The following is a 144,179-nucleotide window of genomic DNA, read 5'->3' on the forward strand; positions in this document are numbered from 1 at the left end:
GTTATTAAATACCAATTCCAGTCTCTGAGCAACAGTCAAACCCCCAGTCTGCTCCCTGCTTAAGTAAAGAGGGGTTAATATTTAATCAAAATGAGATTTGTGTCCCAAAGATTAAAACAGTCAGATGCTTAGTCTGCATCTCAGCTCCAACGCAAACAGGATTTAAAATGCAGAAAATTGTAGTCTCTATGGTCAGGTCATTTCATCCTGGCATCTGTGTCTGTGTCCCAGGTCTGGAAGCAGCTCAGCACCAGGGCAGGTGGTATTCCTGGGTGAGGAGAATTCAGCTTCCTGAAGCACATTTTGGCAATTATCTCAGCGGGGTTTCTTTGTGTGGACTCTCTGAAAGCAGAATGACACTTTGAGTGTAGAGTGGCTTAGCAGGTCCTGCAATCAGGCACTCCTCTCCATGGGGGCAGGGAAGACTGGATCAAGGATTTCTCTCCAATTGTTTTTCCGAACTTCTCTATGGGATGTTTGCAGCTAGGATGTAATTAGGTGTGAGGCCCTGTCTTCCCTGTTCCTCGAGGCCAAAGCACAGGATGCAAGAAATGTTTATGCTAACCAGCTAAGCTTCCTGCTATGTTCTGTGCTTGCTCTGCTATAGCCTGGTATAATAGCCTAAGGGCTCTATATCACTTTAAAATGGTAATTTCTCAACCTGCCTGGAAGAGCCCAGGTGCCAAGGTCCATCTTACTTGTCTGACACTGACTTGCACCCTCGACCACTTGCCTGTGGAGAAGCTCTCACAAGTGCCAGTTTCCCCAGCCCCCTCTGGGTGGGAGGAGTTTTTCTTTACTGGGGCAAAAGAGTATATTAACCCCATATTAAGCTGAATAAATTGGGCATTCTCCTCTGGAGGATGACACCAACTCTCTGTATCTGTGTTGTGTGCATCTTGTTCTTTAACCTCTAGGACAATATAGAACTCGTGGGAGGTGGGTAGTGATGCTGACCCCGTGGCGTGGAGCGACCCCCACAATTAGGTCCAGCTTTATTTTCTTTCTGTGAAAAAAGCACAAACATATCCTCGACCCCAAATGTGTACAGGTCAAGTCTTTTTTATAATTTATTGAAAGGGCTTTTTTTTTACCTTGCCTTAGTAAAGTTCAGCTTGATGTAATCATGTCAGATCTGTTTGCATCACTAATAGGATACCCTCTTTAAATGCAAAGAAACATTTATAAACAATATTTGGGAATTTGGGCATAGTTCTCTCCAAACTGCTTCCTTCTTTTTGTTGGGTGAAGTAATTTTAGCTGTTCACGGAGACTTTGGTACATCAAACCACATTAGCCTGGAAGGAATCAACAGGTTCTCATACTCTTTGGAAATAAAAGCAGAATTTCTTTTCCAAAGCAACAAATGCTTAGACCCAAATATTGAAGTCAAAATACCTTCAAAACATATATTGGTTTAGCTTAGCAGCCTGTACAATAAAATGTCTCTCTGTACTTAGCTTATTCACAGTCAAAAAATTTAAAGAAAACATAATAGTATACATAATCCAAACTCTCTATGTATATCCCATCTTTATGTGGCTCATTTTTCTTACTCTATTCCTTTTTCTACAAGTTTAATATTTATTTTATTACCTTTACTCCTTTAATCTATGACTGTCTGTTCTCTTTTATATGACTTTTACTGTCTCTTTACTTGTTGTTAGGAGGTCATTTGTTTCATTCCCTAAAATAATCACACAGAAACAATATTATTTAAATCACTGCTTGGCCCATTACCTCTAACTTCTTATCGGCTAGCTCTTTTGTCTAAGAATTTGTTGCTTTGGAAAAGAGGTTCTGCTTTTGTTTCCACAGAGGATAGAAGGTTGTGGATTCTTTATGGACTAATGTGGTTTGATCAAACAAGATTCCCTGAAGCAATGGCCAAGATGGTTCAACATCATTGACAGCTTCAGGATTGCTAGCTGAGATGTACCTACCACACAGGATACTCCATGAAAGACCTGTTTAACAGTATTCAGAACAAGCAGAGAACAATGCCCAAATTCACTAAAGGATTGTTAATATTTATTTACATTTAAAGGGGGGATATGCTATAAAAATCAATACTTTGCATTGGTATGGATCTTGGTTTGATACAAATTTAAGATTAATTTTGTTATATATATTTCTGCTCTTAAGGTATTATGTTTCTGCAGCTTACTTAAAAATGTAAAGTATAATTAAGAAATATAGGTTATGATCATTTATAGTAGTCAAGTTTGTAGTCATCTTAGATTTTCTAGATATATAGAGACATATTTCAGTTGAATAGGTATTCTTCAAATCTTTCAGAGACCTTCAGAGTATGACATTTAAAATGCTTCAAGAACTTTGGACTTTTTATGACAGTGACACACATCTGCTCCTGACAGCACCATTATCAAGAGGATAATGGGCATTGAAGTGGCTCCTCATGGAGTTTGTAAGCAATTTGGGCAAGAGACTGCTCTTGTCTGGAGTGCTTGATATTATGAACTGGACAAGCAGGTACCACAGAAAAATGACTACTGAACTTGCCTAAAGGTGAGATGGTCCTTTGGGGTTCCTGATTCATGAAATAGTCTGCCAGACATTCTGAAGAACACAAAAGAAAGTGGTTGACAAACTGCCAATATAGGTGGAACTGTCTTTGAAATTCTGTTCTGCTTTGTGGAAAAGTCTGCTGGATACTATGGCCTGTAGGCTAAAGATGGATGCCCCAATGGTACAGAAGAACTTTGGGTGACTGTCCTCCAGGCAGCAAGATATCTCTGTTAAATCTAGTGTTTTGGAAGTTGCTTACAATGCATTTCCTATTTACTACGATAATATTATGTCTTTCTATAGTCTTTGATGTACTTGAGAGTAGATAGTTATAATTATAGTTTTCTTTAGTGATGATAAAAGATAAAGTAGATATAAATGTTATTGATTGTGCTTTTGCAACTTACTTAAAAATGTAATGGATAATTAAGAAATACAGATTAATAGATAATCATCTATAAAAGTCAAGTTTGTAGTCATGATAGATTTTCTAGATATATAGGTATATTTAACTGAAATATATCTCTATATTTAATATATCTTGCTTATAATTCTTGCTTGATACCTGCTTTGTTATATGTAATTTTACTATTTTAAAGTTAAAATCTACTTCTTTATTTGGACAGAAAAGGAGAAATGATGTGAAAAGTCCTTCTGTGTTATGTGTGGCTTTTATCACTTAATGAATAAAGAAGCTTCTTTGGGCTGTGATAAGGCAGAATAGAGCAAAGTGAGGACAACTTAACTGAATGCTGGGAGAAAGAAGGAGTCAAGGGAAAACCCATGTTTGCTACTGGGGACAAACATGCTCTAACCTTGCTGTTAAGTCACAAGCCTCATAGTATAAAATAATAGAAATGGATTAACCAAAAATATGAGAGCTAGCTTGCAATACACTTAAGTGACTGGCCAAGCAGAGATTTAAATATATTTTCTGTGTGATTATTTCAGGTCTGAGCTGCAGGAAACAATCAAGCGGTCTCTGCGTATAGTACACTAAGAATCTTCCTATTTCAGGGTTTGGCTTTCTTGCTGAGGTGGAAATTTTATCAGTCAACGAAGACCACATGATACAGTGCTGAACTGCCCAGCAAGATAAGCCTTCAGATGCAATAGTGGCATGACTGTTATAAAGGTAATCAACTGCATTTTTTTTATGTCAAGGTCTGCTACACAAGAGGTAATTCATGCCTGGTACTATAAACTTGATCAAAAGTTTATAACTTGAGTATAGAGACCTAATACTGATTTTTGATAAACATGCATGTTAAATTACCTCTAAATATTTGTTTATATCAATAAATAAGTGCTTCTCTCAACATAGATCAAAGATTCTTTGTAGTAGGCAGTAGTCAGTACCCACAATAGTTAAATACCAAAAAAAATTGACTGTTGAGGGTGCAGCCCTAAATGAAAACACTATCAAGTCTAAAAGGACTCAGAGAACATTGTGGAAGAGAAAGCACATAGAAGGTATAAGAACTGGAAACATGGTAGTTACACTCAGGAACTCACTGTAGCTATGATTACCTCCACAAGTGGAGATGATTGCTGGCTACTGGGAGAAGATGTTCATTTTTCTTTCAGGAGTGTGGTCACTGATAGGTTGTTCATGAGCATGTAGGCAACATTAATTTGTCTAAGAGGATTGTTTTTAAGAGAAACCATAAATCTGAATGGATGTAGGGAAGCTGGAGATGGATATGATCAAGATAAATTGAACACACACACACACACACACACACACACTCACACAACTGTCAAAGAATGAATCAATAGAGAATTTTGTTTTTTGAGAAGGAACTATTGCAATCTAGGCCCATGTCTGAAATAAGGATTTAGAAGTCAATTGTTGGATCCTAGGATTTTCCCCTGCTCCTAGAGGCACAGGATGCAAGAACTGTTTATGCTAAACCAGCCTAGCTTCCTCTGCTCTATTCTGCTAGCCTGGGGGATTAGCACAGAGCCATGTTTTGTCTTTGGTATGGTAATTTCACCTGCTAAGGAGGGTTCCCATAGATGCCTAAATCTTCTCTAAACTGTTTGTCACAGCTCCCAACTTGGTACCCCTTGCCTGGGAACAACCTGCCATTCGGTACCAGGCTATCAACACTGTGATCTCACTCCCAGCTAGGAGGGGGTCCTTCTCCTCTGGGGAAAAGAGCATTTAACCTGGCGAAAACTAAACAAACTTGGCATTCACCTTCTGGCGAATGACCTGGACTCTCTATGTGTATGTGTCTTGTGTTTAACCCCTAGGCCCTTGCCCAGCTCATGATGGTATGGAGCCGTGGTCCATACCAGAAGGGTGGTGATGCAGACCTCGGGTGGTTTCCCACAAATGGTGTCCCTGGGTGGGCATGAAGAAGAAGCACCTACAAGTTTCTGGAAAGGTAAAAATCCATAGGGGTCACCCTCAGGAGAGGCTGGCTAGAGGTAAGTGAGTATGGAGGGTGAATTGGCCAGGATTTGGCGAATGGGTGCGGGAAGTTGTGCTCCAGGATAAAGGCCGGATAAACAGGTATTGTTAGGTCTTGGGGAGAGAATGAACACCAGTATTTTTAATGTAGATAACACAAGAGTTCCTTAAGACAGTTTTCTTTTATATAAGGTGATTAAATGCCTAATTTTTTTTTTGAGAGAATTCAGTCCCTGGCTTTTTACTTGCAGGGGGCTTTAATTTTTACTAACAGGCTGGCGCGATGATCGCCCAGCAGAAATCTGTTTCCTAAGCAACAGAGCCCAAAGCAGCTGGCGGTTAACAAATGGCTGATGGCTCATGGAAATGCAGGCCCCAGGCTAAGAGGAGATTCAAGAAACAGTAGCTATATGGCAGGAGCAGGAGCGCAGGCGGCTGAGGGAGCTTGGAGGGCTGCGGCTCCCAAAACTCAGCAGACATCCGCGGGCCACACTACACAGATACGGGTCACGAAGGCTGCCGCAGCTACAGCGAACCACAGGGATCGCCCGCAGACACGTGCCACAGCCAAGCGGTGCGATGCCCCTGGGACAGAGCTAGGAGTTTTCACCGTAGTTAGGGAGCCATGTCAGGCTGGGCAAAAGTGCCAGTGGCTGATGCACATAGAGCCAGAGAGAGAGAGAGAGAGAGTTACAAACGGTAACAAAATGGTTGAGAGAGGGCTGGCCACATGGGCCGCTGAGCAGCGGCGGTGCCCATAGCTAATGAGCCTACATGCTAAGGCAGGGCGCTGACAGCCAGGGCACGATGTGGGCTGGGCGGCATGCCCAAGTTGCGCAGAGTGCGGGCCCGGGTAACCCGCATGCTCAAGGCACACAGGGCCCCCGGGGTGGGGCCACTTACTGAGCGAGGAGATAAATTCCCAAAGAGCACAGGCCCGGAGAAACAGCCTACGGCAAACGACGAGGGCCAACAGGGAAAAGGCACGGTCATGGTAGTGAGTGCTAATGAGCCGGTGGCGGCTGGATGCCGGGCAGTTCCTGCCAGCTGTGCGCGCCTGCAGCCGGGCTCGCTCAGAGAGGAGATGGCAGTGGCTGTGGACAACAGAGGCGGACACAATAGCCTGTGGCGGCAGGCGGGGCTCGCAGAGTCACGGTTACTAGCTCAAGAATTTTTGCCTTACAATGGGGCTGGAGAGATGGCTCAGAGGTTAGGGGCTTTGACTGCGATTCCAATGGTCCTAAGTTTAATTCCCAGCCACCATGTGGGAATCTGACGCTTTCTCCTTTAAAAAAACGGGGGGGGGGGGGTTGTTTGTCCAGACAAAGGAGCAGATGAGAGAATTTCTTAAAGTTGTATTTTTAGAGATATGAACTCGGCTATAACAACCTTAAAATGGTTAGCCTATAAAAGGCTGAAAGATTTTCTGTCGGGAGGCTATATGCCCCCATAAAATGACAATTTTAATGATTTTATCTGATTATATGATGGCACACACGTGCTAGATTCTGAAAAAATTCAGATAATTGTTTTCTGTTCTTGGAAATATTCCAGGCGGAACTAGTTCTAAAAGTCGTTTACAGGTTGGCTATTCAGCCCAGACAAAAGGCCGGCTGCGATGGCACAGGTCGGTAGGATTTGCTCTTTAAAGGCAGAGACCTACAGATCTCTATAAGTTCAAGACCAGCCAACACCAACGCTGGCTGTACTAAATTTTGCTCTGAGCTTTTTATTACTCTTAATTCGGATTTACCCTATAGTCTCCAAAAACAGACTATAGTAAAACAAATACATCATATGCTCAAGGCTTATTTACATAAACAAAAAAGGGGGATTATTATAATATAGTCCAATTCATGCATTAATTTGGGAGATGTCTTTTCTAGAAATGCTGACATTCATTTGGGTACGGCTGCATGCTGCACTGTGCTGTGCATGCTGTGGAGTCTCCTGCCCGGAGGCCTATAGAGGGACAAAATTAGGAGGTCCAGCGGGTGCTGACCTGTCTGCTGCGGAGCTGGCTGAAGTGGTCCAATGCCTGGACTCCACCTTGCTCCGCTCCCCTCCCTTTGATCTGTCAGTCATTGCTGCGGCCACCAGAAGTGGCTTGCTACCAGTCTTTCCCTTTTTTTTTTCTTCCTTATCCTGTCAGCTTCTTCTGGACACTTTGGGTATTTTCCCAGGGCAGGCTGAAATCCTGTGGTCTTTCAAATTGAGCTAAATTTACAAGTAAATACTAAGGTCAATCTTTAGGGACTGGGTATGGGTTTTTTACCTCTGCTGGTCACAGAAAAGGCTTTTTGCTGATTTTCATGGACCCTGAAATAAAAGATTTACTAATTGGCTGTCATTTAATCTAGTTAGCTGTACCAGGGGCTCCATTCACTGGTGCAGAAGTCCTTACTTAAAGGGCTCCATTCTGAGCAGACTTTTTAAGGATTGTGCAGGTGCAATCTCCTTTAGGGATGCTTGTATATGCTGGAGCGTCACCTTCATGATCTCATGGTGCCAGAGCCAGTGGCTACTCAGGTCAATACTGCCACGTGACAAGTCCTTTTTAGCATCTACCTCGGAGTATCTTTCAACATAAATCTGACTAAACTTGATGATGTATGGCTAGTGAGCCCATGACGGGTAAGGTTTTTGAGGGGCTTCCCCAACCTTAGACAGGAATGTGTTTGGACCTGAACACTCTCCTATTGTGGGTAAGGAGTTTGCCTGACGCCAATGCCACCCAAGACAGACCTAGTCATCATATTTTATGTAAAATAGGGCGACCTGTTGGATCCTAGGGTTTTCCCCTGCTCCTAGAGGCCAAAGCACAGGATGCAAGAACTGTTTATGCTAAACCAGCCTAGCTTCCTCTGCTCTATTCTGCTAGCCTGGGGGATTAGCACAGAGCCTTGTTTCGTCTTTGGTATGGTAATTTCACCTGCTAAGGAGGGTTCCCACAGACGCCTAAATCTTCACTAAACTGTCTGTCACAGCTCCCAACTTGGTACCCCCTGCCTGGGAACAACCTGCCATTTGGTGCCAGGCTATCAACACTGTGATCTCACTCCCAGCTAGGAGGGGATCCTTCTCCTCTGGGGAAAAGAGCATTTAACCTGGCGAAAACTAAACAAACTTGGCATTCACCTCCTGGCGAATGACCCGGACTCTCTATGTGTATGTGTCTTGTGTTTAACCCCTAGGCCCTTGCCCAGATCATGCTGGTATGGAGCCGCGGTCCATACCAGAAGGGTGGTGATGCAGACTTCGGATGGCTTCCCACAGTCAATGTCTCTTAGTAAACTATAAATCGTCACTTAGTAAGATCAAAAACATGAGATAAGAGTGCTGTCAGAAAGCAAATTACAGAAACAAGAATAAAGCTAACACTGTAGAAAGCTAGTACATAATAAAAAAAAAATTTTCTTTGTAGTTCTTTTTAGATGTTCAGGCATTGGCTTCCTTTTCTAAGTCTATATTATGAGTTTTTGGTATGAAGTACAATGGTCCCAATTAGAAGATGACTTGTGTGGGTCCCTGCAAATGTTTACTGCTGGTCAAGAAATGATCAATGAGAAGCAGGAAGAAAATCTAGTTCAGCAAGACCTAGTTAGTTAGTACTGGTTCAAATATCTAGAGTGTGATATTGAGCAGTTTGTTTTAGACATATTTAAGTACAGTCTTGAAAAAATTTTCCTGCTTTCATCATCTCTGGCCCATAAATATTTGTTTTTCTTTCTCAAGCAGAGGCTGAGATTCTAACACCCTCCCCCTCAAATGCCATAGTCTCAGTGGTCTGAGATCAGACTTGTTTATCAGTCTAGACCATCTGGAAAAACATAAAAAAAAGAAGAGTATTGGCATCTACTTTTCTCTCTTTTATTTCTGACAAAAATACAGAATTGTGACACATTTAAATAAATTAACACTTTATAGAACTGAAATATTGTAGTACATAACTATTAAGGTTAATACTAACCCGAAAAACACTGATTTTATTTCTCATAGCATACAACAGAAGTCCCACATTTCACAAACAGACAAATAAAATATATTACCTGTGTAATAGCATTGGGGATTACTTCCCCTAACTGGAAAAAACATTAGTGAAGAAATTGCACTTAGAAATGGGTTTTGCAGATATATTAATGGAATTTGTACTGAGTGTTTTACCCATTATTGCCACTTAAAGGAAGTAAAGGATTAGCTGTTATAGTTACTATTATAGTTAAAATACATGAAAACAAATAATTATCAACTACCTGAAAACTAGATAATTATTTAGAAGTAATAACATCATCATCAGGAAAGAAGCTTTAACATCACCTCTAGAAAAAAATTTATAAGAATAACTTAAAAGCTTGAACATCACCTTCAGGAAACAATTTGCCAAAGTTACAGAATAATCACAGTCATGATATAACTGATAAATATATTTTGCTTTATATAAACACATTGCTCAATAGAATTAGGTTATTGGACAGATCTCTGTAACATACATTGAGCTAATTGCTGAGTTCTGAAATAAGTTATCTCTCAGTCTCTGTGAGCTACAGGTAGATGAGAAATATAAAGAAATATTTTAGTGTGATATTATTAACAGAAGGCTATACTCTGAGTTATTTCAGCCCACTTCATTACCCTTAAGAACAATAGCACAAAGTCGTTGAGCTAGTTAGACCTATATGGTTGGGAAGATTCTCAAAGTTAGTGAGGTAAATAAAGTTTCGTGGTTGATAATTATGGAATTGTGGCCTTGTTTTATGGAAATATCATGCTCTTATTACCATATGGCTAGTCTATACTGATCTATGAGTAAATTGTCCTCCTTTTAATAATGTAACTGTTATTTATGATTTCTGTTTTGTATACTTTCTGGAGAACTCTTTTAAAGCATTTTTAAAAATTTGAAAATTGTATCTAATAACAAAAATTGTTATTAAAAATTTTCCCTTAAATTTTTCCATCAAAATATATGTTTATGATTATGTTGATGGGATGAGAGTATGCAGGATACACACCAAGGCTTTAGACCAGTGGTTCTAAACTTTCCCAATGCTATCACCTTTTACTATCTCTAACCATAAAATTATTTTTTGTTGCTACTTCATAAGTGTAATTTTGCTACTATTATGAACTGACATGTAAATATTTGTGTTTTTTCTGATGGACTTTGGTGACCCTTGTGAAAGTGTCCCAATCCAGTTTGGAAAGCTAGACTAAAATGAAATGCTTGAACCACCAAGTTGTCTTGCACAGTAAAGTAAAATCCTCCTGTGAATTCTAAAAAGGCTGTCAGGCTCAACCCAACAACATGGTACTACAATGAAGACAAATTCTCTGTGGCAACCTTACAAAGAGAAATCATGCAACCTGGCCACTGATAGAAAAGTCAATATGTTAAGTTCTGCAACAAGAGGAAAATGAGAATATACTTTGCACCAACAAGAGACATGGTGCTGCTCCAAGTACTTGGAATGACTGATAGGCAGAGACAACTTTAAGGCAAGAACTGAAGCTCTTATCACAACTGCAAAGTTAATTTCATTGTTATAGCACTTTCTAAGGTTACTGCTTGGAATCAGTACAGCACAGTAATTCTTTATCCCTGAAAGCATTGAACTATAAACTCTAAGACAAAATCATTTATCTGAAATGTTTGTTAGAAAGATTTTCCCCATATTTTATTCCAAGATTGTTTACACTTTGAATGTACATCTCTAACTTAGAAGAGTTAACATTTTGTAAACAGTAGAATCACCCCTTGATTAAATCCTCAACTTTGTTATGAATTTGAGTAGGCATTAGGTCATCATATTTAATCTGTAAACATACTTTAAATTTTAAGATATAAGGTTAGGCAATCACCATTTCTGTTTACATAAGTACTTTATATAAGTACTGTATCAGGGAAATAATTTGTAAAGTTTTGCTTCTTGTCTTTGTGTTTTTACTCAGTTTAATGTTTGTCCTGTGTGGAAGTAGGAAAGAAGAATGGAAGAAACATGGAGGAGTGAGAGGACAGAGAAAATTTCCCTTCCATAAAATCAAGTCCTATTTTTTAAAATTCTCAAATATGTAAACAAATTAAATCAGAATAGTTAAAATGTGTAGTAATAGTCTCAACCTTAGGACTTTATAAAGTGCAATTGCTGTTTCTTACAGTGACTAGAATTCTGCTTTCCTTTAGAGTCTAGCCCCTATTTTAAAGGGCTCACCTCCAAAGCTGCTTTCTTTGAGATGTTTTAAAAACTTATACATTAATTTTAAATGCAGCAGAAAAACTTCCAGAACATTGGACCCAATTAATCTGAGAAGAGTGATTCCAATGTAATTTTCTGTATTCAAATATGCATGTAATCATAATATTTATTGCTTTAAAATATCAAAATACAAAACAGATCTATATCTCTGTCTTAGACTTTGGTTGTCAAATGCATCCTTGAGCCAAACACAAATGACTACACATTCAATTTAAATGAAAAGACAGAATTTAGTTGCAATGTGTGGTTTCCCTCAAATAATCCAGCTTTCAGGAGTAACAAATGCAATGAATGTTGCTCTGGTAAATATTTCTTTCCTTACCAATACAGAGTTAAGTGTTATGAGATTTGTTAATTTTGGTTATGCAAATACTCTTCCTCAAGACTGCACATGAACAAAGGTACACTGCATTTTAACTTAAGTTCAAAGACCACAACAAGAATGTCCAATAACTATAAATTTATTTCATATGTTAACCCTTTTTTATATTTAACAATGCCATAGACATACTTTCAATTTTAGGAGATCATAATTCAAATATTTCTGGATGCATACTCCTAATGAGGTAAAGTAAGACAAAAATAATGGAGAAATGTTAAACATTTTTCCCCCACAAGAATGGCAGCAGTCTGGATAGTGAGGTCAATTATTTGGCCATTACAATGTAGTCAACATGAAAGAAAGAATGACTTTAAAAAGAAAGAAAAAAAGAGAACTAAAGGAAGACATCATAGAAGGGTGCTATATTCTGAGAATAGACCTCGGTGATCACAGAGATTTGCATATTAGAAAACCAGAATGAAGAAAGCCAGAGTGGTACATTATGTTCTTAGGTTGCAAGGCCACAGTGCACTGGATGCACCAGTTTAGTCATGGAGCAAAGAATCCAGTATGGATAGAGTTCTGGAGATTCTGAACACAGGACCATTTTCCTCTTTGTGGCAGTTAGACGAAGTGAAAGCATGACAAGGAAATACAAAGTTAGGCGTTAGTTAGTAGAGTCAAGTCTGTTGTGGTGGTGATAAAGAAATGAAGAGCCTAGGTTTTATGACTGGACATAGTATTTTCTTCATAATGAAAAATGGAAAAAAGCACAAGGTGTAGATGTACAGAGATGGCAAGGAATGAACATATTTAAAAAAAGGAAACACAGCAATATAACAAAGATCCCAAACCAGTATAAGCAAAGAAAACAGATACCAAGACCAGTTGGGTCTTGATATCAAGGACATTATCACAGAGAATAGCAGAAATAAAAAGGATTGGAGAATGTAACACTGTTGGGAGGGGATATTTTAATTTAGTCTCTCTCTCCCTCTCTCTCTCTCTCTCTCTCTCTCTCTCTCTCTCTCTCTATATATATATATATATATAAAGAGTAATTCCTAGATTCACTGATGACATTATTTAAGCATACTTTACTAAGAAATATGTAACAGCTCTGCATAGATTACTAATTGTTACCTGCTTTCTCAAAGAATGCCAGAGAAGCAACCCTTAAGTTTTTTTTCTTAAGTAGATATGAAGGAAAATGACAGAGCCAACCAGTTTGTGTGCTTAAAACTAGGTATTGATTGTTATGAATATCATGTAATTGATACCTGAGAGTCTGATTTTGAAGCTGAATGCAAATATACTTTGAAAATACATCTGAAATTTGTGTGATAAAATTAAAGCATTTTCATTTCGGATAATCTTAACTCTACACTTACTACAAATTAATATTTATAATGTAGTGCAGGAAATCACACTAATTCTCAGTTGTGTGATCTACATAATGCCTGAGATATGAATCAGGTGTCTTAAAACCCAAATTGGCAGTATCTCTTAGAGCAATTAATCAAGCATGTCTCCTGCAAAACAGAATGACCTTGCTCAGGAACAGGATAGTCATGCTCTGGTTGAAGATGACAAAGACATAGATTTATAAACTACTGATATCAGAAATCCTGTAATTTTTTGAGTGATTCACTTAGAATTTACTAAAGTTGAAAAACAACATGGTGCTTTATGATTAGAACCCAAGGCAGGAAAATGTAAGGTACTAATTAAATCCTGAAATTGTACTTAAGTTATTGGTTATATACAAAAATAGTTCTCCATGAACATTTATGAACACTGACTTTTCTTTGCCAACTTTTACTTAAACCTGTAATTTTTATTTACATAAGAAAATACTAAGTATTCTGAACTATTCACATTCAACGTAACTTTGGTAAAATATACTTTATATTTTAATTATCTGGAAACTGTCTACTTATAGACACCAGACATCTATAGTCATTCTTCAATAGAAGGAATATTTTATTGTGCTAAGATATAATTTGTTTTACTAATTCTCCTAGGCATCATTTTAGACTACTCAAGCAAATATTACTTTTAGAAATGATTAGAAAACCATGGGTCCCTATATTTGTTGAACTGAATAACTTGGCAATAAAACTCAGTTAAGGCTCTTGGCATTGGTGACACCTCTTCCCACTCTGACTTGCTGCTGTGGTAAACTTGCACTTCATCTGTGATCTCATCTGGTGCATAATCTCCACCTAATATGTAAATCTTATCCTCAATCCCAATTGCACCTGCATTAAAGCCTGCACATTCAAAAGAGCCCTCTCCTTTCCAAACACAAGTATCAGGACAAAAACTATATACCTTATAGGTGGAAAGGTCACATATATACAGGGTGCAGTTTACTGAGACAGCTTTAATTAAAGTAGCATGAAAGAACTGTCCAAACTCTGCTACTAGTTCAGACCACTGGTCAGTTGTAGCATTGTATTTAAAAAAACAATCAAGTGATGGGTTAAAAGCATCTGCAATCTCTACCTCGGATCCAAGAACATAAATGACATTCTGGCATGCACTGGCTTCTGGGTAATAGATGCCTCTCGGTAAAGGGCTAACTGATATCCATTCTTTGGATAGTGGATCATAAGATTCAACATCTAAGAGACTCTTAATGTCCTGGGATCCTCTAGTCTTTCCACCTATAACAAATAATCGACTGACAGCCATGACTGATGTATGCATGGTTCTTGGGGTTTTCATGGTTGAAACCAAGAAAAACTCATTTTTGACTGGACAGTAGCACCAGGTCTGGTCAGTGGCATCATGATAAGACTCAGCAATATGAAGTCGAATCTTCCTACAACACTTCCCTTTGCAACCACCCATCAAGAATATTTTCTCTCCATAACTAGACAGACTAGATCCTGGCAAATCAATCAGATGTGATTGTGGCAGTATTTTCCATGAGTCAGTTTTAATGTTATAGCAAAATGTATGTTGATTTTCTCCATTTTCCTCAGTTTTATGGATGAATATATATTTTTCAGTTGTGGATGGTCGAGCATCAGCGAAGAGGCCACTAGAAACTTGCACACACTTAATGGCATCCACAACTATGTCAAAACAGTTTGTGCTTTTGAGTAAACACTCCTCATTGAGCAGACAGTCTCGAAGTGTGTCCTCGGATAACTGATGTAGCCTTACTTTTGTAATCAAGTGAGGCAGATGCTTTCGCCTGGACTCTAAGTTGTATTTGATCCATGTAATGACAACCTTCAAGACCATTCCTTCTTCTGGCACATTTAACTCATCTGACTCCAGACACTTCTGCAGCACTCCAAAATTCATCTCTAAAAACTCTCTGGATTTAAATAACAAATGAAAGTGATGCTGTACAAAGCATAAAACATGATTAAACAAATGTATAGCGCCATAGCTGTCTGATAGAGATAACAAGTGCAAACAATTGACGAGACTGATGCTTTTTATTAAAAAGTCACTGCAAGCTTTTGACAGGAAGGGAACCTGAAGAAAGGATGATAACTGAAAAAACATTTCTACATTATCATCTGTTATTCTTGCTTTTCCAGTATAGGCATAGTCAAGAAATGCCTTTATTGCTTTGGAGGACAAGTTAGTAATGGTAACACATCCATCATCTCTTTCTTTCATCCTTACTTCAAACATAGCCCTGAAAAAATAAAGAACAAAGAAGCACTAGTGTTTTAATCCACAATTATTATCAATATTACCACACAGATTCTTCTTTACCCTTTAATTTAAAATATGTTCATGAAATCACAATCGATGACATCCTAATGAACTATTTTAGCATTTAAAATAATTATATGCCATAATACACATCTAGTATTATATAACCTTCATATTAAAAGCTTTACAATGTAGCTGAGACACAGTAAAAAATGAAAAAAAGGCTATAAAGTGGTTCAAATATTTTGCATTGGTGAATTCTATAAAACTCAGTTTTCTTCAATGGCAAATTAATTACAATTGTGGTAATAACTAAAATTACATTTTTCATCATAATTAAAGCTTATTTTATTTTTATTGAGCTATATATTTTTCTCTGCTCCTCTCTCTTTCTCTCTACTCCCCTTCTACCCTCTCCCATAATCCCCATGCTCCCAATTAACTCAGAAGATCTCTTCTTTTTCTACTTCCCATGTAGATAAGACACATGTATGTCTCTCTTAGGGTCCTTGTCTAGATTATGAACTGTAGGCCGTTTTTTTTTTTTTTTTGCTTTATGTAGAAAAGCCACTTATGAGTGAGTACATATGATATTTGTCTTGCTGGGTCTGGGTTACCCCACTCAATATGATGTTTTCTAGATCCATGCATTTGCCCACAGATTTCAAGGTGTCACTATTTTTATCTATTGTGTGGTACTCAATTGTGTAAATGTACCACATTTTCCTTATCCACTCTTTGGTCGGAGGGCATTTAGGTTGCTTCTAGATGCTGAATATGACAAATAATGGTGCCATGAACATAGTTGAGCATCTTTTGAGTATATATCTAAAAGTGGTACTGTTGGGTCTTGAGGTAGGTTGTTTCCTAATAGTCTGAGAAATTGCCATACTGATGTTCAAAGGGGCTGTATCAGTTTGCACTCACATCAGCAATGGAGGAGTGTTCCTTTCACCCCACATTTTCTCCAGTATAAGTGTCATCAGTGTTTTTGATCTTTGCCATTCAGACAGGTGTAAAATGGCAGCTCAGAGTTTTTTTAATTTGCATTTCATTGATGGCTAAGGATGTTATGCCTTTCCTTAAGTGTCTTTTAGCCATTTTTGATTCCTCTGTTGCATGTTCTCTCTTTAGGTCTGTACTCCATTTTTTTTTATTGGATTATTTGTTCTTTTGATGACCAATTTCTTGAGTTCTTTGTATGTTTTGGAGATCAGCTCTGTCTGATGTGGGGCTGGTGAAGATCTTTCCCCATTCTGTAAGCTGCCGTTTTGTTGTGTTGACTATTTCCTTTGCTTTAGAGAAGAGTCTCAGTTTCAGGAGATCCCATTTTTTAATTGTTTCTCTCACTGTGTATACTATTGGGGTTCTATTTAGGAAGTAATCTCGTGTGCCAACACACTCAAGCGTACTTCCCACTTTCTCTTCTATGAAGTTCAGTGTGGTTGGCTTTATGTTCAGGTCTTTGAACCATTTGGACTTGACTTTTGGGCATGGTGATAAATACACAAGAATTTTCATTCTTCTACACGTTGATATCTAGTTATGCCAGCACCATTTGTTTAATATGCTTTCTTTTCTCCATTTTGTATTTTTTGCTTCTTTGTCAAAAATCAGGTGTTCGTAGGTATGTGGCTTGATATCTAGGTCTTCGATTCAGTTCCATTGGTCCTCCTGTTTGTTTTTAAACCAATACGTTATTTTCAGTACTGTATTCTATAGTAGAGTTTGAAGTAAGGGGATTGTGATGCCTCCAGAAATTCCTTTATTGTATAGGACTTTTGTGGCTATCTTGGGTTCTTTACTTTTTTCATATGAAGTTGAGTATTGTTCTTTCGAGGTCTGTGAAATGCCAAAATTTTGCTGGCATTTTGCTGGGCATTGCATTGAATCTGGAGATTGCTTTTAGTAGAATTGCCATTTTTACTATGTTAATTCTAACTATCCAAGAGCATGGGAGATCGTTCCTCTTTTTGGTGTCTTCTTCAATGATTTAAAGTTCTTGTCATACAGGTCTTCTACTTGTCAAACAAATATTTTATGCTATTTGTGGCTATTGTGAAGTGTGATATTTCTCTGATTTCTTTCTCAGGCCACTTATCATCTGTGTAAAGGAGGGCTACTTTTTTTTTTTTGAGTTAATCTTGTTTCCTGTTAAATTACTGAAAGGTTTGATGAGTTGTAGAAGTTCTGTGGTAGAAATTTTGGGGTTGCTTATGTAAACAATCATATCAGCAAATGGTGAGAGTTTGACTTCTTTTCTGATTTGCATCCCCTTAATCTCCTTTTGTTGTCTTATTGCTCTAAATAGAACCTCAAGAACTATGTTGAATATCTATGTAGAGAGTGGACAACCTTGGTTTGTTCTTGATTTCAGTGGGATTTGCTTTGAGTTTCTCTCCATTTAGTTTGATGTTGTCTGTTGGAGTGCTATATATTGCCTTTATTATGTTTAGGTATGTTCCTTGTGTCCCTGCTCTCTCCAAGACCTATATCATGAAAGATGTTGTATTTTTTCAAAGGCTTTTTCAGTATCTAATGCAATTATCATGCTTTTTTTTTCAGTTTGCTTCTATGGTGAATTACACTGACAGACTTTCATATGGTGAACCATCGCTGCATCTCTGGAATGAAGCTGACTTGATCATGGATAATTTTTCTGATGTATTCTTGGATTCAGTTTGCCAGTATTTTATTGAATAATTTTGCATCCATGTTCATGAGTGAGATTAGTTTGTAATCCTTTCTTAGTAAAGTCTTTGTGTGGTTTTGGTATCAGGGTAATTTTAGCCTCTTAAAAGAGTTTGGCAATGTTCCTTCTGTTTCTATTGTGTGGAACAATTTGAGTATGGGCATTAGTTCTTTGAAAATCTTGTAGAATTCTGCACTTAAACCATCTGGTCCTGAGTTTTTTTTTTGGTTGGGAGACTTTTGATGACTGTTTCTATTTCTTTAAGAGTTATAGGTCTATTTAATTTGCTTATTTGGTCTTGATTTAATTTTGGTAAGTGATACTTATCCTGAAAATTGTCCATTTCCTTTAAGTTTTCCCATTTTGCGGAATACAGGTTTTTGAAGTATGACCTGATGATTCTCTGGATTTCCTCTATGTCTGTTTTTATATCCCCCTTTTCTTTCGTGATTTTGTTAATTTGGATAATTCTCTCTCTGCCTTTTGGTTAGTTTGGATAATGGCTTGTCTATTTTTTTGATTTTCTCAAAGAACCAACTTTTTGTCTCATTGATTCTTTGTATTGTTTTCTTTGTTTCTATTTTGTTGATTTTGGCTCACAATTTGATTATTTCCTGCTGTCTAGGCTCCCCCCACAGTAAATTTGCTTCTTTTTGTTCTACACTTTTCAGGTGTTCTTTTAACTCATTACTGTGAGATTTTTCCAGCTTCTTTACATAGGCATTTAGTGCTATGAACTTTCCTCTTAACACTGCTTTTATTTTGTCCCATAAATTTGGATATGTTGTGTGGTCATTTTCTGTAATTAGAATTGAATTTATAATTTTCATTGAATTTTAGGAAAGCTTTAATTTCTTATTTTATTTCTTTCTTGACCCATTGATGATTGAGGTGAGCATTGTTTAATTTCCTTGTGTTTGTGGGCTTTCTGAAATTAGTGTTGCTGTTGAATTCTAATTTTAAGTCATGGTGATCCAATAAGATACATGGGGTTATTGCATTTTTTTTTAATCTGTTGAGGTTTGCTTTGTTACCTAGTATGTTGTCAATTTTTGAGAAGACTCCATGAGGTGCTGAGAAAGAAAGTATATTCTTTTATTTTTGGATCCATGTTCTATATATGTCAGTTAAGTCCACTTGAGTCATAACATGTGTTAATTCTCTTATTTTTCTGTTACTTTTCTATCAGACAGACCTGTGAGTATGGGGTATTAAAGTCTCCTACTATTATTGTTGGGAGTTTAATGTGTGAGTTAAGCTTTAGAAGTGTTTCTTTTACATGAGGATGCCCTTGTATTTGGGGCACAGATGTTCAGTATTGACATTTCTTTTTTAAAAAATTTATTTATTTATTATATATACAGTATTCTGGCTGCATGTTTGCCTGCAGGCCAGAAAAGGGCACCAAATCTTATGACAGATGGTGGTAAATCAACATGTGGGTGCTGGGAATTGAACTCAAGACCTCTGGAAGAGCTGTCAGTGCTCTTAACAGATAAGTCATCTCTTCTTGGATTTTTTCCTGTGACTAATATGAGATGTCCTTCTTTGTCTCTTTTGATTGATTTTAGTTTGAAATCTATTTTGTTAGATATTAGGATAGCTACACCAGCTTGTTTCTTAGGCCCATTTGATTTGATTTTTTTTCCCAATCTGTTACTCTGAGGGATAGCTGTCTTTGAGGTTGAGGTGTGTTTCTTGTATGCAGTAGAAGGATGGATTCTCTATTCTTATCCAGTCTTTTAGCCTGTGTCTTTTTTATAGGTGAGTTGAGTCCACTTACATTAAAGAATATTAATGACCAGTGACTGTGCTCCTGTTATTTTAGTTTTCATTTTTGGTGGTGATGTTATTTTATTGTGTTTTTTCCCTTCTTTGGGACTTGCTGCTGTGAGATCATCTATTGTCTGTATTTTTGTGGATGTAGCCAACTTCCTTGGGTTGGAGTTTTACTTCTAGTACTTTTGTAGGGTTTGTTGCTAGGTATTTTGCTGGGTTTGTTGCTAGGTATTGGTTAAATATGGTTCTGTTACGGATATCATGTTTTGTCTATCTATGGTGATTGAAAAGTTTGCTGAGTATAGTAATCTGGGCTGGTATCCAAGGTCTCTTATGTCTGTATAACGCTTGGCCAAGACCTTTTGGCTTTCACTCTTTCCATTGAGAAGTCAGATGTAATTCTGATAGGTCTGCCTTTATAAGTTACTTGGCCATTTTCCTTTGCAGCTCTTAAGATTCTTTATTTTGTATGTTTAGTGTTTTGATTATTATGTGGCAAGGGGATCTTTTTTTTTTGATTAGTGTTCTGTAACCTTGTATCTTCATAAGCATATCTTTCTTTAGGTTGGGTAAGTTTTCTATTATGATTTTGAGCTGGAGTTCTCCTTCTTCTATCCTTATTATTCTTAGGTTTGGTCTTTTCATGATGCCCCATATTTCCTGGATATTTTGTTAATCTTTTGTTAGATTTAATGTCTATTTAGAGTCTATTTCCTCTACTGCATCTTCAGTGCTTGAGAGTCTCTCTTCCATCTCTTTTTTATTATGACATTTATTAATATAACATATTAGGGACAAAAAGATATGAATGATTATAGTTTAATATGGATGTGCTTATATGTCAAATTGACAAGGGATCAATTGTGCTTGATTTTCTTCCATCTCTTATATTCTGCTGTCCATGCTTGTATTTGTGGTTCTTGATCATTTTATCATAATTTCTGTGTCTATAATTCCCTTGGTTTGTGTTTCCTTTATTGTCTCTATTTCTGTTTTCAAGTCTTGAATAGTTTCTTTCATATGCTTGATTGCTTTTTCTTGGTTTTCCTTAAGAGATTTGTTGATTTCTTCCAATATTTTATTTGTCTTTTCTTCCATTTCTTTGAGGGAATTTTTCATTTCCTCTTTAAGGGCCTCAAACATTCTCTGAAGGTTATTATTTTCTTTTGCTTCATTAACATTTGGTTGTTCAAGTCTTGCTGTTTTAGGGTCACTAGTTTTTATTGGTGTCATGTTGCTCTTTGTGGTATTGTGTCTCTTCTTCTTACCTTGTCTATCCACCTTTTCCTCTGATTGGTGTAACTCTGGTAGTTAATCTTCCGGGTTCTAGTGCATCCAAGGCTCAGATGGTTGTTCTTCATGGTGCAGTCAGGACCATGGTTCCAGTCACCTTGGAGGATACTTGGTGTTCCTAGGGGTTGCTCAGAGCTACTGAGCTTCCCTCTGCTTCAGTGGAGGTGGTTGCCTTGGGTTGGCTCTGGCAGAGGTCACTGGTTCAATCCTGCTCCTATGGAGGACTCTGCCTCAGGTTGGTTCCAGCTGAGGTAGGACTGCTCCCTGGCTTGGGCATGCTCCCTCAGAGGTTCATGACTCACACCCAGTCCTGCAGATGTCTCTTGCTTGGGCTTGCTCCCTCAGTGGTTGCTCCCTTGTACCTGTGCCTGCTTCTGGTGGTGGTTGCTGCCTTGGTTATGCTCCTGTGGGGGTAACAGCCTTGGGCCTGCTCCAGTGAAAGTCACTGGCTCAGGCCGTCTCTGGCAGAGATCTCTGTCTCAGGCCTTCTGCTGTAGTGGTCACTGACTTGGGCCTGCTTCTGTGGGGTGTGGCCACCTCGGGCCTGCTCGAATGAAAGTCCTGCTCTGGAGGACGTTGCTGACTCAAGCCTGTTCTGGCTGAGTTCGCTGCCTCAGGCCTGTTCCCACGGATGTCCCTTGCTTGGGTCTGTTCCCAAGGAGATCCCTGGCTTGGCCCCAGTCTTGCAGAAATCTCTGGCTTGGGCCTGCTCCCTTGAAGGTCCCTGACTCACCAATAACTGAAATTTTATAACATACACATTCAAGGCTTTAGGTTTCAAAAATTTACATTAAAGAAACAGGGAATACAATAAGAGGCCCACAAACACCAATGAATTTGTATGGCTGTGGAAAAATCTATAAAATAATACTCATGTTGTAAATGGGACAAGGGAATGTAATATCCAAAAACTGAGCCACAAAAAGTCAAAAAAAAAAAAAGCCAAATCTATACTTTTTCGGGTAACAATCATGAAGAGATAGACTATTCTTCGAATTTGAACAATCAGGCCATCTTGGAGATTAAAACTAAGAGATTGGGACTATTTTGAACTCAGGAAAGACAAAAATACAGGTTATTCGGAAGTGTCTGGTCAGGGAATAAAATGTACTTTACTGTTTATGCTGGTTTTATAAAAGCCTGCAGCTGTGCTGATAACATCAAAAAATTGTGGTGGTTTGAATGAGAATGACCCTTGTAGGCTCAAGTTTGACTGCATGATCCCCAGATGGTGAAATAATCTGGGAGGGATTAAATGGGGTGGCCCTATGGAAGTGTGTCATTGGGGAGATCTGAGGTTTCAAAAGAGTGGTGATCTCTGCCTCCTGCTTGTGGAATAAGGTGTGACCTCTTAGCTAGCTGTTCTTGCCTCCATACTTTTGCTCTGCTATCATGGGACTCTAATCTTCTGACTCTAAACCCAATTAGACACTTTCTTTTAAAAGTTGGTTTGGTCATGGTGTCTCACAACAGCAACAGAAAAGCAAGTAAGACAAATACTTTGTGTGATATACCTATGTTATGCATATCTAAGTACTTGCTTGTACTTGGTAGTGCTGGGGTTGACTTTTTGTTTAGAGTCTGTCCCAGAGAGTAAATAAATCTATTAGTGAGCATAGCATCTACCTGAAGAATATGATGGGTTCTTTTAAATAAAGAAAGAAAAGAATGATAAAGAGACTTTTTACAAGGCTGCTCAATACTTCTTAATACATAGCCAAGTAAATGTAGTAACAAAAATTATATACATGCTATATGTTACACAAGGACCTTTAACAATGTATGCCAGCTTAGCAATACTAAACAGCAATGATTATATTGTATACTATCTATGTATCTATGTACTATATTATTGGTTCAATGTAGTATAAAGTTCATGGTCCCTAGAGATAGCTATCTCAATGATACAGCTTCTTTACTTACTGGCTACATGACCAGCAGAAAGTGTCATTAATAATGAATATTAAAGGTATTCTATTAATGCTTACTCTTTTCCTGGATCAGACATGAATAATGTAAGAAGAGAAGAAAAGCATGGCCAATGAATCTGAAAAAAATGAAGTAGAGTACTAATTTGTATTATAATGGGAAGTTCTAAATGGATATATTATTTTATCTAAAGGATTATTAATATGCTACAAAATAACTCAGGTTGCATACTGAAGAAAATCACCTCACTATCAACAAAATTACTTGAAAAATAAAGGGATTTAATGAGTTTAGAAGAATAAATTACTTAATGTCTGCAAAGTATTAACTGCTACCGTGTTAAGAATTCAACTGCTTCCTGAGAGATAGCCCACCTCTCCCCACATCACAGTCTGTTTTTCTACCTACCTATTAAGATTTTACTCATTTTATGTGTATGGGTGGTTTGACTGCATGTATATATGTGTACAAGTATGTGCCTTTTGCCTAAGAAAGACAGAAGAGGGAATCATATCCTCTGGAACTGGAGGTATAGATGGCTATAAGCTACTATATAGATGTTGGGAATTAAGGCTGGGTCTTCTGGAAGAGTGTGCACTTAACCACTGACCTATTTCTCCAGTCCCAGGTGCTAGATATTTTTAACTTGATCCTCACAGAAGGTACATATACGATCAAACTCCTATATGTTATCCTACTTTTTAAGTTATTGACATTTATCTCTGATTTGTCATGTTATCCTAAGTAGTTTTCTATAAGACATATGATTCATTTTCAGTTCTTTGATTCTACATATTAATCATATTTTTTGCTTTGTAGTGCACGCTTTTCTGGTATTTTTATTTTACATTATTCTTGCAATGTAGTTAATTTTATCAAACTGCAAATAATAGGAATTAGTGGTTTACCTTAAGAGTATAAATGATTAAATTTCTAGCCATATTTGTACACATCTGTACATATTTTCATGTGAGCTATGTGTTCATTTAATAAAATTCAATAAAGAGCTGTTGATATCTGCTATTTAAAACAGTCTAAAATTAAAAATAACTATTATTATACCTAATAGTATGAATGAAAAGCAGACTCAAAAAGCTTGGAGAGTACTTAGGTTCTTTCTGTGGTGTCATGCACTCTACTAATACTGCTAAAATTATTTAACTTTATAATTAATAACTGTCCACCCATCTGCAGAGCATTAAATCACTTGACGAAAAATAAGTTAGGAATAAACTGAACAAAAAAAATATGTTAAAGCATTTAAATGCTCAATCCAGCAGTCACCAGCCCTTGTTAAACTAATGGGTCATAAACAGTCAACAGTGAAAAGGGACAGGTTGGGAAGGGAGGGGCACTGATATAGGTAGAAAGAGACGTAACAAGTAGAGAGCAAGCAGAATACATTATATTCATGTCAAAAACTACCAAATGATTAACATACTAAAATAATAAAATAAAAATAAGTTTGATTAGAGAAAAGGTTTGCAAATTCAAATGCTCACAAGAACTTCTTGTTGTATTAGCCGAAAACACTGCAGGGAAAACAAAATATATGCTCAGAACAGGATCGTTCTGTTTTGCTACATTATGAAACAAGGAGTTTATTGACTAAAATGGATTGAATTTAAAATACAATATGCTAATCATTTATACATTATTTAATTTATAACCTCCGGAATAACCCTATGCATTAATTCCTATTTTTATTTTTCTAACTTCTTTATCAATAGTGAAGAGACCTATGTCTGAAAAAGGTAAGCGAGTATCTAAGGTCACATGACTAGTAAGCAGTAGACCTAGGATTTAGATTAGGCATATATATTAAGAAACTAATATTTAGCCATTAACTAGACAGAAGCCTATGAACACATTTATAAGTCACATTGATAAGGATAATGGTTACAAAAAGTTACTGGAAGGAAAGCTGTGTTCAAAAGGAGGGAAGACAAAGGTGAAACCTGATTTCATGTCTGAAAAAGGTGAGTATCTAAGGTCACATGACTAATAAGCAGTAGACCTAGGATTTAGATTAGGGTATATATATTAAGAAACTAAGTATTTAGCCATTAACTAGAGAGAAGCCTATGAACACATTTAAAGTCACATTTATAAGGATAATGGTTACAAAAAGTTACTGGAAGGAAAGCTGTGTTCAAAAGGAGAGAAGACAAAGGTGGCTTGAAAGTAAGAGTCTTAACACTAGGGTCTCCAACGGATGTAAAAGAATGCCTTAGAGGCTATGAAGAAACAAAAAGCAGAGAAGGAAAATTAGACATAACTAAGCAAACAGCTAATTCAAGACTGCTGGAGCATCCCTGGCCAAGGACATTGCATACAGCGTTCCAAATTCAAAGCAAAACATCACACAGGCAGGTGTTCAGTCAGTAGCAAATTGCAAGAACTGCTTATTAAATAAAGTTTAGCCTATAAAATTTACTATAATGGTAATACAAAAGGTTTTAAATTATATGTTCGTAAAAAGCAGGTTTTGAATTAATGATTAAAGTTGGAACAGAGCAAGGCCCTGGGTTCAGTTCCCAATTAAGAAATTGTAAATGCAGTATAATTTCCATTTTGATTCATATATTATATCTTACCCTGTTGTTACCAAATTTGTTGAGAGATTAAAATCCTACTTAATTTTTACTCTAGAAATGGTCATAATGCTGAATTGAGGATTTGAGTTTACTGCAGTATAACTAGGAGGCCTTACTAAATGATGTCAGCAAAAGATATCTATCTTTCTACTGGCCAGTAGACAATTGGCACAGTACTATGATAATACATCAGACCTTTACCTTATACATCAGAAATCCACTATCATCATGGCAATCCTTGTTCCTCATTCTCTTGGTGGTTGAGATTATAGGCATCAACCACAACACGTGGAAAGAGGAATTTTATGTCCACTGAACTGCAGTTTCTTCCCTGGTATATGGCATGGACACAACTGAAATTATATTTTCCGTGGTCATTTTCTATAAATTCAGCTTCTATTTTTGTTCAACTTGTCATTTCAAACAATGGTTATCCCACATGTACCCCACCCCTACTCAGAAGAGCTCAAGGAAGTAATTTTAAGGAACTTTGGGAATGGTGTCCTGGGAAAACTTATTTTTACAGCTGAAGCTTAAGATCCCTATTCTAACATTATTAACCAACTAGTTTTAATTAAAGCTTTTAATTAAAAACTTAAAAATACTATAATATGTTCAGGGGGCAGTGAGTATATTTGTAAAATACAATGTAATTTTCCATATATAAAATCTAAAGTAAAGATGGGGGTAGAGTACCTGAAAAAGTCACTACAAGCCGCCAACACACACCGATGACATGGGATTATTTCTTCTTTCACGACTATTTTGAAATCATAAAAGATATTCTGTTCTCTAAAACTCTGTAGTACAGTTAAAATTTTCTGTCCATGATCTTCTGATGCAAGGAAATTCTTCTTTTCAGATGAGATTCCATTCCATGAGTTTTGTTCATTGAAATCATATGAATTAGCCATATCCAATTCTACCTGTTCTTAGAACTGGAATAAAAAAAAATTAATGTTGTAGAAAGCCAATGAATTTTTCAGACTTAATTTGCCTTCTTCAGGCTGGCAAAAGAGCTTATCAGGGAAGAGCTCTTGCCTTGCAAGCTTCGTGACCTAAATCAGGTTTGCACAAAGACCCCATTTAAAGGTGGAAAAAGAGAACCAACTCCAATAATTGTCTTCTGGCATCCACATGCTTATCACACACACTCAATAATAAATAAAATGAGTCATAAAAATGTACTCATGGTGTGAAATTATAATATTCAATAGCAGCAATAACATGACAGTAAAACTTTAAACATGTTTTTTATGAATTTCTTATTTGAATTGATAAATATATAATTGAGGCTTGATATCTATGGTTATAGGATTGACTGTACAGGCTGTATGAATGCCTACCCTTTTTAGGCCTTCACTACATGCCTCATATTATTGCTATTAAATAAGTATTATTCTTGAAGCAGTTCTTTTTGTAGGGTACAATATACAGTCTGTGTTCTTTTATGTATAATCTTTTGGGGAAAAAATTAGGATTAAAATGCTGATACTGACATACCAACTTCATGTCTTCTAACTCTAACCTAAACCCTCACAAGAGAACTGACTTAAGAAAAAAAGCCACCAGAGTTTGGTGGTATTAACTGACTTATGACTGTAGTGGTTTGATTGAAATTGGCCCCCATCAGCTCATAGAAGGTCGCACTATTAAGAGGCGTTACCTTGTTGAAGTAAGTATAACTTTGTTGGAGGAAGTATGTCACTGGTAGGTGGGCTTTAAGGTTTCAAATGCTCAAGCCAGGCCCAGTATCACTCTCTCTTCCTGCTGCCTAGCCATTGGGATTACTAGTTCCTTTCCCAGCACCATGTCTGCCTGTGTACTGCCATGCTTCCAGTTATGATTAAAAAGTGGACTAAACCTCTTATTAAGTGAAAGCCAGTCCCAATTATGAGTTGCTGTGCTCATTATGTCTATTAACAGCAATAGAAACCATAACACAATGATCATTAGAAAGGTGACCTATTGGAAATTAGAAAGAAAAACAGCATACTAATACTAGTAATATTTTAAAAAGGTGTTCTAAATATAAGGTAAAGAATGTAAAACATCTCTGGAGGCCAGAGAATCATTAACTCCCCGAATAATAAACTCATGTCCAAACACACACAAAAAAATTAACACCAAAAATTAAGAACTAAAACAGGAAGGAAGACTGAAAACTTGGGAAATCAGAGAAATAGGGAAACTGATTCCCTAGTACCTTTCTCTTGTGGTTCATTGCCTTAAAATCCCCTGATTCCTAGTGGCTTAGGACAATTTAGTCTTCTCAGGGGTACTGAGAGCTTAACTGGAGCTTCTTGCTTGGGTTTTCACAGAACTCTAGAGAGTCATACTGCAGGCAGCTATGGCTAGACTCACCTGAAGTCTGGTATCTTTAATATGGCCTCTTTTAAGGAAAGCCATAAATAAGAACTATTGAGCTGGAAGGTGGTGGTGCACATCTTTAATCCTAGCACTTGGGAGCACTTAAGATGACAGGAAGTTAAAGGCTAGCCTAGTCTACAGAGAGAGTTCCAGGACAGGTTCCAAAGGAACACAAAGAAACACTGTCTTGCAAAAAGCAAAAAAAAAACAAACAACAACAACAAAAAAACAAAAAACAAAAACAAACCACCGAGGAATTAGAAGTGGGGTGAAGAGCATTACAATGGGTTTAAATGAAAAGGGAATAGTTTGTAGACTTTTTTTTTTGCTTATGTTGATGGTGGTGGTGGTGGCAGTGTGCCTGTGCCAGAGTAGGACAGACTCAGGGTATTCGTCTCCCGACTTCTACCTTTCTTTGGGAGATGAGTTTCATGTTATTCAATACTGTGTACTTTGGGCTACCTGGTTCACTGGCTTCTTGGGATTGTCCTATCTCTACCTTCTATATCTTTTAGACCCACTTCACATGAGATAGGTATACAAATTGAATTCTTCATGCTAGCATGACAAGTGCTTTACCCACTAAACCATTTCTTTGGTCTTTGGTCCCTCAATTATTCTTTTAAGAAATCCAACAAAGTCAAGGTAAGAATAAGTAGGTACTTAAAAATTTTATGCATATATATATATTATATTATATATTAACGTAACTATATAATATATGCATACACACATATAGTTATGTAATACACACACACACACACATATATTTGCTATTTGTTTTGAAGGGAGAAACATGGAACATATTAGTACACAAAGAAAAGAGGGTATGTATGAAGAGAACTTTTAACAATAATAATAGTTTAAATTCAGCATCTACATTCATATCTAAATTAAACATTCTTGACTTTTATACAATAAACTGAGGAGCAGCATTATATATAAAAATTTCACTTCTGTTAAACAGTGAACACTGGCAGACAAACAAATGGTTAGAACTTCTGTAGTTGCTTAGTGATACAACCCTGACAGTACCAGTGAGAGACTTGGAGTTAGACTCTCTGACTGACCAACAGATAGGGAGAGGGGTCATGCTTAGGTAATTAAGGTAGCAAATTTTCAAGATGGCTGATCCCTTCCTCATCCTTCCAACTTTGGAGAAAGCCTGACAGCTTAAAACAAAGGCCCTATATAGACTTTTGTGTCAGCCTGAAGATACTGTCTCACAAGTTCAAGAGATCAGGACAGGTTACACAACAGTTGTGGGCCAACCAACCATCCTATCTTTATTCAAACTGACTCCTGTCTCAAATGTCTTGACAGAGTTTGTTGACTCCCCATGGGAGGCCTCACCCTCTCTGAAAAATGGGTAGGGTGTAGGGAAGATGGGGGGATCAAGGGGAGGGAAGGGAGAGGAACCTGGGACTGGTATTGTTTTTTAAAAAAATTGTTTAGAAAGTAAGGGAAAAGAATTAGGAGAAGAAAATCCTTCAGAGACTGTAAGCACCCCAGATCTTGAGAAGAGACAAGAGTTTTGGCTTGACAAAGGGTCTTTTTCTCTGTATGTCTAATGCATACATTTGTTTCCTCACCCCCTGTAAATGCCTTTCTTCAACTACTGATGATTTGGTCTGCTCCTGTTTGTCCTGCATGAGATTTCTCAGTTGCTACCTGTTGCTCTTGAGATTTTCCCTGCCTTTTTATTTCTTTAATCCCCAGTCTGTATCATTAGGACATTGGATAATCTCTATGGTTACTTCCACTCAATGTTGATAATAACTCTTTAAGACTGTTTTTGACAATGCTTTCTGCAAAACAATAAGAAAGTTGAGGTTCAGATTAAACAGTATTCCTAAGAATACAGAATGCACTCTGGTCTCTTGAAAAATGTCCTTTTCCCAAGGTCAGGCAAATTAGACAAAGGCCACCATCCCTCAGAGGTTTAAAGAAGGGTCCAGCTTGTTAAAAGGGAGTCATTCTCCTTATCTCTGGCAAGAGGAATTTGTGGCTTTTCATTAATTTGTCAAGGTCACTGCTAGCCTCTAGGCTCCCTCCTTCCCAGGCTTCACAAGCCCCACCCCAACTCATAATCCCCCATTTCTCTAGCCCCCATTTAACCCTGGAAATCTTTCTCCTCTCCTTTCACCTTGCTTTCTGGGAGATAGTCTTGAAATGTTGAAATAACTCCCACCTCCCAGCCCCCACAAAGGGTGGCTACTTTTTTTTTCTGCACCCATTTGCATTCAGTATAGAAACAGGCTTGTTCACTTGAAGTCCATACTGTCTAGAACATTCCTACCCTCCAAAATCAATGCCAAACTTAAAGAGCAGCTCCTTTAATCCCAACACTTGTGAAACAAGACAAGGGGATCAGAATTGGAGGCCAGCATGATCTGCAGAGCAAGTTACAGAACAGTCAAAGCTACACAGAGAAACCTTGTCTCTACAAATCAAACAAACAAGCAAATAAACAAAGCAGTTTTACTTATAAGATCTTCATAAGGCAATGCTAAAAAGTTACCACAATAAATTGAGATCAGTTTTGAGACAGGGCCTCACAATGTTGGCTAGCTTTGAATTCAAGGAGGCTTTTGCCTATAACTCTATTATAACATGATTGTCTAGTCTAAAGGAACTCCAGTTTCCCAAACTATAAAAAGAAGTCCATTGTCCAGAAATAAGCTCAACCTGAGGATTTGTAGTGGCTAGATAAAAGCCAGCATCCATCAGGAACCGTTAACCCAGTTCCCATCTGTCAAAGAGTCATTTCCCTTACCTCTGGGAGAAGGAACATATGGCTACCTATCAGCATATCAAAAGTATATGCTGGTCTCAGGTTCCTTTAATATCTCCTGTACCTTTCATACATTTCAAAGTCCACACTAGCATCCTAGTCCTTCTCATCTCCTCTACTCTAAACTCTCTCCAGCTTATGGGCGTACCTTCCCTCAGAAACACCTTGTAAGACACTTAGGCACAGGAGAGAACACGTCCCTCCTCTGAAGACCTCCAACTGCCAGGTTACACTCACAGAATACTTTAAATGTCCTAATGGCTGCACCCAGGCTTCACCCTACAGAGTAAAAGGCCCAAAACTCTACATGCAAAATCTTACCAATCTCAACCTTGGAAAGTTTCACCCTGAAAAGGTTCACTCCTCATCTCACCCAGAAGAAACTCTATATAAAACCTACCTTCTGGTCAGTTCTCTGCTGTTTCTCCCCACTACTGGGTTTTTTCCCTCCCAATAAATCTCTTTTGTGAGTTTTGTTTTGTGCTGTGACATTGGGTATTCTTTGGCTTCTCATTGCCAAGTCACTTTCCCATCAGGTATGTAATGCTTACATTTCTTGCTGAAACCTGGGATAGGCTCTCCTAGGGCCCACATTTCCCTTCTGTGTCTACGCTGCACTGGGACCCTATCTTCATCTCCAGTCCATCCACAACAGACTTACCTTCAGGCTCACCAATCTCTTGGCATCCCATTCACCAGTGGCAATTACATAACTTTCCCCTTTGGTTGGTGTAAACATTTCCCAATCTGAGAAAGTTACCATTGAGCATCTGGTACTTCTCTGGCATTCTTGGAGGTAGTGGTACCTGTAATGGTAAAAGTAAAATGCTGCGGATCCCCGGTGGTTACAGGTTGTGAGCTATGTGGAGGCAGACAGCAAGCAGGGCGTCCCAAGAGGAGCCAGTTCCAGGTACGGATGGCACACGAGTCCACAAGGAGAGATAGACAGATGGGGCACATCACGAGACCACAGCACAGGTCTCCAAAGGAGGCTGGTCTTGGACAGTGAGCCACACGTCAGGCAAGAGACAGACATGGATTGGAACATCATGCAGAGTGAGGTTGGATATTTATTTAGTGGGTTATGGAAGGAAAGGGGAGAAGAGAAGAAGAGCAGAGAGGCAGAGAGAAAGAGACAGAGAAGGGAGAGAAAGAAGGGAGGATGGGGAAAAGCTGCCTCTTTGAGAGGGAGATGGAAAAAGAAGGAACTCAAGCTGGAAGCTGAAGATGAGCTTGCTTGGAGGAAGGGGGAAGGGAGTGGACATGGCTTGTCTCTTAAAGGGAGAGGACAGATCATTACATTCCCATCTCTTTTTTTATAATAAAAAGGCAGGAGGTTAGGTACCACAGGTTAAAGGAATTGGGACAGCGGATTCTCAAGACTGCTTCCTGTTTATTTCTATGCATCGTCTTTGGGGAGGGAACCTGAGAAGGTTGGGTGCTGGTCATAACCTGGTCTCTTTGATCCTGTCTGGAATTTGTGGTAAGGAAATGTCTGGTGTTTCTTACACCTCTTTAAAGTATTGGTAGAAAAGAGGATAAAGTTAAGTTTAGGAAAAAAAATTATTAGGACCAGGGAATTGAGAGGGGTGTATCTGACCTGTTTAAGGTGGATCCTTCATTTCGGCTCCCTGGAATTCACAAGAATTCTTTGGGTTTGTGAAAACAGAAGTTTTAGATATATACATTGTAAAAACAGCTGTATATTTATGTCAAAATGACTGTGACAGATATTTTTCCGCAATGAAAAGTATCTTTAAGACTATGAAAGGCAGTGGGAGAAAATTTAATAGTATGTACTTGTCCTCACACCTTTATAACTTGCAGGTACACACCTTAAAAACTTGTATTTGTAATTTGCTGAAATTTGTTTGATGAGGTTGTCCTTTTAAACTGACAAAACCTCTCATCTGTCAAACTGCATCAGAGATCTTTGAGAAGGATAAAATTTTACTTGAGTTATTGATCTAAAAATGACAGAGAACTTACTTGGTTGGCACCTAGAGTTATTCCTTAGGGTCCTCCATGGTCACTGAGGGTCTTATTTGCCTTCTGCTGTTTACTGCAGGGCCTGCCAAAATCCAAAAGATCTGGTGGGCTAAGAAATCTGTAGGAAGACAAGCCTACCTTGACCTGAGCAGCTACGCTGTCGGTTCCAGAGATTCTGTCAACTGTCTGGTGATCTTCAGTTTAGATGAGAGGCAGTTTTTCCCAGTGGTCAGCACTTGGCAGTTGAAGCAAACTGCGGATGGACATTGTTTTGTACCCATTTGTCTTCTGTCTTCTTTGAAAGAAATAGAGGGTTGCTGCTAGGAGCCAACCTGTCTCTTTTTGTTATAAAAAGTTTTTTTATAATTAAATATTTAAATGCCACATTCCCTAGATCTCTGAGCAGTTGTATCAGGTAAAGAATCTGCTTGGAGAGCTGGGTCCAAGTTTGATTGTACTGGCTCTCAACTTAACAGGTAAGATTATAAAAGAAGAAGAAAAAACTGCTTGCAATAGAAGGTTAATGGCAGAACTGACAATAGTAGAGAACATCTTAATATATTTTAAATGAGGGTTGGATTAAATATAAAGTATTTTTGTAAGAGACTTAAAAATACATACCAATTTAAAATATGAGACCTATTGTTTTTGTAGTCTGAAATGAGATGCAATGAACAGACAATTTTAACATTCAACAGTAAACATAGGTGTATTTAAATTACACGTATGAACACATACACACAGAGTGAACAGGAATTGAATGAAGTGGATGCTCTTGGTGGGCCCTATCAAAGGCATGTCACTGCACAAAACACACATGCAACATATTCAACAAGAGAAATTTAGAGACAAAAACATAAGTAAATTGGGGGACCAGGCAGGGTATACCTCAGTAAAGATGGCAGAACTTGATCACCTAACCTGGCTCTCAGATAAGATGGTGGTGAAGTCACCTGACCTCAGTTAAGATGCGGGCAAGGTCACCTGACCTCAGTCAAAATGTCAGCGATCACATGTCGTATGGAAACGCCACAATTTTTGAGCTGCAGAGATTTTAAGTTTAATAATAAGAGAGAGCGACCTAGAGGCATGATCTGCCCTGCCACATAGCATTGCTGAGCCGCCATGCCACAAGCTGGGGCAGGAAGCAAAAGGCTGAAACTGAAAACAGTCACCTCATGAATCTGACCAATCTTGTTGCAGTAGAAGTGGTGGCAGAGACAGTTTGAGGAAACTCCTTTCATTTGCCTGTGTGCTGACAGTAGTTAGAAAGCTTCCATAAAAGTGGAGTCAGGGGGACACTGGTGGAATAAGGTCCCCTTAAGAGACAAGCCCTGCCTACTCCCTCCCCTGTCTTCCTGGACAAGTGGATCTTCTTTCCACTTCCAGCCTGAGCCCCTTTCTTTCTGTCTCTCTCTTGAAGAGGTAGCTTATCTTCTCCTCTTCTCTCCTCTCTCCCCATTTCTCTCTCTGCTCTTTTCCCTACCTCTCCCCTTTCCCCTTTCCTTTCATAACCCACTAAATAAACACCACTTTCTCTGCATGGCTTGCCTGTCCATCTCTGTCTCTCACCCATCACGGCTCCTCATGGGACTGGCTGACCCACTGAGGTCCCTGCCTGGGACCTGCTGCTTCCTGTGGCCTGCTGCTGCTGACCCTCAGGGAATGGTGCCGTTTTTTTTTTTTTACCATTACATTTGGTGCTCATGACTCAGCCAGGTTCTCTCCATATTCCCTCCTGCCTGCAGGCAGGCCAGCTGAGGACATGTGGAACTATAAGCTTGGAAATCAGGTTTCTTTACAACAGACGCCTGTTCTATCTGCCTGAATGCTGACCTCTACACACACCAGCAGCTTCACTGGTGAGTTATCCCCTTCTAGTCAGCTTAACCATATTGCCCACAACCACAGCCTTCACGGTTGAGCCCTTCACTGACATTCATCTATGGTTGCTTCCCACAACTATGATTGGATGACCCCGGGTAGTCCATCCACACTAGCACTGCACATGCTGAATAGTAAGCTTGCTTTGGGGCCTGGGGTCCCTTGGGTTAGTCTTTCTTTCCTTTCCTTTGGACCACTCATAAGGAGTCCCCACCATGAGAGACTACTTGGAGCCGCCTCTAGTCTCTCTGGATTGCAAGTAGCCCAGACTGGTGCCAGTCAGGCTTCATCAACACCCAACCTGTAGAGAAAAGACGTTTTCCAATAGGCTTTGTGGAGTCGTTGCTCTCTAGCCTCTGGCTTTCCAGTCGCCTGGACTGGGGCCAGTTGCCTTCATTAACACCCCTCCTGTAGAGAGATGTTTGTCTATAGGCCTTGCAGTGTTCATATGCTATTTTCATGGGTTTTCACATTTTCACCTATGGAATATAAACCCTGAAACTACCAGCCACCCACCTGTAAACACTCTGAGGGTGTCACACTGGCTCTGCTTTTTCTCAAACTATCCCTGCCACCTCTACCACTGGTCCCGTGGAAACTGACAATATTAGTTGGATCCACGAGGAAGCTGTTTACAATTCTAGCCTTTGCTCCCTACCACTGCCTTTGGTGCAGCAGCATGGCAACAGGGTAGATCACACCTCTAGGTCGCTCTTGTTATTATGTTTAAAACTCCTGTGGCTCAAAAAATATGGCTTGTCCACGCAACATGTGACCATTGCCATTTTGACTGAGGTGAGGTGACCTTACCGCCATCTTAACTGAGGTCAGGTAACTTCACTGCTATTTTAACTGAGGGCCAGATAGGTAACCAACTTCTTCCAGCTTTACTGAGGTATTCCCTGCCTGGTCCCCAGTGCTGACTCTGTTACATATGTTTCGTGCAGTAGCATTTTATATTCTTCCTTGCTGAATTCCTATTCGCTGTATGTATGCATACATGTAACTTAAATATAATATGTTTACTATTAAATGTTATAATTGTCTGTTCATTGTATCTCATTTCAGACTATAAAACAATAAGCCTCATGTTTTAAATTGGTATATACTTTTAAGTCTCTTACAAAAATACAGTATAAAATATATCAAGCTGTTCTCTACTATTGTCAGTTCTGCCATTAACCTTCTATTGCAAGCAGTTTTTTCCTTCTGTGTTTTATAAGTGTAAATCTGACCTGTTAAGAGCCAGTACAGTCAAGCACGGACCCAGCTCTCTAGGCAGATTCTATACTATAATTAGAACCCATCTATATCCGTTAAATAGCTCTCAACTGCTCAAAGATCTGGGGAATATGGCATTTAAATATTTAATTATTAAAAGACTTTTCACAACAAAAAGAGACAGGTTGGCTCATAGCAGCAGCACTCTATTTCCTCCAAAGAAGACAGAAGACAGAAGACAGATGGGCACAAAATAATGTCCATCTGCAATACGCTTCAACTGCCAAGCACTGACCACTGGGAAAAACTGCCTCTCATCTAAACTGAAGATCACCAGATGGACAGAGACACTGGAATCGACAGCCTAGCTGTTCAGGTCAAGGTAGGCTTGTCTTCCTATAGATTTTTTAGCCCACAGAATATTCTGGAACCTGGCAGATCCTGTACTAAACAGCAAAAGAAAAATACAACCCTCAGTGACCATGGAGGACCCTAAGGAATAGCTCTAGGTGCCAACCAAGTAAGTTCTCTGTCATTTTTAAATCAATAACTCAAGTAAAATTTTATCCTTCTCAAAGATCTCTGATGCAGTTTGACAGCTAAAACTTAGGTTTTCACAAACCCCCAAAATTCTTGTGAGTTCCAGGGAGGCAAATTGAAGAATCCACCTTAAACAGGTCAGATATATCCCTCTCAATTCCCTGTTCCTATTTTTTCCCCCTAAATGTAACCTTGTCCTCTGTTCTGCCAGTACCTTAAATAGGTGTAAGAGACACCAGAGGTTTGCCTACCACAAACACCGGACAGGAGCAAAGAGACAAGCAACACCAGGATATGACCAGCCCCCAGTTTTCTCAGGTTCCCCACCAAGATGATGCCCACAAATAAGCAGCAAACAGTCTTGAGAATCTGCTATCCCAATTCCTTTAACCTGTTGTGCCTAACCTCCTGCCTTTTTATTATAAAAAAGAGATGGGAATGTAATGGTCTGTCCTGTCCCTTTAAGAGACAAGCCCCGCGTACTTCCTCCCCTATCCTTCAAGGCAAATGAATCTTCCTTCTGCTTTCAGCCTGAGTCCCTTCCTTTCTCTCTCTCTCCCAAAGAAGTAGCTTCTCTTCTCCTCTCCCCACTCTTGTTTCTCTTCCTCTCTCTCTCTGCTCTTTCCCCCCTTTCCCTCCCTCTCCCCTTTTCCCATCCCTTCTATAACCAACTAAATAAATACCCACTTTCTCTGCAAAGTGTGTCTATTCGTCTCTGTCTCCCAAAAACTGTGGCTCTTTGTGGGACTGGCTGAACCCATTGTTTCCTACCTGCCATTGCCCTAAACTACCCACAGTCTCCTGCTCCCCTCCCCCTTGGGGAATGGAACCATTTTATTTTTACCATTATTAATAACACCAGAGTTGATAGTTAAAAATCTATACATAGGTGATTTTAAAAGAAACATGTGGCTTGCTGTCATCTTAGCTGTTATACCGTCATTTGGGTGGAGGCAGCCATGTGTCTGATAGTCATATTTTCTAGGGTTGAAAGGATGATTTTGTCATGTCACTTATACCCAGCTTGATTAAAAGTGCCCACATGACATAAGCCAACCAAGAAAAAAAACCTCCATCTAGCTGTGAGGCCCAAACCAGATGATGCCACCATTTTCAATCATACTAACAAGCCTCAGCCCACAGTCCCTCATCTTCCACTGCAGCCTCTCTAGCATCCCTATCTCCCTCCTCAGCAACAGGCTGTCCAACCAGCAACCCTGAATGGAATTACAGTATACAAATGGGGCATCCTTGTTTAAGATTAATTTGCAAATTGCATCCTGGCTGGCCTTCACAAGGCCACCCTTAAAGTGGTAAATCATGAAAAAAATCTAAGAGGTCATCCGGGACAAACATGAAATCCCATTTCAATTCCTACACTGACTTACAAAGGTCCTCTTATAATATACCAATCTAGCTCCTGAGACCTTAGATGGAAAATAACTCCTTATGATGTACTTCTCCCCAGAATTTTCCTACTGTTTTATACATCTAAAGAAAGTACCCATGACTCTACATGCAGAAGTCTTAGCAATGGCTTTTAAAGTGTACCATGGGAGAGATGAAAAAGCCTTAAAGCAAAAATACATGAATCTGGTTAAAGCCTTTCAAGTGGCCATAACAACCACATAGGCTCCCTGACCTCCCAAATCCTGTGAACCTCAGGGTTCCTGTTTCAAAGGCAGTCAGTAAGTCACAGAACCCAAGCCTGTTTGAACCCACACAAATCACCTGAACCATCTTTAAGGTGAATCAAGAAGGGGTATTTACTGGTCTCATGTTCCTTGAGGCATGGGGACATCAAGTCCAAGTAGCCCTTCAGATGAACTTTTAGATCTGGCAATGGGTAACTGAGAGGCCTGTGCTCCCTTGGTTGGTGCAGCAGATACCCCAACAAGCAGGCCCTTCATGTTACACTTGGTCTGACAACGGCCATCTCTGACTGGAAGCCTTGGCTAGATATAGTTTCAGGGTGATTTAGCTCTCTCCTAGACACTGGGACCACCTACTTAGTGGAGATTTAGGAACCCACCTCTCTTTCTTGTTCCTCTATTGCCAGAGTAGGGGAAAAGTCTCAGGAAACCACACCGAATATCACCAAGGCTCCATACCCACTCTCTCTGCACAGTCTCAGGTGATGTAAGCCTCTTATTTCTGACCTATAAGAAAGAATCTTCTGCCCTGCGGAGCTCTCCCGAATCCTGTCCTAGCCTTTATCCAGGTACACCTTCCCCTCTTCCCCCCTCCCCTCTGGGGCCACAAGATCTCCCCAGAGCTGCTCCCTTGCATGCTGGGCCTGGACTGTGGGCTCAGGCCGGCAGGGGCATTTCCTTTGCTTTGAGAGCCTGCCTGAGGACAGGCAAGCTCTGTCTCAGCTCAGCCACACTCCTGGCCAGCAAGAGACAGTGATCTTCTAGCAGTCATCCATTGGAGGAGGGGTGAGTTTGTTACTGGCCCGAGGGCTTTGGCTAGGAGGAATTCAGACTTTTCCCACCCCCCTCGACTTTCTGGTCACCCGGCAGAGGAGGCTCCTTCCTGCAGAGCTTTCCCGAATCCTGTCCCAGTCTTTATCCAGGCACACCTTCCTCTCTTCCCCCTTCCCTTTGGGGCCACAAGATCTCCCCAGAGCGGCTCCCTTGCGCACTGGGACGGGGCTGTGAGTACAACCCAGCAGGAGGGAGTGCCTGTGTTTCAATAGACTGCCTGCGGAAAGGTAGACTTTCTGTCAGTGAAGTCCCTGCCCAACAAGGGAACCTGACCTGGTACCAGAAGATCCAATAGAGAGCATTTGAAGGAAGAGATGGGCAGACGCCAAGGCAAGAACTCCTCCAACAATCTAAAAAACAACATGAAAACACCAGATCCCAATGACCCTACAATAGAAGGTCTTGAACCTCTTAATTCAGAAGAAGCAGAAAAAAATGCCATTATGAAAGCAATAGAGTCCCTTAAACAGGATATGAATAACTCCCTTAAAGAACTGGATGAGAAGTACAACAAAACGATTGAAGAAATGAGTAAAGAAATGGATGAGAAATATAACAAAAAGTTTGAAGAAATGAGTAAATCCGTGAATGATACACTGGGAAACCAAGAAAAAACAATCAAACAGGTAATGGAAACAGTTCAAGAATTGAAAACTGAAATGGAGGCAATGAAGAAAACACAAAACGAGGGCCGGCTGGATATGGAAAATCTAGGTAAATGAACAGAGACTACAGAATCAAGCATAACCAATAGGATACAAGAGATGGAAGAACGAATCTCAGAGTCTGAAGATACCATAGAGAAAATAAATGCTCTGATCAAAGAAATCAGCAAATCCAACAAATTCTCATCACAAAACATTCAAGAAATCTGGGACACAATAAAAAAACCAAATCTAAGAATAATAGGGATTGAAGAAGGAGAAGAACTGCAGATCAAAGGCCCAGAAAATATATTCAAGAACATTATAGAAGAAAACTTTCCCAACTTAAAGAATGACATTCCTATGAAGGTTCAAGAAGCATACAAAACACCGAATAGACTTGATCAAAAAAAAAAAACATCCCCTCGCCATATAATAATCAAAACACAAAACATACAGATTAAAGAAAGAATATTAAGAGCTACAAAGGAAAAAGGGCAAGTAACTTATAAAGGTAAACCGATCAGATTTACACCAGACTTCTCTATGGAAACCATGAAAGCCAGAAGGTCCTGGATAGAGGTACTGCAGAAACTAAGAGACCATGGATGCAAACCCAGACTACTATACCCAGCCAAGCTATCATTCACTATCAACGGAGAAAACAAAATATTCCAAGATAAGAACAAATTTAAACAATTCGTAGCCACAAACACAGCCTTACTGAAAGTAATAGAAGGAAAATCGCAACCCAAGGAATCCAACATTGCCAACATTACCTACAATAACTCACACATATAGCGACCCTTCACGAGCTTAACTCAAAAAAGGGACACATACAAACTCTATTAAGCAAATATACAAAAAATAATAATAACCGGAGTCAACAACCACTGGTCATTAATATCACTTAATATTAATGGACTCAATTCACCTATAATAAGGCAAAGACTAAGAGATTGGATACGAAAACAGGATCCAACATTTTGCTGTTTACAAGAAACACACCTCAACCACAAAGACAGACACCAACTCAGAGTAAAGGGCTAGGAAAAGGTTTTTCAAGCAAACGGACCTAAGAAACAAGCAGGTGTAGCCATTCTAATTTCCAACAAAATTGACTTCAAACTAAAATCAATCAGAAGAGATGGAGATGGACATTTTATACTCATAACAGGAACAATTCATCAGGAGGAAGTCTCAATCCTGAATATCTACGCTCCTAATATAAAGCCTCCTACTTATGTAAAAGAAACACTTCTAGAACTCAAGGCAGTCTTCAAACCAGACACACTAATAGTAGGAGACTTCAACACTCCTCTCTCACCAATGGACAGGTCAATCAGACAGAAACCTAACAGAGAAATAAGAGAATTATTGGAGGTATTGAATCAAATGGACTTAACAGACATCTATAGAACATTCCACCCAAATAGGAAAGAATATACCTTCTTCTCTGCAGCTCATGGAACCTTCTCGAAAATTGACCACATACTGGGTAACAAAGCAAACTTCCACAGATACAAAAAATATTAGTAACCACCTGTGTCTTGTCAGACCACCATGGATTAAAGTTAGAATTCAACAACAGTGCTACCCCCAGGAAGCCAACAAATTCATGGAAGTTGAACAGTCAACTACTGAATCACCCCTGGGTCAAGGAAGAAATAAAGAAAGAAATTAAAGTCTTCCTTGAATTTAATGAAAATAAAGACACAACATACTCAAACCTATGGGACACTATGAAAGCAGTGCTAAGAGGAAAGTTCATAGCACTAAGTGCCCAATTAAAGAAAACGGAGAAAGCACACATTGGAGACTGAACAGCACACTTGAAAGCTTTAGAAAAAAAAGAAGCTGATTCACCCAGGAGGAGTAAAAGACTGGAAATAATCAAACTGAGGGCTGAAATCAACAAAATAGAAACACAGAAAACAATCCAAAGAATCAATGAATCAAAAAGCTGGTTCTTGGAGAAAATCAACAAGATCGACAAGCCCCTATCCAAATTAATCAAACAGCAGAGAGAGAACATGCAAATTAATAAGATCAGAAATGAAAAGGGGGACATAACCACAGACGCAGAGGAAATTCAGAGAATCATTAGATCTTACTACGAAAATTGATATGCCACAAAGTTGGAAAATGTACAAGAAATGGACATTTTTTTAGATAAGTACCATATACCAAAGTTGAACCAAGACCAGGTGAACAATCTAAACAGACCTGTCAGTCGTGAAGAATTAGAAGCTGTTATTAAAAATCTCCCTACCAAAAAAAGCCCAGGACCAGATGGTTTCAATGCAGAATTCTACCAGAACTTCTAGGAAGAGCTAATACGTATAATCCTTAATGTATTTCACAATATAGAAACAGAAGAATCATTGCCAAATTCTTTTTATGAGGCTACAGTTACCCTTATACCAAAACCACACAAAGACACGACCAAGAAAGAGAATTACAGACCAATCTCACTCATGAACATTGACGCAAAAATACTCAATAAAATACTGGCAAACCGAATCCAAGAATACATTAGAAAAATTATCCATTATGATCAAGTGGGCTTCATCCCAGAGATGCAGGTCTGGTTCAACATATGCAAATCTATCAATGTAATCCATCATATAAATAAACTGAAAGAAAAAAAAACCATATGATCATTTCATTGGATGCTGAAAGAGCATTTAACAAAATTCAACACCCCTTTATGATAAAGGTGTTGGAGAGACTGGGGATACAAGGATCATACCTAAATATAATAAAAGCAATATACAGCAAGCCGTCAGCTAACATTCAATTGAATGGAGAGAAACTCAAAACCTTTCCTCTAAAATCAGGAACACGACAAGGCTGTCCACTCTTACCATATCTCTTCAATATAGTGCTTGAAGTTCTAGCAATAGCAATAAGACAACATAAGGGGATCAAGGGGATACGACTTGGAAAGGATGAAGTTAAACTTTCGTTATTTGCAGACGATATGATAGTGTACATAAGCAACCCCAAAAACTCTACCAAAGAACTCCTACAGTTGATAAACACCTTTAGTAACGTGGCAGGATACAAGATCAACTCCAAAAAATCAGTAGCCCTCCTATACACAAAGGATGAAGAAGCAGAGAGGGAAATCAGAGAAACATCACCTTTCATGATAGCCACAAATAGCATAAAGTATCTTGGGGTAACTCTAACCAAGGAAGTGAATGACCTATTTGATAAGAACTTTAAGTCCTTGAAGAAAGAAATTGAGGAGGATACCAGAAAATGGAAAGACCTCCCCTGCTCTTGGATTGGGAGAATCAACATAGTAAAAATGGCAATTCTACCAAAAGCAATTTATAGATTCAACGCAATTCCCATCAAAATCCCATCAAACTTCTTCACAGACCTGGAGAGAACAATAATCAAGTTTATTTGGAAAAACAAAAAACCCAGGATAGCCAAAACAATCTTATACAATAAAGGAACTTCTGGAGGCATTACCATCCCTGACTTCAAACTCTATTACAGAGCAACAGTATTGAAAACAGCTTGGTATTGGCATAACAACAGAGAAGTCGACCTATGCAATCGAATAGAAGACCCGGGTATTAACCCACAAACGTATGAACACCTGATTTTTGACAAGGGAGCTAAAGCTATACAATGGAAGAAGGATAGCATCTTTAACAAATGGTGCTGGCATAACTGGATGTCAACCTGTAGAAGAATGAAAATAGATCCATATCTATCACCATGCACAAAACTCAGGTCCAAATGGATTAAAGACATCAACATTAATCCGACCACTTTGAACCTGATAGAAGAGAAAGTGGGAAGTAGTCTACAAGACATAGGCACAGGAGACCACTTCCTAAGCAGAACCCCAGGAGCACAGACAATAAGAGAAACAATAAATAAATAGGAACTACTGAAACTGAGAAGTTTCTGTAAAGCAAAGGACACTGTCAGTAAGACAAAAAGGCTACCTTCTGACTGGGAGAATATCTTCACAAACCCCTCAACAGACAAAGGTCTGATCTCCAAAATATACAAACAACTCAAGAAACTAGACACTAAAACTCTAATTAACCCAATTAAAAAATGGGGTACTGAACTGAACAGAGAATTCACAATAGATGAACTTCGAATGGCCAGAAGACACTTAAGGTCATGCTCAACCTCCTTAGCGATCAGGGAAATGCAAATCAAAACAACTTTGAGGTATCATCTTACACCTGTCAGAATAGCCAAACTCAAAAACACCAATGATAGCCTATGCTGGAGAGGATGTGGAATGAGGGGAACACTCATCCATTGTTGGTGGGAATGCAAACTTGTGCAGCCACTGTGGAAATCAGTGTGGCGGTTTCTCGGGAAACTGGGAGTCAGCCTCCCTCAGGACCCAGCAATTCCACTTTTGGGAATATACCCAAGAGATGCCCTAACATACTACAAAAGCATTTGTTCAACTATGTTCATAGCAGCACTATTTGTAATAGCCAGAACCTGGAAACAACCTAGGTGCCCCTCAATAGAAGAATGGTTAAAAAAGGTGTGGAACATATATACATTAGAGTTTTACTCAGCGGTAAAAAACAATGACATCTTGACTTTTGCATGCAAATGGATGGAAATAGAAAACGCTTTACTGAGTGAGGTAAGCCAGACCCAAAAAGAGGAATATGGTATGTATTCACTCATAAGTGGATTCTAACCGTAATTAATGGTCTTTGAGCCTATTATTCGTGATCCTAGAGAAGCTAAATAAGAAGGTGAACCTGACAAAAATCATGTAGCTATCCTCCTGGAGATTGGAAATAGACAAGAGTGCCAGGTAACCTCGGGTGCATGGGGGGGTGGGGGGGTTGTTGGAAGGGGAGAGGGTTAGAGAGAAGGGAGTAGGGGAGGAAGGGGGAAAGATCGGGGGACTGGGATGGGGGGAGGGAGAATGGATAGATATGGGATCAGGGAAGTATATACCTCAACTAAGGGAGTCATTTTAGGGTTTACAAGAGACTTGAGTATAAAGGGGATCCCAGGTCCAAGGAGAGATCCCCAGATTGTTCTCTGGACAGAGGAGAGGGTGCCTGAACCGGCCTTGGCCCACAACCATACTGATGAACATTTTGCATATCACCATAGAACCCTCATCTGGCGATGGAGGGAGATGGAGGTGGAGACCCACGTCGAAACACTGGACCTAGCTCCCTAGGTCCAAAGGAGAGGCAGAACGAAGGAGAACGTGAACAAAGAAGGCAAGAGCAGAGGAAACCTTCATCCGACGTTGGATGGCGATACAGACAGATACCCATATTGGAGCACCGGATGGAACCCTCCACCGTCCAAATGAGGAGCAGAAGGATGAAGAAAATGAAAAAAGAAATCAGGACTGTGATGGGCGCCATCACCCACTGATACAAGGGGACTGATCTAATGAGAGTTCACCAAGGCCAGCTGGACTGGAACTGAATGAGCACGTGATCTAACCAGATTCTCTGGATGTGGCTGGCCTGGAGTCTTTCTGAAAAGCCATTGACAATGACACTGGGACTTGTTTCCTCTGCATATACTGGGTTTTTGGGATCCAGTCTGTTTGGATACTCACCTTCCTGGACCTGGAGGGAGGGGGGAGGAACTTGAACTTCCCACAGGGCAGGAAACCCTGACTACTCTTAGGGATGGAGAGGGAGGAGGAGAGGGAGTGGGGGAAGTGGGAGGGTGTTGGGAGGAGGGGCGGAAATGGAAACTTTTATAATTTAATAAACTTTAAAAAAAAAAGAAAGAATCTTCTGTAACCCATTTCTTCCTCCTTTCATATCTCCATAATCTTGGGACACACGGGGTGGGGGGATGATGACAATGGAACCTACCACTTGTTTCAGGATCTCTGACTAATCAACTCTGCAGTGATTCCCCTTTACCCCACAGTAGTAGTCCCTATACTCTCCCTTCACCATCCCCTCAGATACCTCCCACTTTTCTATCCTAGACCTCAAAGACCTCTTTTCCATACCTCTTGTTCCCTCGTAACAAAATACCTTTGCCTTCACTTGGACTAATCTGGACATACATCTTTCCATTCAACTTCCTGGACAGTCCTAACCTAAGATTCTGGAATATTCCACATCTATTTGGCCAGGCTCATGCCGCTGACTTATTCTCTCCCAGCTCTGTTTTGGAAGTCACATATTCTCTATGCCCCCCTGCACAGAATTCTCCCTTGCCTTCCAGCTCCCACTTGCAGTTTATAGAAACTCCCTCCAGCAGAGTTTGTTTTGTGACCCTTCCTCTCTTTCTCCACAGACTTGGGTTTATTAAAATCTCACTCTGATACTACAAACTTCTTGGTCTTAGAAAATTTTGGTGGTCTTAATTGGCATGTTCAATTTTCAGTGGTGGCAACTTCTACCACTGCAGTAACAAATGATCTGAAAATTCTTTATAGCTAAAATTGCTCTATTCTTTTTTTTTTTTTTGCTAACTACACCTGTCTGGGGAAGCTCTTACATATAGATGTTTATCATTCAATAGACTCCACACCTTTAATCAAGAGCTTGTCCTAATAGAGTCAGGAATCTGTATCAAGCTAACAAAGGCTGATTCAGTTCCCTATAGCTTCCTTTTAATCTCTCCTTCACTGGGACGTACCCCCATGCTTACTTTTTCTATTTCTGTGTGATAATTCCTGTCCTGAAAATAAAATTTAAAAACCACATCAAACAGGGTTTATGATCAGATTTAAAAAATAATACTTATTTAATAAAATATTAAAGCTGTACCTCCATGTATTCATACAGGAATGTACTTCATACTGTAGCCAAACTTTGTAATATGAGTCAACTAGGTGGTAATAGTTTTAAAAAGACATGAAGGGGTCATGGAGAGAAACTGAGACTTGGCACCATGTGGCAAGACTGAAGTTCCTAAAGAGAGCCCAAGTAAAGCTACTGGTGAAAAAAGTATTCCATTTGCAATGAGGGTTGAAGACTGTTATGGGTGTCTAAGAATACAAAAGCTTTAGCAAGTTCCAAGGGTATAAGAAAGTATATAAAGGTCTGAGGATACAAAAGTTTAAGTTCTGAAGGCATAGGAAAGTATTTTAAGGCATGCAAATGAACGTTCTGAAGGCACAGAAAGTGATTCAAAGTAACAAAAAATATTGCACATTTCTCCCCCCTACCCCATGCTACTGTTGTATTAATATTTCAGAGGTTTAAGAAACCTATACTTAATTGTTCATGCAGACCACTCACATGGTAGGGCATTGAGACTATTCACAAGCATCTTGCCAAAAGGAAATACTTGTCCCTATTGAAACCTAAATTGATGTCTAAAACACCTTTCCCCTGTTCTTGCCCTCTCTATGACCAAACTAGAGATTATTGTGGAAGGTTGTCAGAGACTTATGAAGGATGTCCTTATAGGTCCTGTAAGAGATATGATGCATAAAAGTGTCCTACCTTTTATGCAAAAGAACCAATCTTCTATATTCTAATTAATGATACAGAAGTCTTGGTAAATTTTACTATAGCATTTATCACAGTCATCCATTAAGTAGAATCGAAATATAGAGGGTACAAACCCCAATCTCTACACCCCTACGTATATATAGACAGGTAGAAGAAGTGGTCCAAAGCTCCTCAGAGGTCCTTACATCCTTAATAGCATCCCTCTTTGATGATATTAATTACACTTCCCTCTCATTTCAAACCTTAACCTCTATCAGCTACTGAATAATGCTCTGCCTGACTGCTTTGGAGAATACTGGTTGTGTTCCTCCTGGGTCACACTTATGACCCTCTTTTGTGGCCTTAGTCATTATTAGACTCTCTCACCAATTTTTAACTGCTCTAAACCAAATATCACTACCAACCTTTATCCCCCATCTCTTTCCTTAGTATCACAGACTGCTTTAACTCTTTAGGAACATGGTTTGTGGGCACACTGGACTCGACAGCCTGCAATAATTCCCTAATTCTTAGTATTATCACCCAGCCCCTAGCCCCTATGCCCAAACATTTATAGTGCCTCAGTTCTCTGTGGCACCCACGTTTATCACTGCCTGCTTGCTGGGTGGTCTGGGACTTGTGACTTGATGCTCCTGTTTCCAAACTAAACGTGGTACCTTGTAGTACAATTAATAAAAAGCCAGGGGCAGAAATTGGGGTTTAATCTGAAGGTTACAAAAACAAAACAGCCACCCATTGTCTCTTACCTCTACCTCAATCCAAAATGGTGATCCTGCCTCCAGGAATCTCAGAATAAGACTGTCTGTGAGAGCTGTCTCCTCCCATCTTATATTCCTCTCAAGGGTTGGGACTAAAGATGTGCATCACTACTACCTGGTTGCTATGTCAAACTAGTGTGGCTACTGGGATTAAACGTGTATGTCACCACTGCCTGGTCTGTAAGAGTGATCAGTACGACTGTTTTACTTTTTGAATTTCAGGCAAACTTTATTTATTAAAAATACAAATTAAATATCACTACAGTACATGGTGAAGAACTTGCCAATTCCCATCATAGAGTTTATAGCTGCATATGGTGAAAATAAGCAGTTAAGGTCCTACCCTTTTTGCAGTTTTGGGTACAACCACTAGTGTCACCAATGAAGCAGCAGGACTGACTACTTCCCTAGCCATTTACCATACATTTTCCTCTCAGTTCATCCAGAATCTCCAGGGTCAAATAGACTCGCTCGCTGCCATAAATGCTACCAAGTCAGCGAGGATGAGATTTACTAACAGCACAGAGAGGTGGTCCTTGTCTCTTCCTCAGGAGGAATGTTGTTTTTGTATCAACCAATCAGGCATAGGAAAAGACAAGTGCTGACAGCTCCAAATAGGTCTCCGTTCGGTGACTGGCCAGTGACTCACTGATAAGTATAATATGGTCTTGGATACTATCCTTCTTAAATCCCTTTTTCCTCCTTTTCTTAATTATACTAGTCAACCCCTACCTTACAAAGTTCTTGTCTAGATTTCTTCAACAACAGATTCAAAAGATTTCTGACCAGACTTAACAGTCGCCATTACAGGATTACAGGTTCCTAGCTACAGAGTGAGAGGTCAAGGACTCCCAATTATACCCTGAAGGCTAAGATCAAGTTTGCCCAAAGAACTTCAATACCCCATCCAACAGGAAGTAGTACAATGATAATAACATCAGCCCTCTTTTCCATAACCTGATTGTTTATTAATAATAAAAATGGGGGTGTAAGCCACTTGAGGAATAGGAGTGGCCAGGCCACTCATCTAGGACCTCCAATTGTCAGGTTCCACCCACAGAACACTCCAAATGCCCTAACAGTTGCACTGAGGCCCCACCCTACAGAGTAAAAAAACCCAAGTTCTAGACGTGAAATCCCACCAATGCCCACCTTTGTAGCGTGAGGGCCGGCTTGTTGGGGTATCTGTCCCGCCCGGTACCCCACAACCAGCAACTCCCAAAGAAAATCAATCACACAGAGATCTCTATAAGTTATAAAGCTGATTGCTCATTTAGGTCAGGCTACTTATTAGTTCTTATGACTTATCTTAACCCATTATTCTGATCTATGTTAGCTGCACGGGCTCAGTACCTTTCTCAGTGTGACAGCTTACATGTTGCCTCTTCGGTAGTCTGCACAGGAATGGCAGAGGGAGCTTCTGCTTCCAGAATACTCCCAGTCTCTTTGCTCCACCCCTACTTCCTGTCTGGCTTTCCCGCCTATACTGCCTGCCTGGCCAATCAGCATTTTATTAAAATATGATTGACAGAATACGGACAATTTTCCCGCATCACACCTTCGAAAGCTTCATCCTGAAAAGGTCCCATTGCCTCCCAAATACCCTTCCCCAAAGAAAGTCTATGTAAGTCTTGTCTTCTCAGTTCTTTGCTTTTTATTTTTGTCCTAGAAGAGGCAGCCACCCTCCTGGATTTTTCCCTCCTAATAAATTTCTTTTGTGATGTTTGTTATATGTTATGACTTTGTGGTATTCCTTAACTCCTGTCTGCCAGGATAACCTTCCATCTGAGCTGTAACACTTACATTCCTCACCCTTTTAATCTGATTGTTCTCACCATTCTGGGCTCTGTCTATTCTCTGTCTCTGGCTAGTATCCCTTCTTCACTAGACATGTCCAGTCCACCCCACCTCCCTTCTCTACTTTGAACTCTGGAAGATGCCTCTGTATATTTTCTCTCGTATGCACAATAAGAAACAAACAAAAACACACAAACAAAACAAAACAGACAAAAAATCACTTTCCCTTTGAGCACACTGCAGAGTGCTTACGTTGGCAGTTTCTTTACTGCACCCCTCTTCCGTATACCTGGTGTCAAATGCGCATACATATCCCGTTTTCTGCACCAGATCCACTTGAGGGGGTGTACGCCCATATTTCTATATGGTGGCTGCCAGGCGCTAAAGCCATAGAGGCCCACCTGAGGTGGTCACGTAGACCTGCAGACAAGCTGTCTCTGCCTAACAAAGGTCAGGATGTTTGCTGCTCCTTTCTTTGTAATATGGAGGATACCTTATAGAGATGTTAACATACACAGCTGACATGTAGATGCAGGTGTGACAAAACGCCATTCACCTGGTTGCCTAGGAGACAGAATGCTGGTACATTTTCCGGCTCAGTTTATGTGTTGGTATAAAAGCTGTCTGGATAATAAGCGCAGAGAGATCATCAGGAGGAAGAAGCCTGAGATGCCCTTTCCGTGATGACCGTGTAAGCTGTGTCTGATTATTCCTTGCGCCTCCGTACCAGTCCAGTTAGGGAAAATATATGTTGGGGCCCACGGGCTCTAACAGGGGGTGCAGTAAAAAAAAATTACCAACTTTACCACTCTACAATATGGTTTAGGTTTTTACTGTAATTAAGGGAGAGAGAAAACAGCCAGAGGCATCAGGAAGAACTCACTATATATAGCATGCTGAGCTTTCATTGGCAGTCCTGTACATCAACCTCCTATACACAAGGATCACAGGAGTGATCTACTCCATGTTGCCTCTTAAAGCCAGATTCCAAATTCATATACTATGTGCTATTGGAAGAACACACATGCTAAGTGGTTATGGAAGTAACTTTCACATATAGACTATACTGAAATTACAATAATCATTTACAAAATTTAAAAGCCAAAGAATTAGGCTTAACAACAAACTCTTGTTATAAAGTAGTGATGTAAAAGCATGCATGTGCTACTTGAAATAAGTAAATCAAATTAAAGCTAGGCTGGGTTTAACCTCATCTGGGATTTGTTTCACTAGAGCCTCCAGTCATTGGGATCTAAATATGGAGTTTATCATAGAAGTTAGTTAACAGAAATACTGTATTATTCAGGGTTCTTTAGAGTCACAGAACTCAGGGAATGGATCTCTCTCTCTCTCTCTTTCTCTCTAATATATGTAATGTGTACACAAATGATATACTATCTATGTAATATATACATTATATGTATATGTTATATATTAGGTGTTTAATGTATACATGATGCATAACATATTACATTTGCAATATATACATAAAATATATATCTGTGATTTATTGGAATGACTTACAGGCTGCAGTCCAGGTAATCCAACAATGGCTAGCTGTGAATGGGAAGTCCAAATGTTAGAATTCAGGCATTATGCTGGCCTGGCCTGTCATCTGACAGGATGTACCCAGGCTGTGTTCTGGCCAGTCCAGGGTCCTGGCTTGTACTCAGGTGCAAAGATCTCTTTAGGAGACAAGCTTTCCCCACTCCTGATCTTTTTCACTTCTAGGTCATTCTTCTGAAGATGCAGATGTCTCTGCTTCTCACCCCCTCCCTCCCTGTCTCTCCCATTTTCTCTTCCCTTCCCTTTTCCTTTATCTCCAATAAACCCCAGACTCAGGCTCTCTCTGCATGGTGTATTCTATCACCTGCCATGGTCCTCACTCATCCCATTTTACAGTACCAAGAAAGCTCAGTCCCACAAGTTGGAGGTGTCAGCTGGTCTTATGTATATGCTGTAATCCCAAAGAACTAGTCTCCGATGTCAGTGAAGGAATGGATGTGCTATTAAGGTGAGGGCAAGTGGGCAAAGAGTAAAAGCTTCCTTCTTCTATGTCCTTCCATAAGCGTCCAGAAGCATGTATGAAGTGTATTAAAGGGCTGTCTTCCCACTTTAAGACTAGGATTAAGGGCGTGCATCTTTCTGACTCAATATCTAGATCAAAGATATGCATGTCTTCCTACCTCAAACATCTGGACGAAAAGTTGATTCACTCACTTTAAACCAAACAGAAAATGTCTCACAGGTGTGCCCTCCATTTCTGGGATGTAGCTCAATCCAGATGTACTTAAGTTGACAATCAAGAACAACCATCACAAGTACTGAGTAGGAACTAGAGTTGTTTTGGAGAATATGGCAGACATACAACTATACTTCCTGCATTTCCTTCCTTCCTTCCTTTCTTCCTTCCTTCCTTCTTTCTTCCAGTGAGGACACGCTGCCACTTGCTTTGCATGTCTTGTGTCCTTTTTAACTCCTCTACCTACTTATATAAAGCAAATACTATTATTATCCCTTACTTTATAGATGGGGAAATGAAGTTTTGCTAATTCAAGTACAAATTCAAGTCACATACAGTGAGTAAGTGGAAAGCCGGAATGTAAACCCAGATAGACTCTGGAGCCCTTGCTATCATCAACTACACACTACAGTCTTTTTGTGGATATGCTTGTTGAGACCTAAATGACGAAAAGTTAAATCACTGGTGGCAGAAAATATATAAAGCCCTCAAGTGAAAAATGAGTTTTAGAAAATTATAGGTGGCCAGTACAATTCCCAGGAGACGGAGATGGCAGAAAGCAGGTAAAGTAGCTGTGATTCGAAAATCAAGAACCACTGACTTAAAACATGGCAGGGTTTTGGTGCTATGGTCATTCTTAGAATATTTCTAGCTCATAAGTAACAGATAAGTTGAAGGAAGATTATTTGTTAGTATATTTAGAGAGTAGTTATTCTTGTGGAAGGCATTTTAAAAATGCATGACAACAAACAGCTAGACATTTAATACTAAGTTGTATCTCTAGCCCAGGGACATGATAAAAAGCAACACTATCCATGACTCTAAAGTGATTGATAGAATGGTAATCAGAACTCTAGCTCTCCGGCACACACACAATTTTTCCTTCTCTGCTAGACACTGGTGAGTTTCTGCAGAGTTATGTAGCTGGTTTGATTCCAAGTATTAGCCTTGATTTGTCTTTTGTGACTGCTACCTTTTGTTTGAAGTATGTAAATCTTATCTGAGAGTTTCTGAATGGATTAAAGCCTATGCAAAATTTGGTTATAGGAGAACTCAGCAAACTGAGACTGTCCTGTGATTTTGGGGAATTTGCATTGGCATTATCTCTTTGGGGAGTATAGATAAGAGGTTTTAGTATATAGAAATTGACTTGCTTAAGGTGTGAATTGTATAACAATAAAAAAAGCCCTTTGCAAAGCAGCAGGGGTAAGTTTGCCAGAGACTCACTTGCATCTGGGAAGGCTAAAATTCATTCCAGAGAGCCTCTGTGTCTTCTTTATTTCACTGATTTTGTGAACCCACAACCAATAAAAGACACTTTTCATAGCATGTATATTCCAGAACTCTCATCTTTAAAATCACATCAAACAAAATAACCTCCATCCCTTGACTTCTTATTCTCCCCTAGATACCACTGTATTTTCCTACTCCTTATCCAGAAAAACATGTTTGACAATACTCTACTTCCATCATTTCCAGTCCCGATGAACCTAGTCATGTTCCTCTTTAGCCCTACTCAAGCTGCCCTGGCCCATGTCACCACACTATCGCTAAAAACATATGCAATGATACACTGTAATACGATGCTTAACTACATAAGACACAAAGCAGAAACCTGAATTATATTTGTCATAGGCTTTAGTACTTGCTTACTTTATCCATTTATCCTCACATTGCTTACTGTAGCTTTTTCTGTGTGCTGCAGATATCGTGTCGCATTATGAACTCTCTGCAATCTTCAATTTTTAAATAGCATCCCATTCATGCTTTTAACAGGCAAGATGCTGTATCAAGATAGTACTGTCTGTAAGTACACACTCCAAAAAACCCAAGTCGAGGGGGCATGTCGTATCACAAAATGTTAATGGGATCAAGTAAGGATCAGACTAAAGCCATCTTAAAGAGTACAAAACTAATGGGCAGTGGTTGTATAGGGTACTGCTGGCCTTTCCAGATCCTTCCTGGCAGTCTTAAGAAGGGGGATGTTAGGAATATTTCTTAAGATGAGCCTCTCTGCCAATGCAAATAATTCCAATTAGACCAAATTAGACTGCGGGCTTTCTTGACCCTCCCTGGGGAGGGGTCACCATTTGGCAGGCTTTCTTGGAGGTGGAGTTTGGACTAAAGGAACTCCCAGGGGAGGTGGCTTGAAATGGAGTTTCCTGCCCAGTATTCCAAAGATGGTGCCAGGGCCTGGGATGAGGCCCCCAATATAATATTACAAATGTTTGGTCAAAATCATCACCCCAGTTCCCCAACACCTCTTTATACAAAGAGTCTGGAATATTATAGCCCACCATATGGTAACCCCTCTCCAGGGAAGGTCAAGACCACTCCCACGGGCTACTTAAACTGCCCCCCAGAGAATGAAATATGGTCTCCTGGTTTCACGTTGCCTCCTGCTTCCTCTCTTCCCCTCTCCATGCTTTCCTGGGGCCACCCGAAAGCAATGCATTAAACATGGGCATTTGGTCTAATTTGGTGTGGTTGGAATTATTTGCGTCGGCGGAGAGGCTCGTCTTAAGAAATATTCCTAACAGGGGTGTAAGCTGAATCAGCATGGCATCATATGCATGTGTCCATCAAATGCAGTGTCCATATTCATCTCCAGAGATCAAGTTTTCCTCGGACTCTAACTCGGGGAAGTCTCTGCTCAAGTGTACGTTCTCAGAAGAGCCGCCAACATCTATTTACAATAGTACCCAAGGAAAGAGGAAAGCACCCCTGTGACTTTGTATCAAGTCTAAGAACAGCATCCCGACTTAAGGTGCGCGGAGCCGTGACTTGAACTCTTGCGGAACTCGTGTGAACGTAGAAAGGCCTGCACCCAGGCGGCTCTCTGGGGGCTTGGGGTAATAGGGAGGGTCGTTCCGCAAAAGGCAGGAAAGGGTCACCTCCGAGGAGCGGCCATGCACAACTCCCGGGGCAGCAGGTTCCTCACTGTGGTCGGAGCGCCCACGGGTTGTACCGAGGCCGGGGGTCGCAGGCCCCTTGTCTCCGCCAGAAAACTCCACCGCCCCCTGTTTCTCAGACCCCGCAGCTCACCCACCTGCAACCGCAGTGCGTGAAGTCTTCACCCAGGTCCAGCTTGCAGAGCTCCGGCTGTGGTTGGCTCGTGCTACTGTCCTGTTAGCTCTTCCTCCACTGTGAGTGGCCTAACGGTTCTGGGAGACCGTGGTCCCGCCCTTTCCGAGGTTCCGGAGCCGCGTTCACAAGACGTCACGCTGTGCGGCAGAACGCGACCCCATCAGCCCCGCCCTCTTCCCGAGGCGACCTTCGGGTTGGGGGCGGAGCATCACAAGGCCACGCCCAGCGTCAAATCTGCTCTAAGTGGGACGCTGTGACACGTCACAACCAGGCGCCCAACTTCTTTGTGCGGACGCAGAAAGGGGGTGGAGTCACTTTGCGCAGACTCAGGAAGCCGAGGGGCGGTGGTCAAGCCAGCGCTCGCGCCATCGGGCCTGAAGAGCGGACGTTGCTGTGAGGCGCATGGTGTTCCCAGCCAAGAGACTCTGCGTGGTGCCTTCAATGGAGGGCGTTCGCTGGGCCTTCTCCTGCGGCACCTGGCTGCCGAGTCGAGCCGAATGGCTGCTGGCGGTGCGGTCTATCCAGCCCGAGGAGAAGGAGCGCATCGGCCAGTTCGTGTTTGCCCGTGACGCCAAGGCGGCCATGGTACTCGAGGCCTGCGGCTTTGGGGAGGCGGGCGGGCAGTCGCCAGCCGGGTCGGGGTTCTGGGACCTGGGGCTCTCACAACTGATGTTCCCTGGGAAGGGCCATCCACTTAAAACTGGAGTCAGTAGTAATCGTTTGTTTAGTAATGCATATGCTTTAAAAGTTAAAAGCTTGGAAGTTACAAAATATACAGTATGTACCGTAGATTTTTATGTCTCTTAACAGGCCGGTCGTTTGATGATAAGGAAATTAGTTGCAGAGAAATTGAATATTCCTTGGGATCATATTCGTCTGCAAAGAACTTCAAAAGGAAAGCCGGTTCTTGCAAAAGACTCGTTGAATCCCTATCCCAATTTCAACTTTAATATCTCTCATCAAGGGGACTTTGCAGTTCTTGCTGCAGAACCTGAGTTACAAGTTGGCATTGATATAATGAAGACTAGTTTCCCAGGTAATGGTTCATTTTTATGTCGTAGTAAAGTGTGCTATGTCTCAGATCTTAACTATTAGACAATTGTAGACCAGAATACTTGTAAATATAGACACTTGCCATACTTAATTTCTATAATTACTGCACCATTTTAACCACCTTCAGCTACATTTTCTCTATAGGCATGCACAAATTTTTTTGGCATTTTTCTTTATAGCTTGCTGTTGCAGAATACCTGAGGCTGGTATACAAAGAAAAGAATTTATTTAGGCTCATTTTTCTGGGTTCAGGGAAATCCTGAGGACTGGGATAAAAATTGATTTATTCATGAAGGTGGTGCACCTATGGACTTCCAATACTGTTGTATTTTGCAAGTAAATTTCAACATGAATTTTGAAGGTAACTAACTTTATTGAAACGCAACTCCAGGGAAATGACCTGGTATTATAGAAGCCTTATTCAAAATTAACTGCTACTGCAAAGGAGTTAGGATGATGGAGGGGAAATCTTTACACTAGCTTTTCCTCTAACTAGAAGTTAGTGGAGAGGCCATTAACATCGAGAAGGAAGACAGCACAAGACAGTGTCTGCCTTGAAATAAACAGATTTTACAACCAGTTTTGTGCAGTGTTAACTGTGGTCAGTACTGAATAAGTCCTTACTAATAAACAGTGTCTGCCTGGGAAATAAACAGATTTTACAACTGATTTCATGCAGTGTTAAGCCATTACTAATTGAAGTTTTTAATGGTGGGGAGGTAGTTGAGCAGAAATTGAAAATTCTGTTTCTTGTTAATGCTTTATTAAATCTTTGACCCCCATCAAGTTTGATTAAAGCTTTTCCCTTCACAGTTTATTTGGCTCAAAGTTTATATGCCCACTAACACAAAGGAAGAGATACATTCTGTTGGGACTAGGGTCATTAACATCCCACTGATTTTCAAATAGTGATTGGATGCATCATCCTTTCTAAGTGAAGATGAAATGAACACCAGTTTGCTTCACTGGTGATTTATTAGGCCCGGTAAGTGAAGTAGCAATGTTTTTCAGTCTTGTTAAAAGATGGAAGATGTAGTGTTGAATAGAAGGGGAAACTACTCTGTACCAAGCATTGTTAACTCTTGAGATACAGTTGCCATAGAGGAGTACCATTAGCATATTGAAAGAGACAATTCTATTATCCACATTTTGTGTCTATAATGTCAGATATAATGTGGGAAGTCATTTCCCTTATTACCTATGGTGGCTAAGTACAGCTCATTTCCTAAGTAGATTTAGACTTTGAGATCCTAGCACAAGTTGTGGAAATTCCAATGCTTAGGGAGAATGTTGTTTGCCTGGTCAAGTTTTGTCTTCATTTCCTAATTTTCATCTACTGTTAAAAATGTTTGGAGGTTCAGGTGTAAAGAAGATAGTTTTATGATTTCTTCAGTTTGTCAGTATTTACAAAATAAAATTAATATTTAAGTTTGGGGAGAAGTAAGAATTCTATTTGCATGGTTTTCATTTTCATGTATGAATTTATTATAAAATATTTTGGATGTATATAAAAATAAGCTAATATTTTGAGAAGCAATTTTAAATAATTTAAGTAATTTAAAGTGACTGTTGCTGGTTGTACTAACACACATCTTTATTCTCTGTACTCTGGGAGTAGAAGCATACTGATTATGAGTTTAAGTCTATCCTGAACTACATTGTCTAACACACATCCCAAAATAGACGTTGTTATAGGAATTGATCTCTAGAGGAGCTATTGGATTATAAGTATAAATTAAATGTAGTTGATATTAAATAGGCCCGGATATTACTAAAGAGTCACAGCCTATTTCTTGTTTCCTCTCACATTCTTTCTTTCTCAGTATTAGTATATATTCCTAAGTGATTCTCCAGACAGAACTGAGTGATTTTGAGATATGGACACTAGTTTTAAAATTGTGAAGTAAGTTCGCATTACAATAATAGAATCAAAACTCCTGAACATAACCATGTTATCTTGTTCTTTTCTGCTTTCTCTTCGTAGGCATCTACCATTTCTCATTTCTTTCTGTTTTCTTTGATCATCGTTTTCTGTCCATGCTGCTCTTTTATTGCTTCCAGTTAGACATTGCTTATCCCTCCACCTTCCCTGAGTAGCTCCCATAGTCTTTGAGAAGCGTGAATAATTTTATTGTTTGAGTTTTTGTATATGTGTGCTTATGGTGCCAATAATATGTGTGGAGGCCAGACAACAACCCACAGCTGATGTTTCCCTCTGAAATGTCACCAATCTCCTTGAAACAGGATGTTTTCAATCTGTAGTTCAGCAATTACTACATTGGTTAGCCATTGTGAGCCTTAGGGTTCCTCCGTGCTCCTCCTCAGCACTGGTACTCCAGGCCATACAACCACACTTATCATTTTCACGTGGGTTCTAATGACTGAACTCAGTTTTCCGTGATTTGGTGGTATGCACTGTGCTAATTTTGAACTTTCTTTGTAGCTGAATGGTGAGCATTAACCGAGATGCTATACATGAAGTACGGTACTGGAGACCCTGTTTGAGAGTGATGTAGATGGGCTCTGAGGTCTGGTAGTACATTAGAATGTTTTTTTCATAAACCTAGAATAGTAACTAAGGGTTTTGTTGATGATTTTTGTTTTGGGTTATTACGTTTACAACAATGTTTTGGTTGTGTGATCTTGATTATATAGATTATATAGAACAACTTAGTAACTGACATTCTCCTTTAATTAAACTAAATTAATTTAATTAAACTAATTAAAATAAAACTCCTTTAATTAAACGCTTAAGAAGGATCAAGTTTTTCTAAACTTAACTGAGAGTTCACGTTTTCCAGTCTTTCACCTTTCTTACATGTGTTTTAAATATTCAGTAGGATGATTAAATAAATATTCAATAGGATGATTATTGTAGTAGACATCAGTATAGACAAGTAGTGTTAAGAATTTTCCTGCATGTATGCTCAGTAGTTATACTGATATTTTGAGGAACAAATTTGTTTTTCTTTTGGAATTTTCTTATAGTTTTTCTTCTTATTTCCTATGTAATGCGAAATAAAAAAAATATTTGGCTAATTTGCTTTCCTCCATTAAACCACAGGGTGGTGCTGCTGGTCTTTAGTTAAGTATTTATGGCCTCCCCCATTGCTTGCTGTTTATCTTCTGCTTTAATATTTAGCAAACTATCCTCATTGATTTTTTTTTAGCTTAAGTAATGATTTATATGATTGTTTGACTTCCTTGTATGTTAATCGTTTTTTAATAAATATTCCTGTTTTTTCTCTGATTGCCTTATACTTAGGTAAAAATTAAAGGAATTCTTGTAGGTTCTAAGTGGAAAACTTAAAAAACCAACAGACGAAATGACACGGTAAAAACAGGATTATCTTAAATTTATGAGTTTTGTTTATTACACCATTAAAACTAGTTTCATACAAAGAATGAAATATTCCAAATCCAAGTTAAAATGTTTCTCTCTTGATTTTATATATGGTCCTTATGCCAGAGTTAATTAAAAAACAAATGTTTCTCTTTTTAATTTTGCGTTTTTTGGATGGTGTGTGTGTGTGTGAGAGAGAGAGAGAGAGAGAGAGAGAGAGAGAGAGAGAGAGAATTTGGAGGCCAGAGGTTGCCATCAGGTTTGTTCTTGTCACTTTCCACCTTAATGTATTTCGACATGGTCACTTGACTAAACCTGGATACTGGTCATTGAGTTCCTGGGATCAGCTTTTTCTCACATGTTTACCCTGACAAGTGCTCTTTCCCCCAGCATTGGGCTTACAGACACTGGTTACTGCTATACTTGCCTGTTTTTTACAGGGGCTGAGGATCAAAACTCAGGTTCCTATGCTTGCTAAGCAAGCTACCCATTGAGCCATCTCCTCAGCTCCTTTTTTTTAAGCTTTCTCTAGGATGGTATTTATGAAGCTAGTAAAGGCCAAAACAATGAATGAACTAGTTTTTATTGAAATGCTCTAGTAATTCTTAGTAAGGCGAAAATGAGCTTTAGATTACTAAAAAGCTCCATCCACATCCCCAAATGGCAATATTTCCTTGTTACAGGACTCCAAAGATCACATTATAATATTTCAGTGCTTGAAAGTGAATGAGAATCATTGTTGCAGTCTGAAGTGTCACATATTTTTGGGTTAAGCAGAAAGGATCTATTTTTGAAGACTGTTGAAGTTGGAACATAGGGGATTCATAAGCATCTTTGTACAAGAACTGATTTGTAATGTTTTCTTGCCTGACTCACTGTGGGAGAGGTATTTGGTTATTTGCAGAAGTTTTAAACCATACAAAGGAAGGCAGACGTATATTTTGTTCCAGATGTTCCAGCTTCACTACTTGAGTGTCAATATTTGTATATATTTATTTTTGTTTTCCCAGTAATAATTTCAAATAAACAGTGTGCATTGTTTAATTGACTTCTAGTTGCAAGCTATTATAAGACAGTTTTCTTTTCCCCCTAGTGATATAATAGGTTAAAAATTTAAAACCAAATATAGCATAGATATTTTGTTTTGGTTTTCTGAGTATTTGGTCAGATAAAAGAAATTTTGTTTTACAAACATATTTATAACAAGTTTGACTACCAAGTGTTAAGTTTTTGGGAGCATCTTTTGAAAAAATTTATTTTTTTCTGCTTAATTAATTCATTTAATCTATCAATTAATTTCATGAACTCATGTTAAACTCTTGTAGGCTAACCCATGGTTGTCATGGTTAGTTATTTTTAATTCCTAGCTAATTTTGATATGCTGATATTTTATGTAAGAGTATTTCTTAGTGTTTTTGATGTTTATGGTAGTAGGAATTCATTTCAGGGTCTTGCATATGCCAGGCTTGCATTCTACCACTGAACTACATTCCAGCCTCTTTTAGAATTATTGCCTGTTTAAATTGACTTTCCTTTTGGGTGCTCTTCAGTAGCTTCAGTGATGAGCAGCTTTTTAAATTCTGTTTTTATTTCCCTTTTGAATAGAATGACTACTTTTAATTTTATATTCTCAATTTGACAGGTCGTGGTTCTATTCCAGAATTCTTTCATATTATGAAAAGAAAGTTTACCAACAAGGAGTGGGAAACAATCAGAAGTTTTAGTAATGAATGGACTCAGCTGGATATGTTTTACCGGCACTGGGTATAATTTCTTTGTGATTTTAACAATAATAATATAATAATTTCCTTGTCTTCACTAGAAATAAGTGTGAAAGACTTGGTTTCTTGATAATATCATACAATGCTTTAATTAAATGGACAAATTCCTTGAGAACTTTGGTGTTTTTTATTATTTATATTGTATTGTTATGCCATTTATTTTGAGAAATTTTAACCTGTAATGTGCAGTTAGAAGATAGCTTATTTTTTAAACTAAAGTTTTATTTATTTATAATATGTTCTGCGTTAAACTGAAACTTATGAGCCTTATTTAACAGAAGATGTCACTTCAGTGCCTTTATAATTTAGTTAATTTCCTGTAGCAACCTGTTGAGGATGGCACTGCTTAGTCATTATAGTTTACATTTGAGATATCATAAATAATTTATCTGAATACTACTAGCATTATTTGTTTCCAATGCTGTTGTAATGAACAAAGCAAAAGAAAAAATAAAAACATAGTTAGAAATGCAAATGTATTATATTTGTAAATGTTATGAAAGGTTTTAGCTATTGAATACTTCAAGAGAAAAATGTCCATTTTTCTTGTAGGCACTAAAAGAAAGCTTCATAAAAGCTATTGGTGTTGGATTGGGATTTGAAATGCAGAGGCTTGAATTTGATATATCTCCATTAAACTTGGATATAGGCCAGGTTTATAAGGAAACACGTTTGTTCTTGGATGGGGAAGAAGAAAAAGAATGGGCTTTTGAGGTAAGAAATTTATTGTCATTATTATAGTTAAGACTTTGCATATTTATATGGGTGAGGAATCTATAATGTTCCTAATATTTACAAGAAGAATGTGAGCAGTTACAAGTGTATGTCTGATTTGATCATGAATAGATTCAAAGTGTATAACATAAATCTAATCATTAAAACTCTTCTGTCCTAGCAAGGCATTGTAGTAGTGCTTGCCTTTAATCTTAGCATTTGGGAGCTCTGTGAATTGGAGGCCAGCTGGTATACTTGGTGAAACCTTGTCTCAAGCAACAACAACAACAAAGAACCCAAAAAATGAGTATCAATGTATTAATACATTGTGTTTTAAAATGTTACTGTCTGTCCTGGTTAGGGCTACTATTGCTATGATGAAACACGGTGACCAAAAGCCAGTTGGGAAGAGAAAGGTTTGTTTGACTTATACTTCCATGTTTTAGTCCATTACTAAAAGAAGTCAGGACAGGGACTCAAGCGGAGATCATGTAGGGGTGGTGCTTATTAGCTTCCCATGGCTTGCTCAGCCTGCTTTCTTAAAGAACCCAGAACCCTAATCCAAGGATGGCACCACCCGCAATGGGCTGGGCCCTTTTGCATCAGTCATTAAGAATATGCCTTACAGACTTGCCTAAAGCTCAGTTTTATGGAGGCATTTTCTCAATTGTGGCACTCCCTCTACTCTGATGATTCTCGTTTGTGTCAAGTTCACAAAACTAGCCAGCACACTGTCACAATAGAGATTAACAAGGCATTTACTTTGTTAGTGAATAAAGTGCTTAATCTTGCTTACATGTTACATGGTTCCAGGAGAGGTGTGTGTGTGTGTGTGTGTGTGTGTGTGTGTATTGGAGGGAAGGTAGTAGAGCTATGTAGAAAGTAAGATTTAGAAATGTAAAAAGAAGTCTTGATTTATGTTTTTTAATTTGCATTTATCTTTTTTTTTTTTTAGGAAAGTAAAATAGATGAGCACCATTTTGTTGCAGTGGCTGTTAGGAAACCTGATGGATCTAGACAACAAAATGTAAGCTTTTATGGTCTTTTAAAAATCTTGCTAAAAATAAGAATGATTAAATGATGTTTTTGCTTTTATTGAAGAAAATTCTAATTTACCTAGTTGAGTTAGGGGGTCAGAAGTCTTGGTTTTGTTTGATTTGCTTCTAGTTTACAAGGTTTTTTATTATCAAAATTTTTAAAATTATCTAGTATTTTATACACTCAAAAAAAACTTACAAGATCTTGTTAGCCTTATATTTAGATACCCTTAAATATTGCAAAGGAAAATTTTGGTAGTACTGTCAAATTTTCAGTAGAAATTCAGTATCATCACTATCCTATTTATAACAAGAATTTATTTCTTGGTGAATTGGGGGTGTATTGAATATAAAGGTCACCAGGTTGGGTCAATAATAGAATCATGTTACAAATTAAACTTACTCCTAGCATTATAAATTGTTTCCAGAGTTTATGTGAGACTTCGTATGATATTGGGACTTAAGTTGGTCTTCTGTATTTTCAATCATAATCTGTTTGTATTTCTAATGGTGAAAACTCCAAGACTCAACCTACATATAGCTGTAGTTGTGTGCAATTTCTTTGTAGAATACTAGTAACAAAATTGATGCCTTTGTTTTACATGCACACACACACCCCTTCATTATTACTTCTAAAAAAAGATGTAATCCACAGAGCATTTCTTTTATAAATAAATACTGAATTTTGTCTTAGATTGTCTTAAGAAGGCTAAAATGTTAGAATTGATATTTGATAGGAGATGGTGTGATTTGGGTTATTCATCTTATTCTCAAGTTTCAGCCTCATGCTCCCTCTGAATACTTTTTTGAGTATATTTATATAGTTCTTTATTTTAATAATATGTTCTTTGAAAATGTTAAATGTATATAGGATGTATTGTGATCATATCTGTTACCTCTAATTCTCTCTTTGGTCCGCTACTCTGCCTTTTTTCCAGCTTCATGTGCTTTAGGGCAGGGTTTCTGTTGTTGCTGTTAGTCCAGTTAGTGCTGCTCATATAGGTATGGGGAGATACACTGAGTCATGAGCTATTTTACTGACAGCCATATCCCCAAAGTAAATTATCTACCTCTCCCTGTGAGGATGGAGTTTCAGAGACCCTTATCTTATTCAAGTAGGAATTTTGATGTGCTTGATTTTGTGAAGGTCTTAAGAGTTGATGCCTGTAATACCATGCCATGTCTTGGAGTCAGCATTTTACAGCTTTCTTCTTCATGTGCCAGCTTTTAAATTTTTTCTTCCTTTATGTTCCCTGAGCCTTAAATGAGGGGAGATTATTTTAGATGGCTTCATCCACAGCTGAGCACTCATTGTTATTTATGTTTGGCACATGACAAGTTATGAGTCTGTTGGTTAACTGTTACCCATTACAGAAAAGAAAAATCCTGACCAAAGGGGAGAGCAGTACTAATCTATGGGCATTAAAGTAATAGAAGGCGATTTGACTACATGGCAGTTCAACATAACAATTGTAGGTTCAGCCCCTGGGGCCTGGGCTGTCCCCAGTCATGATCTTTTGATCCAGTTTTTCATTACCAGGTGTGAAATTCCTCCTGTGGATCAATCCCCATATCCAATAAGAAAGTGGTTGGCTAATAATGTTATGCCACTTTTGCAACATCAGTTAAATGTTTGTGCTTTCAGTACTACTTCTTTTCAATAGAACCTCCTACAGCACTGCATAGTGGGAAAACTAGGTTGTAAGTCAAAGTTTACGTTTTGACTTGTGTGGTCAGCTTTTCCTGACCCTCAGTTTTTCATCTGTAAAACTGAGATGACAATATTTTAGTATGGCCTAGAAACCATATAAATAAGTACTGAACTTTGTTAAAGTAATGTGTGAAGTTCAAGTATTTAATATGAATTGATTAGCCCTCATTTGAAAGTGCTTTGTGCTGAAAATGTTTTGGACTTTAGATTTTGTCAGATTTTGGACTATTTTACTTATATATAATAATATTTTGGAGTTGGGACCCAATTTTAAATATGAACTTCATTTATTATTTCATATATACCAACTACATGCAGCCTAAAGGTAATTCTATACAATGTTTTTAATGTTTCTGTGTTCTGATTGGCTTGTCACATGAAGTCAGGTGCCTTGTTGGTATTTAGTAATAATTTCTTGAATGTGTGTCATCCCTATAGCACATCTATTATAGCAGACTTAAACTTCAGTAATGTTTCAAAAATTTTGCCTGTGGCCCAATTCTGCTTCCTGAAATTACAGATCTTCAGATTCCTTATATGTATGTATGCTGAGTCAAACTTTGTGCATACAGATCTCATTAATTCTATTTTAAACAAATTTTGTAGGTGGTGGCTATATGTAACTTGAAAAGCAAGTTCATATTTCATTTTTTTTAGTTGGTAACAATAGTAAAAGGAGTAAAAACAATATTCTAGAAATCTTACTAAGCCTTAATTTAATATTACTGAACTGAAATTATTTCATAGTTATAAAACTAATCATTCAGTTAACATGAATTATAAATAAAAACAAGGCAATCTATTTTTGTTTCTGTTTTTTTTTTCTCTTAGAGTTCATATCAAGATGATTCTAAACCATCCCAGAGGCAGTTTACCATTCTTAACTTTAATGATTTGATAGCATCTGCTATTCCTATGACACCTGAGGATCCTTCATTTTGGGACTGTTTTTGCTTTACAGAAGAAATTCTAATACGAAATGGTACCAAGTCATGATAGATTACCTGAATAAAGGTGGAAAATGAAAATGGCAATCTGTGTTCATTAAAATAAAGTGCTAGATGTGGTCAGATTTTATTTATTAAAATATTTTTAAAGATCCAAAGGCTTTTAAAGAGCAGATTTCCAGTTCAGTGACTTCTTTGAATATGCTATGTCTTCCTTTCCAGAACTGTACTTGATAGAAATGATGACAGAATCTTCCAATGATAAATGAGCTTTATAGAAAGAAAACAGTAAAATGTAAACATGATGAAGGCAAGCATTTTTAGAGAACTACCCTAAAATGAGTTCCAGAAACTTTTATTGAAATAAATTCTATATTAACTTTTTAAAAAGTGATAACATATGTTTTGTAGTTTTAAGAGACTACATCTGCTCTTTGTAACTATTGTTGCTGCATAAATTTGGTTCTAAAATATTGTCTTCTGTGATATCTGTGTGGCATTAAGTTGTCATTAGTGTTACAGTACTCATTTTGCCTTAGTGGCAGTAACAGAAACTGCTGCTGGAGCTTCCAGGTTTATTTTTTATAAAGTTGTGACATTTGTTTTATTAGAGATAAATACCCCCCCCCCCCAAAGACTTCATCAATCAAATGTGTTTGACATATTTTACCACTGTCGAGAATAGACTATTGAAAGGAAAAGCTAAGTCTGGCTTGGGAGAATTTCATTTCATTGAGGTTACATTACTGGGCTTAAGGAAGATGTACCATACTGTATTAACTTTCCTCTTAGGGATTTTAATTGTATCAGTAGTGTAAATGGTAGTGCAGTGCAAGCTCTGGCATTTTGAGAGATGTGCTTAATTGTGTCTTGCAGATAGGTTTTAGAAATGGAATGATTGATTCAAAGGATTTAAACAATATTGTTGGTATGTGTTATATTGCTCTTGAAAAACTGCAGTTTATACTTCAGTAAGTCGTGTATGAGTACCACCATCTGTGTACTCTCTGGTCATCTGTAAGTATTGCCTTGATTTTATTTTCTAAAGATTGGATGGGTTTTTTTGGGTTTTTTTTTTTGTTGTTGTTCTTTCCTTTTGTTGGTCTGGATAACTGAAAAGTGATACCATATTTTAAGTTTGCATTTATTTCATTACAAATGAGGTTGATATGCTATTGTTACTGGTATTTTCTTTTTATGAACCTCTTGTTTATCTTCATCCCTTTTTACTTACTAAATAAACTTAAAGTGTGAACATAATTTATTAAGACGCCAAGACCATCATATTGATGAGAGAATCTACTATATGACTGTAGTGCATGTCTTCAGAAATTAGTCTTATTACTGTTAAATATTAAGAAATAAAGCAATGTTGTTTTTATTACTAACATTAAAAATTGTGTAAGTTGTGTAAAATTATTCAGTAAAAGTGTTTTATACTTTTTATTTTATTGAGCATGCTTAATTTTACAAAACATAGAAAACCTTGTAGCATTTCTAAAAGATTAAGTATTGTTAACTCCTACATGAGTGTAATACTGAAATGAAAAATCGTTTGTCTTATTAGAATAAAATGGCTTGATAGTGTGCCAGTAGTGTTAAAAATTGGCCTGGCCAGATTCATGACTATCTTCTGTGTAACTGTACAGCTAGCATTGATACTGTCAATTTAATCTATCTTAAATAATGGTTCTTGAACAAATGGCTTTATTGTCTGGTCATTTTGCTTTCTGTGACTATTGTGCAGCAGAATTACGGTATTTCCCTCACTGTTAGCTTGAGGATTGTTTGCCTCTCTCCTGTGTTGACTTCCTTTGCCCAGTATGTACTCCATTATGTGATGTGTAATCTTAATTAATATCTTAATAACAAAGGCACTTGACAGAATTTTTTTTGATAATTTGAAAGAAAAGGGAAAGTTCCTTGAACAAAGTGATGTGAAGTTAGATGTTTTCATAAATCATTTACATCTCTTTACTCCAAGCCCATCTTGTTTGTTAATAATGTTAATTTCCACTTTTTTCTCCAAGTATCCATGGTGTAGGAGGTTCTTCTGTTCATGTGTTGGCTTTCATTGGCTAATGAATAAAGAAACTACTTTGGGCCGGATAGGGCAGAACTTAGGTAGGCGGAGAAGACAACTGAATTCTGGGAAGAAGGGCAGAGTGGAGATGCCATGGATCTTCTGCCTGAGGACTGATGCTGGTTAGAATCTTGTGTAAGCCACAGTCATGTGGCGAAACACAAATTAATGGAAATGGGTTAAACTAAGAGTTAGCTAATAAGTTAGAACTAATGGGCCAGGCAGTGTTTAAAATAGTACAGTTTCTATGTGATTGTTTTGCGGGCTTAGCTAGCTGGGCTGGGTGGCAGGGATAAACAAGGGGCCCTGCTCCTTGTAACATCTCTGTCTCTTTGATCAAAAACCCTTGTTTGCATTGTGCCATACTGTTCAATGTATGGCTTGATGGGTCTTTGTTAACAATTTCTTACACAAGAATTTGGGTTAATTTAAGGGTGTGTGTGTGCGCACGTGCATGTGTCTGTCTGTCTGGCCGTCCTTTGCAATTTTATACATTTGGGCAAATTTTCAGTTAAAAATTATCAAATTCTATTAGTATTTAAAATCTGTTCTAGAATTAGGTTTACAAAACAGATTCAGTAGTTGAAATGTTGCCGTCTAAACTTTGAGAATTAAACAGAAGAATGTACATAGAGCTATTGCAAAAAAAATTCCCTTAAAGCAATTCAGCTACTTATATTTTTAAATAAGAAGACATGAAGACAGCCATAGCATCTGTCAGTTTGAGTTTGATAAAGATGGCTAGATGGATCTTCAGTTTATCAACTAACTCAAGCTGACTCTTGTATGTTTATTTAGATCACAGTTTCCTATAACAGTTCATCATCAAAAGTTGTGAGGGAAGAACTCAAGTAGGACAAGAATCTGGAAGCAAGACCTGATGCTGAGGCCATGGAGGGTTGCCACTTAATAGTTCTGTCCATGGCTTGATAAGCCTGGATTGTTTTGCTGCTGTTGTTTTATAGAATTTATGCCTACCAGCCCAGGGGTGGTTCAAGTGGGGAGCTGGACTCTCCCACTTCAGCCACTAGTTAAGGAAATGCCCTACAGGCTTTGCCTACAGTCTGACCTTTTGAAAACATTTTCTTTTCCCTCTGATGACTCTAACTTGTGACAAGTTGACATAAAACTAGCCAGTATAACCATACATCTGTTGATTGGTGGATAGATTTATTATTCAGATTTGTTCAGTATATATGCCAAAGCCTAAACAGAGCTACTATTGTAAGCTTTGTGTTGTGTTGGTAAATAGTGAACAATCAACAATACTGGGGCAGGCATGGTAGAATCTGGAAGACTCGTGTCACTTAGGTAACCAGCACATAATACCATATTTATTTCAGACAGTGTTTTATTTGAGGAATAAAGAAGATTCAGCCAGGTGGGCAGTCGTGGTGCAGCCTTTAATTCCAGTACTCGGGAGGCAGAGGCATGCCGATAGCCGTGAGTTCTAGACCAACTTGGTCTATAGAGTGAGTTCCAGGACAGGCTCCAAACCTACTGAGAGAAAACCCTGTCTGGGGGTGGTGGGGGAGTAGCCAAGATCTGACTGACATACAGACAAAAGACTTGTATTTTGTTTTTTGACTTTTCATACATAAATGCAATGTATTATAATCATATTCATAATGACTACTTTCTAACCAGTCATCCTCCTATTTTGCGTTTTTTACTTAGTGTCACTTTTATATATTTGGGGAAGTGGTAACTTCCTGGAGCATGGGCAACTTACCATTGAATTATTGGCCTGAGAGCTCCCAGGGCCTTCCCAGATAGTATTGCCATTGCTCTTGGTTGTTGTCTACTAGAATGAAATGGTTATAAAATCCTATTGCTCAAGACACCATATACTTTGGGTACATGGCTCAGAGAAATCAACCAGAACTCAACTGTGAGCTTCCTGCCTGCTGGAAGTTCGGGAAAGTATGGTATGGTTGATGAAGAGTTGGCTCAGCACTTAAGAGCCCTGCTGCTCTTCTAGAGGATCTGGGTTCAATTCCCAGCACTCAAATGGCTGGTCAAAACTGTAACTTCAGTTCCAAGTGGTCTGACACCTTCATATCAATGCACATTAAAAAGAAAAACGCCTATGCAGGTTGCTGGCTGAGATAAATCATCAATGACTGGTGGTTTGAGTAGACATGGACCCCATGAACTAATGTGTTTGTTTGGCCTATAGTTATGGCTCTGTTAAGAATAGATGTGGCCTTATTGGAAGTATGTCACTGTAAGTGTGTGCTTTGAAGTCTCATGTCACACCCAGTGTGGTACACAGTTCACTGTTGCCTGCAGATCATGGTGTGGAACTCTGAGTTCCACCACTTCCATATCTGCCTGCATGCTTCCATGGTTTTTGCCATAATGATCATGGACTAAACTGCTGAAACTGTAAGGCAGTTCCAATTAAATGTTTTCATTTATAAGAGTTGCTGTGGTCATGTTGTCTCTTCATAGCAATAGAAACTTTAAGAATGGCTTTCCCAACTGCGGGTTCTGTGTGTTACAGTACCAATGTGCCAGGCAAGGTGTATCTTCTGGTGTAATAGTAAAATGATTGGGAAATAGTCAACCACTTTTTACTTGAATTGGAGGCCAACTAACTGTGAATGAATTCATGCCTGGTAACCGTAAAAGCCTATGGCTGGTGAGATCATGGACGTGTAGCAAAACTGCCCCATAGATATTTATCTTTATATCCCTACGCTAGTGCTACTCACTGAGTCAGAGAAGCTTTTTGTTTTGTTTTTTTCAGAGGACAATATTTAATGCAGAGACTTGCAACTGTTGAAGTGCTGAGAATAACTGCTGAATGCTGAATGTCATATATGTCACCCCCTCAGGGCTCACAGAAGATAGGGTGGAAGGATTTTATAAGCTGGAAGTTGGAAAGAGAAGTACCATGAGCTAGTCTTTTGGATATTGCATGGTCACTGTAGGTATGAACACAGAGCATCTGTGACTACTTGTCTAATACATATACACCTACACACAAAGACATGGACTCAGAATGGAGTTTACTTGTGAAGAACATCAGCAGGAGTTAAGAGATATGAGGGTAATGGGATAAGGGATGAATATGACCACAGTATATTCTATACGTATATGAAACCATCAAAAGTAAAATAACAAATCCTTGTAAACACATGTCATTAGGAGAGTGACACAAAATTAACATGGTATCACAATTGCATTATTTTTAATTATCTGTTGGAATAGAAATGTATTGCTTACAATACTGCCTTGTTACTGATATTTTTCGTTAATCTATTATCTGTCTCTACTTACCTATATTTATCTACCTACCTACCTTTCTGGGTTTCTTGTTTTGTTTTGTTTTGTTTTTTGAGACAAGGTTTCTCTGTGTAGCTCTAGTCTACAAGCTCTCACCTTGTAGACCACTCTGGCCTAAGACTCAGAGATCAGCCTGTTTGTCACTTGAGTGGTGACTTTTTAATGAAAGTGTGATACAGTGTCATTATGTCTTATCTGTACTGTCTCTTCAAGGGTAATCTAGAGCACTTTTAGAGTTTAATAGACAAGACATAATTCTAGAGGCATTGGTAGCTTTATAGGTCAATGGCTTATAAATTAAATAAATTCAACCCATATTACTTGGGCATTTACCATGGATATAGCTTGTGAGAATTTGCTCTACACTGTGGAACAATTTCTTTGGTATGAGGCCTGTTATGTCATCTAAATGCCAATAAAATTTGTGTAAAAAGTTTGAATATACATGTTCTGTTTGATGGTAATTGTATTAAATAGTTCTTCCTGCATGTCATCTCTAAACGTGTGGTTGAAGACAAAAATAATACAAATAAATGCTGGAGGAAGGGGTGCAGAACATTACACAATCATTGGCAAGTGAAATAGTCTATATTCCTCAAAAGATTTCAAAATACCATATGAATTAAATATTTCACTTCTGGGTCTCTAGGCATGCTATAGATTTTTTATGTTTTTATGAACCTATTCCCAGTAATCAAGTTATAGATTTGGCCTGAGTGTCCATCAACAGTTGGATGAATACAAAATGTGGTATATGTATGCAATTAAGTTTTATTTAAGCATAGATAATAAAATTGTCCCTGCAAGAAAATGCAATAGACTTAGAGATTATATTCACAGGCTTGTATTGCAGTTTCCTTTGAATTGAAACTTCCTGACACTGTGGAAGTAAACAAAATGTAAAACATCCCCATATGAAACACAACAGTTAAAAGAAAATGCTGGGATGCAGAGATTTTGACCAGCTCAGCTGCCTGATAGTTGTACAAGGAGCTCCAAGAATACAACTTTTAAGTCTGTTGTCACCCATGGTGATATGGGGTTTTCAGTGATGCAGCTGTCAAAGCATTAATACTCCTTGTCTTAGGTATTCTATTGCTATGAAGAGATAACCGTGAGCACAGCAAGTCTTATAAACAAAAATATTTAATTGGGGCTGACACACTTCAGAGGTTTAGTCATTGTCATCATTGTAGGAAGCATGATGGCACCAAGGAATACTTGGAGAGGTAGCTGAGAGTTCTGCATCCAGATCACAATGCAGCAGGAAGAGACTGAGACATTGGTCCTACTTTGGATATCTGAAATCTCAAGGCCCACTGCAGTGACATACTTACTCCAACAAGGCTACACCTCCTAATAGTGCCACTTCCTACATGCTTATGGGAGCCATTTTATTTCAAATCACCACACTTGTAAGTAATTAATAAACTTACTGGTCTAGTAACCTAGATTGTAGTGGAATCATTTCTTTGGCCTGCCTTGAGATATAGATATTTGCTAATGCCTCCACAGAAAATCACACACTTTAGACAAGTATTTTCTCTTGTATATAGAGCCTAGATTTGTGTGTATGTGTGTGTGTGTAGTAGTAATAGTAGAAGAAGAGTAGAAGGAAAACCAGAACCTTTAGAGTAATGGGGGATGAATATAACCAAACTATATTATAGAATAAAGAAAATGATGAACTATCATTGTACACTGAGTATGTGTTAATAAAGAATGAAGATTACATGGTTTGGTCCAGTGTAGTGACTCACTTCTGTAATCCCAGTGTTCAAGAAATGGAGGCAAGAGGATTGATACAAGTTGAAGACCTCCCTGACCTGTAAGATGAGTACTCACCAGAGTCCATGGCAAGAACCTGTCTCAAAAACAACACATGACGCGTGATTTTAAAACAAATTTGTCAAACCACATCCACTGCCATCACTCTCATCTAGGCCACTTCCTTAGCTGAATGATCACCTCAGACACCTTCCTCTGTTTCTACTCTCCCCTAATCTCAGTTAATTTACTCAGAGGAAAAGCCAGAAATTTGTGTGGACTGGGTTAAAATACCTGATCCCACTTCCTATTGTTTTCACTCATCATCTCTCCTGTAGCAACTCACCAATACCATGTTCTTTGAGTCTTCCATTCACACTCCTACACCCTGTCTAGAATGCTCTATATTTTTACACAGTCCACTATTTATCAAAATTTGCACAGTATTCTCTCCACAATCTCCAATACTTCAGATCTTGTGGGGACCCACATAAGTGTGTCTACTCCACCTTGACTAAATATCAGAGAGCTTAAGCCTACTCTTTTAAAGTTATTGGCAAGAAATCTGACCTAAGGAATGACTACAATCAAGATATCCTGACCTAGAGTGTGATGACTTGGTGTTGTAGCTATTGAGAACGTTAATAGAGGTGGATCCACTTTACCTTGACAAAAGGTCAGATAATTCAAGCATATTCCTGCTCCTTCATTTTTAAGACAGGAGATTTGACCTGGGGAGTGGCTGCCTGCAAGATACTTGGTCTAAGGACCTGCCTAAAACACAAAATGCTTAACTCAGGAAATAGTTGCTTGAATTCTCAAATTTTGAAGAAAGTAATTATTCTATTTTCCTTTGTGTCATGTTAAAAGTAATCTTTTGCCTTCTATCCTTTTTGGATTGAGTATATAAGCATATGGAACATAAATGTGGGCCTATTCTATATTCAGTATTCACTGGATAGCCCTCCCAGTTCTATGTCTCCGTATTTCTTTTGTATCTCTGTTCCTCCTACCTAATTTTTTAAATTCACACACCCCTACCCTGGAACATAAAATCCCTGTCGATTCTGGATGCCAACAGATGTTACCCCAACTAGTGGCTATGAAAAGATCTTCCTGCTGTATTTTATTCCTGCTGTATTGTAGAGTATTATTTTAAGATGTTTCATTTGTTTATGCTGTGGAACATTTGCTCTAATGATGTAAAGATGTGTTGCATTCTTTTATGTTGGATTTGTTTAACTCTGTGAAGCTGTGATTCTTTACCTCTCTAAAACACCTGATGGTATAGTTAATAGCTGAATGGCAGGAGAAAGGATAGGTGGGGCTGGTCAGCAGAAAGAATAAAGAGGAAGTAAAATCTGGGAAGGAAATCAATGAGTGAGAGGAGGAAGACATTGGGGCCAGCCACCCAGTTATAAAACCCAGCCATGGAATAATAGTTAAAGTAAGATATACAGAAGTAAGAAAAGCCAGATACAAAATGTAAGTGGGTTAATTTAAGAAAAGCTGGCTAGAAACAACCCACACTAAGACCGGGCATTAATAGGAAAGAATAAGACTTCATGTGTTATTTATTTGGGAGCTGGGTCATGGGCCATCCAAAAAGTGAAATATAAAGAGTAAAATCACTACAATGTATAATGTGACTCATTACTTCCGTCACATGCTGTGGGAACTCCTTCAGCCAATAGCCTTTAAGATACTTGTCCACTTTGGGTGAGGTCACATATACTCTACATGAAGATGTAAAAGTGTACATGGCTCCTTCGCTGCTGGAAATGATTTCAGTGCCCCCCTCATGAAGAGGACTGCTAAACTGTGAGTATATCCCCTAAAAAAGAAATCTTTATTATATCCTATTCTGGGCTAATATGGGATTATTTTATTATAATCTGCAACAGAGTAGTGTCTAATTTTACAAAAATGTATTGAGAGATTATCTGAAAGGATTCATACTTTTGGAATTGACAATCAAAATCAGTATAAAAGTTAGTTGATAAGTTAGCAGATAAAGCATCTCTTCAGGAAGGCAATCTGCATGCCATCCAAATAATATCCAAAGATGAGAAGTTATTTATTATTGATGGAAAATTTTACTACCTTGGAATCACATGTGTACAATAAGGAACAGAAATTATTTGATTTGATGAAATCATTAAAAATATTCACAGGTCAAGAGATTTAGGCTTTATAAAAGACAGTGATAAAAAAAAGATTTGAATTGATTGAGGAAAGTATCAGAACTCGTAAGTGAGAAAGTACCTCTTAGAGTCAGAGATGACTTACCAAGAGTTTTAGCTACCTATTCCATTATTACCTCTGACAAGCCACCAAATACTCAATATGCATATGGATATAAATGAAAACCGATAGGTATGAAAGATCTAAAAGAAGTTATACAAGCAGTAGTACCTTCTGGCACGCATTCACCATTTGTTAGGGAAATGGTAAAGGCATGGAATTCTAACATTATGGCTACTCCACATGATTGGCTTCATTTAGTCTCAGTGGTTCTGGAAGTTGGGTTACAGTTACAGTGGAAGTGCTATTGGAGAGAGGAGGCTAAAGCTTTAGAAAAACAAGAAAGGATCAAAGGATTTGAGGCCTTCCAAGATCAAATTCTTGGCAATGGCTGTTATGCTGATCCACAGAGTCAAGCTTTTTTTAATAATGAACATATCTTGTCCCTATGCCTTGTAACACCTTTAAATGCTTGGGACAGGATTCAAGAACCAGAAAGAAAAAGTGAATCACATAAAGTTAAACAAGGCATAAGAGAACGCTTTAGTAACTTTTTACAAAGATTAAAGCTGAACAGATAGGGGTCACAAATCCAGAAGCTACATGAGTACTTATTGAATCTCTGCCTTTTGAGAATGTGAATTTAGAATGCAAAATGGTACTTGGGCCTTTAAAGGTTAGATCAGACCAATGGGTGAATAGATCCTGCATACAATAAACATTGAGGCATTTATAATACTGAGGTTTGAGTATGAGCAACAATTTCCAAAGGTATGAAGAGACATCAAACTGCCAAATGTTTTAATTGTGGTAGGATGTCTGAGAAGGGATTGTAGGCAAGCCATTCCTAGAAAAAAAAAATGTGTTCTCTGGGAATGACAAAATTAGAAGGTCTCAAATCTCTGGATTATGTAGAAGATGTGGCAAAGACCAACATTGGACCAATAAATGTAGATCAACAAGAGACCAACAAGACAACCCGTTACCATTGGGAAACTCAAAGGGCCTCTCTTGACCACAGGTCAAACGTGGTCTAGTCATTCACAGTCATTGTGGAGGACATGTTTCCCCAAGAAAATCAAAAAACTTCCAGGCCTATTATAAAAACAAAAAACAAAAAAACCATACTGCTCTGGATGATAGAATAAAAATCAAGGATGAATCAAAAATTTCAAGAGAAAATAGAAAATGTATGTTTTGAAAGACTTCTATAAATGATCAAAGACCAAAGCTGAGAATGTGAATAAATTACATTGTATTCAAAGGATTACTGGACATGGATGCAGATGTGACTATTATTATTCTAGAATCTTGGCCCCCAATTTGGCCTCTTCAGGAGACAGATGTGAAATTCCTAGGAATTGGAACCTTGTCTCAAGTAAAAGAAAGCACAAGATTGGTTGAATGCATAGGTACAAAAGGATAGAGAGGAAGACTGATACTATAGGTGGCTAATATAGCAGTGAATCTATGCAGCAATAGAATATTCAGATCAGCATTCCTGCATTCTCACCAATGGAATATAAACCAACTCATGTTTATGAGAAGGCTATTTTAAGGTACTATAAAAAACAGTTACCAGACATTTAGGCTGTACAAAAACACAAAGCAAATAGGAAACTTTCCAAGGTACTAATGGTCCTACCTTTAAAATGGTTAACTGAGGAACCAATATGGATTAAATAAAGGCCTTTAAGAGAAGAATATCTGCAGGCTTTAGAACAGTTGGTACAGGAGCAACTAGATGTTCACCGCATTGAAGAATCAACCAACCCTTGCAATTCTCCTTTATTTGTTGTTAAAAAGAAATCTAGAAAATGAAGAATGATAACAGATTTAAGATCTGTCAGTAAGATAATTCAACCAATGGGCCCTCTACAATCTGGGATTCCTTTGCCTTCCCTATTATTTAACGAATGGCTTATTATAGTGATTGATTTAAAAGATTGTTTCTTCACTATACCTTTACAAGTAAAGGATAAAGAAAAATTTGTCTTCACAGTACCTACTCAACAATTCTCACCCTACTAGGAGATGTCAATGGAGGGTCCTCTCACAGAAAACGCTCATAAGCCTCACCCTTTGCCAATATTTTATATGTCAGCATTGGAAATAATATGTAAACAATTTTCTAAATATATAATTTGCCATTTCATGGATGGCATTTTGCTATCTAATTCAAATGTAGACACTTTAAAAATAATACAAGATTAAAGAAGTAAATTAAGTTTTCCCTAAATGGGGCTTACAAATTTTCCCTGAAAATACAAAAAGGAGATTCTATAAATTACCTAGGTTATAAAATAGGTTTACAGAAAATTAGAAGACAAAAAACACAAATTAGGAGAGATTGATTATTGTGGACTCCTAATGACTTTCAAACATTGTTAGAAGACATTTCCAATCTATGACCAAATATTGGGATGGCAACTGATCTAATTATTTAAACAAAACCTTAGATGGTAACAAAACCTTAAGTAGTCCCAAGCAATTAACACCTGAAGCTGATAAGAACTGACTTTGATTGAAGAGAAATTACAGGAGGCACATGTGGATTGGGTGGATCTGAATCTTAACTCCAGCCTAGTCACTTTGCCCTCTAAGATTTCCCCTACAGGAATTTTAATGCAGAGGGAAGATATTATCTTAGAATGGATCTTTTTTTTATCACATAAATCGAGTAAAAAATTAAAAACTTATGTAGAAAAGGTCTTTGAATTAATTATAAAAATTTAGATTTCACCAATTAATAGGAATAAATCCAGCAATGATTATAATGATGAAATTAAAAAAATTGTTGAAAGACAATGAAGCCTGGCAAAGAGCTTATCCTAATTAAGAGCAACTATCCCCAAAGCGATAGAAGTAACCTTTTAAAGAGAGCTACTTGGATTGTTTCCTGCACTGCACATGATGTGAATAACTGGAGCCTGTACATTCTGTACAGATGCTAATAAATCAGCAAAGACAGGTTACAAATCAGAAGATTTAACTAAAGTGGAACAAAACCCTTATAATTCTGTCCAAAAGTCAGAATTATTTGCTATTCTCATGCTACTAAAGGATTATGAAGAACCTCTCAATATAGTTACTGATTCACAATATGCAGAAAGTTGTTTTACATATTGAAACTGGTAAATTTATATCAGATGATCCAGAATTGCCCTCCTTATTTACTCGGGTTCAAGATAGAATCAGAAGTAGGCATTGTCCCATATACAAAACACACATCTGATCCCATATGGGTCTGTCAGGTCCTCTAGTACAAGATAATGCAGAAATTGATTGATTATTGCTTGGAATTGTGTGAATGCCTCAGAATTTCATAAAATCATGTCCATAGCAAAGGTTTAAAGAAAAAGTTTTCTGTTACATGGAAACAAGCTAAGGAGATGTCCTACTTGGTCTTTATATAACTAAACACCACTACCTATAGGGAGTAACCCAAAGAGTACTCAAAGAAATGAATTCTGGAAGATGGATCTGTTTCTTTTTTTGGAACTTGAGAAATTAAAATATGTATATCACTCTATGGATACCTACTCAGGTTTTCAATGAGTAACTGCTTTGAACTTGGAAAAGGTAATTCTGAATTTCATGCATTTTCTTGGAGTTATGACCATCATGGTTATACCTGCACAAATAAAGACAGACAACGGTACAGCATATTACTCTAAGAAAATGAAGCATTTTTCTTACTATATTATAAAGAATATTACCACTATACCAAATAATTCAGTCAGTTATAGAAAGTCAGACAGTTATAGAAAGGTCAAATTGGACTATAAAGGATATGTTAAATGAACAGAAATGGGTGGAAAATATTCCCAGAAATAGATTGTATAGTGATTTATTAACCTTGACTTTTCTTAAAGCTAATGACAAAGGAAAAATGGCAGCAGAAAGACGTTGGGTAGTAGAAAGACTTCTGAATTAGATTAACTGGTGTATTTCAAGGATGTGTTGACCTCAGAGGAGATGTGCTACACTTGAGAAGGGATTTTGCTCTTGTTTCCACTGCAGAAGAAAAGCTATGGATGTCAATCAAAATTAATAAAGACTTAGTTTGAAAAAGGGAGACCTCTTGAGAAAAGAAAATGACAACTCATCATCAGAGGTGAATAACTCATAAAGTTAAGGCAGGGTTCTCTTCTTGACTTTGCAGGAAAATACTCATCTTCACAAAGTCAAAACACCTTGGATGTCTAGATGCCTAAAGAATAACAGATAATTATGCAGAAAAAAACACCAACCAAGGAGAAATCTGACTCATGGTACCATATTCTCTGCAAGGTAAAATGTTAGTAACTGTATACACACACACACACACACACAAACACACACGTCAGTATAATAATAAGCATAAATCACTTAAAGCTGGCTTTGGAGGTAGAAAATTGCTATCCTCTCAGTTCAAGCATGTTGTTAAAAGAAAAAATCAGTTTTTGTCTCATTTAGGAGTCATCTGGTATGGGAAAGAAAGAGGAATTTATGAAAAGGTTTTTTTTCTCCCTGTCTCTATTTTTGTCTCTATATTAAATTTTCTTGAATATGTCCATATGAATAATGTTTAAATTTTTCACAATGAACAATAAACTTTCCTGTAGTAATCTTTGAAGTTTCCGGGAAGAAGATGGGGCCCCACAACAACAATTCCACCTGGCTAACATGACATCAGTAGTGCTGATACCACTATTTAAGATCAGTTTGGGTGTTATAAGCTATTCAAGATAATTCTAACTTGACTAGCAAGATGGTATACCTTCCTACAACATTCTGGCCAGAACTTAAAATAAGAACTTCAGAAAAACCCTTTGACTACTCTGAGATTATTTACAATTATACCAGACAGTTATCTTGAAACTTAACCATCATTTTAGCTTTTACAGGATCCCATAGAAATAACATTGTCCCCATAACAGCTGGAAGTAATTCTAGAAGACAACATCAACTCTCCCAACCAAGTTTGTCCTCATGGTAAGGGACATCTATTAGAGGTTGATTATAAGTAGTATAGGATTTTGGATTGAAGGTGGAAATTAGGTAAACTCAGGTGATGCTGTAAACAATCCCACACCAGTTCAGAATTAGGATTATAAAATGGTTACTTATTTAAGAAGAAATCTACAGATCATTGTCCTAAACAACAGTCCTCAGAGCACAAATAGGGACAGAATCCAGCAGCTGGAAAGGAGCCAGAAGCAAGAGAGCAGGTGCACGGTTCCTGCTGCTTTTTAAACTATAAGAGACCATGCCCAAGTGGGCTGGTATCTTAAAGGCTCCCACAGTACCTCCTTTTTTTGTTTAAATAAGAGAGTTCCAAACCCAATACAAAACTATATGCACTAGGAACAGATATCAAGTATAATTAGAATTACAACCAGCATAAACAATATTAATCAAGAAACATATGCTAAATGTTTTAATAAGCATCCTATCTTATGAACTCTAAGTCTTGTATAGGAAGTGGCTTGGCTAGATCATAAGAGAACAATAACTACGACTATCTAATCTTCAACCCCATCAAAGGCCTGAGAAGGGGGATAATATTATTTGAGCAGGGAGGAAAGTGAGCAATATATGACAGAGACAATTAGCTACCTGAGGAATCACCCAAACTCTCATTTGGCAACATTGAAGCAACCAACTTTGGCTAAAGCCTAGTGTAACTGATAAACCATTTTCAGAGACAAGAAAAATTTTCAAAACCATCTTACCCTGCCTTGGCAAGATTTGACAGTCCTGCTTATCCATTTCCAGATACAATGTAACTTGTCAGTGGTTGAGGCATGGTCAGTTCCTTGCCCAAAGGCTAGTTTTTGCCAAGAAGAAAACAAGCTCCAAGTAGAGTGTCTTTGGTGCTCAACATTCTCTCATGAATAGATTGGTGCTGTCAGAAGCTATCATGTCTCATGTCAGCAGAACCCTAAGATATTTAAACGCCATGTTCCACAGAACCTATCTGTCTAGATAGGTTGAAGAATACCTATCTAGACAGAGTACAATCTCTAGGTATCTAAAAAACCAAATTGATCTGACTGTATGTACAACAAACTTGAACAACTATTGACATATAATAATACCTGTATAACTTAAAGAATAAAACTTCATGTAAGAATATTAAATAAGACACTTAAGGAAATGTTTAACATCCTTAATCATCAGAGAACTACAAATCAAAACAACTCTGAGATTCCATTTTACACCTGTAAGAATGGCCAAGATCAAAAACCCTGATGATAACTTATGCTGGAGAGGTTGTGGGGAAAAGGGAACACTTCTGCATTGCTAGTGGGAAAGCAAACTGGTCGAACCCTTTTGGGTGTCACTGTGGTGATTTCTCAGAACATTAGAAAGCAACTTTCCTCAAGCCCCAGTAATACCACATATGGGTATATATCCAAAGGATGCTCAATCTTGCGACAAGGACACATGCTCAACTATGTTTACAGCAGCTTTGTTTGTCATAGCCAGAACCTGGAACCAACCTAAATTCCCATAGACTGAAGAATGGGTAAGAAAAATGTGGTACATTTACATAATGGAATACTACACAGCATAAAAAAATAATAACAGCTTGTATTTTGCAGGAAAATGGATGTAGCTAGAAAATATTATTTTGAGTGAGGTAACCCAGAAAGACAATTATCGTATGTACTCACTCATAGGTGGTTTTTACACATAAAGCAATGAAAGACAGCCTACAAACCACAATCCCAGAGATCTTAGGAAACAATGAGGACACTAAGAGAGACATAGATCTAATCTACATGGGAAGTAGAAAGTACGAAAAGACACGATCTCCTGAGTAAATTGGGAACATGAGGACCTTGGGGTAGGACTGAAGGGGGAAGAGGAGAGGCAGGGAAGGGAGCAGAGAAAAATGGAGAACTCAATAAATATCAAAAAAAGAATATTAAATAATCTGTAAACAAATGTGCAACAAATGAGGACAATGACCTCAAAATTTTAAAATATCTATAAGTATCATGATCAGAGGTAGGAACAATATGTAATGCCATATGAAAATGTACTCTAAAAGTTATATCAATATACAAAATGTCCTAAACTGATGTAAAAACATGCATATATACAATCTGACAAAATAACTTAGTATATATGTGCAAATAATGAAAACAAAAGTAACAAATATAATTTGAACTTGTATCAATATACAAAGAATATTACCAATGTAAATTATCCATAAATAATAGCTCACAAGTATTTATTCTATTACTCACTATTACTATCTCCCCCCCCCCTTTTTGAACAAATATAGTTTTCTCCCCAACTCTCTAGTACAAGTAATGATCAACAACCCCTAAACAGTGTTCCCAACCCTATGGAGAAACATTTTTTTTTGGATAGGGGCATCATCTTCTAGAATTACTTCTTGTTCTCATGGAGGTAATGTTCTCTTAATGGGATTCTGCAAAAATTACCTGGTGATTAGGTTCCAAAATTACTGTCCAGTACTAGCACTCAATTTTTTTTTTAAAGTTGTCATTTGAAGTTCTGGCCTGAGTATGAGAAGGTGCACCATTTCAGCAGCTGGTACCCCAAACGGTCTTGATAGTAGTGCTGTCTACATAATGATGTCATTTCAACTAAGTGAAGTGGTTGCTGTGGGGCCCTATCTTCTTCCTGGAAACTTAAAGGGTTGCTGCAGGAAAAGGATCTGTAGGAAAATCTGTTGTTCATCATGGAAAACTTAAACATCATTCATATAAACACACATACAATGAATATGATATAGACAAAATAGGCATGGAGAAAGTAAATTTTTTCCTAATGTCTTCCTTCTGTGCTATACCAGATGGCTCCTGATATGAGATAGAATCTCTGAATGTCTCTCTTAACAACACACTTTGATTTAGAGAAGTACAGAGCCATTGCCCAACTCCAAAACCAGCTGAATATATATATATGTATATATACACACATATATATGTATAATTATACACACACATATATACACATATATATTTATATTTGTGTATGTATGTGTGTGTGTGTATAAATGTAAGTGTAACCAGTACCTTTATATATAATCCATATTTTGTCTTCTAGATGATTCTTAGTGTATAGTTATTTTTCATTCTGGCAGCATTAAAACATTCAGGGTCTCTTGAATTTTTGATGATGTGTAATTTTCCTGCAAAGATAAGAGCAGAACCCTGTATTAACCCTATATGGCTTTTCTTACCATCTGCATGGTTGTCACCATTGTGGATGAGCTGTCATTTTTCTGTTTTAATAGGTTTTCCTTTTTTTAAAAAAAAGTTTATTAATTTTAATTGTATCCATAATTTTCTTTCGCCTGAAGAAACAAGAGCAAAACCACTTCCCCAAATAGCACATTTTCTGGTTTCCATTGTGAGGTCAACACATCATTGAATTATACTTGTTGATGCAATTTAGCAGGTTTTTCCATTACCCAATGCCTCTTTGCTGATGTTGTTCGTTTCTCATTAGCATCAAGAAAACTCAAGGTTAATAAAGCGTTACGCAATCTATTTCTGGCAGTATTTTCCATCCCTTTTTGTTTGTTCAAAATATCCTTTATAGTATGTTTTGACCTTTTTATAACTGCTTGACCTGTAGGATTATATGGTATACATGTGGTGTGCTTTATATTATAATCAAAAAAATGTTTTATTTTTTTGATATATTTGTTGGACCATTGTCTGTTTTTATTTGTGCAGGAATGCTCTTGATGGCAATAACTTCTAATAAATGTGTGATTACTGAATCATCATTTTCTGAGCTCAAGGCAGTTCCTCTTTGAAAACCTGAATATGTGTCTATAGTGTGGTGTGCATATTTTTAATTTACCAAATTCTGTTAAGTGGAACACAGCCCTCTGCCAGATTTTATTCCTTTGAGTACCCTTAGGGTTACTCCTTTCAGGCAATGGTGTTTGATTATAGAAAGAGCAAGTAGGACACCTCTTTATAATCTCCTTAGCTTGTTGCCATGTAATAGAAAACACTTTCTTTAACCCTATGGTATTGACATGATTTTTTTTATGAATTTCAGAGACCTGCAACACACATCCAATCAATAATTGATCAGTTTTTGTGTTACCTTGTGCTAGAGAACATGGCAGACCCGTATGGGATTAGATGTGTGTTATGTACATAGGACAAAGCCTATTCTTGATTATGTCTTGCACCTGGGTGAATAACAAAGTCAATTTCATATCATCTGGTATAAATTGAGCAGTTTTAATATGTTAGACTACTCCCTGTATATTGTGAATCAGTAAGTATATTGAGAGGTTCTTTAAAATCCCTTAGTACTATTCAAATAGCATATAATTCTGCCATCTGGATTGAATTGTAAGTTCTACCTTACTTAATTCTTCTGATTCATAATTTGCCTTCCCTCTTTTATATGCATCAGTATAAAATGTACAGGTTCTAGTTATTGAAGGATCACATACGATTCAAGGAAGAATCTAAGAAGTTCTCTTTATAAAGTTAAGTCTATCACTTTTGGGATAATTGCTATTAATTTTTCCAAAAAAAATAGCAGAAGCTTTTTGCCAGGGTTTATTGTCTTCCCATATCTTTTTTTTTTCATTAGCAATAAAAGGTACTATAATACCTGCTGGGTCTATACCTGCTAATTTATGAAGTCTCAATTTACCTTTTATAATTAATTCATATAATTAATAATTAAAAGAGACTTTTCAACATTAGTTTTTAATTTTCTACTTGGTTTATGTGGTAAAAAGATCCATTCTAAGATAAAATTTTCCCTCTGCTTAAAAATTCCTATAGGAGAAATTCTGGAAGGCAATATGACTAAAATACAATTAAGATATGGATTCACTCTATCCATATGTGCCTTCTGTAATTTCTCCTCAGCAATTGTCAATTTCTTTACCACTTCAACTGTTATTTCTCTGGGACTATTCAAGTCTTTATTACCATCTAAGGTTGTGTTTAAATGGATTATTAGATCAGGTGTTATCCCAACAGCCAGTCATAGACTGGAAATGTCTCCCAGTAATAGTTGAAAGTCATTAAGAGTCCACAACCAGTCTCTCCTAATTTGTGCCTTTTGTGTTCTAATTTTCTGTTAGCCTCTTCTGTAACCTAAGAAATTAACAGAATCTCCTCTTTCAATCTTTTCAGGAGCAATTTGTAATCCCCATTTAGGTAAACCTTTCTTTACTTCTTCAAACATCCTTTCTAAAGTATCTGTATTTGAATCAGATAACAAAATGTCATCCATTTAATGGTAGATTATAGACTTAGGAAATGTCTTTTGTATTATTTCCAATGGCTGGCTGACAAAGTATTGGTACATGCTGGGGCCATTGAGCATTCCCGTGAGAGGATAGTCCATTGATATCTTCTAGTAGGCTGAGAATTATTATAAGTAGACACTGTGAAGGCAAACTTTTCTCTATCCTTTTCTTCTAAAGGTATAGTGAAGAAATAATCCTTTAAATCAATAATTATGAGAGACCATTCCATTATGAGAGAGTAGAGAAATCACAGATTGTAGAGTATTCATAGGTTGAATAACCTTGCTGTTAGCCCTTAGATCTGTCACCATTCTCCATTTTCCTGATTTCTTTTTAACAATAAATACAGGAGAATTCCAAGGGCTGGTAGATTCTTCTATATGTCAAGCATCTAGTTGCTCTTATACCAGCTGTTCTAATTCCTGCAACTTTTCCTCAGCTAGAGGCCACTGCTTAACCCATACTGGTTTCTCAATTAACCATTTTAAAGGTAGTGCTGTTGGTACCTCTGAAGATTTATCAATTGTGTTGTATTCTTGTACAGCCCAAATAGCTGGTTTCTGTGGTCTGTAATATCTTCTAATATTTTCCTCAGAAACATAAGTTGTGGGGGCTTCTGGAATGCTAATCTGGGTATTCCATTGTTGCAATAGGTCACAAACCCACAAATTCACTGCAGTATTGGCTATATATGGCCTTAGTCTTCATATTTGCCTTTTGGGCCCTATGCATTCGAAACATCACATTCTTAGTTTTACCCAAGATAGGGTTCAAATTCCCAGGTAATGAGCATCTACCTCTTGAGTAGGCCAATTTGGATACTGAGATTCTGGAGTAATGATACTTACATCTGCATCCATGTCTTCAATAAAATAGCCTTCAATAAAAATGCCATTTAGAAAATTTCTTAGATTTTATCTGTGATCATTTACAGAAGTCTGACAAAACATATGTTTCCTCTGTTCTACTGGAGTTTTTGACTCATCTTCCACAATTAAACCATCATTCAGACTAGTATTGCTTTTTACTTCAGGCATTGGATTTTTTTTTATTTTCCTGGGGAGACATGTTATCCACAGAAACTGTGACCACATTTGTCATGGAATCCTGTGAGAGCCCCCCACCATGGCATTTCCTGATGGTATTGTGATGTAGGTGGGTCTTGTGTATTTCTCTTGCTTTCATTGATTAATTAATAAAGAAACTACTTGGCCTGATAGGTCAGAACATAGGTAGGCAGAGTAGACAGAACAGAATGCTGGGAGAAAGAAGTAGAGTCAGAGAGCTGCCCACCATGAAGCTGCCAGGTCAAACATGCTGAATCTTTCCCAATAAGTCATGACCTCGTGGTGAGATACAGATTATTAGAAATGGGTTGAATCAATATGTGAGAGTTAGCCAATCAGAGGCTGGAGGTAATGGGCCAGGCAGTGTTTAAAAGAATACAGTTTTCCATGTAATTATTTCGGGTGTAAACTTGCCAGGGATCTGGGCAGCGGAACTCAGCCCACTGCTCCTTTTTGCAACAGTATTGGATTGCCTTGTTCATCTTTTGTTGACCTTCATTCATTGGTCCATTGTTGACTTTTGCAACACCTCCTGCATATATCTGAATTATGATTCCTCCTATTTCTGCCATTCCCAGAGAGGCATTATTCCAGGAATCCATTGTCTATCATCCTGTCTCAGATGTCCCATTCTACCACAATTAAGACATTTGGTATTCTGATGTCTTCTTCTCTTACCATTTAAAATTGCTTTTCCTACCCTTATTTCAGTACCATAGTCAAGTGTCTCAACATTCATTGTATGCAAGACCCATTCATCCATGGGTGCTGATCTGATCTTTAAAGGCCCAAGGATTTGTTTGCATTCAATGTTGGCATTCTCACAAGCTAAAGATCAATTATTATATTTCTATCTTCTGGGTCAGTTGCCCCTATTTGTAAAGCCCTAGTTAGTTTTTGCAGAAAGTCACTAAAAGGTTCTCTCTGACCTTGTTTAATCCTATAATATGATTCAACTCTCTTTCATAGTTCATAAATCCTGTCCCAAGCCTTTAAAGCTGCTGTGGTACATAGGGACAAGTTGTGGTCATCATAAAGACCTTGCTTGATCCTGAGGATCAGAGTAAAACCCTTCACCTAGAATTTGATCTAGGGAAATCTGAAGTCCTTTTGCTTTTTCTTGTTGCTCTAAAATTACTGCTTTCTCTTTTAAAAAGCACCTACAAAGCAATTGCGGTCCACTTTCTTGGACTGCTGAAATTAACTGAGACCAATCTTGAGCCATGGCTTTGCTACCAAAAGCCCACACAGAGCAAATGTAATCTATAAGCTATAATTGCTTGTTAAATTTCTTTTACATTTGTCATATGTGTAGATTCCCATGTATATTCCTTCAGAACCTTAGGGTACATGGATTTTTTTCTGATGTTACTTGAAAGGCATGTAGAACTCTGGGGAAGCTATCCTGAAGATTTTAGGTACCAATGAGGTTAAATTTTGCCTTTTTATCTTTTGTTCCCAGTCATCAAATTTGATAATTTCCTCAGTCTTTTCAAATCTGTTTACCATTGCCTTTTATAACATCAGGATCTTCTGTCCAGTGTTCTGCTCTAATGCCTTCACTGAGTATTCCAAGATGTGAAGTATGTCCAGTAGAGATTATGTTTCATCCTTGGATATAATCTTTATAGCATGCATATTACCTTCCTAAAGAGACATCCTATCAATCAACTGTCATACCCCCATTGACAGAGTCCGATTGATACACTCAACAATGTGAATTCTTTCAAATGTTTTAGCACTCACTGTCATTGATTTAGTTTTATGTGCCAAATTGGCTGTTTCCTTTTCCAGAGTGCTGAATCTTCCTTTAAATAAATTACTATCAGTCTGTACCATTTCCAAAAGTATATCAGTTGAACCAGGAACAGAGTCCAGCAGCTAAAAGAGGAGCTGAAAGCAAGAGAATGGGCACATGGTTCCCGCTGCTTTTTAAAGTATAAGAGACCATGCCCAAGTAGACTGGTATCTTAAAGGTTATTGGCTGAGGGAGTAGAATGTGCTTCCACAGACTCAGGGTTCTCTTTTGGAGAAAAATAAAAGAAAGGGGATTGGATGCAATAATAGGTAAATTTGTGTGAGCTTAGTAACACTAATAATAATAGTGAGCAATACTGAAAATAGTTGTGAGCTATTATCTATAGACAATTTACATTGATATAATTTCTTGTCTATTGATACAAACTCAATTTGTTATATTGATTTTGCTCCTATTTCAGTTTATAATATTTGTGCACCTATGCAGTTATTTTGTTATATTATATACATGCATGTTTCTACCTCTGCTTAAGATGTTTTGTATATTGATACAATTTTATTTTTTTATTTTTTTCATTTATTTATTTATTCATTTATTTATAAAAAATTTTCACTTCCTCCCCTCCTCCCAATACCCTCCCATTCCCCCCAGTCCCTCTCCTCCTCCCTCTCCAGTCCCAAGAGCAGTCAGGGCTTCCTGCCCCATGGGAAGTCCAAGTTCCTCCCCTCCTCCCAATACCCCCACACTCCCCCCACTACCTCCCCTCCTCCTTCTCCAGTCTCAAGAGCAGTCAGGGCCTCCTGCCCCGCTGGAAGTCCAAGTTCCTCCCCCCTCTCTCCAGGTCCAGGAAGGTGAGCATCCAAACAGACCAGGATCCCAGAAAGCCAGCACATGCAGACGATACAAGACCCAGCGCCATTGTCAATGGCCTCCCAGTCAGTCCCCATGTCAGCCACATTCAGAGAATCCAGCCCGATCACATGCTCGTTCAGTCCCATTTCAACTGGCCCTGGTGAGCTCCCACCAGACCAGTCCCCTTGTATCAGTGGGTGAACGCACCCCTCGCAGTCCTGTCTTTCGTTTTTATGTTCTCCCTCCTTCTGCTCCTCATTTGGACCTTGGGGGCTCAGTCCAGTGTTCCAATGTGGGTCTCTGTCTCCGTCTCTATCCATCATCGGATGAAGGTTCCCTCTGATCCTGCCTTCCTTGCTCATGCTCTCCCTCCATCTGCTTCTCATTTGGACCTAGGGAGTTAAGTCCAGTGTTCCAATATGTGTCTCTGACTCTATCTCCATCCATCGCCAGATGAAGGTTCTATGGTGATATGCAAAATATTCATCAGTATGGTTATGGGCTAAGTAAGGCCAGTTCAGGCACCCTCTCCTCCGCTGCCCAGGGAACAATCTGGGAACCTCTCCTTGGGCCTGGGAACCCCTCCAGAATCAAGTCTCTTGCAAGCCCCATAATGGCTCCCTTAGTTGAGATACACACCTCCCTGCTCCCACATCCGTCCTTCCTCCCTCCCCCCATCCCATTCCCCCAAGCCAACCCCAATTCTCCCCCTCTCCCTTCTCTCCAACTGTCTCCCCTTACTTGCCCCCCCATGCCACGTGCACCCAAGTATGCCTGGCAATCTTGTCTAATTCCAATATCCAGGAGGATGACTATATGATTTTCTTCAGGTTCACCTTCTTATTTAGCTTCTCTAGGATCACGAATTATAGGCTCAAAGACCATTAATTATGGTTAGAATCCACTTATGAGTGAGTACATACCATATTCCTCTTTTTGGGTCTGGATTACCTCACTCAGTAAAGTGTTTTCTATTTCCATCCATTTGCATGCAAAATTCAAGATGTCATTGTTTTTTACCGCTGAGTAAAACTCTAATGTGTATATGTTCCACACCTTCTTTAACCATTCTTCTATTGAGGGGCACCTCGGTTGTTTCCAGATTCTGGCTATTACAAATTGTGCAGCTATGAACATAGTTGAACAAATGCTTTTGTAGTATGATAAGGCATCTCTTGGGTATATTCCCAATAGTGGAATTGCTGGGTCCTGAGGGAGGTTGACTCCCAGTTTCCTGAGAAACCGCCATGCTGCAGGAGTATCTTCCGCTGCTTCAGCCAATAGTCACTGAAGCACGAGCCCACAGTGTTGTGGGAGCGCCTTCCGCTCCCTCAGCCAATAGCTGCTGAAATACCAGCACACTGGGGCGTGGTATATTTCTCTTTTAAAAAGAGCCACAGAGCTCGACTCGGGCCTCTTGGTTCCGGTTCTTGGTCCTGGCTCCTACTCCCGGCTCCTGCTCCAGCGACTAGGCTCCCTTCCTGACGGTTTATGGTGTATGTAAGTTTTACCCCCAAAAATAAATAAGCCCTTAAAACATAACTGGTGTGGGATTGATTCGCTGTTATTTGGCACCCAGCATTTGGTTTAAGACCCACCCCCCCCCCACCCCCAGCTCAGCCTCTGACTTGGCTACCTGCCGCCAGCTAGGCTTGGCCAGCTCGGCTTGGCACGAGCCCTCCCTCAGTCATAACCTCCATGCCTCCCAGGATACACAGGTCCAGACAGTCTCTGCCGGCCTACTTTGCCCTGTTCTGCATGGACTTTTAAATTTTTCCTTGCAATGTGAGTCAAAGAGCTCACAGCGCAAGCTCCCTTTGAAGTTCCAGCAAGCTGTTTGAAACCCCTGCCATCCGCCATAACTGATTGGGAGTGCTGCAAGCAGCTTGACCCTTAATGCCAGCACAGGGACAGGGGGCCCAAAGCACTAGGCCTCTTTAGCAACAGCGCAGTGGCTGTGTCATGACCCTCTGCATCGGGTTGAACAGAGCGGCAGGGCAGGAGAGCCCGGCCGGGGTAGGCCAGGCTGCCTTGTTTATTGGACACTAGAAGCTCTCTGACCTTTTGTGATCTGTGAATTTAACCTCTGGATTTGAGCGTATATATTCTAGAGTTTACTTCCTGAATCAACGCCATTGCCACGTGGATTCAGGTGCGCCCCACCTCCTACTGGCAGGCAACGGTCATTACAGGTAAGATTTTTCTTTTCGGTTGAAAATACATACATACAAACAAGTACAATTTCTTTTGATTGAAAATGTCAGAAAATATTACTATCCAAAAGTTCAATGGCTTTTTTAATTGCACTGTGTAGGATATTCTGAAGGATGTCTCTGATATTCCTCTTACTTTGTTATTCCTGGGATCTGTTGCTTTTCTGGTGTTTGGCTATTTTATAAGAAAGATACAGTCCTTACAGACTGAATCTACAATGCTGAGGGCAGAGATTAAAACCTTAAGAACAATTCAGACTGATACCAACCTCCTCAAAAAAGAGTTTGGAGATTTCAAGGAGGAAACTAGATCAGAGTTTGGAGTTTTCAAGCAGGAGAATAGATCAGAGTTTGGAGTTTTCAAGAAGGAGACTAGATCAGAGTTTGGAGTTCTCAAGGAGACTAGATCTTTGTTTAATATGACTCGGTCGACTGACCAAAATATCAAGAAGGTACAGTCTGATATTGCTTCTTTAGAAGGGAGCTTCACTGCTCTGGAGGAGGGGACAACTAAAATGACTCGTAACCTCCAGTCCATGACTGTAAGTGCTGAAACATTAGCTGAGAGGATTATAACCATTGAATGTGAAAATCGGACTTTGTCAAAAGGGTATGATAGATTAATTGACAGGATTTCCATACAAGAAGGCACAGTACTGTAGGGAGCCACCTGGAGGCACAGGTGGTCCTGCAGTTTGGAGGTATACAAGTCCATACCTGGCTTAGCCATGTGGGGCTGAGCACCCTTGCCTGCACATGCGCAGAACAGCAAATGGCATCAACCAATCAGCATTCAAGCCTCTCCACCGTTTAAAAGCAGCTGCCTCTGGGCTCTACTTCCTCTCTCTAAGCTTTCTCTTGTCCCTGCTCTCTTCCCTTCCCCCAATTTTCCTCAACGGAATGCTCCGAATAAAGACATGTACAGGGAAGGAATTCTCGTTTTTAGTGGCATTCATTCCTGCTGGTCAGGAAGCGCGTCGCACAGTACATGCCATGAGGATTGTGTCCAAGGAAGAAATGATGTCTCTGACAGACAAGCTCCATGCCTAAGAATCGTTAATGAAGGCTTTGGAGCATAATACTGGACAGGAGATTCAGGACTTACAGAAGGCAATGGTGAGCAGATTTACTAAGATTGAGGAAATCATAGACTCTGATGAACAGGAGCAAAAGGTAGAAAGGCAACATTCACCTAAAAAAACTCTCAGTCTACATAGAGTTATACCTGCCTTTCCAGTAATGACATCAGAAAAGATAACCAGCTCAAAAAACCCTAAGGACATTAAAGAACATACATGGGAGCCTATACGTTTGAATGATCTGAAAGGATTTAAACAAGCAATTGTGAATTATGGACTACATTCATCCTTTGTCAGGGAGATGTTAAAATCCTGGGCTCTGAGCAGCAGGGCCCCCCTCAAGATTGGAATCAATTAACATCAGCTGTCCTCAAGAACGGACCTTTATGGCATCTCAAATGCCTATTCAAGCAAGAGGCCAGACTTTTACAACAAGAATCAGCGAAAGGAATTGAGGTTTCTCTAGATCAAATTCTAGGGGAAGGACTTTACTCTGATCCTCAGGAACAAGCTCTTTATGATGAAAACATTTTATCCATATGTGCTGCAGCAGCACTAAGGGCCTGGGACAGGGTTCAAGACTCAGGTCAGAGAGTAGAATCGTATATCAGGGTCAAACAGGGTCAGAGAGAACCCTTTAGTGACTTTTTACAAAGACTAACTAAGGCTGTACAAATAGGGATACCTGATCCAGAAGCAAGAAATATAGTAATTGAGTCTTTGGCTTATGAGAATGCCAATGTAGAAAGCACAAGGATCCTGGGGTCTTTAAATATCAGATCAGCGCCTTTGGATGAATGGGTTTTACATACAATGAATGTTGATACATTTGATTATGGCAATGAAACATGGGTGCAAGATGCAATTTCCAAAGGTGAAAGGAGACATCAGATTACAAAATGCTTTCATTGTGGCAAAATGGGACACAGGAAAAGAGACTGCAGACAATGGAATTCCAGGAAAAATGCCTCTTCTAGGAATAACAGGAATAGGAGGACTCAGGCTTCAGGTTTATGTAGGAGATGTGGAAAGGGCAGGCATTGGACGAATGAGTGTAGGTCAACAAGAGATAAACAGGGCAACCCATTTCCATCGGGAAGCTCAATAGGGGGCCTTCGAGAGGCCCCCATGGCAAATGTGGTCCAGTCATTTCCGTTCACTGCAGAGAACATGCCTCTTCAAGGAAATTAGAATGCCCCAGGCCTGCTGTTAAAAGCAATAACGGTCTGAAGGATGAGTTAAATGTGGTGAATGAATCAAGAAATCTACAAGGATAAAGTAAACGCATATTCTGGCAGACCTCTATAAATTAACAAAGACCACAGCAAAGAGTGTGTGTAAATGGTAAATTTATTACTGGCTTATTGGACACAGGTGCAGATGTAAGTATCATTACTCCAGAATCTTGGCATCTGCATTGGCCTCTTCAGGAGGTAGATATTCATTTCTTAGGAATTGGAACCCTATCTCGAGTAAGACAAAGCACGTGATGCGTCAATTGTATAGGTCCAGACGGACCAATAGGAAAACTAAGGCCATATGTAGCAAATATTGCGGTGAGTTTATGGGGCCGTGACCTATTGCAGCAATGGAATACCCAAATTAACATTCCTGCTGCTTCCAGAGCCTATATTTCTAAGGACAATATTACAAGATATTACAGATGGTGGAAACCAGCCATTAGAGCTATACAAGAACGCAACACAATTGATGGCCCTTCAGAGGTACCAACAGCCATGCCTCTACAATGGTTGACTGAGAAACCAATATGGACTAAACAGTGGCCTTTAGCTGAGGAAAAGTTACAGGCTTTAGAACAGCTGGTACAAGAGCAATTAGATGCTGGACATATAGAAGAATCTACCAGCCCTTGGAACTCTCCTGTATTTGTTGTTAAGAAAAAATCTGGTAAATGGAGAATGGTGACAGATCTTAGAGTTATCAACAAGGTTATTCAGCCTATGGGCCCTCTGCAATCTGGAATTCCTCTGCCCTCCCTGCTACCAAAGGGATGGCCTTTGATAGTTATTGATCTGAAAGATTGTTTCTTCACTATACCATTACAAGAAAAAGATAGAGAAAAGTTTGCCTTCACAGTGCCTACCTATAATAACTCTTAGCCTGCAAGGAGGTACCAGTGGACTATCCTCCCACAGGGAATGTTAAACTCTCCCACACTCTGCCAATATTTTGTAAGCCAACCATTGAAAATAATACCCAAACAATTTCCTAAGTCCATAATATACCACTATATGGATGATATCCTGATATCTAATCAAAACAAAGACACTTTAGAAAGGCTGTTTGAAGAAGTAAAAATAGTATTACCTAAATGGTGGGGAATGCAAATTGCTCCTGAAAAAAATCAGAGAGGAGATTCTGTTAATTATTTAGGTTATAAAATAGGTTTACAAAGAATTAAGACTCAAAAGGCACAAATCAGGAGAAATCAGTTACGAACCCTTAATGACTTTCAAAGATTATTAGTAGACATTTCCAGTCTACGACCAGCTGTTGGTATAACACCTGATCTAATAATTCATTTAAACAAAACCTTAGATGGTGACAAAGATTTGAATAGTCCCAGAGAGTTAACAGCTGAAGCAGAAAAGGAGCTGACGATGGTTGAGGAAAAATTACAGGAGGCACATGTAGATAGGGTCGATCCAAATCTTAGTTGCATTCTAGTCATATTGCCTTCCACAATTTCTCCTATGGGAATTTTAATGCAGAGGGAAGATACTATTTTAGAGTGGATCTTTTTACCACACAAACCAAGTAAAAAATTAAAAACTTATGTGGAAAAAGTCTCTGAATTGATTATAAAAGGAAAATTGAGATTTTGTCAATTAGCAGGTATACACCCAGCAGAAATTATAGTGCCTTTCACTGCTGATGAGATAAAAAAAAATTGTGGGAAGACAATGAACCATGGCAAAGAGCTTGTGCTAATTTTTTGGGAGAAATCAATAACAATTACCCAAAAAGCAAGAGACTTAGCTTTATAAAGAGAACTTCATGGATCCTCCCTCGAATTGTCCGTGATGCTCCAATAACCAGAGCCCGTACATTTTATACTGATGCTAATAAATCAGGGAAAGCAGGGAAATCAGAAGGATTGAGTAAAGTGGAACAAAGTCCTTATGATTCTGTCCAGAAGGCAGAATTATATGCCATCCTTATGGTACTTAGGGATTTTAAAGAACCTCTTAATATAATTACTGACTCACAATATGCACAAAGAGTTATTTTGCATATTGAAACTGCTGAATTTATACCTGATGATACAGAACTGACCTCATTGTTTATCCAGGTACAAGACGTGATCAGAAACAGGCTCTGCCTATGTATATAATGCATATCCGATCCCATACGGGTCTGCCAGGTCCTCTAGCACAAGGTAATGCAGATATTGATCAATTATTGATTGGTAGTGTACTGCAGGCATCTGAATTTCATAAAAAACATCATGTCAATAGCAAAGGCTTAAAAATAGAGTTTTCTATTACATGGCAACAAGCTAAGCAGATTGTAAAGAAATTCCCTACTTGCTCTTTTTATAACCAAACACCATTGCCTGCAGGGACTAATCCAAAGGGTATTGAAAGGAATGAAGTTTGGCAGATGGATGTCTTTCACTTTCCAGAATTTGGCAAATTAAAATATGTACTTCACACCATTGACACGTACTCAGGTTCCCAATGGGCAACTGCTTTAAGCTCAGAAAAAGCTGATTCAGTAATCACTCATTTATTAGAAGTTATGGCCATCATGGGTATACCTACACAGATAAAGATGGATAATGGTCCAGCTTATGTTTCTAGGAAAATGACACGATATTTTGCTTATTGTAGTATTAAGCATGTTACAGGTATACCATACAATCCTACAGGTCAAGCAGTTATAGAAAGATCAAATCGAACTATAAAAGTTATGTTGAACAAACAGAAAGGGGTGGAAAATACCCCCAGGAATAGGTTACATAATACTTCATTAACCTTGAATTTTCTCAATGCTAATGAGAAGAGGACAACGGTTGCAGAAAGACACTGGATATTGGAAAAGTCTGCTGAATTAAATCAACCAATTTATTTCAAGGATGTGCTGACCTCACAGTGGAAGCCAGGAGATGTGCTGCATTGGGGAAGGGGTTTTGCTCTTGTTTCCACAGTAGAAGAAAATTGTGGATACCATCAAAATTAATAAAGGTTAGATCTGAAGAGAAGAAACCTCTTGGAATGGAGAAATGACAGCATCTACAATGATGATGTCCATACAGGTGGTAAGAAAAACATAAAATGGGGGCAGGGTTCTGTTCTTGCCTCCACAGGAAAACACTCATCTTTGAAAAATTCAAAGGACCCTGGATGTTTGAATACTGACAGATGGAAAAATAACTACCCAATATGGATTATCAAGAAAACTGAATATGTTCTGTGAGTATGAAGCTCTGGAATATACTAAATCATATTTCTGAATTTATAGAGCTGGTTTTGGAGTTGGACTCTTGGCTCGGTCCCTCTCTAATTCCAAGCCTGTTGTTAGGAGAAAAACCCTGAATTTTTGGAGTTTCTGTCTTATGTCAAGAGCCATGATATGAGACAGAAAGAAATATGAGTTTAGAAAACATCTTTGCTTTTCTTCATATCTATCATACTTTTCATTGAATATGTCTGTCATACCATTCATTGAATATGTTTTTATGTGTCTATATAATTAATGTTGAAGTTTTTCACAATGAACAATGAGTTCTTTCTGCACTGACATTTGAAGTTTTCAGGAAGAAGTTCGGACCCCCATAACAACAACTCCACTCGGTTGATATGACGTCATGATACTGATAGAGCTACTACAAGTCCTGTTCCGGGTATCAGCTGCACAGATGATTCCAACTTGGTTAGCTGAAATGGTGCACATCTTGAACAACATTCTGGCTAGACCTCCACAAAATACTCAGAGACTGTTTGCAATTTTAAAAGACATTGACCTTGAAATTTAACCATCATTTTACTTTCACAGGATCCTCCAGAAAGAGCCTTACCCCCATGACAGCTGGAAGTAATTCTAGAGGACAATGTCCCCTCTCTCAGCAAAGTTTTTCCTAAGGTTTAGGAACAATATTTAGGGATTGATTATAATTAGTATATGGTTGAGAGTTGGGAAAGGAATTTTATAAGCTCATAGATCTTTTGAAAAAAAAGGGGGAGGGATAATGGATAGATAATAATGATATTTGTGAGTTATTGTTTATAGATAATAACATCGGCATATATTGAATATTGTATGTAAGCATGCTTCTACCTGTTTAAAACATTTTTATGTATTGATAAATATTGTATTGATATATGTATACCATATTGCATTGTACATTTCTACCTCTGATTCAGATACTCATATATTGTTAATGTATTGATATTTATTGTTTACATTTGGAGGTCATTGTCCTCATTTATTGCACAGTTGTTTATTCTCTTAGTCTTTAAGTTAGATACATGTTAAGAATTGTAGATCAATAGTCATCTATGTCTGTCATATTTATGGTTAGACTAATCAGGTTCTTTAGCTACATAGAGATTATATATAAATAGTCTTCAACCTCTTCGAAAAGCTGTAGAAAATGGCATTTAATTTAATCTTAGAGTTCTGTGTAGTGAGACACAATCATTCCTGGAAACACCGACCTATTCTTGAGAGATTGTTGAGCACCAAAGACATTCCACTTGGAGCTTGTCTTCTTGACAAAACTGGCCTCTGGGTAAGGAACTGCTCATACCTCAACTACTGACAAATACACGGTATCCAGAAATGGATAAACAGAACTGTTACATCTTGCCAAGACAGGGTAAGATGGTTCTGAAAAATCTCTTGCCTGTTAAAAATAATCTGTCAGTTATTCTAGGCCTAAGTCAACACTGCAAACAGGTCTTTGATGATTGCCCAGGTAGCCACTTGTCTCTGTGATCTGTTGCATGTTTTGGAAGTTCTTTGATTGCACTTCCTAATTTTTCAGGTAACATTATTTCCCTTCTCGGATCTTCTATGGGGTTGAAGACTAGATAAATGTAGCTACTTCCCTCTCATGACTTGGCCAAGTTATTTATTATACAAGACTTTAGCTAGTTAGAATAGGATATTTGTACTTATTGTATATAATTGTGTATGTTTGTTCTTACTGTATATAATTTTGTAGTAGACTTATAACTCTCTTACTTAAACAAAAGGGGGAGGTGCTGCGGTAGTATCTTCTGCTGCTTCAGCCAATAGTCACTGAAGCACGAGCCCATGGTGTTGTGGGAGCGCCTTCCGCTCCCTCAGCCAATAGCTGCTGAAATACCAGCACACTGGGGCTTGGTATATTTCTCTTTTAGAAAGAGCCACAGAGCTCGACTCAACCTTCTTGTTTCCGGCGCTCGGTCCCGGCTCCTGCTCCAGCGACTAGGCTCCCTTCTTGACGGTTTATGGTGTATGTAAGTTTTACCCCCCAAAATAAATAAGTCCTTAAAACATAACTGGTGTGGAATTGATTCGCCGTTACCGCCATACTGATTTTCACAGTGGCTGCACAAGTTTGCATTCCCACCAACAATGGATGAGTGTTCCCCTCATTCCACATCCTCTCCAGCATAGGCTATAAGTGGTGTTTTTGAGTTTAGCTATGCTGACAGGTGTAAAATGGTATCTCAAAGTTGTTTTGATTTGCATTTCCCTGATCACTAAGGAGGTTGATCATGACCTTAAGTGTCTTTTGACCATTCGAAGTTCATCTATTGTGAATTTTCTGTTCAGTTCAGTACCCCACTGTTTAATTCGGTTAATTAGAGTTTTAGTGTCTAGTTTCTTGATTTGTTTGTATATTTTGGAGATCAGACCTTTGTCTGATGAGGGGTTGTTGAAGATCTTCTCCTAGTCAGAAGGTAGCCTTTTTGTCTTACTGACAGTGTCCTTTGCTTTTCAGAAGCTTCTCAGTTTCAGGAGGTCCCATTTATTCATTGATTCTCTTATTGTCTGTGCTACTGGGGTTCTACTTAAGAAGTGGTCTCCTGTGCCTATGTCTTGTAGATTACTTCCCACTTTCTTTTCTATCAGGTTCAAAGTGGTCAAATTAATATTGATGTCTTTAATCCATTTGGACTTGAATTTTGTGCATGGTGATAGATATGGATCTACTTTCATTCTTCTACAGGTTGATATCCAGTTATGCCAGCACCATTTGTTAAAGATGCTTTCCTTCTTCCATTATATACCTTTAGCTCCCTTCTCGACAATCAGGTGTTCATAGGTTTTTGGATTAATATCCGGGCCTTCTATTTGATTCCATAGGTCGATTTCTCTGTTGTTATGCCAATACCAAGCTGTTTTTAATACTGTAGCTCTGTAATAGAGTTTGAAGTCAGGGATGGTAATGCATCCAGAGGTTCCTTTATTGTATAAGATTGCTTTGGCTAGTCTGGGTTTTTTGTTTTGCCATATAAACTTGATTATTGTTCTCTCACGGTCTGTGAAGAAGTTTGATGGGATTTTGATGGGGATTGCATTGAATCTATAGATTGCTTTTGGTAGAATTGCCATTTTTATTATGTTGATCCTCCCAATCCAACAGCAAGGGAGATCTTTCCATTTTCTGGTATCCTCCTCAATTTCTTTCTTCAAAGACTTAAAATTCTTGTCAAATAGGTCTTTCACTTCCTTGGTTAAAGTTACCCCAAGGTATTTTATGCTATTTGTGGCTTTCGTGAAAGGTAATGTTTCTCTGATTTCCCTCTCTGCTTCTTTATCCTTTTTGTATAGGAGGGCAACTGATATTTTTGGAGTTGATCTTGTATCCTGCCACATTACTAAAGGTGTTTATCAGCTGTAGGAGTTCTTTGGTAGAGTTTTTGGGGTCGCTTATGTACACTATCATATCATTTGCAAATAACGAAAGTTTAACTTCATCGTTTCCCATTCGAATCCCCTTGATCCCCTTATGTTGTCTTATTGCTATTGCTAGAACTTCAAGCACTATATTGAAGAGGTATGGAGAGAGTGGACAGCTTGTCGTGTTCCTGAGTTTAGTGGAATGGCTTTGAGTTTCTCTCCATTCTATTTGATGTTAGCTGTTGGCTTGCTGTTTATAGCTTTTATTATATTTAGGTATGATCCTTGAATCCCCAATCACTCCAACACCTTTATTGTAAAGGGGTGTTGAATTTTGTCAAATGCTTTTTCAGCATCCAATGAAATGATCATATGGTTTTTTTCTTTCAGTTTATTTATATGATGGATTACATTGATAGATTTGCATATGTTGAACCAGCCCTGCATCTCAGGGATGAAGCCTACTTGATCATAATGGATAATTTTTCTAATGTGTTCTTGGATTCGGTTTGCCAGTATTTTATTGAGAACTTTCGCGTCGATGTTCCTGAGTGAGATTGGCCTGTAATTCTCTTTCTTGGTTGTATCTTTGTGTGGTTTTGGTACCAGAGTAACTGTAGCTTCATAAAAGGAGTTTGGCAATGACTCTTCTGTTTCTATATTGTGAAATACATTAAGGAGTATAGGTATTAGCTCTTCCTTGAAGTTTTGGTAGAATTTTGCATTGAAACCATCTGGTCCTGGGCTTTTTTTGGTAGGGAGATTTTTGATAACAGCTTCTAATTTGTCACGACTAACAGGTCTATTTAGATTGTTCACCTGTTCTTGGTTCAACTTTGGTATATGGTACTTATCTAATAAAATGGGCATTTCTTTTATATTTTCCAATTTTGTGGCATACAGGCTTTTGTAGTAAGATGCAATGATTCTCTGAATTTCCTGTGTGTCTGTGGTTATGTCCCCTTTTTCATTTGTGATCTTATAAATTTGCATGTTCTCTCTCTGCCGTTTGATTAGTTTGGATAAGGGTTTGTCGATCTTGTTGATTTTCTCCAAGAACCAGCTTTTTGTTTCATTAATTTATTGTATTGTTTTCTGTATTTCTATTTTGTTGATTTCAGCCCTCAGTCTGATTATTTCCAGTCTTCTACTCCTCCTGGGTGAATATGCTTCTTTTTTTTTCTTGTGCTTTCAAGTGTGCTGTTAAGTCTTCAATGTGTGCTTTCTCTGTTTTCTTTAATTGGGCAAATAGTGCTATGAACTTTCCTCTTACCACTGCTTTCATAGTGTCCCATAGGTTTGAGTATGTTGTGTCTTTATTTTCATTAAATTCAAGGAAGACTTTACTTTCTTTCTTTATTTCTTCCTTAACCCAGGGGTGATTCAGTAGTTGACTGTTCAGCTTCCATGAGTTCGTAGGCTTTTTGGGGTTAGAATTGTTTTTGAATTCTAACTTCATTCCATGGTGATCCGACAAGACACAGGTGGTTACTAATATTTTTTTGTATCTGTGGAAGTTTGCTTTGTTACCAAGTATGTGATCAATTTTTGAGAAGATTCCATGAGCTGCAGAGAAGAAGGTATATTCTTTCCTATTTGGGTGGAATGTTCTATAGATGTCTGTTAAGTCCATTTGATTCAATACCTCCAATAATTCTCTTATTTCTCTTTTAGGTTTCTGTCTGATTGACTAGTCCACTGGTGAGAGAGGTGTGTTTAAGTTTTCTACTATTAGTGTGTGTGGTTTGATGACTGCCTTGAGATCTAGAAGTGTTTCTTTTACATAAGTAGGTGCCTTTATATTAGGGGAATAGATATTCAGGATTGAGACTTCCTCCTGATGAATTGTTCCTGTTATTAATATGAAATGTCCATTTCCATCTCTTCTGATTGATTTTAGTTTGATGTCAATTTTGTTAAATATTAAAATGGCCACACCTGCTTGTTTCTTAGATCCGTTTTCTTGGAAAACCTTTTCCCAACAATTTACTCTGAGTAGGTGTCTGTCTTTGTGGTTGAGGTGTATTTCTTGTAAACAGCAGAATGTTGGATCCTGTTTTTGTATCCAATCTCTTAGTCTGTGCCTTTTTATAGGTGAATTGAGTCCTTTGATATTAAGTGATACTAATGACCAGTGGTTGTTGTGTCCGGATATTTTCTTTTTTCTTTTTTTTTGGTAGTAGAGTGTGTGTTTCCCTTCTTTGAGATGTGCTTGTGAAGGGTCTCTAGTTGTCTGAGTTATTGTAGGCAGTATTGGCAATGTTGGATTCCTTCGGTTGTGATTTTCCTTCTAATACTTTCTGTAAGGCTGGATATATGGCTACATATTGTTTAAATTTGCTTTTATCCTGGAATATTTTGTTTTCTCCATTGATAGTGAACGATAGCTTAGCTGGGTATAGTAGTCTGTGTTTGCATCCATGGTCTCTTAGTTTCTGTAGTACCTCTATTCAGGTCCTTCTGGCTTTTATGGTTTCCATAGAGAAGTCCGCTGTAAGTCTGATAGGTTTACCTGTATAAGTTACTTGACCTTTTTCCTTTGCAGCTCTTAATATTCTTTCTTTAATCTGAATGTTTTGTGTTTTGATTATTATATGGCGAGGTAATGCTTTTTTTTTGATGCAGTCTATTCGACGTTCTTTATGCTTCTTGAACCTCCATAGAGATATCGTTCTTTTGGTTGGGAAAGTTTTCTTATATAATTTTATTGAATATATTTTCCGGGCCTTTGATCTGCAGTTCTTCTCCTTCTTCTACGCCTATTATTCTTAGATTTGGTTTTTTTTTATTGTGTCCCAGATTTCCTGAATGTTTTGTGATGAGAATTTGTTGGATTTGCTGTTTTCTTCGGTCAGAGCGTTTATTTTCTCTATGGTGTCTTCAGAGTCTGAGAGTCGTTCTTCTATCTCTTGTATTCTGTTGGTTATGCTTGTTTCTGAAGTCTCCGTTCATTTACCTAGGTTTTCCGTATCCAGCCGGTTCTCATTTTGTGTTTTCTTCATTGCCTCCATTTCAGTTTTCAAATCTTGAACTGTTTCCATTACCTGTTTGATTGTTTTATCTTGGCTTCCCGAATTTCTTTTACGGATTTACTCATTTTTTCAAACTTTTTGTTATAATTCTTTTCCATTTCTTTTCCATTTCTTTACTCATTTCTTCAATCTTTTTTTTTAATACTTATCCTCCATTTCTTTATGGCAGATATTCACCTCCTGTTTAAGTTCCTCTATTATTTTCATAAAGCTCTGTTTAGGGTTGATTTCTTCCATTTCTTCTGGAGTAGGGTGTTCAGTTCTTCTAGTTTCTTGATCCCTGAATTCTGGTGATGTCATGTTGCATTTCAGGTTGTTGGAGGAATTCTTGGATTGGTGCCTGCCCATCTCCTCCTCTCTGGATGGAACTCCTCAGCACTGAAGCAGGGACAGCTGATACTCCAAGGACATGGAGACCAAAGGACGACAGTGGGCGCAGGAAAGCGTCCTGTGGAACACCGAACACCCTGCTGCCAACACTGAGGGGGGGCTGTGCTCTCTTCCGGGACAGACCACCCCAGCAGCACCCACTCACCTCTCTGGATAGAACTTCTCAGCACTGATACAGGGACAGCTGGTATTCCATGGACACAGGAGACAACAGGGCGATAGTGGGGGCAGGGAGGAGATCCTTGGAACACCGATGACCCTGCCACAGAAGCTGAGGGGTGGGGGCTGTGCTCTCTTCCGGGACAGACCACCCTGGCTAGCACCCACTCACCTCTCTGGATAGAACTCCTCAGCACCGAAACAGGGACAGCTGGTATTCCAAGGACACAGGAGACAAAAGAGTGGCAGTGGGGGCAGGGAGGAGATCCTTGGAACACCGAAGACCCTGCCACATAAACTGAGGGGTGGGGACTGTGCTCTCTTCTGGGACAGACTGCCCCGGCCAGCACTCACTCACCTCTCTGGACAGAACTCCTCTATTGATACAATTTTAGAATAAATTTATTATATTGCAGTATACATTTCTACCTCTGATCAAGATAATTATACATTGTTTACATTTGGATGTTATTGTCCTTATTTGCTGCATAGTTATCTAAAGATTGTTTAATATTTTAATACGAAGTCTTAGTCTTTAAGCTATATAGGTATTATTAGTTATAGATCAATAGTCCTTCATGTTTGTCATATTTATATTTAGACTAATCAGTTCTTTAGATTCATAGAAATTTTATTCCCTAGATAGATAATCTTCAATCACTTCAAATAACTATAGAATATGGTATTTAAATAGCTTATGATTATGTTAATGTGAGCCAAGATTGCTCCTGGCAGCGCTGATCTATTACTGACAGAAAGTTGGTCACCAAAAACACTCCACTTGGAGCTTATTTTCTTCTTAGCAAAACTGGCCTTTGGGCAAAGTACTCCCCCTGCCTCTACCACTGTCAAAATGCATGTAGTCTAGACTGTAGTCAAGCAGGATATAAGCAAAAAGACTGCCAAATCTTGCCAAGTCAGGGTAAGACCATTTTGAATTTTTTTCTGCCTCAGAAAATGGTCTGTCAGTTATTCTAGGCCTTATCCAAAGTTGGTTGACCCAACATTTCAAATGAGACTTTGGGTTATTGCCCAGGTAGCTGGTTGTCTCTATCATTTTTTGCACTTTTTGGAAGTTACTTGATTGTACTTCCTGTTTACTCACATAATATTATTTCTCTTCTCAGGTTTTTGATGGGGTTGAAAACTAAAGAGTTATAGTTACCTTCCTCTCATGACATAGCCAAGCCATTTCTAATATAAGACTTAGGCAACTTTGGATAGGGTAACTATTGCAAATTTTAGCATATGTTTCTTGGTTGATGTTGCTCATGCTGGTTGTAATTCTAATTTTTATATTTGATATTTTTTCTTATTATTGTTTCTTATTATATTTGATATATTTGATATATTTTCTTATTTGTACTAGACTTAGAACTCTTTTAGTTAGACAAAATGGGGAGGTACTTTGGAAACTCCTTCAGCCAATAGCCTTTATGATACTGACTCACTTTGGGCATGGTCACATGCACTATATATGCAGATGTAAAAGTGGCACAACACTTTGGTTGCCGGATTTGGTTCTGGTTCCCTGCTCAAGCAGAGGACTGTTGATATGTAAGTCTACCCCTAAATAAAGAAACTTTTATTATACACCATTCTGGTTTAGTTTGACACTATTTTATTATAGTCTGCAGAATTCACTATTAATGACTCTACTTCCTTGAGGCTTTGGGCTGCTTTGATTTACTCTTACTTTCCTGTAAACAGTAGTGCAGAAACTGTTGTTGAGCCAATATTGGGATTCTATATTGGTTTTCCAAGGCTGTCATAGAAAAACAAAAGATGGAATGCTTTCAAGAGCATATATACAATCCCTCAGTGCTGAAGAATGGAAGTTTTTTGTCAGGGTGGCAGCAAGGTTGATTTGCTTTGAGATCTTCCCAACTCCCATTGGCTCAAAGATCAAACTTTGTCCCTGTGTTCCCACTTTTTTTTTCTTTATAGAGACAGTATTAACTTTTTTTGCTACTATAACATAATCTGACTTAAAGAAAGATTTATTTTAACTCATGGTTTCACAGAGTTCAGTCCATGACTGCTTGACTCTATTTACTTATGCAGAAATCAAGGAAGCAGAAAGAGTAGCAGTTGCTCTTCACCTAGGGGACAAGAAGAAAATAAGGAGAGGATCTTTAGACCTGTTCTATTTCTTCCAACCCTTCTCTTCCTCTAAAGTTTAGAGCCTCCCAAAACAGTAGCACCATCTGGGAACCAAGAATTTATTACATGAATTGGGGTATATTGTTGACTATTTCACAGTAAAGCCATAAAAGGGATGGTAGTCATACCTGATGAAAGCCTGTTCTACTGACTTTATTTAACAGTGAATTGCCTGGTCTTCTTTTTATATTCCCAGATATATATGGTTACAATATGAACATGGGAATTGAATGATCTATAAATAATATTATAGCATGTTTCTAATTCCTGTTTACTCACTTCCTCTGTTTTTTCCCCCAGCAGTTCTCCATTATTTTATCACATGATTTTTAAACTAATTTTTCTTTTTCCTTATTCCAATTTATCACTCTGTATCTTTATAATCACCTTTTTAGTATCTACCTCCTCTTTCCCCCTCTGGACTCTTAATTTCTATGAATTTTATTAATACTTTACTTACCTCATGTGCATGCATGTTTGTGTGTATGTATCAGCATATGAATATGTGAGTGGAGGTCACAGGGCAATCTTGGGTCAAAAGCCTATTTGTTTATTTATATATCATACTTCCATCAAAATGAATGGTATAATACTTGCATTGCCCTCTTACTTACTGGATCCTCTGAGAATTTGATTTCATCAATTAATCCCCTAGCAAACCAACTCAAATCAGTGTCTTTCTTTAGTTTTACCCCTATCCATATTTTTCCATTTTCCTGTTTTTATGGGCAGATATACCAGGAAATGTTACCTACATGTTTTGTGTATTTTCTTTCTCCCATAAAAAAATTACCTTTATGTAGGTGGAGAGATTTTTTCTGCTTGTTGGTAGTTGTGTCCATCTTGTTTTTATTCTGGGAATCTTTCTGAAACAATCCCTCCACACCAATGAGAGTGAAAGAGAGATGCCACTGGTAGACCTAAACCAGATAACTTGTGAAAAGTTACAATCTAGGCATCTAGATTGTATTGTCATTTTATATTTTGAAGCCACAAGTTAGGATGGGCAAGAATGCAAGATTGGTCAGAAGTTTACATGGTATTCAGAAAGTTGGTGAGGGCAATGGCCCATTGTATCAGCTATTTCTCCAGGTCTTTTTGTTCCAGGTAGCAAGTGAAGTCATGCTTGACCAAGAGACAATGCAAATAGTGCTTTAAGTAAATCACTAATTAAATCAACATCAGCATCTAGTAATTAGTCTTTTCTACTTTGTTCTACTTCACTTTGAGCACAATCTCAATAATTAACTGATGAAAATTTGAATTCCTTCATGCCTTTATAATAATCTTTCTGAGATGCTTTAATGGTTGTTTGCATATCAGTTTGTCAATCTTCCTTTTATAGTAGAGCATTATACCAAAGAGATTTTCTTACATGTGAGGATTCAAATTACATATATTAAAATAAAAATGCTAGCATTTATACTAGTGATATAATGCTTGATATAAATGATATCTGATATAAATGCCTTGTTTAAAATATACATAAAGTATCAACCACACAAAGTACATGCTATTATAAATGTCCATTTAACTAATTACATGACCCAAAACTTTTAAATGTCATAGAGAATAAATGGTAGATTTAGAATCACTTGAACCTTAGGATCTGGTTCTAGAGTCTGCATTTTGAACAGTAGTAATTTGCCATTTGTGAAAGTGTCTATTGTTGTGAAAAGATACCATGACCACAGCAACTCATAAAGCAAATCTTTAATTGAGGTGGTCCATTTTCAGAGCAGAGGTTTAGTTCATTATCATCATGACAGGGAGCATGGCAATGAGCAGTCCAATGTGGTGCTGGAACTGAGATTGCTACATCTTGCAGACAAGAGGAAGTTGGCTGACACATTGGTTGGTATCCTGAGCATAGGAAACCTCAAATTTTGCCCCCTTAGTGACACCCTTCTTCACACAAGGCCATACCCATTCCAACAAGACACTCCCTATCACTCCCTATGTGATTATGGGGACCAACTACATTCAAGCCACCATAGAGAAACAAGTGCGTTGTTATGCATTATGGTACCCTCTCTTCCATAAACAATGTATGAAGGCTTTAATTTGACTAATGGAAGTCAAGCTTTCTTAATGTTGGAGTCAGTATTTTTTTACAGAAACATATCAATTCACATAGTAATATGTAGAGAAACTCTGGATGAGAGAACTTTGGTTTTTTGTTTGTTTGTTTTTTTATAATTTGATATAGACTAGGAGATCCCTTACCGCATGGAAGTTCTTGGCTAGATGGCAATTCTTAACATCGAGAGAGACAAAACAACAAGGTTTAATTTGTAGAAATAAACAAGAGAAATGGTTCTGCTTCTGTAATGTAGGAAATATTAGACTTTGTTCTGACACAGAGAACTTTCTCCCCAGGAAGTTACTTCACAGATGAAGTGAATAGGAATCTCAAGAAAGCTTCAATCATTTTAGACAGAAAGTGCTCTCAGCTAAGTGTTCTGCCTCCCTGAAAGGTCTTTGAGGAAATTTTCTTTCATGAAAACACAGTTCTCAATGCTTGCTCTTCTTTTTAGCCTTGCCATTATTTCTAGAAGTTTCTGACCTGACACACCTACTGACTTTACATTCATCATCATATAAGATGAAGGAGTTGCACCTTCATCGATGCTCTGGAAAAATTCTTGGGCATAGTGAATAAATGACAAAGAATGCAACCTCAGGGTTACAGCCTCTCTTTCAACTGCCTTCCTACCATGGTAACTGCTAACACTCAGTAAGTATACTTCCAACTTATAGAAGCTAGGTTATCCAGTTGCCATCATATGGACATCACATGACTCTCATGAACTCACAACAGCTGTGTTTTTCCTATTCAAGATTAAGACTCTGAGGACTGCAACATGGCTGGGGAGAGTCTTATAAATCCACACCCAACTACTCAGTGAGTTCTTGGCAATTAATGGCTATTGAAAAAAGAATCATTCTTTCTTGATGTTATCACTGGTAAGTTACCCATGCTCCAGTGAATAACTGCACATCAATGCTTATGACTCAGTGGGCCATTAAAAAAATACATACAAGGAATATTTACTGGGAGTATCAAAGGAGTATAAAGAAAGAAGGATAGGAATAATAGCAAGTAATTGTGAATGAATATGATCATTTTACAAATGTATAAATTATCAAAGAAAAAGTCATAAGTAAACATGAGGAATTAAAAAGAAACACATAAAACTGAGTTCAATTAGTGTTGACTGTGTGTGTATGTGTGTGTATGTGTGTGTGTGTGTGTGTGTGTGTGTGTAGAATAATTATAGATAATGTCATGAATTTGAAAAGGAATGGTGGAGTGGACTTGAAAGGAACTGGAGGGAATAGAGTGAAGGGTTGAAATTATGAAAAAGTAAAAATAAAAAACCCAGTTATACTCATCACAAATGTTCTTTTATTGACTTTCTTCAAAATAATTTTTCATTCTGATTCATCATACCTTTAATATCATCATGATTTATATATACTATAAATCATTTAATGGCATGAATCCTTCCTTGTTGATCTGTGTATACTGAGACTTCACTGTGCCTGACATGATGAAGATTTAAATATGCTTGATAAGTAGATAGATCACTGAATAAATTCACAGATGGAAAATAGCAATAGCTTTATTTGCAGATTAACATGTCACTACTGATTAAAATTTTGTTTCTAACAAAATCTCATCAAGGAATGGTGCCATAATTGAAAGAGGGTTTGTAGCAGGTATTTTGGAATAATCTTTTATTTTTAAAGTTTTTCATATGCCTAAAATGTTGTTTCTTTTATACAAAGGAGGTGTTGAATATGTTTATGCCAATTAATTGAGTCGAATATATGGACCAATAGAAAAAGCAATGTATAGATGAACAGAGCTGGTTACAATCTTGTATTTTGCATATGCTTTACTTGAATAGTGGGGTTAACTTTTAGTTTTCTCTTTTTGAGTTCTACAGTTGTATAAATACAAGGAAGAATGTATCTAGTCTCTAATAAAATCTAAGAAGCACAAAGAAAACATCCAGCATATTCAAAATGCCATGCATTTTTCACCCAAAAATATATTGGCTGTATTGTAAATTTTCATTTGCAATTGTGACATTAGCCTTGAAAAAGCTATTGCTCAAATATTTGATTTTTGGTAAATATAAATAGAAATAAATATGCATTCTGTTGCTCAGATGATATTATTCTACCTTATTCAGAAAGCCTCAGATTATTTGATGACTTCTATGATTCTAGCAATAAGATCATAATGTAACTTTTGTCTAATCTCAGTCTCTTGTGGCTTTCAAAGCTAAAAGATGAACATATTTTGGTCAGCTGGATATATATGAGACTACTAACTCGTACATTTGTATAAATTTGGCTGAAAATGCCATATTTGGCGATTATAAAATATTGTATACCTGGGCTCTTAGCTTTGTATTATAGAAGGATCCTTAATTTTAAGAACTGTCAGGAAAAGAGGAGAAATAATCCCAGTCTCCAGCATACCTGCTGTAAACTGATGTCTGTCTCTATCCTCCAGTCATTGAAAAGTGGTTGTCAAACCTTAGGAAGTGTGAAAGTTTGAATGTAATTTGCCCCCGTAAGTTCAGAGGGAATGGCACTACAGAAGATGTGGCTTTTTTGGAATAGGTCTGGCCTTGTTGGAGGAAGTGTGTTATTGTGGAGGCAAGTTTTGAGGTCTCATATGTGCTCAGGTCATGACTAGTGTCTCAGATCACTCTCTGTTGCCTTTGAGTCAAGATTTAGAGCTCTCATCTACAGTACCATGTCTGCTTGCATGCTGCTGTTTACCAACATGATAATAATGGACTGAACCTCTGAACTATAGGACATCAATTAAATGTTTTCTTTTATCAGAGTTTCCATGGTCATGTTGTCTTGTTACAGCAATAGAAACCTTAATTAAGATAGAAGTTGGTACCAAGGACTGAGGTACTGTTGTGATATGCCTGACTATGCTTTTCTTTGAAAGAATATGGACCTAGGAACTGTGAATTAGAAAAGCGGTGGAATGCTCTAAGTGCTGCTTAATGGGCTATTCTGGTAGAAGTGTGAGAGACAGTGGTGCTGAATATGATTTGAACTGCAGGTGTCTCGATCAAGAGGTTTCAGAGGGGAAGCATGTTAGTATGGGGCCTGTAAACCAGTATGGTGATATTTTGGTGAAGAATGTGCCTGTATCATTTTGCCACTGTTCAAAGAGTTTGCCGAAGGCTAAAGTGAAAAGATTTGGATTAATTCTTTTGACAGAGGAAATCTCAAAACATCCTAGAATCATCTCTGTCAAGTGGTTACTAGTGTTCATACTTATAAAGATTCATGATGAAAAGCAGCAAGCTGAGGACAAAAGGAGCATTAGGAAATAGATTGGAGTTAAGTCATTTGTTCAAGGACACAAACAGATTAAGACAAGGAATAAAGGGATTGTTGATCTCAGGGCAAAATCCCATTCAGCTAAATTTCCAGCTTGTGAAAAGAAATAAAGAAAACCATGGAGCCTGGTGAGGCATGGTGGTACACTGTAGTAATTTGGTGTTCTCTTGTTCTTTGGACTCTTTTGGGATGCCAATGAATTGCACACACTGACTCTTACTCTTATTTATAAACACCTGGCCTTAGCTTGGCTTGCCTTTTGTCTGCTTTTCTTAAATTATATTTTTCTGTCTACCTTTTGGCCTCTGTGTTTTTCTTATTCTCTTACTTCTTTAAATCTTATTCTTACTCCATGGATTGCTCTGTACCTGGGTGCCTGGCCCCTGATGCCTTTCTCCTTCTTTGTCTACTACTCCAAACCCCTTTACCCAATTTTCTCCTTCTATATATTTTCTCTGTCTGCCAGCCCTACCTATCTTTTCTCTTGCCTTGCTATTGACTATTTCAGCTCTTTATTAGACCATCAGGTATTCATGACAGGCAAAGTATCGCAGCTTCACAGAATTAAAGAAATGCCACATAAACAAAAGTAACACACCTTAAAATAATGTTCACACATTTTTTACCTTTATAAACAGTGCACACCTTTAATACCAGCACTCAGAAGACAAAGGCTGGTAGATCTCTGAGTTTGAGGCTAGCCTGATCTAGAGAGCAAGTTTAAGGACAGCCAAGCTTAGGCAGTGCAGGTAGCCATCTTAAACAGAAAGCTGGTGAATTTGAACAAATGGGTCATGCCCCATTGCCAGCAAGCACCAAAACTTGGCAGCTTCAGATATATATATATATATGGCTTAAGAGATAAGGATAGAACAAAGGGGCTATAGAATTTGTCTCTGTGTCTAAGAAATGCCACTAAGGCTAGGCATGTGTAAGGGGTGACCCTAAAAGAAGGCCTAGAGAGAGAGTTTATTGCATGAAGCTGTAAAGGTAAAACCTGGATTACCTTGGAGAACGCAAGATGTTGGAGACGCCAAAACTGTGGAATACGTGTCAAGTAAAGCTGATAACAGGGAGAAGAAACAACTTAAAAAAAAGAAGTGTGTTGCAGTCAACAAAACTGAAAGGAACTGGAGAGATGAAAAGCATTTGACAGCTGTTTTTTGGTCTTGCTTTGGTCCAGTATTTTCTTACTATGCTTTCTTCCCTACATTTTGGAATGGTAATGTAAATCTTGTGCCATTTATTTTGGAAGTATGTGACCTACTTCTTTTTTTAAAAATTGTTTTTATTGAGCTATGTTTTTCTCTACTCTCCTCCCTCACTTCTCCCCTCCTTTACCTTCTCCCATGATCCCCATGCTCCCAATTTACTTAGGAGATCTTGTCTTTTTCTACTTCCCATGTAGATTACATCCGTGTATGTCTCTCTTACGGTCCTCTTTGTTTTCTAGGTTCTCTGTGTTTGTAAATTGTAGGCTGGTTTTTCTTTTCTTTATGTCTAAAAGCCACTTATGAGTGAGTACAAGTTATATTTGTCTTTCTGGGTCTTAATTATCTTACACAATATGATGCTTTCTAGGGCTTTGCATTTGCCTGCAAATTTCAAGATATTTTCCACTGTGTAGTACTTTATTACATAAATGTACCAATTTCCTTATGCATTCTTTGGTCAAGGGGCATTTAGATTGTTTCCAGGTTCTGGCTATGACAAATAATGCTGCTATGAACATAGTTGAACACATGTCCTTGTGGTGTGATCTGCTTCTTGATTTTGATTTTTAGGGGATGACAGCTAAAAGATTTCATGAATCTCAGAAGAGACTTTGAACTTTAAAATTTTGATGAGACTGTGATAGACTATGGAAACTTTTGAAGTTGGACAAAATGCATTTTGCGTTATTATGTTTTACATAATATGTTTATGTTTTACAAGTTTATGGGGACCAAGGAGTATAATGTTGTAGTTTGAATTTAATTGGTCCCCATAAGCTCATAGGGAATGATATATCTGGGAATAATGATTTTTTTTTATGAAACACCATATAGAATTTTTAATGTTTCTATTTAATACTTTTTTCTTACACAAGCATTATCAAAACACTAAAGTCTTACAAAACCTGTGAGGAAGTAGTTAGTCACATAATAAATGTGTTTAATCATTAATAAATATAAATTATTGCTGATTTGATGAATAGTTTGAAGATCCAGATCATATTCTGTGTTCTTATTTCTGAGAATTGAAGAAATAAAAATTGTTTTCAGTAAATTATTTCTAGAATAAAAGTGGTGAGAAAATAGTGAAGTTAAAAAGACACACTTTGACTTGCACCTTATTAAATATCTAGGGAATTCAGGGGTAAAGTTATAGTGTTTTCCAAACACCAGAAAGAAAACGTTCAAAGATGTGTTTTGTCATGGGTGTGGTAACTAGAAGGGATTACAGATGTTCAGTGTGCTAAGAGTATAGGAACAGATCTAAAAAGAATCCCAAGAAGGAATCATTTAGCTATACTGCTGGATCTGTGGTAGAGATTTTATGCCATGCTAACACATATTTCACGGTTCTGGGATTCTGCACAATCAGAATGGGATTAAACATACCCAGTACTATAAATTTCATTAAGAGCTCCTGAACCTATTTATCAATAAAAATAAATAAGATGACAAAACCATATCAATGATTGATATCGAAGACCAAAGAGATGGCACTATAGTCAAAGACCCGGGAATCATAATTTTGTTGGGGTAGGTATGACCTTGTTTAGGAAGTGTGTCACTGTTGAGGCAAGCTTTGAGTTCTCATATATGCTCAAGCCATGTCCAATATCTTGTTTCACTTCCTGTTGCCTACAGGATCAAGATGTAGCTCTATCTTTACTATCAACTCCTTTTGAATAACCATTTATTCCACATGCTCCCATGTCTTGCCATAATAGTCATGGGCTAAATCTCTAAAACTGAAAGCCACCCATCCAATTAAATGTTTTTCCTTTATAAAAGTTGTTCTTGTCATGATGTCTCTTCATAGTAATTTAAACCCTAAAACAGTAAGTATTGGAGAACTTTAAGAATATACAATATTACAGCCTTCACCCTCAAATTTTCAGATCATATCAGTGGGGCTGGTCTGGGGCTAAGACGTCCACATTTCAAACAAACAAACTGTTTAGTGGAAAATTTCATTAAAATGGACTTTACCCCCTTTAAAAGAAATTGGTTGTAATAATATCTCTTCAAGAGAGAATAAAGATATGCTTCTCCTGTTTATCACCTCAGGCTTTAAGAGCACTAGGTGTCCTGTTCTCTACTCAAAGGATGCTCGTATTGTCTTGTAGTTGAATGTCTTTGGTTCTTGGGGTCGAATCTATGAGGGTTAGAGTCCAGAATGGCAAAAATACAATTCCTAATGTATGTACATATATATCCAGAGATGAGTTAATTTTATTATATTTATAATAGGAAGCAATCAGAGGGATTCTAAGCTGTGAATGACTTTGATGATTAACAAAACTTATTATTACTCAAAAATCTTCTCTAGTCCATTGTCTGATTTTTCTGAGGTGAGAAGGAAGATTTCATAAAGATACTTTGGAGAAATTGAACAAAATCAGTGTTGTTGAAAAAGATGAGTTGATCCATTGATAGATTGGTCCTGTTGACACTGGGTCACTTGGAGGTGGCCACATTTTCTGTTTACCATTTTCCCAAAAGCTATGCTTAGACATTTTTTTTCCAAAGGATAGTTATGTGGATCCATGAAAACATTTACAATTGTTTACAAATCTCACAAATCTTAAGGAGGCTGACTTTGGAAGTGAGGAAATTCACTAAATGAAAGTAAAGACATTTGTTTTCTAAAAGCTTGGTCCATGTACACCACACATCCAGTCCAACCTAACACAGCTTCTATTTGTACCAGTAAAATACATGGAAGATATTGGAAGTGCCACGGTGCTTACACTTTAAACTATTTTTTTTTAAAAATTCAGGTCTAAGTGTTAAAAATTCACTGCAAACTATTAGGATCATAAAATATTCTACGTAAACCTGCTCCTTTGTCGAGGGGATCCAGACAGAACCCTGCAAGAGACCCTGCTGCCATGCTGAGGGGATCCAGACAGGTGAGTAAGTGGCTGCACAAACCAACAGCCTGAAGTGCCACTCTCTCAGACAGTCCAGGGGACTGAATCTAGGCCCCCTCCATTTCCCTAAGATTTTCTGGCCATCCAGCGGGGTGTGTTCCCTGTTGCTGGCTTTCTGTTCCCCATCCCACCCTGCCCCCAAGTCTGCCATTTCATCTGCGAGGTCCTTGGATCCCCCAACACAATCTTCTTCAGGGTGGAGGGATCCAGAGAGCCAGCGGGGAGTGTTCCTGCCGCTGGGACTTTTTTTCTACCATCCCTGCCTGCCTCCAAGCCAGCCTTTTTGTCTGCAAGGTCCTTAGAACCCCTTGAAGAGACCAGGCCCCCATGCTGAGGAGATCCAGACAGGTGAGTGAGTAACCACAATGCTGGGCAGCCTGAAGTGCCACTCTCTGGGACAGTCTGGGGGACTGAATCCGGGACCCCTCCAATTCCCTAAGCTTTTCTGGCCATCCAGCGGGGTGTGTTCTCTGCTGCTGGCTTTCTTCATCCCATTCTACCCTGCCCTCAAGCCTGCCTTTTCATCTGCAAGGTCCTTGGATTCCCCCAACACAGCCTGCTTCAGGGTGAGGGGATCTGAGAGCCTACTCCAGAGCTGAAGGAACCTAAGAGAGGGCAGACCAAGTAAAGATCCCAAGTACACAGTTAGCAACCGCAAAAATTGGACCAAGATGCCAAGACTCTGTTGGCCTCATTTGAAGGAAGAGATGGGCAGGCACCATGCAAGAATTCCTCCAACAACCTGAAAAGCAGTTTGGTAACACCAGAATCCAGCAAAAAAGCAATGGGAAGACTTGAACATCCAAACCCAGAAGAAGTAGAAGAAATCGACTTTAAATGTAATCTTATGAAAATGATGGAGATGCTTAAACAGAAAGTGAAAAACTCCCTTAAAGAAATGGAAGAGAAGATAAACAAAAAGAAGAAATTAATATATCCCTCAAAGATACCCAAGAAAACCAAGAAAAAGCAATCATACAGGTAAAGGAAACAGTTCCAGACTTGAAGACTGACATGGAGATAATGTGGAAAACACAAAGTGAGGGATGGCTGGATATGGAAAATCTGAGTAAATGATTAGGAACTACAGAGAAAAGTATAACCACCAGAATACAAGAGATAGGAGAATCTCAGGTGTTGAAGATACTATAAAGAAAAGAGACTCATTGATCAAAGAAAACATCAAATCCAACAAATTCTTAACAAAAAACATTCAGGAAAGTTGGGACATCATGAAAAGACCAAACCTAAGAATAATAGGGGCAGAAGAAGAAGAAGAAGAACTTCAGCTCAAAGGCCCAGAAAATATATTCAACAAAATTATAGAAGAAAACTTTCCCAACCTAAAGATGGATATTCCTATGAAGGTTCAAGAAGCTTATTATACGGTGAGGGGATTTTTTTTTGATCCAGTTTATTTAGTGTTCTGTAAGCTTCTTGTACCTTCAAAAAAATCCCCTCACCATATAATAATCAAAACACAAAACATACAGAATAAAGAGAGAATATTAAGAGCTGCAAAGGAAAAAGGTCCTTTTTGAAGTAACATATGACAGTAAACCTATAAGAATTATACCTGACTTCTCAATGGCAACCATGAAAGCCAGAAGGTCTTGAATACATGTGCAGCAGACACAAAAAGGCCATGGATGCAAGCCCAGACTACTATTCCCAGAAAAGCTTTCTTTCACTATCGATGGAGAAAACAAGATATTCCATAACAAAACCAGATTTAAAAAATACGTATTAACAAACCCAGCCTTACAGAAAGCACTTGAAAAAAAAAACCTCAGCCCAAGGTAGCCAACAACACCCACAATAGCACAGAAATCTGATAACTCTCCACCAACATAACTCAAAGAAAGGAAACACACAAACACTACCACCAAACAATAACTGGAGTCAATAACAACTTGTCATTAATATCACTTAATATCAATGGACTCAATTCACCTATAAAGAGGCACAGATTAAGAGAATGGATACAAAAACAGGATCCAGCATTCTGCTGTTTACAAGAAACACACCTCAACCAGAATGACAGAGACTACCTCAGAGTAAAGGACTGAGAAAAGGTTTTCCAATCAAATGGACCTAAAAAACAAGTGGGTGTGGCTATCCTAATATCTAATAAAATTGATTTAAAATGAAAATCAATCAGAAGAGATGGAGAAAGACACTTTATACTCATAATAGGAACAATTAATCAACATGAAGTCTCAATCCTGAATATCTTTGCCCCTAATATAAAAGCACCAACATACATAAAAGAAACATTACTAGGACTCAAATCACACAGCAGACCCCACACATTAATAGTAGGAGATTTCAACACTCCTCTCTCACCAATGAACAGGTCCTCCAGACAGAAACTTAACAGAGAAATAAGAGAACTAACAGATGTAATGAATCAAATGGAGTTAATAGACATCTATAGAACATTCCACCCAAACCGGAAAGATATACCTTCTTCTCAGCACATTATGGAACCTTCTCAAAATTTGATCACATACTCGGTAACAAAGCAAACATCCACAGATACAAAAATTTGGAGTAACCACCAGTGTCTTATTGGATCACCAATGAGAATTTAGCAATAATACCACCCCCAGAAAGTCTACAAACTCATTCAAATAGAACAGTCAACTACTGAACTACCCCTGTGTCAAGGAAGAAATAAATAAAGAAATTAAATCTTCCTTGAATTCAACGAAAATGAAGACACAAAAGACTCACCCAGGTGGAGTAGAAGACTATAAATAATAAAACTGAGGGCTGAAATCAACAAAATAGAAACACAGAAAACAATCCAAAGAATCAATGAAACAAAGAGCTGGTTCTTTGAGAAAATCCACAAGATTGACAAACCCCTATTTAAACTAACCAAAAGGCGGAGAAAGAACACTAAAATTAACAATATCAGAAATGAAAAGAGGGACATAACAACAGACACTGAGGAAATCAATAGAACCATTAGGTCTTACTACAAAATACTGTAGTAAAATGTAAAAGAAATGGAAATTTTTCTTAGATAAATACCATATACCAAAATTAAATCAAGATCAGGTGAGCAATTTAAATAGACCTGTTTGTCATGATGAAATACAAGCTGTCATCAAAAATCTACCACCACCACCACCAACAACAAAAAGCCTAGGTCCAGATGGTTTCAGTGCAGAATTCTACCAGAACTTCCAAGAAGAGCTGATACCTATAATCCTTAATGTGTTCCACATAAAAGAAACAGAAGAGTCATTGCCAAACTCTTTTTATGAAGCTACAGTTACCCTAATACCAAAACCACACATAGACTCAACCAAGACAGTGAATTATAAACCAAACTCACTCATGAACTTCAATGCAAAAATTCTCAATAAAATACTGGCAAACCAAATCCATGAACACATCAAAAAGCCATCATCCATTATGATCAAGTAGGCTTCATCCCAGAGGTGCAAGACTTGTTCAACATACAAAAAAAATCTATCAATGTAATCCACCATATAAATAAACTGAAAGAAAAAACTATATGATCATTTCATTAGATGCTGAAAAAGCATTTGACAAAATTCAACACCCCATTATGATAAAGGTGTTGGAGAGATTAGGGATACAAGGATCATATCTAAATATAATAAAAGCAATATACAGCAAGTCAACAGCTAACATCAAGTTAAATATTGAGAAACTCAAAGTGATTCCACTTAAATCAAGAACAAAACAAGGTTGTCCACTCTCACCATATCTCTTCAAAATAGTGCTTGAAGTTCTTGCTATAGCAATAAGACAACATAAAAAGATCAACATCATTCAAATTGGAAAGGAAGAAGCCAAACTTTCATTATTTGCAGATGATATGATTGTGTACATATGAGATCCCAAAAATTCTACCAGAGAAATCCTACAGCTGATAAATACTTTCAGTGATGTGGCAGGATACAAAATCAACTCAAAAAAATCAGTAGCTCTCCTATACAAAAAAGATAAAGTAGCTGAGAGGGAAATCAGAGAAACATCACCTTTCATGATAGCCACAAATACCATAAAGTATCTCGGGGTAATACTAATTAAGGAAGTGAAAGATCTATTTGACAAGAAATTTAAGTCTTTGAAGAAAGAACTTGAAGTGGATGCCAGGAAATAGAAAGATCTTCCGTGCTCTTGGATTGGTAGGATCAACATAATAAAAATGTCAGTTTTACCAAAGGCAATCTATAGATTCAATATAATCCCCATCAGAATCCAAACAAAATTCTTCACAGACCTTAAGAGAACAATAATTAACTTTATATGGGAAAACAAAAAACCCAGAAGAGCAAAAAAAATCCTATACAATAAAGGAACTTCCGGAGGCATTACCATCCCTGACATCAAACTCTATTCCAGAGCTGTAGTAATGAAAACAGCTTGGTATTGGCATAAAAACAGAGATGTTGACCAATGGAATGAAATTGAACACTCAGATGTTAAGTCACAAACTTATGAACACTTGATTTTTTTTTACAAAGAAGCTAAAATTATACAATGGAAGAAAGGAAGCATCTTTAACTAATGGTGCTAGTATAATTGAATGTCAACTTGTAGAAGAATGAAAATAGATCTATATCTATTCCCATGCACAAGTCTCAAGTCCTAATGGATTAAAGACCTCAATATAAATCTGACCACACTGAACCTCATAGAAGAGAAAGTGGGAAGTAGCATGCAATACGTGGGCACAGGAGACCACTTCCTACTAGAACCCCAGTACCACAGACAATAAGAGCAACAATGAATAAATGGGACCTCCTGAAACTGAGAAGCTTCTGCAAAGCAAAGAACATTGTCATTAAGACAAAAAGGAAGCCTACTGAATGAGATAATATCTTCATCAACCCTATATCTGACAAAGTCTGATCTCCAAAATATATGAAGAATTACAGAAACTAGACTTTAAAATTCTAAATAACCCAATCAAAAAATGGGGTACTCAACTGAACAGCAAATTCTCAACAGAATAATTTAAAATGGCCAAAAGATACTTAAGAACATGTTCAACTTCCTTAGCTATCAGGGAAATGTAAATCAAAACAATTTTGAGATACCATCTTATACCTGTCAGAATGGCTGCTAACAGATGTGGAGTAAGGAGAACACTCATACAGTGCTGTTGGGAATGCAAACTTATGCAACCACTTTGGAAATAAGTGTGGTGGTTTCTCAGAAAATTGGTAGTCAACTTTCCTTAGGATCCAGCAATACCACTCTTGGGAATATACCCAAGAGATGCCCAATAATACTACAAAAGCATTTGTTCAACTATCTTCATAGCAGCATGAACCTGGAAACAACCTAGATGCCCCCAATCAAGAATGGATAAAGGAAGTGTGGAATATATACACATTAGAGTACTACTCAGCGGCAAAAAACAATGACATCTTGAATTTTGCATGCAAATGGATGGAAATAGAAAACACTATCCTGAGTGAGATAACCCAGACCCAAAAATATAAATATGGTTTGTACTCACTTACTCATTACGGGATTCTAGCCATAAACAAAGTACAATAACCCTATAGTTTGTGATCCTAGAGAAGTTAAGAAATAAGGTGAACACAATGAAAAACATATATAGATCCTCCTGGAAATTGGAAGCAGACAAGATTGCCAGGCAATAGTTGGGAGCATGGGGGTGGGGTGGGGGCAAAGTGAGAGTGTGAGAGAGAGGGGAGAAGGGAAGGTTTGGGAGAGCTTGGAGAGTGGGATGGTTGAGATGGAGGAAGGACGAATATGGGAGCAGGAAAGAAGATATCTTAATTGAGTGAGCCATTTTGGGGTTGGCAAAAGGCTTTGCTCTGGAGGGGTTCCCAGGAGTCCATGTGGATGACCGAAGCTAGGACCCTGGACAGTAGAGGATACGGTACCCAAACTGGCCTTGTGCCATAATCAGACTGATGACTATGTTGAATATCACCATAGAACCTTCGACAGGCAACGGATGGAGATAGAGACAGAGACCCACTTCAGAGCACTGGACTGAGCTCCCAAGGTCCTGTTGAAGAGTGGAAGGAGGAAGAATATGAGTAAGGAAGTCAGGACCATGAGGGTTTAGTCCACCCACTGAGACAGTGTGCCTGAGCTAATGGGAGCTCACCAAATCCAGCTGGACTGGGTCTGAACGGGATCAAATGGACCTTCTGAATGTGGCTGACAATTGGGGCAGACTGAGAAGAAAATGGCACTGGGATTTGTCTCTAGTGCATGTACTGTTTTTTTGGGATGCTATTCTATTTGGATGCATATCTTCCTAAGCCTGGATGTAGAGGCGAAGGACTTGGACTTCCTACAGGGCAGGGTGCCTTACTTTCCCTTTCGACTTGAAAGGGTTGTGGGAAGGGTGTGTAGGGGGGGTGCGAAGGTAGCGGGAGGAGGAAGTGGAAATTTGATTGGTATTATTTATAAAATAATAAAAATGTGGAAAAATTCTATGTAAGTGTATTATTTTGTGCCTGATTTGTGTTATATGCAATTATCTAGTTTCCTGTAATACAACATTTCTATAATGCTGGTCTAGCAGGTATCATCACTCTTACTGCACAGACTACTCAGGACTCCTGTACTGCATTTTTTTTTTGCTTACAATGCCCAAGCAGAGCTGGAACCACTTAGATTAGTTACATACTTCAGAAAGGAGTCCTTATGTGTAATTTGAAGCCTCAAGACACAACGATAAATGATAAACCTGAACTCCTGGACTATGTTCTATATCAGAGAAGTCATACAAATAAGACTCCCTGAATTAGAGTCTTGAAGTTTGGTTGTTAAACTGCCTGTCACACAAGAATAGGACTGGAGCGAAGATTCCCAATACCCAGGTAAGAAGCTAGACTTGGCATCCAGTGTCTACAAACCCAGGCAAGGAGTATAGAGACAGGCAATTCCCTGGAACTCACTGGGCAGTCATCCTATCCCAAATAGTGAGATCCAGGTTAAATGAAGAGACAACATGTAAAAAAAAATGCTTAAAATGCCTAATGTTATCCTTGGGCCTTCATAGACTCACAGATTCTTGCCCCTTCCTGGCAGGTTACAATCATCCTTAACTCCATTTCCAAGGGACCCAATACTCTATTCTGGCTTCTGAAGACATTGGGCATGAAAGTGGTGTATACACATATACAAACAGAAATACTACTACATACAAAATGAAGATAAACCAGGTAAACCTTTTAAAAAAATGCAAATTACTTTGAGGTATGCATCACGTGGGAGGATCTAGAGAGGGTGGAAGAACCAAATGTAAATAAGTCATAAATTATTGAGAGTGTTCAGGAAAGTTTGCTGCAGAAAGTCTGACAGTAGGAGGGAGAGATGTTTATGGAAAAAGAGGTGTAAGTTTCTTGTGATAAGTGGAAAGGCCAAGACTTTATCCAGAAAACCATATATTAGAATGCCTGTTAAGATGGAGGATCTATTTGCATATTCATAAGCTGTGTGGAGGATCAAATAGAAAAGATAGTAAGCTTAGGATAGATTATGAAGCTTTGGAGTTTCTAAATGATGCCAATGAGGGTCAAATACTTTGAGTGTTGAATGGAGATCCACAGTTGAGGAGACAGAATACATGACAATAATCCTTTATCAATTTTGCATCTCTCTCCTGCATTATTCCTGAATGACCACATTCCCCCCTCCCTTTGAAGTTGTCAGTCCCCATTTTAGGACCTTATTATTCTCAGGAAGTTGGTCCTAGAGTTGTCCACTTCCCTTGTAGCATTCCTTCCTTCTCTGACATTTCCACATTGATCCCAGCCTAAATGTATCAAAATTAAACTCCATTCATAATATGCCTCCATTTTGGAGGCTCTAAAGCAATACAGAGGTTATAAAAAGCCCATTTATCAACCATACACCCTATAAAAATCACATTCTACTTTCCAGTGCTTCCCTTCCTTGCCTACTAATTTTTCCTACAGCAATAAAGGTCCAATTTTCCCTCAGCAAATTCTGTAGCCCATGGTGGTAGAAAATTCAGGGCCAGTAAGGAAGTTTTTTCTCCTTTTAGATCTATCTAGTGGAGACAATTATTTTCCATCATACATAAAAACAAATTTATTGCTATACATGGGGACATTTTACTTAGGAGATACATACATGGCATACATAATGCATGCTCATATTTTGAAGATGCATGCATTTCTGTGCATGGCAACTCAATGTAGCAGAACCAGAAAGAAAGAAAAATTATAACTCAACATCCTTAATGCTATTTTAACAAAAAGCCTTAAATTACATTTTTTCCAGTTGATGGTTTAGAAATAAAAATGAGAAAAAGTACATGTGTTTTATTGGAATGAGCCATTGAAGATCTGAATAAATGAACCAAATGAGTTTTGTTAAAATATTTCCCATTTACACTGGATTACACATTCAAATGAAACCTTATAAATTTATTTGAATATGTAATCAAGGCACTGAACAAAAGTGCCACTTACTTCCAAATATAGTTTTCCTGGTTTACATGTAGGGGTACTTTGCTGTGTTGTTAAAAAGCAGAAACTGGTGCTTTCTAAATACATTTTAAGCAAATTTCAAAGTTAGTGTTCTGTTCATCATCCTCTTTGCTTATTATGAACACGAGCACCTGCACATGTTATTAGCAATGCTGCTGCCAAGTAGAAGGCTAACTTTAATTATTTCTGTTGAAAGAGAAAGTCTGAGCTCATCTATTTCATTTTTAAAATATTTATTTTTATGCTGTTTAAGTATGTTTGTGAGGCAGTGGGTATTTGTAAAGGAGTATATGTGCCCATGGAGGCCAGAGGTATTGGAGTCTGTCTGGAGCTAGAGTACAGGCAGTTAGGATGTGGGTGTTTGCTGCTGAACTTGGGTCTTCTGCAAGAGCAGTATATGCTTCTAAGGGCGAAGATATACACAGCCCCCATGTCATTATTTTGATATGACAAATATTTGTATACCTCTAGGCAATGTGTTAACATACAAGGATACTTTAATTATCTAAGTATTTTAGTGAACTAGACATTTTATTATATAATATTGCCATTTTAATATAAAATCTTATTGTTTTTACACTGATAGTATGGATAATCCTGTACTGGTTCTTGACGTAAATCCTTTCATGCCAATAATTTAAGTTATCAGTTGATTCTTAATTCTTTTTTTTTAATTTTTAAACAAACAAAATATTTTATTTTTAAAATTATTTTAATATTTTAATTTAATTTAAAAATTTAATATTTTAAATATAACATATTTTGTTTGTTAAAATATTTTGTTTGTTTAAAAACAAAAAATATTTAAAATATGGTATGATACAGCTTGAAAATTTTGTCAGTCTTGTTTAAGTGAAACCTCTTTTTTATTTTTATTTTTATTTTTATTTTTTCCATTCAAAAATTTACTTTTACTCCCCTCCTCCCATTCTCCTCCTGCTCCCCCACTCCCCCTCCTCCCTCCTTAAGAGAGGTCAAGGAACCCTGCCCTGTGGGAAGTCCAAGGCCCTCCTCCCTACATCCAGGACTAGGAAGCTTTGCACCCAAATAGACTAGGGTCCCAAAAAGCCAGTATATGCAGTAGAAACAAGTCCCAGTGCCTTTATCAATGGCTTCTCAGTCAGCCCCCGTTGTCAGCCACATTCAGAGAGTTTGGTTTGATCGCATGCTCATTTAGTCCAGTTCCAGCTAGATTTGGTGAGCTCCCATTAGAACAGGTACACTGCCTCAGTGAGTGGACCAACCCCTTGTGGTCCTGACTTCCGTGCTCATCTTCTCCCTCCTGCTCTTCAACTGGACCTTGGGAGCTCAGTCTGTTACTCTGATGAGGGTCTCTGTCTCTATCTCCATCCATCGCTGGACGAAGAATCTATGGTGATATTCGAGATAAACATCAGTGTGATAGTGGGGCAATGCCTCTACTCTGCTGCCCAAGACCTAGCTGGGGATATCCCTGTGGACACCTGGGATCCCCTCAAGAGCCAAGTCTCTTGTCAACCCTAAAATGTCTCCCTTAATGTAGTTATCTTCTTCCCTGCTCCATCTCCCCCTTCCATCCCCCCAAGCGCTCTCCAGTCTTTCCTTTCTCCCTTCTCTCTCCTCCTCTCCCCTTGCTCCACCCCCACGCCCATGCTCACAACTTTTGCCCCGCATTCTTGTTTTCTTCCAATTTCCAGGAGGATCTATATATGTTTTTCTTTGGGTTCACCTTGTTATTTGGCTTCTCTAGGCTTGTGAACTGTAGGCTTAATGTTCTTTGTTTATGGCTAGAGTCCACTAATGAGTGAGTACATACCATATTCATCTTTTTGGGTCCGGGTTATGTCACTCAGGATAATGTTTTCTATTTCCATCCACTTGCATGCAAAATTCAAGATGTCAGTGTTTTTTTACCACTGAGTAAAATTCTAATGTGTATATGTTCCACAGCTTCTTTATCCATTCTTCCATTGAGGGGCTTCTAGGTTGTTTCCAGGTTCTGGCTATTACAAATAATGCTGCTATGAAGATAGTTGAACAAATGCTTTTGTAGTATTATTGGGCATCTCTTGGGTATATTCCCAAGAGTGGTATTGCTGAATCCTGAGGTAAATTGATTCCCAATGTCCTGAGAAACCACCACACTTATTTCCAAAGTGGTTGCACAAGTTTGCATTCCCATCAGCAAGGTATGAGTGTTCTCCTTACTCCACATCCTCTCTGGCATAGGCTCTCATTGGTGTTTTTGATTGTACCCATTCTGACAGCTGTAAGATGGTATCTCAAAATTGTTTTGATTTGCATTTCCCTGATCATTAAGGAGGTTGAACAAGACCTTAAGTGTCTTTTGACCATTTGAATTTTGTCTGATGAGAATTCTCTTTTTAGTTCAGTATCCCATTTTTTAATTGGGTTAATTAGAATTTTCATGTCCGGTTGAGTTCTTTATATATTTTGGAGATCAGACCTTTGTCTGATGTTGGGTTTTTGAAGATCTTCTCCCATTCAGTAGGATGCCTTTTTGTCTTAATGACAGTGTCCTTTGTTTTACAGAAGCTTCTCAGTTTTTGGAGGTCCCACTTATTCACTGTTGTTCTTGTTGTCTGTGCTACTGGGATTCTACGTAGGAAGTGGTCTCCTGTGCCCATGTGTTGTAGATTATTTCCCACTTTCTCTTCCATCAGATTCAGTGTGGTCAGATTTATATTGAGGTCTTTGATCATTTTGAACTTGAGTTTTGTGCATGGTGATAGATATGGATCTATTTTCATTCTTCCACAGGTTGACATCCAGTTATGCCAGCACCATTTGTTGAAGATGCTTCCTTTCTTCCATTGTATACTTTAGCTCCAGCTCCCTTGTCAAAAATCAGGTATTCATAGGTTTTTGGGTTAATATCTGGGTCTTTGATTTGATTACATTCGTCAAGTCTCTGTTTTTATGCCAATACTGAGCTGTTTTCATTACTGTATCTCTGTAATAGAGTTTGAAGTCAGGAATGATAATGCCTCCGGAAGTTCCTTTATTGTATAGGATTGTTTCGGCTATCCTGGGTTTTTTATTTTCCCATATAAAGTTGATTATTGTTCTCTCAAGGTCTGTGAAGAATTTTCTTGGCATTTTGATAGGAATTGCATTGAATTTATAGATTGCCTTTGGTAGAACTTCCATTTTTAATATGTTGATCCTACCCATCCAAGAGCATGGGAGATCCTTCCATTTTCTGGTGTCCTCTTCAATTTCTTTCTTCAAAGCCTAAAGTTCTTGCCAAATAAATCTTTTACTTCCTTTGTTAGTGTAACCCCAAGATACTTTATGCTATTTGTGGCTATCATGAAAGGTGAAGTTTCTCTGATTTTCCTATCTGCTTTTCTATCCTTTGTTTATAGAAGGGCTACTGATTTTTTTGAGTTGATCTTGTAACATGCCACATCACTGAAGGTATTTATCAGCTGTAGGAGTTCTTTGAAAGAGTTTTTGGGGTCACTGATGTACACAATCATAGGATCTGCAAATAACGTAAGTTTGACTTCTTCCTTTCCAATTCAAATCCCCTAGAACTCCTTATGTTGTCTTATTGCTATTACTAGAACTACAAGCACTATATTGAAGAGATGTGGTGAGAGTGGACAGCCTTGTGTTGTTCCTGATTTTACTGAAATGGCTTTGAGTTTCTCTCCATTTAATTTGATATTAGCTGTTGTTTTGTTGCATATTGTTTTATTATATTTGGATATGACCCTTGTATCCCTAACCTCTCCAATATTTTTTATCATTAAGAGGTGTTGAATTTTGTCAAATGCTTTTTCAGCATCTAATGAAATGATCATATAGTTTTTTCTTTTAGTTTATTTATATGATGGATTACATTGATATATTTTCACATGTTGAACCAGCCCTGCATCTCTGGAGTGAAGCCTTCTTGTTCATAATGGATATTTTTTTTCGATGTGTTTGTGGATTCCGTTTGCCAGTATTTTATGGAGAATTTTTGCATCGACGTTCCTGAGCGAGATTGGTCTGTAATTCACTGTCTTGGTTGAGTCTATGTGTGGTTTTGGTATCAGGATAACTGTATCTTCATAAAAAGAGTTTGGCAATGACTCTTCTGTTTCTATTATGTCAAACACCTTAAGGAGTATAGGTATCAGCTCTTCTTGGAATTTCTGGTAAAACTCTGCTTTAAAACCAACTGGTCCTGGGCTCTTTTTGGTTGGGAGGTTTTTGATGACAGCTTCTATTTCCTCACTACTTATAGGTCTATTTAAATTGTTCACCTGGTGTTTATTTAATTGTGGTATATGGTATTTATCTAAAAACAGCTCCATTTCTTTTACATTTTCCTACTTTGTGGCATATAAACCTTTGTAGTAAGACCTAATAATTCTCTGAATTTCCTCAGTGTCTGTTGTTATGTTCCCTTTTCATTTCATATCTTTTTAATTTGCGCGTTCTCTTTCTGCTTTTTGATTAGTTTGGATAGGGACTTGTCATTCTTGTTGATTTTCTCAAAGAACCAGCTCTTTGTTTCATTGATTCTTTCAATTGTTTTCTGTGTTTCTATTTTGTTGATTTCATCTCTCAGTTTGATTATTTCCAGTCTTCTACTCTTCCTGGGTGAGTCTGCTTCTTTTTTTTTTCTAGAGCTTTCATCTGTGCTGTTAACTCTCTAATGTGATCTTTCTCCGTTTTTTTAATGTGTGCACTTAGTGCTATGAACTTTCCTCTTCGCACTGCTTTCATAGTGTCCCATAGTTTTGGGTATGTTGTGTCATTATTTTCATTGAATTCAGGGAAGACTTTAATTTCTTTTTATCCCCGACCCAGGTGTGGTTCAGTAGTTGACTGTTCAATTTCCATGAGATTGTAGGCTTTCTGGGGGTAGAATTGTTGTTAAATTCTAACTTTACTCCATGGTGATCCGATGATACACAGGTGGTTACTAATATTTTTTTGTATCTGTGGAAGTTTGCTTTGTTACCAAGTATGTGATCAATTTTTGAGAAGGTTCCTTGAGATGCTTAGAAGAAGGTATATTCTTTCCTATTTGGGTGGAATGTTCTATAGATGTCTGTTAAGTCCTTTTGATTCATTACTTCCATTAGTTCTCTTGTTTCTATGTTAGGTTTCTGTCTGGTTGACCTGTCCATTGGTGAGAGAGGAGTGCTGAAGTCTCCTACTATTATTGTGTGAGGTTTGATGTGTGCTTTGAGTTTTAGTAATGTTTCTTTCACATATGTGGGTACTTTTATATTAGGGGCGTAGATATTCAGGACTGAGACTTCCTCCTGATGAATTGTTCCTTTTATGAGCATAAAGTGTTCATCTCCATCTCTTCTGATTGATTTTAGTTTGAAGTCAATTTTGCTAGATATTAAAATGGCCACACCCGCTTGTTTTTTAGGTCCGTTTGATTGATAAACCTTTTCCAAACCCTTTACCTTGAGTAAATGTCTGTCTTTGTGGTTGAGGTATGTTTCTTGTAAGCAACAGAATATTGGATCCTGCTTTCGCATCCATTCTTTTAACTTGTGCCTTTTTATAGGTGAATTGAAACCATTGATATTAAGTGATATTAATGACCTGTAGTTTTTAACTCTGCTTATTTATTTATTTATTTAATTTTTTTGTGTTAGAGTTTGTGTGTTTCCTTTCTTTGGGTTGTGCTTGTGGAGGGTTATTAGATGTCTATGTTACTGTGGGTGTTGTTGGGTTCCTTGGATTGTGATTTTCCTTCTATTACTTTATGTAAGGCTGGGTTTGTGGCTATGTATTGTTTAAATTTTTTTTATCCTGGAATACCTTGTTTTCTCCATCGATGGTGGAAGAAAGCTTGGCTGGGTATAGTAGTTTGGGCTTGCATCTATGGTCTCTTAGTTTCTGCAGCATATCTATCCATGACCTTCTGTCTTTCATGGTTGCCATTGAGAAGTCAGGTGTAATTCTAATAGGTTTATCTTTATATGTTACTTGACCTTTTTCCTTTGCCGCTCCTAATATTCTTTCTTTCTTCTGTATGTTTTGTGTTTTGGTTATGATATGGTGAGGGGATTTTTTTTTATTTGATCCAGTCTATTCGGTGTTCTGTATGTTTCTTGAACCTTCATAGGAATATTCTTCTTTAGGCTGGGGAAGTTTTCTTCTATAATTTTGTTGAATATATTTTCTGGGACTTTGAGCTATAATTCTTCTCCTTCTTCTACTCCTATTATTAGGTTTTGTCTTTTCATGGTGTCCCAGATTTTCTGGATGTTTTGTGTTACGAAGTTGGATTTTCTGTTTTCTTTGATCAATGAGTTTATTTCCTCTATAGCTTCTTCTGCGTTTGAGATTCTTCTGTCTTGTGTATTCTGTCTCTTGTATACTTGTCTCTGTAGTCGCTGTTCATTTACCCAGATTTTGTATATCCAGTCGTCCCTCGGTTTGTGTTTTCTTCATTACCTCTCATCCATTTCTTTAAGGAAGTTTTTCACATCCTATTTAAGGGACTCTATCACTTTCATAACGTTACGTTTAAAGTCTATTTCTTCTACTTCTTCTGGATTTGGTTGTTCAAGTCTTCCTGTTGTATGTTCGCTGGATTCTGGTGTTATCATGTTGTTTTTCAGATTGTTGGAGGAATTCCTGCATTTGAGCCTGCCCATCTCTTCCTTCAAATGCAGCCATCTTGGCGTCTTGGTCCAATCTATGCTGTGACTGACTCTCTGGGTGGATCTCCTCAGTGCAGGAGCAGGAACTCTTCCTGGGCCAAGAATATTGCAGATAATCGGTCAGGCTTGGGGGAGGCAGGGTCATGTGGAACAGATAAGCCCCTGCAACAGGCACTGGAGGGGCCTTGTGCTCCCTTCTCGAACAGTCCGCCCAGAGATGGCGCACACTCAACAGTCTGGATGGATCTACTCAGCATAGGAACAGGGAGTCCTGGTAGTTCAAGTACCCTGCAGACAAAAGCGATTGTTAATTCTTTTTTTAAAATATATTTTATTTTATTTTTTAATTAATTAATTATGTATGCAGTGTTCTGCCTGTGTGTGTGCCTACAGGTCAGAAGAGGGCACCAGACACCATTACAGATGGTTGTGAGCCACCATCTGGTTGCTGGGAATTGAACTCAGGACCTTTGGGAGAGCAAGCAATGCTCTTAACTGCTGAGCCATCTCTCCAGCCCGCGATTCTTAATTCTTAAGGAATAGAAAAGTGTAGAGGGTGCTTCAGAAGGATACATGATATAAGTATGTAAAGAGAATATAAATATTCAAAAAGTTAGTAACGACATAAAATAATAAATATATACTATACTGTCTTTTCAAATTGTTTCTGTCTTGACAATGGCTGAAAAGTCATTTGTCTATGTTGAGCATGAGGAAGTACAACCTTAAAGTCAAAGCCATAAACTTCTTTCATTCTTCACATGTACTTTATTCTGTCTGTCATCGCAACATTCATATGGGTGGACACCATGATCAACACATTCAAGCTCCGCCTATACCCCATAGACAGTTGCTCTGGATATAGTGAATAAATTTAAGTACCCTTGAAGAGATATGAAGCCACTTGTGAAGGGAGATTTGAGGACCCACATACCTGGCAGGTGGTCTAGAACAGGAAATGCATAAAGTCTGGGTTATGCCCTGTTGTCTTAGTCCACAAGGAAAGGTGAGGAACTATCATGTGTGTATATATATATATATATATATATATATATATATATATATATATAATCACACTATTATATTACTAAGTGGATCTTCAACTGGAGGCTCTTGCCTGGGTGGTATATACATATCAGGAATTTTTGTACTTTTTAATTTAAAACAAGTTATAAATTTAAATATATTTTGATCATATTCTTTCCCTTCTCTAATTCCTGCTAAATCCTCTCCCATTCCCTACCCACCCAATTATAACTTTTTTCTCAAAAATGAGCAAAATGCCCCAAAATAAAAAAACCAAATGAAACAGCAACCCAAGCCTTTGTTTTTCATCCTGTTCATTCTTTTTGCCCACCAGCAAATCCTTTTTTTGCCTTTATCAGACTATTAGATACCTTAGTCAAGTAAGGTGAAACAAATGCGCCACATCTTTACATAGTTAAACAAATACAGAGTAAACAAAAATAACACACCTTTGCATGGTAAAATAATATTCCTCATTAAATTTCTCTGATAATGGTTAAACAAGGCACTAATCTATAAGTATAGTAATATACCATTAGGAGTAATTTTATTGCTGCATTTTTTTCTTCATTTTTAGACCAGTATTCGTCGACTTTACCCTAGGAATACCCGGGCTATATTATCTCTGGGTTTTCGTCATCCAAGCAGTGTCAAATATGGGTTTCATCTCATGGAGTGGGCCTTAAATCAAATCAGTATTGACTGATTACTCCGATAAGCTTTGTGCCATCATTTTTCTAGTATATCTTGCAGGCAGTATACCATTGTAGATGAATGAGTTTGTGGCTGGCTTGGTGTTAATGCTTTTCTTTTGGTAGAGTGCAGAATACTTTCTTATACCAAAGATACTGGAATGTGTTTATGAAAGCTCTATGTAGGTACCAGCTTAATATCTTCATGTTCAGTGAGTTTTGTAGGTGTCTTCAGCAATGGCAACTTGCTTTCAGTTTGTGAATAACAACCTTTAGTTCTGACAAGACCCTGGGTTATGTAGGGGTACACATGAGGCCCCTTTGGCCAACATTTCAATTACGTGTAATCCAATCCTGGTACTTGAAGCTTCATTTGGTGTCAAGAGAATATCAGAATTTTTTTTACCACAAGTATATATTTATGATTTTCCTATACTTGTGTCTCTATATTTCCTGTAGTACAACTATACTTTTAAGTGGGAGGAAAAGGAAAACAGTATAGAAAAGGAAAACTCTGATTACCCTTTTTATTTTCAACTGCAACCCATCATGCTGACATATATGTAGCATGAGGGCATAGTGTTGGAGGGGAGGAATTAGACTGGTCTGGAGGCTGCAAGGACAGGGGTGTTCTGAGCATTCACTCTCTGGTAGGAAATAGATTTTTGGAACATTAAGAGACTGCTATCTAATTTCTTTGACTAACCCTGAACAAAATGTTGGTGGTGTGGTGGTTTGAATTAGAATGGCTTCATATGTTTGAATATTTGATCTCCAGTTGTTAGAATTTGGGGGGAAGGATTAAGAGGTATGGCCTTGTTGGAAGAGGTGTATCACTGGGATTGAGTGTGAGGTTTGAGGTTTCAAAAGCCCATGCCATTTCTAGCTAGTTCTCTCTCTCTCTCTCTCTCTCTCTCTCTCTCTCTCTCTCTCTCTCTCTCTCTCCCTCCCTCCCTCCCTCCCTCCCTCTCTTCTTCCCTCCCTCCCTCCTTCTTTCCATTCTTCCCTTTTCCCTCCCTCTCTCTCTCTCTCCTCCACCCTTATCAATCTGTCTCTTTTTTTCTCTGGTGCTTGTGAATCAGAATCAGATATCAGATGTATACTCTTAGCACATGCCTGCTTGCCTGCTGCCATGCTCCTCATTATATGATCATCTACTATTAACAGTTTGAAACTGAAAGCAAACCCCAATATCCTTTTTTCTCCAAGTGGCTCAGCCATGGTATATCTTCACAGTAACAGAAAGCTGAGACAGAAAGGACTTGAAAGGGCAGAGGAGCAGCAGATGGAGAGATGACACTAGAGAAACATAGCCACAAAGTGCTTTTCCACTTGAGAAGAGAAAGCACTTCATCTAGATATTGTTTTAAAATAATGTGAGCTGTCAGTGTCAAGAAGAAAAAAGTATGATTGACTTGAGGATTAAAGAGTTGAATGTTAACAAGAAAGGCAAATACCAAGCTGAAAATTTTGTGAAAATATATCTACATAACAAAAATGTATGTGAATAAGTGGCATAATGTGACAAGATAAGGATGATGTAGAAGAAAAGTGGGAAGTACACTTGAAAGTCTTGGCACAGGAGACTACTTCCTAAATATAACCATAATAGCACAGACACTGAGAGAAACAATCAATAAATGGGACCTCCTGAAACTGAAAAGTTTCTGTAAAGCAAAGGACATGGTTAACAGACAAAAAAGCAGCCTACAGAATGGGAAAAATATCTTCACCAACCCCACAGAAGACAGAGGGCTGATCTCCAAAATATAAAAAAACTCAAGAAATTGGTCATGAAAAGAACAAATAATCCAATAAAAAAATGGGCACAGACCTAAACAGAGAACTCTCAATGGATGAATCAACAATGATTGAAAGACACTTAAGGAAATACTCAACATCCTTAGGCATCAGAGAAATGCAAACTAAAACAACTCTGAGATTTTATCTTACACCTGTAAGAATGGCCAAGATCAAAAACACTGATGACAATTTATGCTGGAGAGGATGTGGGGTAAAGGGAATACTCCTCCATTGTTGGTGACAGTGCAAACTGGTATAGTCACTTTGCTTATCAGTGTGGTGATTTCTTATAAAAGTAGGAAACAACCCACAACAATTCCACTTTTGGGAATATACCCAACGGATTCTCAATCATACCACAAGGGCATGTGCTCAACTATATTCATAGCAGCATTATTTGTCATAGACAAAACCTGGAAACAACCTAAATGCCCCTCAAGTGAAGTATGGATGAGGGAAATGTGGTACATTTAAACAGTGGAGTAATATAAAGAGAAAAAAAATAATGAAATTTTGAAATTTGCAGGCAAATAGATGGATCTAGAAAACATCATATTGAGTGAGGTAACCCAGACCCAGAAATACAAATATGATATGTTCTTACTTGTAAGTGGCTTTTAGACATAAAGCAAAGAAAAACCAGCCTACAGCTCACAATCTCAGAGAAGCTAGACAGCAAAGAACACCATAAGCAAGACATACATGGATGAAATCTACATGGGAAGTAGAAAAAAACAAGAACTTCTGAGTAAATTTGGAGCATGGGGATCATTGGAGAAGGTAGAAGGGGAGGGGAGAGAAAAGAGGGGAGTGGAGAAAAAATATATTGCTCAAAAAAAACAATTTTGAAAAGCATTGAATACCTAGTTCTGAATATTAATAAAAAAGATAAGGATAATGATGATAATTGATATTTATTTGCTTTTTTCCAGGTACTAAAAATGTATTTACAGGATTATGAATATATTAAATCACTTTTCACAAATTTCTTCTGTCAGATACAATTAGTAACCTCATTTTGCGAATAAAAAATTGGGTTGAGAGCAGCCCAGTCATCTGGGTTAATCATAGAGATCATGAGCAGTAGAGCCAGGGCTGGATCTGAAGCTTGTGCTTTTAACCACTGAGTACACAATGAAAATGTTTTTACCACCGTATTAGGCTGGAGTGGCTTTTGTTTTATGATGGTCTATTTTTATATTTTCTTGTTATATAATTCATGGAATGGTGACCTGTTAATCAAGAAAACAATTAATTTCTTTGTGTCACTGATATCTTAATAGTGATTTATTTTTTCTTGGGATGGCTGTGATTGCTCCTCCTGGATGTCCTGGAATTCTCCATTTTACTCTTCACCTTTATTAGATGTTTTGCCAGAGGAGGTGACAGATCTCTCAATGCTTCTTATGCTTAAAGTGTGTGATCTAATTAGTTATTATAAGAAAAAGTCTAGTTAAGAGAAGAATGGAGTACAGGGCTGAAATAGGGATGCAATGGCAGGAACACAGACTGGCCTAGGAAAACAGTAATTTTTCTTAGGCATATACAACTCTGACATTTTTCTTCCTTACTACAGAGCAGATGCCTATAATTAAGAATTCTATTTTTTCTCCTTTTTCCCTTATTTATTAAAAAGAAAACAAATTATCTTTTTTTCATTATACATACCAATCCAAGTTCCCACTCCCTCCCCTTCTCCCATTCCCTCCATATACCCTGATCCAGTCCTCAGAGAAGTTAAGGCACACTGCTTTGTGGAAGGTCCAAAGCCCTCCCTACTATATCTAGGCTGAACAAGGTATCTTGTTCAATCTATCCAAAGAGAATATGTTCCCCAAAAGTAAGTACAAGCAGTAGGGATGAATCCTGGTGCAACTGTTGGTGGCCCCTCAGTCTGCCCCAGCCATGTAAATGCCAACCACATCAGAGGGACTAATTTGGTCCTATGCTTGTTCTTCCTAGGCCAGCTGGAGTTTGTGAGCTCCAATTAGCTCAGGTAGACTGTTTCAATGGCTGTACCCATCATGGTCTTGACCTCTTTGCTCATATGCTCACTCCTTTCACTCTTCAACTGGACTTTGGAAGCTCAGTCCAGTGCTTCGATGCAGGTCTCTGCCTCTGTTTTCCATCAGTTGCTGGATGAAGGTTCTATGGTGCTATTTAAGATATTCATCAGTCTGACTACTGGACAAGTCAAGATCAGGCCCTTTATCTTTTATTACTTAGGGTCTAAGCTGGGGCCATCCTTGTGGATTCCTCGGAATTTCTCTAGAGCCAAGGTTCTTGCTAACCTTATAATGGCACCCACAATCACAATATTTCTTCCCTTGCTCCTATCTCTGTCTTTCCTCCTTCTTGACTATCCCATTCCCTCAAGTTCTCCTCAGGCTTCTCGTTCTCCCCTCCTCTTTTCCTTTCACCCTCCCTTTCCCCCGCAACTCCCATGCTCCAAATTCTGTGAGGCGATCTTGTCTGATTCGACTTTCTAGATGGATCGATATATGATTTTCTTTGGGTTTACTTTATTACTTAGCTTTTCTAGGATCATGAAATATAGGCTCAATATACTTTGCATAGCTAGTGTTCACTTATGAGTGAGTACATACCATATTCATCTTTTTGGGTCTATGTAACCTCACTCAGGATAGTGTTTTCTAATTCCATCTATTTGCAGTCAAAATTCAAGATGTAAATTTTTTTTACAGCTGAGTAGTACTCTAATGGGTAAATGTGCATCATTTCTTTATCCATTCTTCAGTTGAGGGGCATCTAGGTTGTTTACAAGTTCTGGCTATTACAAATAATGCAACTATGATCATAGTTGAACAAATCCCTTTGTAGTATAATTTTCTTTTGGGTTATGCCCATGAGTGATATTGCAGAATCCTGAGGAAGGTTGATTTCCAACTTTCTGAGCAACCACCATACTGATTTCCAAAGTGGTTGTACAAATTTGCATTCCCACCAGCAATGTACGAGTGTTCCCCTTACTCCACATCCTGTCCAGCATAAGCTGCCATTGGTGTTTTGGTCTTAGCCATTCTTACAGGTGTAAGATGGTATCTCAGAGTTGTTTTGATTTGCATTTTCCTGATGGCTAAGAATGTTGAACATTTCCTCAAGTATCGTTTGGCCATTTGAGATTCTTCTGTTGAGAATTCTGCTTACTTCTGTACCCCACTTTTATTGGGTTATTTAGAATTTTGATGTATAATTTCTTGAGTTCTTTATATATTTTGGAGATCAGTCCTCTGTTTGCCCTTTCATTGGGCTGCGTTTTTGTGCTTCTCTGTTTCAAGAAGTCCTTTTTCTTTTCTTTTTGCTCTCATTGTCTGTGATACTGTGGTTATATTTAGGAAGTGGTCTCCTGTGCCCATGCATCGAAGACTACGTTCCACTTTTTCTTCTATTAGGTTACTGTGGTTGGATTTATATTGAGGTCTTTAATCCATTTGGACTTGAGTTTGGAACATGGCATTCTTCTACATGTTGACATCGAGTTTTGCCAGCATCATTTGTTGAAGATACTTTCTATTATTCCATTGTATAATTTCAGCTTCTTTGTCAAAAATCAGGTGTTCATAGGTGTGTTGATTAATATCCAGGTCTTTGATTTGATTCCATTGGTCAACCTTTCTGTTTTATGCCAAGTACCAAACTGTTTTCATTAATGTAGCTCTGTAATTGAGTTTGATGTCAAGAATGGTGATCCCTCCAAAAGTTCCTTTATTATACAGAATAGTTTTGGCTATTTTGGGTTTATTGCTTTTCCATAAGAACATGATTATTGTTCTTTCAAGGTCTTTGAAGAATTGTGTTGGGATTTTAATGGGAATTTCATAGATTGCTTTTCATAGGATTGCCATTTCTACTATGTTGATCCTACCATTTCAAGAGTATGGGAGATATTTCCATTTCCAGGTATCTTCTTCAATTTCTTTTTTCAAAGACTTAAAGTTCTTGTCAAATAGGTCTCTCTCTTCTTTGGTTAATGTTACCCCAAGTTATTTTATGTTATTTGTGGCTATTGTTAAAGGTGATTTTTCTCTGATTTCCCTCTCAGCTTCTTTATCATTTGTATATAGGAGGGCTACTGAGTTTTTTGAGTTGATTTTGTATCCTGCCACATCTCTGAAGGTATTTGTGAGCTGTATGAGTTTCCTGGTAGAGGTTTTTGGGGTCACTTATATATACTATCATATCATCTGCAAATAATAGGGATTGAAGAAGAATACCAGATCACAGGAACAGATATATCATATCTTAATTCTTTATTTCTTCTTTGATCCAGGGATGGTTTAGTAGTTCACAGTTCAGTTTCCATGAATTTGTAGGCTTTCTGAGAGTAGTGTTATTGTTAATTTCTAACTTTAATACATGGTAATCCAATAAGACACAGGGGTTTACTCTAATTTTTTGTATCTGCCGAGATATCCTTTGTTACAAAGTATGTGATCAATTTTCAAGAAGGTTCCATGAGGTGCTGAGAAAAGGTATATTCTTTTATGTTTTGATGTAATATTCTATAGGTGTCTATTAAGTCCATTTGATTCATTACATCTGTTCTCTTATTTCTCTATTAAGTTTCTATGTGGTTGACCTGTCCATTGGTGAGAATGGAGTGTTGAATTCTCCTACTATTGGTGTGTGGGGTTTGATATGAGATTTAAGTTTTAGTAATGTTTCTTTCACATATGTGGTTGCTCTTGTATTAGTGGAATAGATGTTCAGGATTGAGACTATATCTTGATGGATTGTTCCTGTTATGCATAAAAAGTGTCCTCCATCTCTTCTGATTTATTTTCAATTTAAATCTATTTTGTTAGATATTAGGATAGCTTCACCTGCTTGTTTCTTACATTCATTGGATTGGAAAATTTCTAATTTCTAATTTTTGTTCTAATCCAGATTACTATTCACAAAATACAGCTTCTGATGTGCCATTCTTTGGTTGAAAGTATGTCAGTGGTTCTCAATGCTTATATTATATCTCAATCCATTTGCTACATGCCAAAGAGTCTCTTTTAAACTTACTTTGTCATGGAAAGTTTTTATACCCTCCTTATTACCTTTTTACTTTAAATAGATAAAACTTATTGCTTTTGTTATTGTATTGCCTGTCATTTTTCACCTGAAGCACCTCTGTAAATCCCACTCTTGATTTTACAAGTTCAGATTTTAAGGTTAAATACTATCATTTCTATCACAATATTTCTAATTTATTAGGTGGTAGGAAATAATGTCTTTTTTCTCTGAATTCTTAAGAATGTGTTTATGCCTTTTATTATAAATACCAGTTTTGGAAACACAAACTTGTGCAACTACTTTGGAAATCAGTATGGTGGTTTCCCAGGAAACTTGGAATTAACCTGCCTCAGTTCAGCAATTCCACTCTTGGAAATATACCCAAGAGATGCCCAATCATACTACAAAAGCATTTGTTCAACTATATTCATAGCAACATTATTTGTAATAACCAGAACCTGGAAACAATCTAGATGCCTCTCAGTGGAAGAGTGGATAACGAAGATGTGCAATATAAATACATTAGAGTACTACTCAACTGTGAAAAAAAATGACATCTTGAATTTTGTGTGCAAATGGAAGGAAATAGAAAACACTTCACTGAGTGAAATAACCCAGACCCAAAAAGAGGAATATGGTATGTACTCACTCTTTAGTGGATTCTAGCCATCAACAAAGGACATTGAACCTATAGTTAGTGATCCTAGAGAAGCTGAATAAGGTGAACACAAAGAAAAAAATATATTTATCCTTTTGGAAATTGGAAGCAGACAAAATCTCTGGGCAAAAGTTGGGAGCATAGGGGTGGGGGTAGAAGTAAGAAAAGAGGGGGAGAGAGAAGGGAGAAGGGGAAGGGTGGGAACAGTTTGGGGGAGTGGGATGTTTGAGATGGAGGAAGGGTAGATGTGGGAGCAGGGAAAAAGATATCTACATTAAGGGAGCCATTTTAGGATTGGCAAGAGACTTGGCTCCAGAGGGGTTCCCAGGTGTCCAGGGGGATGTTCCTAGCTAGGTCCTTGGGCAGCAGAGGAGAGGGTGCCTAAACTGGCCTTGTCCCATAGCCACACTGAAGAATATCTTGAATATCAGCATAGAACCTTCATCCGACGTTGAAAGGAGATAGAGACAGAGACCTACATTGGAGCACTGAACTGAGTGCCCAAGGTCCAGATAAAGAGCAAAAGGAGGGAGAACATGAGCAACGGAGTTCGGACCCCGAGGGGTTCGTCCACCCACCGAGAGAGAGTGACTGATCTAATGGGAACTCACCAAGGCCAGCTGGACTGGGACTGAATGAGCATGTGATCAGACCAGACTCTCTGAATGTGGCTGACAAGGGAAGCTAACTAAGAGGCCAATGATAATGGCACTGGGAGTTGATTCTATTGCATATACTGGCTTTTTGGGATTCTAGTCTGTTTGTATGTATTCCTTCCTAGGCCTGGATGTAGGGGGGAGGGCCTTGGACTTCCCACAGGGAAAGGTACCCTGACTTCTCTTAGGACTGGAGGGGGAATGGGAGAAAAATGGGGGGAGGGAAGGAGGTGGAAATTTTGAATGGTATTATTTATAAAGAAATAAAAAAAGAAAAAAATACCTTTCCTACATTGCACAATTGGTAATCATGTCTCTCTCAATCTTGCCTTCTTGAGAACTGGGTATCTAAGGCAATTTAATATTTCCCATGGTGCTTTATGTAATATTGACTACATTAGAGAGTTAAATATGTGTCACAGAGAATTGAGATAATGACTAGAACATATGTTCTCACATTCTATTTGAAACAAATTTAAGTCCCTTTGGTTAATGGTAAACATTGCAGTAGAGGCTTTGTCACCACCTATTGACTCCTGCACAACCAAGGCGCTTGTTTCTTCATTTGAGAATATTGGTTCCCAGTGGTAGAGTTATCTTATTCAAGGTTGTACAACTTTCTACTGGGATTATTCAGCATCTAGTTTAACAGGTTTAGATGCTGTTCAAGACCTACCCTACAATCTGAGGTTGAAACATCTGTGCCTGAGGTTTTCATTGCAACTGAATAATAATTCAGCTTCTGCCTCTGTCCAGTATGTATGGGCAAGCTTCATATGAGAATTTCATGTTAGATTTTATCCATATTCCAAAATTACAACTCAGTGTCAGTCCCTGGGTAACCAATTTAACAGCTCCTTCTGCCTATCAATCCTCACTGGATTATCATTCCAAACGTCTGTCTGCACAAGGTTTCAGCTTTGATTTTGATCATGTTGAACTTAGCATAATTGTTTACCACATTGGCAAACTTGGGTCAAGTATGTTTTCTTATAGTTGCAATTTTTGGTTTATAATCAGAATGACTTTTCTGTTAATAAAACTCCAATGCTGGCTAAATTGTGTAAATTTTTTGTTTTATTATTTTATATCTATATGTACGTTTTGCTTGCATATATGTCTGCATGTGGCATGTGTGCAGTACTCACATAATTCAAAAACAGGCATCAATTTCCTGGGACTGAAATTACAGATGGCTGTGAGCTGCCATGTGGATGCTGGGAATTGAACCATGGTCCTCTGGAAGAGCAGCCAGTGCTCTTAGCTGTTGAGTCATTTCTCCAATACCCTAAGTTGTAGTTTAAAATTCTGATTTTTTTCATACAAGAGAAGACAGGATATATGCTTATGAAGCCTTTATGTAGCCAAAGCTGGTTTTCAATTCATGATTCTCCAGCCTTAGACTTCTGTGCTGGAGCATAACTATGCTCAGTGTGTATCTTGATTTTTATATTATGTTATAAATAAATGGTTAGGTTAGTAAAATCTATTTTTATCATTAAGATGAGATAATGATGCTTATCTTTTAAAAAATCTATTGAAATGAATTTAAATGTTTCTTAGTTCATTCAATCCTACATTCCCAGACAAACCTGTTTCTGCTCAATATCATTGCTTTTGAAAATATATTTTTTGGTTTACTTAAGCTGTTAAACAAGTTAGCTTGATCTTTATGTACATTTTTAAGAAAAGGAGACCTGGTTTGTGTGTGTGCGGTGTGTGTGTGTATTTTTCCTTAAAGCTGAAAATAGAATCAAGAGTCTGTTAGACTATGGCTCAATGGGTAAAAGCACTTCCTGTGCAATAATGATGACCAAAGTTCAAATCTGTAGTACCCACACAAACTTTTGGATATAGCTGCATGCGCCTGTATCTCTAGAGCTGTGGAATTTGAGACAGGTAGATCCCTGGGGCCACTTTAGTCTCAGTAAGAAGCTTTGTGTCAAAAGAATAGAGAGTGATAGATCAGGATGTCCAAATTTTTCAATGGGTGTGTACACCATAATGAAGGTGCTCATATACACCCCAACCCCTCCAACAAACTTTTTCTAGGAACACACACACAAACACACACACACACACACACACACACACACACACACACGATTATGCAAATTTAACAAAAACTATATATATCTTTTTGTTTGGTTTAACCAAATAATATAGGTCAGTGTGTTTTCAACAGTTTTTTATTTGAATCAATATTGAAAAAATATTTTATACATTGAGTTTTATGCACATATTTTCAATCATTCCTTATATTTATACATTACCTTGCAACAATTTATTATTATTGTTGTTACAAAAGTAATTAAATCTTTCCTGAAATTTTAACTTGGCTTTTAGGTTCACTTTTAAAAAATCTACTTCTACCTTTTGAGAATTAGTATTCATTCATTCATTCATTTATTTATTCACTCGTTTATTCATTCATATTTGCTGACTCATGGTTGTGATTTCATTTCTACAAAGCAAACTACATTAAAGTAAGCTTAGGTCTATACTTTTTCTTGCTAATTTATTTGATTTTATTCTTTATACTCTAAAAGTTGTTCTTGTTTTATTTTAAGATTAAAATATATATGACCTATTCTCTGACTCTGGTGATTGCAACCCTGTTGCAGTTTTTAAATCATTTATCACCATATTATGTTTCTTGTGAATTGGGAAATAGACCTGGAGCATACATTCTCTACACAGGTCATGTCACTCTCAAGAGGGTGGTAATTTGTTCTTACTGGGTAGGAACAACATTTTACTGCATTTACCTCCATACTACAAATTAAATTATAGCATATTGCTTTCATAATCACCATGCAAAATATTGAATTTCCACCGTGATTTCCTTGTGAATATGCCATTTTAGTATTCTAAAGTATTCATTTGAGTTCCATTTTTGTTTCTCTTTTATATTTTACTCTTTTATATTCAGTATATAACCCTAAATCTGGGGCAGAAAGAATGGCTCTCAGAGGCAATGAACAGACCTCTGTCATGTTGGACTGGGTGGGACCAAAAGGCAAAGCAGTCTTAGTCATAGTAATGCTGCTCCTTAGCATTTTAAGAAGCACTCCTAAACAGAAAAGGATTTTAGATACACAATAGGACAGATTTAGACATAAAAGACCTCTAAATGAGACACAGTTTAAAAAATATACATAGGCTTGGGAGAGAAAAGAAAAAGAGTAAAGAGATAGTAAATGTAATATAAAAGAGTATCGGCAGTTAAAGATTAAAGAGGTAAAGATAATATAATAAATATTAAACTTATAGAAAAAGTAATAGAGTTAGAAAAAATAAGCCCCGTAAAGATGGAATATACACACAAACTCTAGATTATGTGCATTATTGTGGTTTTTTTGGAGTTTTTGACTGCAGAGAAACATTTGATTCTGGGGACTGCTAAGCTAAATCAACATATATATTTTAAAGTTATCTTGACTTCAGAATTAGGGTCTAAGGATTTGTTGCTTTGGAATAAAGTTTCTTCTTTTTTTCCACAGAGGATGAGAACCTGTGGAATTCTTCCAGACTTATGTGGTTTGATGGACCAAACCCCCCTGAAGGGTCATTGTCATTGTGAACCTCCGCCCCCCAATAAAAATACCTTGTTCAACAAGAAACAAGAAGCAGTTTGGAGAGAACTATGCACAAATTCCCTAAATGATTATTGATAAATATTGTTTATATTTAAAGGGGATTATGCTATAGAGATCAATACTTTGCATTGGTACTGATCTTGGTATTGTTAAAATTTAAGGTCAATTTTGTGTTATATGTATATATATATATATATATTTCTGCTGTTGATTAAGGTATTGTGTTTATGTAGCTCATTTAAAATGTAATGTATAATTAAGAAATATAGGTTAATAGATAGTCATCTATAATAGTCAAGTTTGTTGTCATGTTAGCTAGGTTTTCTAGATATATAGAGATATATTTCAGTTAGATATATATTTTTTGTTCGTTTGTTTTGTTTTTTGAGACAGGGTTTCTCTGTAGCTTTGGAGTCTGTCCTGAAACTAGCTCTTGTAGACCAGACTGGACTCAAACTCACAGAGATCCACCTGCCTCTGCCTCCCAAGTGCTGGGATTAAAGGAATGCATC

General features: G+C 38.0%; 2 protein-coding genes across 13 annotated transcripts; one reads left to right on the forward strand and one right to left on the reverse strand.

Annotated features, from left to right (window-relative positions):
• Positions 1-8,804: 8,804 nt before the first annotated feature.
• Kbtbd3 (kelch repeat and BTB domain containing 3) lies at positions 8,805-54,896 on the reverse strand. Of its 9 annotated transcripts, XM_048429232.3 has the most exons (6): positions 54,724-54,891; positions 50,957-50,989; positions 32,649-32,730; positions 31,321-31,465; positions 26,192-26,433; positions 8,805-15,185 (listed from the first exon to the last, which is right to left on the reverse strand). In XM_048429232.3, exons 5-6 carry the CDS (start codon positions 26,407-26,409, stop codon positions 13,583-13,585), a joined length of 1,821 nt encoding a protein of 606 aa, XP_048285189.3. In that variant the 5' UTR covers positions 26,410-26,433; positions 31,321-31,465; positions 32,649-32,730; positions 50,957-50,989; positions 54,724-54,891; the 3' UTR covers positions 8,805-13,582. The 9 variants fall into 9 exon arrangements, with proteins under 9 accessions (XP_048285189.3, XP_048285188.3, XP_048285187.3 ...); XM_048429231.3 differs by lacking the exon at positions 50,957-50,989; XM_048429230.3 differs by lacking the exon at positions 32,649-32,730 and having other exon boundaries at positions 54,724-54,890.
• Positions 54,897-55,088: 192 nt separating this feature from the next.
• On the forward strand, positions 55,089-71,161 carry Aasdhppt (aminoadipate-semialdehyde dehydrogenase-phosphopantetheinyl transferase). 4 transcript variants are annotated; one of them, XM_087905899.1, is made up of 7 exons: positions 55,089-55,346; positions 55,572-55,797; positions 60,800-60,921; positions 61,491-61,652; positions 62,608-62,679; positions 66,224-66,364; positions 70,183-71,161. In XM_087905899.1, exons 1-6 carry the CDS (start codon positions 55,164-55,166, stop codon positions 66,320-66,322), a joined length of 864 nt encoding a protein of 287 aa, XP_087762025.1. In that variant the 5' UTR covers positions 55,089-55,163; the 3' UTR covers positions 66,323-66,364; positions 70,183-71,161. The 4 variants fall into 4 exon arrangements, with proteins under 4 accessions (XP_087762025.1, XP_048285173.1, XP_048285174.1 ...); XM_048429216.3 differs by lacking the exon at positions 70,183-71,161 and having other exon boundaries at positions 66,224-67,049; XM_048429217.3 differs by lacking the exon at positions 66,224-66,364 and having other exon boundaries at positions 55,090-55,346.
• The last annotated feature ends 73,018 nt before the right edge of the window (positions 71,162-144,179 follow it).

This window comes from Myodes glareolus, chromosome 4 (genome assembly GCF_982192425.1).
Source record: "Myodes glareolus chromosome 4, mMyoGla1.1, whole genome shotgun sequence".
Lineage (NCBI taxonomy): Eukaryota > Metazoa > Chordata > Mammalia > Rodentia > Cricetidae > Myodes > Myodes glareolus.

Excerpts from the sequence above, each read along its gene's own strand:
- Kbtbd3 (XM_048429234.3), bottom strand. The coding sequence starts at position 26,409 with ATGGCTAATTCATATGATTTCAATGAACAAAACTCATGGAATGGAATC. Across the intron at positions 15,186-26,191 it reads GCTTGTAGTGACTTTTTCAG|GGCTATGTTTGAAGTAAGGA; the intron begins GTACTCTACCCC and ends TTATTTTTTCAG.
- Aasdhppt (XM_048429215.3), top strand. The coding sequence starts at position 55,164 with ATGGTGTTCCCAGCCAAGAGACTCTGCGTGGTGCCTTCAATGGAGGGC. Across the intron at positions 55,798-60,799 it reads AATGAAGACTAGTTTCCCAG|GTCGTGGTTCTATTCCAGAA; the intron begins GTAATGGTTCAT and ends TCAATTTGACAG. Across the intron at positions 60,922-61,490 it reads ATATGTTTTACCGGCACTGG|GCACTAAAAGAAAGCTTCAT; the intron begins GTATAATTTCTT and ends TTTTTCTTGTAG.